The 142,455-nt window shown below is 39.5% G+C and overlaps 9 protein-coding genes across 12 annotated transcripts; 1 reads left to right on the top strand and 8 right to left on the bottom strand.

Annotated features, from left to right (window-relative positions):
* Positions 1-25,439: 25,439 nt before the first annotated feature.
* LOC146520022 (E3 ubiquitin-protein ligase rnf213-alpha-like) lies at positions 25,440-71,488 on the bottom strand. The gene is made up of 67 exons (XM_085156670.1): positions 71,361-71,488; positions 69,418-69,536; positions 67,573-67,730; positions 60,723-61,409; positions 60,435-60,601; positions 60,176-60,343; positions 58,528-58,733; positions 58,115-58,404; positions 57,764-58,020; positions 57,424-57,636; positions 57,119-57,311; positions 56,818-56,873; positions 53,961-54,135; positions 53,732-53,890; positions 53,504-53,602; positions 53,250-53,372; positions 52,888-53,071; positions 52,522-52,695; positions 52,250-52,402; positions 51,556-52,172; positions 51,155-51,314; positions 49,867-50,084; positions 49,563-49,700; positions 49,274-49,438; positions 47,560-48,832; positions 47,290-47,471; positions 47,029-47,184; positions 43,325-46,933; positions 43,127-43,251; positions 42,701-42,805; positions 42,498-42,622; positions 42,291-42,413; positions 42,135-42,196; positions 41,865-42,018; positions 41,634-41,775; positions 41,342-41,533; positions 36,026-36,156; positions 35,768-35,925; positions 35,472-35,678; positions 35,141-35,328; positions 34,906-35,026; positions 34,675-34,775; positions 34,108-34,290; positions 33,733-33,899; positions 33,537-33,639; positions 33,317-33,431; positions 33,029-33,236; positions 32,722-32,918; positions 32,507-32,629; positions 32,304-32,414; positions 31,940-32,182; positions 31,782-31,857; positions 31,651-31,685; positions 31,452-31,552; positions 31,207-31,363; positions 30,877-31,051; positions 30,507-30,601; positions 30,152-30,403; positions 28,677-28,809; positions 28,248-28,331; positions 27,988-28,168; positions 27,533-27,734; positions 27,360-27,437; positions 27,046-27,243; positions 26,752-26,841; positions 26,459-26,637; positions 25,440-26,368 (listed from the first exon to the last, which is right to left on the bottom strand). The coding sequence occupies exons 2-67, from the start codon at positions 69,515-69,517 to the stop codon at positions 26,212-26,214; spliced, it is 15,657 nt and encodes a 5,218-aa protein (XP_085012796.1). The 5' UTR covers positions 69,518-69,536; positions 71,361-71,488; the 3' UTR covers positions 25,440-26,211.
* Positions 71,489-71,608: 120 nt separating this feature from the next.
* On the bottom strand, positions 71,609-80,466 carry LOC146520021 (B-cell receptor CD22-like). The gene is made up of 8 exons (XM_085156676.1): positions 80,101-80,466; positions 79,034-79,288; positions 78,830-78,917; positions 78,705-78,759; positions 78,456-78,586; positions 78,320-78,373; positions 75,851-78,182; positions 71,609-75,752 (listed from the first exon to the last, which is right to left on the bottom strand). The coding sequence occupies exons 1-7, from the start codon at positions 80,342-80,344 to the stop codon at positions 78,050-78,052; spliced, it is 960 nt and encodes a 319-aa protein (XP_085012802.1). The 5' UTR covers positions 80,345-80,466; the 3' UTR covers positions 71,609-75,752; positions 75,851-78,049.
* Positions 80,467-82,690: 2,224 nt separating this feature from the next.
* Positions 82,691-84,215, top strand: LOC146520020 (neuropeptide B-like). Its single transcript, XM_085156681.1, has 2 exons — positions 82,691-83,365; positions 83,877-84,215. Exons 1-2 carry the CDS (start codon positions 83,108-83,110, stop codon positions 84,003-84,005), a joined length of 387 nt encoding a protein of 128 aa, XP_085012807.1. The 5' UTR covers positions 82,691-83,107; the 3' UTR covers positions 84,006-84,215.
* A 222-nt stretch (positions 84,216-84,437) lies between these two features.
* Positions 84,438-95,660, bottom strand: LOC146520019 (guanine nucleotide-binding protein G(o) subunit alpha-like). Its single transcript, XM_085156672.1, has 10 exons — positions 95,499-95,660; positions 94,123-94,258; positions 93,941-94,032; positions 93,757-93,849; positions 93,099-93,259; positions 89,461-89,589; positions 86,762-86,891; positions 86,604-86,675; positions 85,894-85,981; positions 84,438-84,812 (listed from the first exon to the last, which is right to left on the bottom strand). The coding sequence occupies exons 1-10, from the start codon at positions 95,535-95,537 to the stop codon at positions 84,622-84,624; spliced, it is 1,131 nt and encodes a 376-aa protein (XP_085012798.1). The 5' UTR covers positions 95,538-95,660; the 3' UTR covers positions 84,438-84,621.
* A 176-nt stretch (positions 95,661-95,836) lies between these two features.
* On the bottom strand, positions 95,837-106,896 carry LOC146520018 (ethanolamine-phosphate cytidylyltransferase-like). Its single transcript, XM_085156671.1, has 13 exons — positions 106,571-106,896; positions 100,760-100,848; positions 100,193-100,354; positions 100,018-100,084; positions 99,850-99,934; positions 99,732-99,773; positions 98,433-98,565; positions 98,223-98,305; positions 98,067-98,144; positions 97,903-97,968; positions 97,749-97,814; positions 97,578-97,666; positions 95,837-97,375 (listed from the first exon to the last, which is right to left on the bottom strand). The coding sequence occupies exons 1-13, from the start codon at positions 106,705-106,707 to the stop codon at positions 97,261-97,263; spliced, it is 1,212 nt and encodes a 403-aa protein (XP_085012797.1). The 5' UTR covers positions 106,708-106,896; the 3' UTR covers positions 95,837-97,260.
* A 498-nt stretch (positions 106,897-107,394) lies between these two features.
* LOC146520017 (transcription factor MafG) lies at positions 107,395-124,613 on the bottom strand. 3 transcript variants are annotated; one of them, XM_085156680.1, is made up of 3 exons: positions 114,092-116,518; positions 113,497-113,569; positions 107,395-113,404 (listed from the first exon to the last, which is right to left on the bottom strand). In XM_085156680.1, the coding sequence occupies exons 2-3, from the start codon at positions 113,530-113,532 to the stop codon at positions 112,952-112,954; spliced, it is 489 nt and encodes a 162-aa protein (XP_085012806.1). In that variant the 5' UTR covers positions 113,533-113,569; positions 114,092-116,518; the 3' UTR covers positions 107,395-112,951. The 3 variants fall into 3 exon arrangements, with proteins under 3 accessions (XP_085012806.1, XP_085012805.1, XP_085012804.1); XM_085156679.1 differs by lacking the exon at positions 114,092-116,518 and adding an exon at positions 123,563-124,613 and having other exon boundaries at positions 107,396-113,404; XM_085156678.1 differs by lacking the exon at positions 114,092-116,518 and adding an exon at positions 124,368-124,613 and having other exon boundaries at positions 107,397-113,404.
* Positions 124,614-124,716: 103 nt separating this feature from the next.
* On the bottom strand, positions 124,717-127,993 carry pycr1a (pyrroline-5-carboxylate reductase 1a). 2 transcript variants are annotated; one of them, XM_085156674.1, is made up of 8 exons: positions 127,866-127,993; positions 127,524-127,595; positions 127,331-127,401; positions 127,060-127,239; positions 126,332-126,553; positions 126,113-126,205; positions 125,708-125,871; positions 124,717-125,399 (listed from the first exon to the last, which is right to left on the bottom strand). In XM_085156674.1, exons 2-8 carry the CDS (start codon positions 127,588-127,590, stop codon positions 125,222-125,224), a joined length of 975 nt encoding a protein of 324 aa, XP_085012800.1. In that variant the 5' UTR covers positions 127,591-127,595; positions 127,866-127,993; the 3' UTR covers positions 124,717-125,221. The 2 variants fall into 2 exon arrangements, with proteins under 2 accessions (XP_085012800.1, XP_085012801.1); XM_085156675.1 differs by lacking the exon at positions 127,866-127,993 and adding an exon at positions 127,722-127,859.
* A 914-nt stretch (positions 127,994-128,907) lies between these two features.
* Positions 128,908-132,047, bottom strand: myadml2 (myeloid associated differentiation marker like 2). The gene has a single exon (XM_085156677.1). The coding sequence runs from the start codon at positions 130,749-130,751 to the stop codon at positions 129,840-129,842; it is 912 nt and encodes a 303-aa protein (XP_085012803.1). The 5' UTR covers positions 130,752-132,047; the 3' UTR covers positions 128,908-129,839.
* Positions 132,048-132,813: 766 nt separating this feature from the next.
* On the bottom strand, positions 132,814-140,703 carry notum1a (notum, palmitoleoyl-protein carboxylesterase a). Its single transcript, XM_085158347.1, has 11 exons — positions 140,002-140,703; positions 137,583-137,635; positions 137,364-137,459; positions 136,981-137,041; positions 136,845-136,903; positions 136,651-136,753; positions 136,349-136,540; positions 135,824-135,921; positions 135,577-135,724; positions 135,432-135,479; positions 132,814-135,342 (listed from the first exon to the last, which is right to left on the bottom strand). The coding sequence occupies exons 1-11, from the start codon at positions 140,358-140,360 to the stop codon at positions 135,039-135,041; spliced, it is 1,521 nt and encodes a 506-aa protein (XP_085014473.1). The 5' UTR covers positions 140,361-140,703; the 3' UTR covers positions 132,814-135,038.
* Positions 140,704-142,455: the final 1,752 nt, after the last annotated feature.

Raw genomic sequence — 142,455 nt, 5'->3', positions numbered from 1 at the left:
TTGCAACTCTGCACTCTGATTTCATAGTTTAAATATGAATTAACTGCAACCTTTTCATTTGCGTATTTTTGCTACAACTATAACTTTACAATAAATATGTGATTTAATATTGCTGTTTCATCTGTCAGATGTTAAACTGTATTTGTTTTCACTGTTACTGTGCACAGTGACAACTTGATTTAATATAAAGTCATGGATTTTATCGTTTCTGTTAACATAGCTATGCTAAGAGACTACATTTTAGACAAGACTTGAAAATATTACTGTAAATAGTTTATTGACATCTGTTATCGCACATTGACACTTTTTATTAATCAAATATGGACTACAGTACACATTTATACCAAAATGCACAGTTCCGATGTTTTAATTTGTCAGATTTTTCAGTTTTGAGGTGGAATTCAGATAACCCAATTTCTATATGTATATATAGAAAACAGACACTTTGCAATTGACTTGATTGCTTCTGGCTTAGCCAGAAAATTCTTGACTATATGGCTAAAGTGTGTGTAAAAACCCGAGTGGTTTTGTTGTGATAGGGCAGTATTTATTTCTGCTTTTAATTAAGGAAAATGATTCCCATCTGTTAAAAGGTTATTGTTTTGCTTCTTATAAAATGTTTCAGCAGAACAGTTGATTAATTGAGCATGTCTTAGCGTCCCACTCGGGCCGAAGCTAACCAACCAATTATCATAATCCAGAGCTGTTTATTTTTTCTCCACTGCCAGTCATGACATATCGCCTGAGCCGGTGGTTTAACACCCGCAACACCCGGTGACAGTAGATGCTCAGTAGCTAGCGAGATGGAGAGAGGACACAGGACAAGGTCCGCTCAGTCTGTCAGTCATCTAAAATGCTGTAATGACTGAAAGTTAATCTGTCTGGGTTGGCTGAGCTTGCTGCAGAGGGATGAAGAAAACACTGACACATTCAGATCACATTACTTCTGATTTACTGTATCAGCTATTATTAGCGTTTCTAAATTACAGCTTCATTTTGTGGCCCTTCACTATTTTGAGACCACACAGTTGGATAAATCGTTGCGGGTGCCACAAAGTATCGCCATTAAATACTTTTTAATTCACTGCATGAGTAGTGAAAAGTTTTTATTGTGTTTCCAAATGAAAAGGAAAGCAGAGGTGCCGTTCTTGAAGAAATTGACTTTCAATCAGCCAAAAATGGTTGAAATCTAACAGCAATACAACTTAATTTTCAAATGGGAATTTCCAGCTTGTCGACATATGCCTAAGTCACAAGACCGGCCTTACACAATACTTTTTTTACCCAATTTTTTTTCCATTTTTGACGTGTGTCTTCTGTTTAAATGTTTGTTTGGTAAGAGTAAATGTCGCTGTTAATAACAGGTTATCTGAAAGGAAAAAGTAATTAAACTCCCTCTCCTGAAAATTAGTCCTTTTACCGAATACGCTGGCAGATATTGCTCCCTTTTCCTCTGTCTAGACATGTAGGGCTGGACCACAGCTCACATAGTGGACAAAAGAGTCATACAGGTCTCTGGAGAACTGCAAGGACAAATCCAACATTTTAAACTTCTCTGCTGTTCTCTGGTTTTGCCGCTGATGACGGAGTAAAGTGGTCGAAGGGTGTTTAAGTAAAGCAGCAGTTTACTTCAAAAAAAAAAAAAAACTTCGAAAAATATCACAATATGTGTTACTGGAGGTCTTTCACACTAATATACTGTGGTAGCCTGGTAATCGTGTTCAGCTACCGTGTAAGTAGCTATCTGAGTTTAACAGCGGCCGAGGGGGAAATTAAACTTCCTTTCCAGCTTTACATTTTTTGATAATAGCCTTTTCCAGAAACCTGCTCCCTCCTGACCTTTGCTTCCACCTGTTATAGTCATGGTCTGCCTCGTGTCACTCACCTTATAACATTGACAACACCATTCCAGTGGGTGTTAATTGCTACATTTACTACACAGTGGCCTGGCTAATAATCCTCTAGGAACGTGAGTGACCCTGGTTTAAACTAGGAGTATAACACTTTGTGGAAGTTAACAACAAGAGATGTGTTTTTGTTTTTCCAGTGCAGCAACACCTATACTCTTAAAAAAAAAGAGGAAAATGCAGCTATTTTAGCTAAACAGAATCAATTAGTAATGCTGTTTGTTTTTTTTACCTCCCGAGGGAAAATACAATGGCTTGTTTGTTTTTAATGCATGAGAGCAAAAAAAGCTAAATGCTAAATGCCGTGATTTGGAAATTATACCAGTACATGCCCATGCTACAGTTTTGTTTGGTGACACTGGGAAAAGTAAAAAAAAAAAATAGAGAGACTGTAAATAAGATTCTATTTTGTTTTTTGATTTACTTTTCCTATTTTGCTTATCCAATATGGCAAGTTGAATGCTGTTGCATAAACTTCCCTTTTTCTAACCATTGTAGTATGACCCTCCTAGCATATGTAAGGCAAAATCTAAAGTTTTGCCTATTTTTTATGGTTCCTGCATTGCTCCGATCCTGCCCTACCACATAAATGTAATTTTAGTCAGATGTACGATGGTTGGGAGGCAACATGAGCACATCATAATGTGTAACAAATTTAGCTACTATAACAATAGTAGCTAAATTTGCTACTATAACTACTATGACAAAATAAACAATTATGTTGTTGTTTTGTTTTGGCAATTATCAATTCTATGAACAGCTGTGGCATAAAGCTGTTATTAGGTGATGGTCTAATAAATTTGTTACATGGTCTATATGATAATATTGAATTTTTGTTTGTATGAAATTAATTATATATGTATTATATTTTATAGGTGCATAAATACTGAAAATAGGGGGTTGCTAAGCAGCATGACAATGTTATAATGTCTGATATAGATAAGAACCGTCAGAGGGTTAAGATGTATCTGAGTATCAAGTTTTGGTTGCTCAAGTCCTGATTGTGTAGGAAGAGTTTGCAGACAAACATAGATTTTGTGTATCATAGTTTGATTTCATGATTTCACAAACAAATAATGACAAATAAAGTTTCAATAATAGTTTTAAATACAGAAAGACCCAAAAAATCAGCGACTTGCAAAGCCATCCTCTGAAAATGTCAGCAAGAATGAGACGCATTTGCAGTTTTGTTAAACTGACAGTGCGAGTTAAAAACAAAGTTCATAAGTGTTTTTTTAGTACTTTGGGGGAGAATCACAGAAAAAAATACTGCACTGGGAGTTTAATTTTTACAGTACATGATAAAAATCAGCAATTTCTGGGATATGATGTTACAAACTTAAATATCTGTTAAAGTGTCACTTTCAGCAGCTTATAAATTTCATAAACCAACCCCTCTCTGCCAAGAGACTCTCACTATTTTCCTTATCTTGAGTATAACTTGCTCTACTGGCCACATGCTGTCTATGGAGGAAATTAAAATGAAATATACCTCCCTCTCTGGCTCTTTCTCTTCACATGCTCATAAAACAATTTTAAGTGATTGTCATCTTTACAACCCATATGTATTGCTGTAAACAAAATACGTGACTGAATAAATCAGTGCTTAAATATTTAAAGCCTGAAAAGTTTTTTCCTTAAGTTTCTGAAAGTCTGTGCTGTTAGTCAGATATGACTTTTTTTTTATTAAAGCTTTAGTTTCTTAAGTGCGTGTGTGTGAAGTTCATGTTGGTCAGGACTACCGTACACTAAATGGGCCTATTCATCCACAACCTCTTCATCCAGATGCTTAATTTGGAGAAAGCTACTGACAGCAATTTGTTAGAAAAATATTTGGATGTTTATACACCCCTTCAAACACATCATGTTTTAAAAATTCAGCCAGTTTTGCACACGCATGTCAGAAAAAGGAGTAAGGCTTCTTTGCCCAGCCCTCAAATTTCACCTCATCATCCTCATAGGCTCTGTAAATATTCTATGATCCTCATGTTACAGATATGCAACTCAGAGTCTGTAAACTATAGCCCTACTTTCACCCTAGTATAACTAATACAACAGATGCCTCTTCAGTCATTCAGACATGACATGACAGATTTCTTGAATAAGAAATCTGGACTGGGTGGTTGCTTTTAATGAATTCATTTCATCAAGAGACAGATTGAATTAGGAGACATGTTGTTAACAAAAAATAAATAAATAACTGAACAGGACACATGAAATTGGGCTGTTTTTTTCCTGTCTGATGGTATGAAGTTTATAAATGTACTATAATAATCTTAATCTGGTAGCTAATCAGCTATCTGATGATTTAACCTTTTTAGTGCAATGAAAAGCAAACCACTAAACACAAACCTTTAAAACAGAACAATCGCTTCTGAGGTATATTCCCACATTTTTTCCCCATGTGCTGAAAGGAGGACAATAAAAAGACTGAAGCCAGAGATGCAAACATTTACATTTGCACAAGTCTTTTTTTACTGATGCAGTGGGACTCTATGCAGTAAGGCTGCCATGGTCCATAAATGTAAATCAACATGGTTTTTCTGAGAAAGAAATATATGGTCCGGTTGTAGCACGGGCCTCTGAGGATTAGCTTTACTGTAGAAGCACCCTGCAAGATGATGCAAGAGCGAAGTAGTCATGTGTTGCAAGCAGTCCACTAATCCACGAGAGATGAGGCCCTGATATAATTCGAGCGAAATCTGGTTTTAAATCATTTCAACTGGAACTTTTCAGCGTTTTCAGTCCCTACGGTAAACGACTTTTAAAGTGCTTTCTTACAGAAGCTCATTGGTTCCTAACTCTCATGTGAGACACCCATGAAGCACTGTACCGCAATCATCTTTAATGCTCAAAATACTCAGAGGAGAAACAAAACTGTTCACAGTGGACCTGTGACCGAATGAAATGAACCAGAAATCTTACGCGTACTTGCATGTGTGTGTGCACATACGCTTCTGTGGATGTGTCTGTGCACTCAGGTATCCATTCATACACCGAGTAAATAAATATTCTTTCTTTATTGCCTCTTTTCAGTCTATAGAAATGCTATTATTCGTGCAGAACAATATTGTACATATGTTTGCATACATTGAGTTGATTCCATTGTGGATTTAAAGTCCTAATGGCCTGAGTTGAAATCACTGAAGTATTTGGAATCTAAGATTTGATAGAAACAGTTCGTGACACAATTGCTGGCGAGCTTTGAGCTCCAGTTACACAGAACAAAGTTTAACAGCTCCGAATCTCCAACCACTGTAACTCTGTGCAAATGGACTGCAAACATTCAAGATACACATCACAGAGGTACTGAACAAATTTGCAGATCAGTGGATGAAATAGCCAGTTCAGCTATTAACAAAACAGGCTACGTTTATGTGCTATTAAGGCCATTTATGTTCAGAGAGATGGAAACAACATGCTGATTAGGTTGACATCACACCGCCCCATTTCAATCTACAGTAAGAGGCAGTGTGTTAAGCCAAGCTGAGAGGAAAATATTCTTGCTTTAGATTGGATAATAACATTGCAAATCTGATAAATTCAATCTCACTCACTGCTTATTAGATCTGGTGAATTTAACACTGAATAATGGTCATTTATTTTGACCAGCTGTTTAGGGTGCATTCAAAGGCTGTACATAGTGTTTTAAAAGGAAAAACCAAAGCATTTTTGCATTGCATACTCTGATTATTTCACAGATTTTCCATTGTTTTAAAAAAATATGCTGTCTGAATATATATGGCACAACAAATGCCTATGCACCTATATGCTATTTTAGAACCACTGATAGTGCAGTCCCCATCAAAAGTTTAAGACCAATTGAAAAATGGCTAAAAAATCATATTTTGTATGTTTGGATCTTAACAAGGTTCCAAGTAGAGCTTCAACATGCAACAAGGAGGAAGGAATGGAGGTGAGACAAAAACATTTTTGAGCATTCAGTTTATTGAAAACAATGCTTAAACTGAAACAGGCTGTTTTATAGCTGATCAAAAGTTTAAGACCACACCTCCCCAAAAAACCTGTAACCCCTCCCAGAAATTAAAGTTCCAAACATGAACTCAGTAATGAGTAGCTTCACCATTACTGTTGATCACTTCAACAATTCACTGCAGCGTGCTTGATGCAAGCTTTTCCGTGAGGTGAGTAGGAACATTTCTCCAAGTGGTGAAGACGTCTGCACGAAGGGCATCTACTGTCTGGAACTGTTGTCCGTTTTTGTGAACTTCACTTGCCATCCATTCCCAAAGGTTTTCAATTGGATGTAGATCAGGGGAACACCCAGGAAGGTCCAAAAGAGTGATGTTACTCTCCTGGAAGAAGTCCCTTGTCCTGTGGGTATTGTGTACTGTAGCGTTGTCCTGTTTAAAGACCCAGTCGTTACCACACAGACGAGGGCCCTCAGTCATGAAGGATGCTCTCTGCAACATCTGGACATCTGGACGGCCAGCCATTTGAGGCCTCTGCGCCTCCTGAAGCTCCATTGTTCCACTGAAAGAGAAAGCACCCCAGACTATTATGGTGCCCCCTCCACTGTGGTGCATAGAAAACACCTCAGGTGGGATCTGCTTGTCAAGCCAGGAACATTGGAAACCATTAGGGTTACATTTGTTCTCATCAGAGAATAAAACTTTCTTCCATCTTTCAATGTGCCATGTTTGGTGCTCTCTTGCGAAGTCCGTCAGATGCCGTCTGATGGGGTGCAATCGGCATCACTACCGGCCTTAATTTGGGTCGAGGATCGTCCAGTGTCTTTACAGGCAGCCAATTTGATCCTCCGGCTCAGTGCTGGTGAAATTTTGGGGGGTTTTCCACTTGACCTCTTTATTCTAAAACCCTCAGGATCATTTAAAAAGTTCCAAATGACTGTCTTACTGCATCTCGTCTCAGCAGTGATGGCGTGCTGCAAGACACCCTACATATGCAGTTCAACAACCCGACCACATTCAAAAAGGGAACTTTTTTTTTGCCTTTGCCATCAGAACATCATGACAGTGTGACTACCTGACAGAAAATGACAATGAATCCACATGTTTGCACAGATTTGGCCTTTTAAAAGCATGTGGCCCTAAACTTTTGATCAGCTGTAAAACAGCCTGTTTCTGTTTAAGCGTTGTTTTCAGTAAACTGCAGGCTCAAAAAAATGTGTTTGTCTCACCTCTATTCCTTCTTGTTGCATGTTGACGCTCTACTTGGACCTTGTTAAGATCCAACCATGCAAAATATGATATTCTGCCATTTTTCAAGTGATCTTAAACTTTAGACTGTATATTACAGTTGCTTTATTGAAATCCTGTACAGGACTGACAAAACTGTGTATCTATACTGCATTTGCCTGTTCTTTGGTGACTGCGTGTGTATTCCCACGTGTTTGAGCATTCAAAGGAATTCCTGAGGGATGATCCCATAATTAGAGCAGATAGCACAGGAAGTTTATTCAGGTGGCCTTTTTAAACATGACTGTCTACCGTCTCTACTGTATGACAGACAGCCAAGCACAAAAGCCGCAAAGTGAGAGATGGTTTAGGTGTTTTCCACTGATACAAGACTACAAGATTATGCACAAGAATCCTTTTAGGAAATATTGGCTCTCCCAGAACTCTGAATAAACTCTACTAGCAAAAAAAAAAGATTGCTTTGCAAGCTTTCATTAATTTTATGTGAGTATTACACATAAACATAGCACTCAAATAAAAAAAATTAAAAGAAGAACAACAAACATCTGGTTTGAACTTAAACTGCAACAAAATCAAGGCAGCGCACTGGACACCCAAAACAAACTCTCTGGGTCAGAGACGGGAAGCAGATGGCCTTCCTTCACCCTCCATGTGGGATCATATACTCTCTATAAGCCCATTAACACCTACGGTACAGTAGCCATGGTTGCACAGTGTGCGTCAAACCACAGTTGAACATCTTTGATGCAGTCACCATTGTTGCCTTTCTTATTAAATACAAACAAAGTCACACTGAGGCTGGGCGAAGCCATTAGTTGTAAACTCAAGAACAGTGTTAAAACCCAGTTGAAACCATGCGGTTTTAAACTGCCTCCCCTCACCATGTTTTTGGAATCACTTCCAGCTGCTCCACAGCCACTAATGGCACCTTGGGCCCACATTGCTGTTTTAACACTGGCCAAGTCGCAGCCCCCTCCTGCCTGCTAGAAACTAAGGAGGTTTTCAACTACTTGAACAAATGATTTTAGTCCATATTATGAGCAATAAAAAGACGCCCTGCTGAGTGTCCTGAACATTGTGTTCACGCACGTGAATAGATCTTATAATATGTTTACAGTAGCTGTTTTCGTTCCCTCTCTAGATTTAAGTAAGTCCACAAAGATGTTGAGTAATCCAAAGGAAGTCATTAATAAAAATTTGCGATTTGGTGTTAATGTGTTCCTTTGACAGGACAAATAACTTGTATTGAATTATATTAAATGATATCAGGCTACTTTGTTACTCATAAAATACCTGCCAGTCACACAGTCAATTCAACACATGACTGCAATGGCTGTAGGATTTTCTGGTGGTGTTTCACATTCAAAACTGTTAGGCAGTAATGCATTTGAAGTCTAGTTTTATTTACTACAGACAGCTGTATACAGCTGCACACACAGTCTGTGTTCACTTAATAATGTGCAGAAATCCACTGACGGTCTGTGTGTTTCCAATTTTCGGGCACATTTATGACAGAATTACATGTCCTGAAAAAGAGAGTTTAGGGATTGCACCCAAACTGAGATGGTATAGGTTATTTGAGAACAGACATTCCGTGGGCATCGTGCACAGTGAACATAACCCGAGAAGCTGTGGAGAACCAGCGTGAGAAAAAATGAAATGTGTGAAATAGCAGAGATATTTGCATTCAGCTTGTGTTTATTTTTGAAGGGATTTCACTCTATTTCTTAGTCTATCAGTGACATCATCTTCGAGAGAGGGCACCTGCAGATAACCTTTACTCTCACACTGCTGTCAGCCACAAACTATGTCAGGGCTTAAAGTTGACTGCGTGTGGTTGGGGGGGGGGGGGGGGGGGGGGGGGGCTGTGGGGCCAGAGGTGAGGAGGCAGATGATAGTGATCTTGAAAAAAAGAAAATTATGAACATTTATTTCAGTATCTAGCAATGGAAATAAGAAACTTAATTACTGTATATTTTTTAAGGCTACAGTATACAGTTTCTTTATGTTGAATTGCATGTTACTGACATTTATTTTGGTTACATTTTATTAAAAATGTTTAATTTTTGTTTGTGTTGTAATTATAATGGTATTCCCTGAGCAGGGATGAGGTATTGTGTGTTTATCTGTGTTTAGCTATGTTTGCTCATTATTAAATGTCCAGCATTCCCTAGGAAAACCATTTAACTTAAGGTAAACTAGACTTGTTACTCATCACAATGTGCAAGAATTCAGTACCAAAATTGATCATATATTTGTAATTGTCTCCATGTCATTTTGGTGGCTCAGTTAAGTATGCACGAGTAAAACCAGCAAGCTTGATATAAAAATACATGCTCACACGTGCGTATTAATGCAGTCGCACGTTTATTATTATTTGCCCTGTCTGTAGAATAGAGGCAGAGCTCATCAGTGCATCTCAGTAACTTTTTGTAACAATCATTTTCATGGTCTGAACATATTGGGACAGAAGCTCATTTAAAAAAAAACGTGTCAAGTAACTCCAGTCCATCTATCTGAATGGAGCCAGATTGCCACCACTAGATCAGCAACGGTACTGCAACTTTTTTTTCCCCCTTACCTCTTCTTGTACCATCAGTAAAGCACTTTTTGTGTTGCAAAGAAACTTTGAAATTAAGAAAAAGACGAGTGTTTGACTTCTTCTGTTTTCCTTTCTCTGTTTCATATATTCCTCTAACAAGAACAATGCAAAATAATATCAACTACCAGATGAAAAAAAAAAAGTAGTGCTGGAGTGGTGCTTTCACAATACATATTTTTTCTAGCCATGCGCTGTTTGCTTGTCAAGATCATTATGTCAACCTTAGTAAAGTGGAATAACAATGGCTAAATTTGCAGCCAATACTTTTACAAGGTAAATCTTAACAGATGTGTGAGCAAAGGAATGGAAGACTTTCTGAAAGTCTGGAATTTCAAGGACCATAGCAAATTAAGATCAAAACATGAGATAGGGCTTTCCTGTGTGACTACCTGCGTCTTATTCAATAGACAGAAAACAACGGGTAATGCTGTGGGGAAAGGATTGGATCTTGTCTTTAGGGAGCTTAGAGCGTAAATCTATCCACCATGCAATTTAGTGATCAAGCTTTTGGCAAGTCAATATGTTATGAAACAAGACAAATGTCTTCTTCTGTCAAACATACTTATTTTGAGCAAATAAAAGTATAAAGCTTTTGTTGCTTGAACTTGGCTGTGAATGTGTGTAATGCTTCAATTTGAACAAACCTGGCAAAAAACAAATGAGCAATCTCCATAAAGAGAAAACCGAAATTTGTCGACAAAGCGGTAGAGCTTGGCTTACACAAGTGGTTACAGAACTTTTTTCTAAAAAGGCACAAGGTCATTCTGTGACACTGCCTACAACTAGTTCTTGCCAAACCATAAAGGACAGAGCGCAGGGAGGCTCCCAAAGTACAGATTAGCTCATGTTGTCACATACAGGGTCAGTAGGCATGCCATCATCTCATAGCCATTTTTTTTTAAATATAAAGGTTATATAAAGGTTGACGTCTCCAGGATCAGACAGGCATCCAAAATCACACCGGAGACCAATGGGTGAATTTAAAAAAAGTGGAAACTTCCATCCCAAAAAGGGCCGAACTGCTATAACAGGAAAGTAAGTTTTACTGTGTTGTCCACACTAGATCCAGTGATACAATAATGTGCAATGTGGAAAATACTGTATGGCTGCTCAAACTAGGCTTAATTTTGAGGTAACACCTTTATTTCTTGTGTATATTAAATAATTGAGTTTTGTTAATTCTGAACTACAGTAAGACATCGTATAAATAACGTTTACTTATTGGTTGACCTTTAAATTCAGAGTTTTAGTCACTGAATACGGTCATGCAAACCGCTTTACTTTGATACAACAGTGGACACAATGTGCTACCTAGTAAGGCTCAAGTTAATGTCTATGAGTTTTGCCAGGACATATTAAAGCTGCCCACTCCAAAACCACAAGCTTCAGCCATAATACAACAGTCTGCTGTAAACCAAGATGTTATGGCAGGCATGTAGGAAGTGGAGTTGGCTTGCCTAACAGCAGAAACACAAATGGACTTTTAGAGGTAGATTTTTCACATACAGAGTTGTATTTTTTATTTTTGTTTATATCTTTGTTTTGTTTTTGGTGGAGGTTTTTGTTTTTTGAATATTTTTCACACTTACATGTTTAAATCATCAAAAAAAATGGATGTTAGAATTTGAGTATTAGACAAAGATAATCCCAGTAAATACTAAATTTAGTTTTTAAAAGAGGATTTAATGTATTAACTGAAAAAAAAACCCTATCTGACCCTGGGAAAAAACCAGCTGCTTTTCATAAAGGAGCATCTATCAGTCTGAAGCTCAAGCAAACCACTTTGTGCCTGCATTAATAAGCATTTCACAAACAGAACTGGAACTGCTTTGCTGCTCAAGAATATCAAGTGCACTTGGGTTTTGTAGCAGGAAAGTGTGACAGTTACTTCATTAACTTAATTAAATCGTGGTTTAAAAATGGCATTTTGTGTTTTCTTGTTTAATCTTACACCAGTAATAAAATTTAAGTGTAAAAAAATATGCAAAACGTAGGGTACAAATACTTTCTCAACATATTGTGATGTGCAAACACAAACCATTTCCTCTCATAAATCTCTGATTGCATATTTTCACCTTCAGGGGTAAAATTTATCAGACCTGGTTCAATCTATGGGTTCACTGAAACCCTCAAGGGTCACAGCTTTGAAAGCGAGGGAGTATTGGATACAAGGCTTCCTCCCTTTGCGATTAATCCCCCTATCCAAGCTTCGGTATAAACACAAACACACATCGTCTCCATGCAGCTGTTTAAGTTGTGCATTTCCACGATGCAGTAAAAGACGTGGAATCACACCTGTTGGCACCGGCAGCAACGGCCAACTCTGACTGACAACTTCCTTTTGGCCATCATCGCCTCTCAATCGCAGGAGCGCTGTTCAAGCAAACAGTCTATCAGCAGCGGCTTGGAGGGCCCTGCCGTACACCATTAGTATCAACAACCTTTCCACATCTCCGGTGATTACTCAGCAAAAAGTTCTGATTGTTACTAGAAGCTTGTTTATTAGACTGTGAGCCATCAGTTTGGGATAACACTGTGTTTACAATGCTGGGCACAAAGCAGTGCTGTACATGATGCTTGAGCGCAAGTTACACTGTAGAGGAGCCAGTGTATTATTATTGCTCGAGGCATACATTTGGCTCTACTACATCAGCTCAGTCATTTACTGTAGGTGTAAATAATATTAGAAAATATCGTTCCTATTTAGAACAGGTGTCTTAATTGTTTAAGGCTAGAAATGAGCCTTGAAAGAAGATATTAATTAAACAGCCACATCATTTTTTTCTTGATCGCATCAGGATTCCACAACCATTCATCTATTTGAGAGCCAGGGTGCACTCTGGCCAGATCGCTACTCCATCAAACAGATATATAAGAACCACTTGTTTGTTTTCATATTAGTTGGTTTATGTAATCTGCTGGGAGGAATGGGTCATGTCAGCGATGAGAAATCTAGAGATAAATTGTTATCATAGATTAAGGGGTATAAGTAAGGAGAAGCATAAATCTCTAAGAGCTCCTCTGAACCAAGAAGACAAATGACATATTTATTTGAAATAGGTCAACAGAATATCAGCAAAGAATGTTATGGCTGACATACGCACACATGAAGACGCTGCCTCCATCTCTGCCCTTCTCTCTCTATTATACATTAATATACAGTACTGCCTTGCTCTTCAGCAAAGCAGCCGGTATGCTAAACACCGCTCTGGCGTGAACTCTGATACCTCATTGCCTGCTTATCTGCACTAAAAACTTAGAGATGGATGATTCTAAAGGGGGATGACAGCTGTGTGGTAAAGTCATCACACAGTGATGTAAAGCAGGGCCACGCTGAGGCTTCTCCACAAGTTCAAAAGGAAATGAAATACTTATTTGAGTTTTGTTTCACTTTTAACCCCCCCAAGCCTCCTCCTTCCCTTCCATCCTGCCCATTACCAGATTTATTAATGTTATTCTAGACATCATCTGCATAATGTATGTCAGAGATTTATATGGTTGGCCAGACTTTGCTCTAGTGTCAAGGTCTGACAAAGTAAGCCTGACGTAGAGACCTACTAAGCCCTCAGTTTGACCCGAAATATTTGAAAAAAACTTTACCGATGTGTCTAAATGTTCTTAAAATGAGAAACTGTTCAGCTTTTGACTGTGAATCCCACTTGTTTTGACAAATGGCTAAACAGGGGCAGCTATAGATCAGGAGGAAGAGCAGGTAACGCCTGGTTAAGGCTAAAAGGCTACTTGAGATTCGCTGGAAAAGCAAGCCAGCCTTGTTTGACCTGAAGGTTAGGGTGTGACTTTAAAGTGGAAACAAATATGTTTACAGTGAGTGCTTTTATGACCCATCGGTTTAAATTGTTTTAGGTTCTGAAGTTAATTTATGACAAAGGGAGTTGTAACCATGCTGAGTGGAGATACTGAGCTGTACCTCTGAATATGTTTGTTATGGCCGTTCCTTTGGAGACATTTTAACCGTATGATCTCCAAATATGTTAACTTTCAGTCTTTAAAGAGTTCAAAATCAAAGCATGACATTGCATTCATCTATATACAAGCTATAGTTTTAAAAATGTTTGTCCCCATTTAATGCTTATTTGAAGTTACTCATTTTGTTTCAACAAACACTTGAACAATTTGTCTTCCACAAACTGGGCTGACCTTGGTTATCTTGCAGTTAGGAAACTGCTATGTGATATCTGCGGGGGCTGGAGGGCATCCCAGGTTATCACCTGCTTCTCCTCCTGCGCTCATCCTCTGCCTACAGACACTTAACTGTTTACACTTAAACTTCCAACTGATAAAGTGATTTTTGGTTTGTCTGAACTGGAACGCCGCTGTACGAGACTGAATGTGTCCAAAGTTAGTGTATGATATCTGCTGTTTTTATGAGCCCACTCTTGTTATCCCCATGCAGAACATCTGCCAGACTTAGCTAAGAAGGAGTCTCCACAAAAAAGATGCTAAGGTCAATAGGCTAGCATGAGCCTTCCTCCCCTCTCTAAGTGTATCCTGACACCTCGGGGCTGTTCTGCTGTTTCACAGTCCTTCCGTTTGCTCTGCAACACATATAGTCATACACAGTCCAAACACATATACTCTTATGTAATCCTGTCTGTTTGATGGGCCCAGCTGCTTGTGGCCATTAATTCAGCCATTAGTCCTGAGTTGGCACACGGCCCACAGCAGCTGTGTTATCAACAAAGCCAACAGTCAGATGGATGCAGAATACTGATGCTCAGCTGTGAGGACGAACCTCTCGGCTCCTAAAAACGTCAAGGCTCTCATTTTGTGACAGTTCATTTCATTTTCCGTATACAGTATGTGTGTTGTTTAGCTTACAAACCCACCCTCAGGTTTCGTGTTTGATCTGCATTTCAATTTTTTTGTTGTGTTCTGGACAATTAAAAGTTTTATAAATGACTCTGGTATAAAAAAAAAAAGCTGAAAGCCAGAGACATTAAAATGTGTAAATTGCCACTGAGTGCTCTAAAAATGTTTATTTTCTCAAGAAAATAAAACTATTTAAAGTGAAATATCAAATTAACCAAACTGTTGCTGTGTGTCACACACCCAGAAGTGAGCATCAGATGGCTGGATGTAATCCAAGCAGACAGTGGCCTCATCAGGCCAATGAATCACATCCAGAAAAGAAGTCGGAGCTGATTTGCTTTAGATACTAAAAGTTCAAGCTACATTCATTTTAGTCAGTATGCTCATTAATAACATTTAATTACATGTGACCTTCCTGTTATCACCAGCTAAATATCATGTAATTCAAGATACCATGTAATTACTCAAGACTGGCTGTACAAGCTCTATGTATACAGTTTGGAAATCCATCCCACAGGGCATAAAAAGGTAGAGTAAACAGGCTATTTTTCAAAGCCAAGAGCACTTCGGTGGAATATTTATAAACGGTCTGATTCAAGCATTTTATACATTTCATTATAAACTGAAACTTTTCTAAGACCCCAAAACGTCTTGAACCGCAGCCTTGATTTGCCTGGAAATATAACTGCCGTCGACAAAAGAAAAATATACACGTTTCAATTTGGAAATCAGAAACTGAACACAAACTGGCTGCTAGTGAGCAGCAGTAATGAACGAAATGACTGCTCCTGGCAGGAAATGACATGCATGTCGTTCCTGGGCATCACAGGGTGGTGCTGACTTGCCTAAAACGGGTTCTGCCAATAACAACAACATTACACACAGATTTCTCTATGTGTGAGCGAGTTTTTTAAAAAAAAAGCAGTCGCTGGCAGTTGTTCCTTCCCCTCATTATTTCCATTTACTTCCCCTGCTACAAAATCTTCAATACTCTGTTGCCATCTCTAATAGCCAAAACAACCAATAAATCACAGGCCGATCCTCAATAAGGGCTCCAGCTTATGCTGGATGCTAGCTGACCAGAAATGAGATGAATGATCTGCAGACGTAACAGGTTCCCGCAGCTCGAGGCAATGAGGTCTGTACAGAAGTTGTGGGATGTGTTTACTGCCTGGCTAGCCAACTGAAACATTGCTCTCCATGTACAGATATTACCCTTTCACTTAAATTAAACACCAACTTATGAGTATCCTGTATAATCATCTGACCTTATGTAGTAAAGAGCTTGTGATCAGTTAAGAAAATTAAGCGGATTCAGCAGAAATTTTTTTCACAATCTATATGTTGTTTTTCTTGTTAGCAATGTAACATTAGTGCCAGCAAGTGACTCTGAAAGTAGCTTTCTAGCAACTTTCAGTTCACTATTTGTATTTATTTTCTTACTATTTGGGGGGGAAATTGATGATAAAGCGGGGCTGTTTTCTGGGGCCCAACATCTTCTTCACGCATTAGTTGATACCACAGAGAGAAAGCAGATAATGGACATACTCATGTCTATAAACAACCCTTTTGCCTACATGTTTTTTCTGAGTGTGTAAATGTCATTCGGTGGATGTGTTTGATCCGCTTATGATGCATGCATCTTTCACATCGCCTATTCTGGGGGTTCCTGCAGACAAGGCCGTAGCTAACAAGAAGCCCGACTGATTTATTTAAACTATGACCACTCCTCACATGCGACACCAGTGTGTGTTCCAGGTGGTTTCACGTTTCACTAGAGCAATGCATGCACTCATCGCAAGGACAAATATACAGCTGAGTGATTCTTCATTGCGCTGGAGCTCTTAATGGCTACATTGCTTATTTTGCCCCACTACCAGAGAGAGCATGGATTGTCTGGAGTACATGGAGCCCACATTAGCAAAACCTAGCTGTGGGGCTCAAGGCCAGTCTGCTTTGTCTGCTGCCACTGTACTCCACTCGAGAATCCATATCTGTGGAATTATAATTGAGGATAAATATTATCAAGTGCAATCGGAGAGGGTGTTGTGTATTTGTGCTGGGGCCAGGAAGAGAGGTGCTGTGAAACTGAACACCGGCTTGGGCCTTGACCACAGGAGAGCTTAATGGAGGCAGAGGAGCCATCCTGCTCTTTGGGCCACCAGAGGTATCAGGGGCTACCGAGGTGAAAGGTCAAGGTAGAAATTCATTTCCACATCTGAGACGGCCTATTACGGCCTACAGCTAATACAGCTCATAAGAATGAATAAGCCAGGGGCAGCTGGGGAGCTGGGGATTACTTTACTCAGGACAGCTCTTTTCCTCGGGGTACTGGCTTTGTAACCTTCACTCTTTTCTTCTAGTCTCTCATCGCCAGGTGTAGAAAAACAAGCCATAATCCAACTTCTCTAATCTTGTACAGAATAACTGTCAGCACCTCTTTACACCGTGAAATGCTTCCTGGGCTTGTTACAACACTGGCACCAGTACTAATCACTCTAATCCTGTTGTACCCATGCTAAACAAAAACCTCTTGCACAGTCATTATCTATACACAGCCAAAGGCAGTCAGATGACAAAGCACATCAACATCAGGGAATAGAGAATGAATGAAAGAAGATGGAAGAAACCTAAAAAAAAACAAAACAAGAAAGAGTGTGAAAGACAGCGAAAAGCAGGGAAAAATGCAAGGGAACAAAGAAGAGAAAGAGAGAGTGGGAATCATATTTAATTGTATTATATAACACTCTGTTATGTAGCAGCAGCAGCAACTGTTTTCTCTCTTTCAAGGGAGAATTTTCTGGTGTAAAAGCTTCAGTTATTTCACAGCCCTGATGTAAATGGATACTTGTTTGATTTATGCAACACAATCCAAACCCCTGCAAGAATGAAAAGTCTACACTGTTAAATTTCTGGAAATCTTACATAATAACAGCCCCGTGACATTTTACACTTTATTCTTTTTAAAGAATAGTCATCCATTACTGAGAAGCAAACATAGTCAAAGCTTTCGGAGACAATCGCATACACAATCTGAATGGAAAGCCAAAAAGAGAACCTGGGTGGGAATCTAAAAGCTCTGCTAAATCCTTCATTCAGATTTGCACAGAAAAGGTTGCCAAAGGCCAGAAAGGTAGGTGGCTCTAAACACCGCCTATAATCTATTTTATTACTCAGCGTGTCGAGGAGAAGTGAAGTGATCATTCTTCAAACGAGCTCGAGTATGCCGGGAATGACTGGAGATCTGCTGGAGAGATTCAGAATGAGCAGCGGCCGCCTGTGTGGCAGCGTCACAGATCAGACGGTTCAGAATAGCTGCAGATGAACTTGTGTGTACATTTAAGAGCGATCCATTTCCTTTGATTAATTCATCTTTCATGTCGGAGACTTTTTCCAGTAAATGCCTTAAAATATCATCATGTCGATGAGTATTAATCGAACTACTATCCTGTCTCAACTTGTAATTCAAATTCAGTTCTGAGCAACCCACTGCAAGCTGCTGTGTTTTGAGGATAGCTGGGTGGAAGGTTGGAATCCCCTTAGCCAACCTCTCCAGGGGCATATTTTACTTCCTTGTGTGATATGGAATTAAGCCCGGGTGAGTGAGTTCGTATTTCTGGAAACATTACTCTTAGGAAGACTAAGCATAAGGAGCAGCTGCAATGCTGGATAATGTCATCTTCTTATGGAGCACACATAGCAAGATGATCTCTATGTCTTCCAAGAAGTCAAAGTAGAAAGAAAAGATTCCATATTCCCATATTTCCAATTTGTCTCCCACAGATGAGTAATTCTAGCGTCTTTGCCTGTACACAGGATCTTTCCTAAAACAAAAGTTAATGAAAGCTTCTCACACTGTAAATGTACCTCGATACCCAACTCATGACCATGCATTTGTTTATTATTTGGGAAAAGGTGCATATATCTCTGAGCTTCCCAAAATTCTTCTCCTCTTACCACAACAATCTGATTCAATATGTATCATTGTTATGGAATGTAAAGCCTTCCCTGTGTGCCCGTAGCAGCTAGCTAAGTATTGAAATTCAAGCTTTAACAGTGAAGCACGTAAAAGTTAAGATTTGTCAGCTTAGGGAGACTGTTGCAGAAAATTTAATTATACAACAAAACAAAGAAAAACCCACACACATTTTCAATTTAGGGAAAATCCTTAATTTTGTATTTGACAGCCATATTCATGCTTTAAACTCATGACACACTGTGTCTGGGAAACTTGTCCATGCATGCAAAAAATAAAACTCTAAAAAGGTAAAAATTCAGTGCCTCACATAATCCCAAGTGGTATGTTCCCACTTAACTAGTAATTGTATTTTCTCTTCACGTATTTAATAGAACAACATGGCAGCCGCGCTCCTAATTTCTTCCTTGTGCTTGGAGGACAACTCAAGTGTTGAGTGCAAAGAGAAGTGCACACAATTAGCTAATATAATTCACAGATGTGCTCAGCGAGTTGTATTTTCCCCCCGCTTTCTCTGTTCTTCATCTTGCCTTTGCACAGTACAACCTGAGAGTTTGGACACTGCCCCTGCACTCACCCCATTGTGACCTTCTGGCACATACATTTCGTATGACGTAGTAATTAAAATACACTAATTTGATAATAATGCAATAACAGCAGCACCCTGAAGGGTAAATTTAAAGAAAACATTTCCCCAGACCGCCAGTAAAGCATAATGCCTCGTAGAAAATACAGTAGCCTGTTGGTGTGCTGTCTGAGGTCTCAGGGGTATTTCAGGGTACTGATTTCATACCACAGCCATTAAAATCTTAGCTCTGTCTTGACTCCAAGCGCCTGGCTGGCGTCAGAGCTTATGAATGATATTGGATCCCCAAGGTGAAAACTTGATGAATATCTGAGGCTGTTTTGCAAAGGGTTAAGTGGCTCCTCCGCGGATTGAGACGCAGGCATATTCCACAATATTTAAACTAGATGATGAAGTTTAGAAGGCATCTCTAAAGGTGTGATGACTGCCCGAGATTAACACATAACAAATAACACAGAATAAATTGACAATGATGACCGAGTTTTATGTTTTTCAGCTTTTATTTTGGGAATCTATTTGTGTAAAACAGCCAATTTTATTGTTCTAACTATACTCACTTATAGTCTATTTTTTAGTGGTATTCTGCTTTAAAATTGGACAACTATGACATAAGCAACAAACTCATTAATGATCCAGCATAACTACTCACTGATTTACAAAAGGTCTCCATCGGCCTGGCAGTTTAGGGAGAGGATATAGCTGCAATTTATGTTTGGCTCAGACGAAGCCATTCTTCTTAGAAAGCTTGCCGTACACTTCTGTATTATATTAACACTAAAAGGTCTGTAAATGCGCTGCCCTACAAAACTGCTCTCGAGCTCTCCAACATTCTGCATTTGCTAATCAAAACAGGTAATTTCTGCACATAATTATGCAGCTTTGTTGATCACAATATCCTCCACATATAAAAATGCTCATGTCCCGATCCCAAATGTCCATCAACCATGAATGTCATTAGATGTGAACCATTATGCGCAGTAATTTTGCCCCTAATTCCTCCTCATCAAGAAACAAGGACAAAAAAACCCCAAACAGAGAACAGGGGAAATAATTTGGCCGCTTTGTGTCCCTCCCTTTGTATCACTGGCATGGTGGACTTGAAGCCTACAGAAGTGGAAGTGGAACAGATTGAACTTGCTCAGTGAAGCTTGTTCTACGGTGCGTTTGCACAAATCCTGCCTGTGACCCATTTGTGAGTGCGTTTATTGACCCCGTGTACACTGCTTCCACATTATGAGTTTGCTAATGAGCAGCACTGAATGTGCCTAGATAGCACTGAAAAGCTCCGGCTGTCAACATGAAATGAAATGCATGGCTGCGATTATAGCCTCATGTGTTTTATTAAGTCTATTTGTTGATTAGATTTTGTAGCTCAATAGATGCATCATTGTGGAACTAAGTGGGAAAAAATATGCTTTTAGAGCAAAAGTGGTAAAAACTCTGGTAACGAGTACGGCAGATATCATTTACTGACTGAGGACTTCCAGAGGGTGGTCGCTGACATGGTTTACTTTAACAGGCAAATGCTTCCATTTGTCATTGTTATGCTAAACACTACTTTGACATAGGGGAAATTGAATCAAGGAGCTTGTCAGCGGCATTCTTGCGGCTGTCTTGTCCTTATCATTTCCATCAGGCTGATCAGAAACACATTGAGCTCCCCACCAACAGAGGGTCAAAAAGTCATAAAACCCTTGGTAGGCAGACATTTCCTGAACACTACATCATGTACTCCCTACGTTGGGTTTAAGCAGTGACGTAAAGTGTAAATAGGGAGTAATTAACATGTGAACTTCACTGGCAGTACTGTTGAAAATCTATTATTTACACTCAGTAATAATGGGAATTACAAGGTATAAGGAACCACAATACAAACTGGCATAGTTAATCAGAACTGCCTACAAGCAGAGGACACTAAGTCCACACTATGTACGCTCCACACATCGTTTTCTCTCTGTTTTGGCCTCCCATCCACACTAAAATCCCGTCCAATCTGCGTTTTCAAAAATACCCGGGTAGGTGTGGATGTAGCCTAAGGAAAAACGCAGCGTTTTGAAAACGCTCTCGAAAGCGCATACATTTCAAAACGGAGCTGCCCCGTCGCAGTGTGGACGCAGACTTTCTAAAACGATGGCTATGTCCACACGTACCCGGGTATTTTTGAAAACGCAGATTTTTCTATGCGTTTGCACCTTTCGTCCACACGTAAACGGCGTTTTTGGTCACTGAAAACGAAGATTTTTAAAAACTCCGGCCAGGGTGAATTTTTTTGAAAACTCAGTTTGTGCATTTACGTGTGGACGAGAAAAACGGAGAAAACGCAGCGTCAAAGGTATGCGCCTTTTTTGACGTCACACTGTGCGCCACGTTATTGTTTCGGTGAAATGAATTTCTACAATACTATTGCTGTTAATTGTACTCTCTGCAGTGTTTAAATGCTTACATATACACACACAGTTACTGTCCCTCCACACATACGACTCGGTTCTGCTTCTATGCTAGTGATGAGTCGTTCGCGAACGAAATGGCTCTTAGAGCCGGATCTTTGAAGTGAACGACGGGAGCCGGCTCCCAGGTTTTTTTTTTTCTTTCTCTCACCCTCTCTCTCGCCCTTTTTTCCGCTAAACTCCGCATGCGCGGCCTGTACTTTGCGCTGGGCAGAGGGGGGAGGGGCGTTAGTTACACTCGCAGCAGCACAGGAACAGAGCCAGAGAGAAAGAGAGCGAGGGACAACAAAGTCACATTAGAAAGGGATAGTAATCATCCACTATTTTCAGTTGCAGATGATAAAGGATTCAGAAATCATGCAGGCCCATATGACAGAGAATGTGCATCTTCTTTTTGTTTTAATATTTTAATTTATATTTAATTGTGTTGTGGTTTGCAGTGTTTTGTGTTGTTTCACGTTAAATTTGGTTAAAAGGTAAAAGCTGAAAATTTAAATAGTTAAAAGTTTAAAATGTAAATAGTTGTTCTTTGTATTATATGACTTATTTATTACATTTTATGTGGAGTGAATAAATAAAGTATATTTATGGTGGCCCTTAGAGACAAAGCACGTACAAACTCCAAAACACGTAAAAACTCCAAAACGCGTAAAAACTCAGACGCACTTACAAACCCCAAAGCACGTACAAACTCCAAAACACGTAAAAACTAAGAAGCACGTACAAACTCCAAAACACGTAAAAACTCAGAAGCACGTACAAGCTCCAAAACACGTAAAAACTAAGAAGCACGTACAAACTCCAAAACACGTAAAAACTCAGAATCACGTACAAAAAAGACAACAGAAGTACTCCAGGATGCTAGGGTGCAGTGTTGAGCTTTTGTTACCTAGTGGCTACACAAGCCAGCAAGTATCAACAACCGGATTTGGTGTGTGGTAGTAATAGGTAAATGAATTTTTCTTTTTTAATTATTTGAATAAATATGAGTGCTTGTCTATAAATACACAAACAATACGCACATGCTTTCAATTGTGTAATTTAAGTGATCTGGGTAGCTCTGTTTTGGAAGTTCAGTTAACGCTAGAAATGTGTTTTGGAGTTTGTACGTGCTTTTTGGAGTTTGTATATGCTTTAGAGTTTGTACGTGCTTTGTCTCTAGGGGCCATATATAAACATATATAAATATAATCACTTTTTTTTACATTAATAATTCCTTTTCTGCATAATTTTATATTATTGTTAATGATTAAATAATTAAAGCAACAAAACAACCTGAAGAGCCGGTTCGGAGCCGAAAGAGCCGGCTCTTTTTAGTGAGTCGAGCTGAAAGAGCCGGATCTCTAAAAAGAGCCGGAAATCCCATCACTATTGACCCTGTGCACGAGAAAATGCTAACTTCCTGGTTTGAGACCGGATGTGGGGTTGTACATTTCCGGTAGCTTTACTTTGCGGTCAATCGCTACTGCGAAGATATACTCCAAAATTGATGTCCCAAACTCGAAAACGGAACGATCGCGTTAAGTTACAAAGAGGAGAAGGTGGGAACACTCACCACTGTTGTGTCATAAAAATCTAATGATCAATTTTGACGTTTAAAGAGTTTAGATCGATCAGTTGTTTACATCACTAAACACAAGCAGAACTGCAGCAGAAGACACATCGTCCACATTCAGAAGCACATCTCTGTATAGTGACTGGTCTTATGATTTAAACAGGCAAATGTTCAGCATTCAAACTACAGGTGAACAATAGTCAAACCAGATGTTTTCCCCGTTATGTCGATATCAGCTAGTCAAGTACACACCTACACAACATGTTAACAAACCGTGAAAGAAAGCCACACAAAAAATTAATAATTGCTGGTAACGGTTTCTATACATTAGTATTTACGAAGGGTATGTTGTGACTTACCTTCAAAATTACAGCGGTCCCTCGCTATAACGCGGTTCACCTTTCACCTCGCTGTTTCGCATATTTTTTAGTGCAAGTTTGCATGCTTTTTTACGTCCTGCGTCCTGATCGCTGCAGACGATCTCCTCCGTCTCTCCTGTACAGTACAGAATCGCTGCATCTATCGCTAGCAGTGTGACTCTGAAGTGCAGTGCTGTATGTCCACGATGTACACGAAACGTTTTGCACCGTCAAAAAATAAAATTGGCTACCACCTATCACTGGTTATTTTTAGAACATAACACCCGCGATAAACGAGGGACAGCTGAGAAATATAACATTTGAATCCTTTTCTCTTTTCCCCTGAGGCGTGGGGGAAAAATATTGACAAGTCGATGAACATCATTTACAGATATATTGGGTAAATGCCCGAGACATCTATAGAAATATAAATCGCCGCTTTATTTATTTATTTGCTTAACTTGTTTTGGACCGTAAACAGGGCGCGAATAGGACACCGGAAACAAAGCTCCCCACAGGAGTTTCCGCACCGGAACTAGCATATGCTAACGTGCACATAGTCAATTCTATGCCCCAGCTTTGTTTACTTTTTCCCACCGAGGCTTCTAGACTTCTGATTGGCCAACATTTCTACAGGTTAGGAATATATCGCCACCTGTTGCTTTGGCATGTTCCTAGCAGAGATTTCCTTCATTTCTGCCTTTATGTGTGGACGATTATTTTTTTAAAACAAAAACGGAAAATCTCCGTTTTCAAAAATACCCGTGTATGTGTGGACATAGCCTTAGTCATGTGACCAATTAAACAAAGATAGCGGAGGGCATTATACAGCAGTTGTTTTGATTGCTCTCAATTTCGACAGCCCTAAAAAAGCTTATTATCAGTTTGTACATGCTCCAGATAGCTTTTCTTCAAATTCTCACTCGCTTTTGCGCATGCAGGACTGGAACGTAAGCGTTTTCGGCCGTTTCAATGTGGATGCGCAACTCTGAAAACAACTGAAGACTAGTGTGGACGCGGGGAGTTTTCAGACAAAAACGTTGTTTTTAAATCTGTCCAGGCGACAACAGAAGTTTTTCTTTGGAGATCAGTTGCCCCCCCACATCACTTTTAGCCCAGTTCTTGTATCTGAATATTTTTAGAGGGACTTTTTTGTGTTTATTTTTTTAAGCCATTTATCGCTGACTTGTTAATTATTCAAGCATAAAAAGGGCCCATAACTCAAGGGATGAAGCAGTGTTTATCCCCAAATGGTCACAGTGAAAAGGTGGCTTGTCAAGAAGCCATTCCTAAGATGGGGAGAAAGCTGAGGTTTGCTAAATTACACAAGAACTGGACTGAAATTCAGTGGCAACAAGTTTTATGGAAGGTCTGGAGAGAGGTGCAGCAGTGAGTGCCTACAGTTATCTATAAAAAACGGTGGATCTTGTCAAAGAACCATCAGATTTTGAGCCAACATGCAATACCATTTAGAAAGCATCTGATTGGCTGATTGACTGGGATCTTTGTCATGCTGAAAAACAAAGCCAAACTGCAGTAAAAGTATTGAAAAGCACACAGTGGAACACAATCAGTCATGGATTGGCCTCTCCAGAACCAGGTCCTCAACATTATTGAAGCAGCAAGTGATAGAGAACAAAAGGCGAACAACATCCAAAAACGAGCTTTAAATATACTTCAAAAAGCCTGAAAACTATTCTTGTAGACTAATTAAAGAAATTACAAGAAAGCTTACCTACGAGAGTTCAGGCTGTGCTGAAGAATAAAACTGGTCATACCAAATATTGACATTCAAGCTTGTACAAAATCTGATTTTTTTTCCCTTATATGCTGTATTTCCATGTATTTTTGCACATATTTCATTAAATTGTAGCCATTTCTCATTTCCAAGCAAAACAAAAAGAGTTGAAGGGTGGCTCAAAACGTCTGCACAGTACTGTGTAACAAATAACAAAACGAGTTAGGAAGCTAGAGTGAGTAAGAACTGAGACAGTGTGTTGAAAAGGAGGTTATATTTGACACGTGTATGTTTTTGGCCTACAACCTCTGTGTAAACAAAAGAAACATAAAAATCAAATGTAGGCATCATTAAAGGTTTGCTGGAAGCTGTTTATATTACAGATCCCACATACAAAAATTACTAAGAGGAGAATGGAAACAATAGGAAAAGGGAATTGAACTCAGTAAATATACTAATTAGTAATAACAACTCGAAGAAAATGAATGGAAAAAGTTGACATCACAATGACAAGCTTAAAGTGAAAGAAGGGCAAGTAGATGTTCTGTATAGGAAGCAAACGTTACAAAAGAAACCCAGAAAATTAAATGACAAAATGTGACTGATGACTTCAGTAAAAAAGTCAGCTTGTTCCTGAAAAAGTGATTTAGATAAGTCTGATTTTACCTTCCTCAATTTAATCCATTTTTTTTCACCTGAGTAAATTAACTTTTTTTTAAATTCACATTAAATGTAAAGTGCAAGTAAGCAGACTTAAACTGCAGCTGCAGAGATAACATCAAAGAAAATAGAAAGTGATACAATCCAAGAAGAGATCATTAAGTGAAAAAAAGCTCACATTATCATATAGACAAGCTGTAAAATGTGTCTTATTCTATGAAGCTAGTGCTCTGTCAAAGGCACGTCTTCTCTGTATACGTGTAATTACATGACAAATGAATACTGTCATTTCAAGATGTAAACATGATCTGAGGGATTTTCATGACATCGCATACAGAATGAAAAAAAGGAATAAAGCTTAAATCTTGTTCTCATTGTCTCTGTCCGCGCTCCTGCTTGAAGGCTACGATAAACTTCCATGCTTCGACGTAATGGGACAGGAGGATCTCTTCTGGGAAGAGCTCTTCCACATCGCCGGGAATGTCCATGTCTTTGCGCTCCATGTAAGACACCAGCGTGTCTTTCAAGCTTTAAAAGATGAAACAAGCAATTTGAATCAAATCTGCCACTGCTAGAGTAATGCATATGACAACACAATGAATAAACATGAATTTTTACCCCCAGCCAGGCTTGAAGGTATCAGTTGCATTTGGCTTTTTGAGGAACAGCACCAGGAACTCGTGCATCTCCAGGAGGAAAGTGTCAGCGCTGTTTTTAGAGAAGAAACCAATGAGCAGCCTGTGCTCGTCCTCACCCAGGGCCTGTTTGTACTTCTCTGAAACTCCTACAAACGGATCCTGATGAACACAAAAAAACATGTATAGGCATATTGATAATAATAACTATTGAGACCTCTGTACTAGATCACATCTATGCATAGAATAATACACCTCTGTGTCTGTGATGCTTACCCTCTTGAGGCGCAGCATGTTTTCTGATTTAAGTGAGGCCAGCAGCTGCCACAGTGCCACACAGTGTTTAAGGCAACACATGCCAAAGGCCTGTGGGCAAAACAATGTGAACGTGAGGCATAGAGAACATAAAGTAATTAAGATCTTGCCAGATCTTAAACTCAATGCTCCTAACTAGCAACAAAATTAAGTTTCTTAAAGCACACTTGGCACATTTCTGTTCTGTATAAACAGTATCCGCATAGTAGTCAGAAAGAAAGAGCAACAGTATAAAATAGTCTCAGATAGGCCAACCTTGAGGATGTGCTGAGCCATCTGGTTTCCCATCTGCAGCACCTCCTCCAGGTAGGAGGACAGCTGCATATGAGGCTCTCCCCCAGTCATTGCAAGGAAACCAAGGGCCACTTCCAGCATTGACAAAGCGTCACACACCTCACTGTAGGAGTGGAGCTCTCCAGCCACAGCAAAGAGAGTGAGAGTCTGAAGAGGCTCCTGTTGGCATACATCATAATGGCTGTTATCATCAGAAGCATGTACAGTATACACAATTTGTAATCTCTGATAAATAAATGCTTAATCCCAGCATGTTACTACCTATCACAACTTACTTGTTTGACTTTTTCTTTTATGACCTTGAGGATAATATCGTAGTTGCGATCGTGTCTATTCACTAGTGTAGGAAGGCCCTGTGGATGAAGAACAAAGGGGGAAACTGTGCCTTAACAAACTGTGCTTTGAATTGTCAGCAAAGCTGCTTTGCTCCTGATTCTCATTGGCTCACATTGAGAGTGATGAGAGGCTTGCCCAGCAGGAAGCGTGAGATGATCTGCTGCTCGATCTTAGGCAAGTCATACTCGTGAAGGGTCTCCTGGCCCCGCTCGATGCTGTACTGGGTGTTGGACAGAACCAGCGGCATCACATCCCTCTCCAGCTCGTAACGAATCACATGCAGGTCAGTCAGATCTGCAGGGCTTACTTTGTAGCTGAGAGAGGAATAAATAGAAAGTTTACCCAGGAGACAGTGTCTCTATATTTTGGGATTCTACTACTCTGACACTCTTTTCAGTCTTCAGCTCTTTCCAGCTATAATTGAGATATCATAATTTTATTTTAATCCATATATACATCTTATAATTTTTGCAAACATGCCATATGAAGTGTAGAACAACTTCAGACACAGTCCCCTGAAAGCCAACGCATAAGCAAGTGAGAAAAATGTGGCATGAGCGCCCCCACCTGGTCTCCTCTCCAGTGTGCTTGTCCACACAGTATATAATGTCATTGTGCAGCGCAATTAGGTAGCTGACAAGAGCTGTAGAGCACAGGCCTGGGCCGTGTCGCCGTGGCAACAGCACCCTGAAGTCACTGTTGAGGTCCAGGTCATTCTGGCAGAACTCAGCCGGGATCTTAATCTCACCTGAAAACATTTTAAAATGACGTTAGAACGAGACGTTGGACAGGTCAGCGCTGGTGTAACAGTACTGCTGGTTGCTTACCATTGGTTGCCAGCGATACTCTGAGCTGATTCCAGGTTGCCAGGAAGATTCTGATGTGTTTTTCGTACCAGGTTTTGAGCGAAACTGCATACAAGAAGAAATCAAATAATTAATCCCTAGTGTAAAGATGTCAGCCGCGCAGGAGACCCGCAGTTCACACAGTACAGAAAATTAGAACATCAACATCAGCGGCGTTCACGTGTGGAAGAGATTTTCCTCTTTATGAATAATCAATCATTGTCTCCGTCCAGGTTAAAACAACTCACTCCTTGGCAGGCAGGTTCTTAAATTGCATTCTGCCAGCTATTTAACAATGACATTTCCGAGAACAGAGGTAATTAGGAGTTGCATGGAACTTTGTATCTCTTGTGCATGAGTCACGTAGTTGAAAAGGCTGAGAAGCACTGATGTAGACAGTTAAGTCAATACCTGCTTTCTGATTGCGGAGAAATTCAGCGATGCTGCCTTCCGTTAGCTCAGCGATGTTCAGAAACTTCTTCACTAGATCCCTCTGGAGTGCCAGGATTTCAGGAAGGTGCTTCACCAGTCGGATTTCTGCTTCCTAAAATTAAATCATCAGTAATATTAATAATAATAATGATAGTAGTAGTGTTTTCAGATAAATTCCTGTTACGTACTCTTTGGGAAACTGTGGTTGAACTTTGTCTTGTAAGAGCTGCTTATTTGTATATGTTATATATGTTATTTTTTCAATATAGCCTTTTTTTGGCAAAAAAAGAAAAAAAGAAAATAAATACAGGATCCATGGAAACAAAACAAAAAAATAACGCACTTACAAAAAGTACAGAAACTATACTGACGGATATGGATTAAAAGCTCTGAAACAGATTAAACTAGTGATGTGCGATACCACTGATTTTCTTTCCGATCCGATACCAAGTAATATTCAGGGTGGTATCGACGATACTGATCCGATACCGATACTTTGTACAAAAACTTATTTTATTTATTGCATTTCAAATTCTAGCGTCACAATGATTATAGGACATCAGATTACTTGTTCTTATCACTTAATAATGCAGAGTTCATCATATAGAAATAAAAGAAACTGAAGTTGTGCGCTATTTGAACATCTTGCCTGCCTGCAGCACTAAAGGACTCCGTGAGAGACGTCACCTGTCCCTCTCCTCCTCTTCAGTTCGTCTCAACATACGCTCGTCATATTCTGTGATATGATTTGCTCTGAGGTGTTTGATAAGGTTGGTGATGTTGCCACAACCATACATGCCAACCCTCCCGAGACCGGGTCCTCAGGTGGAAGCAGCCTCTGAATTTGGACACCCCCGCTGTTTCCGGGCCGGCCAATAATAACGGTGACATTTAACGTATTTTATCCAATAAATAAACCCTGTAAAATGTATTTATCTCCCCCCCCTCCAACAGCCTTTTTGAATGTCTCCCTAGTATGGCCACAACACCTCACTCTTGGAGCACTCTTTTGCCACATGTATCGCAAACCACGTCTCAGCTGTTTGTGGAGGTAAAATAAGTCCGCACATGACTCCAGTTACGCTCAGCCATTGTTGTGAGTGGGGCTGCGAGACATTTATACAGCCGTATTTCGCACATGACTATGAAAGGCGGAAGAGGAAGTAGTTCCTTTGAATGTAGACAATCCAAATGTTATAGTTTCTTTCCACTGTGTTCCTGTTAATGATAAACTACAAATTTACTCTAAATTACTAAAATATCGATATTTTAATGTGAGAATCGATTCTAGAACATAAATGATTGGTATCGGAGGAATCGATATTTCAGGATCGATCCGCACATCACTAGATTAAACCCAATGCAGTCGATGACACAATGTAGGAGGATCACCGACAGATTTTTTTTTCCTTTCTTCAACATTACAAATGCATTTGATGTTGTAATTTTCTCACCCTATGGAGGAATCTCCAGAGGACCGGCAAGGTGTCTTTGCCATCATTTTGCTCCACGATGTGGGTGAGGCTCAGCAGAGACACTTTCTCCCGGCAGCTCCACACGGCAGAAACATGGATCAGAGATTTTGGAGGAAGTGAAGCCAAGAAGAGCTGAGGATCTCCAAAAATTAGCTTCATGATTGGACTGGCAGAGATACGAGAGTCAGCCCGGATAAATGTGTTCACTTCCATTAGCTGTCTATCCAAGTGCTGTGGAAGAGCAGGTGACATGTTATGTTATGCATAGATCTTGTATAAACATATGAGGCAAGTTGTACTGTTCTGGGAAAAAAAGGAGTAAAACTTTGAGTACCTTCAGATGTGGTGTGATAATGGCAGCGCTCATTTCAATTTCCCAGCCGTTTCGTGCTTCTTTGGTCGAGAGAAGATTGTCATACTGAACAGGCCCTGAAAGGAGATCAAGACTATTAAAAAATCTTTTACTATGACTATTCTCAGTCTTTACAAATATATAGATATCTTTAAGCCAGAAATCCATATATTGACTTAAAAACTCAAATTTGTGGCCTCTCTTCTATGCTGGACTATACTGGACAACTATTCAAAGTCCAATCGGATTGTTTGAGCCTTGTTATCAAGATGCTTCCGTAATTATTCACACAGGACTTCACTGGTATCTTATATTTGTAGAGAGCTGCAGTATTAGTGTAGCTTTTACTTACATCTTTGCTGCTGGTGTGTCTCCAGGAGGCTGTTGATGACCAGGTGAACGGTGCTGATTGTGTCGTCTGTCCCCTTACCCAGACTTCTGATGAGGTGTTTCATGTCCTTTCTCAGATGAGCGAGTAGAAACTGTCCTGCGTCTTGGACTTGAGGTTTGATAATGGCAGAAATAGACTAGAAGGAAAACAAAAGCGGATGACTCTCCACCTTTCTTACTACAAACAGTGGATTATAAACAGGCTTTTAACATTATCTTGATGGAGATTACTTGGATAATTTGTGGTTGCTGAAAAACAGCACTTTCAAAAACTCAGTTCTGTTTGTGTTACCTGTGTTTGGCTCCAGGAACCAAGCAGCATGGCCATGTGAGTGAGCATGCGAATGATGGTAAAGGGAACGGGAGAAATGCTCTTGGTGTCCAGCATGTCTGGATTGTCTCTACGTCCGGGGTCGCCGAGGACGTGGCCTGTTTGAGTGCGGTCACCCCTGTCAGAAGACAATAAACAAATAAATACTGATGAATATGTTTATTTTTTCCTTTCCTCTTTCCACTTGAATTCTGTAGGACACTTACTGGACTTGCACAATATGAAATCCTTGCACAGGTGCGTGGTTATTCCCTCCAATCACTGCACCACAGTCTACACAATGACTTGTTTGCATAGGCTGGCCACACTAGAGGAATAGAAAGAGTTTCAAATAAATATGAGAAGAATACCAACAGAAAGTGACTTTTTAAAAATGGATTATGAATCCAACTGAAGCTAACATACCTCACCAATGGTGCAGGGGTGACCATTTGGACAGTCTGTGTTAAAAGTATAAAACAATATGACAAAGGTGTTTAACACATCACCTCATATCATCACATTAGAGGTTTTTTTGTCTTTTTAATAATACTTACGATACCACTGCAAGTGACCCATAGCTTGTTGAGCCACTGCTAACATGTCCTCCGGCATGGTGGGCAAGAAAGCCGCCTGTACCAACAGATGCATTCCATATATTTATTTTTAAAAATATACCCAGGTTTTGATCACTTATAACAGCTATTACACATACCTGCATGTTTGCAGGTGTCATAGCTAGCTGTTTCAGTGGAGCTAAGATCCCTTGGTTTCCACAGAGCAAGACAGCAGCTAAGTGAACAGCCAAGTCCACCGACACACACTGGGCACCAGAGACCCCGCAGCGAAGAGCCAAGGGCCCGATCTGGTTGGTTACCAGAGACAGGGCAAAGGCCTTCACCTGCGGGCTGGGAAGGAATTTTGATTTCTCGATGTAGCTCATCAGGGCCTCGACTTGCTATTGGTAAAAATATACACACAAATACTTAAATACTGAATGAAGACAAACTGAAAACTATAACTTAAAATAAGATAAGATGATGTTATTTTATTTAGGGTAACTAAATTAGAAAACCTACTTCAGGCTTGGGATGGAAGCTCGCATTGGTTTCTCTGTAGAGAGTGGTGACTTCTCGATACAATGCCAGGAGAAGATAAACTGTTTTCCACTGTGGTGGGCATTTGCACTGCTATAAAGACAAAGCAAAAGACCCACACCATTATGCACACAAATTTAGATTCCTGATTCTGAATTTCCACCAAGAAAACGATGCAACATTACCTCGCAAGCCTCATCCAATCCATCCAGTTTGGCTTCCATAACTACTTTTGCAACAGCATTTCTGATGGTCTTGTAATCGTCCCCACACACGAGATACTGATCTATTGGTGTGACTTCTTCATCCTGGGTAGAGTGAAATGAAAATGAATTATTTTGAATAAAACTTTGAGTTCATCTTCTTTATAAGCTGAAAATCAAACAGTTGCTAAGTGAACCTTTTGCTGAATTTCCTTTGGAAAGATCCAACTCATTTGATCCGATTTGAGGAGCTTCTTGACAAACTCTACTCCAAACTGACTGCACGTCTTACGGATCAAATAGACCCGATACCAGTCATTTCCACTCCGCTTACACAAGTCTATGACACTGGTCAGGAAAGCTGTGCTTCCATTCTGGCCAACTTCTCGGGATCCTGGTATCAAATAAAATCAAAGTAATGTGTTTGTAAAAAGGAGAACATTCCTGACACATGGCAGAAGTATGACACACAATAAGAGTGTGTAACTCATTAAAAATACACACCTGGAGCTCTCAGTTTTTCCACAAACATGCTCACTGCCATATCCAGGTCCATACGCACTCTGGCCACCTGCTGCAGGTACTCTACAGTAGCCGTTTCAGAAAGCTGATCATGAGACTGCAAGAAATCAGTCAAGAAGGCGCTTTCATCCTGCAGACATGCCTGCTGGTCTGCAGTGGACCTGAACTGCATCCTTTCAAACATGGAATCCTAGAAAAATAAACATTTAAAAAGGCATTTTAATAAAATCCACAATCAAATCCACATGCAGCTTGTGTGTTAGCGCATACCTCCAAGCAGTTAATGTACATGGTGTAGAGCTCAGTTTTATCCATTTCCTCCAAGATGTTGCTCCGCTCAACTGCTGTCAGATGCTGCTGCAGGTACTTTTTAACATCATCAAAGCTTCAAAAACAGTCAAGGTTAAACACAAATTAGAAACTACACTGCGCAGACATAATAAGACCTCATGCAATAACCAAAAAAAGGGAGGAAAAAAAGGGACCTCACCTGTACTTCAGAAGAAGTTTGAGCACTACTGACCGCACCACCGGATTTTTATCCACAGAGTCGTCAAACGGAGAAAGCGCCTTTGTCAAAATCTGCTTATTGCCTAAAAATACATAAATCTATTTAGAACTAACAAAACATATAGTTGCACATGGATGTGTTTCACATATATGGTGGAAAGAAAGTAATAGAGTACCTCTCAGAATTGGGACAGCGCTGGGCTCCACCATGAGAAATGACAGCAAATGAAGAATGACAGCTGAGCAGGGTGGAGAGTTGTCCTTGAAACACACAGTCGACACCAGGTCTATGAAGAAAGCATTGCACTTGTTCCTGAACTGGGCGTGTTGTTTGATGGGAATCCTACATGAAAGAAGATTTACAAAAGTCACACAGATGTCTTAAAGCACATCACAAAACAAATCTAATCAAAAACAAGGTACTTAAACGCAACATAACTAAACAGCAGCAAAAGGCAGATCGAAAAAGTTTGTATTGTGTGGGAAGAATTGAATGATATCTTTGTTCATTACACATGGGAGGTTGGCCTTATTCACATATAGTTACCAACCTTATATCATCTGAGGGAACCAAGGGGAAGTCATCGTTAACTGGCTGCATGCAGAGAGGACAGTACATCTGTCCGGGCACCAACCACATTTTGATACAGGCTACACAGTAGATGTGTTCACATGGCAGGCAGAGCGGGTCCTGGGGGTCTCCCATACACACTGGGCACAGTGTAAGACCAAACCTGGGGGGAAAAAAAACAAAAAACAATTATAACATTTACAAACAATTATAAATTCTGATGTTCGGTAGTGAAATATTACTATTTAAAGCTATGATATGAAACTGAAATTAGACAGCCCTCCTCCTGCAGTGCTTCCTTCTATATTCTAAGCCCCTAGATGCTAAAATAGATCAATATAACAATAAATTGTTAAAAATAGTATCTTAGCTCCCAGCAAGAAAAAAAAATGCTAATTTTTGGCCATTAAACTTTGATTTCAGTTCATTCGTACCTTCTACAGCCTTCTTAAAGCAACCAAATACAATGCTAAATGTGCCCAGAAGCGCTGAAGTACTGGATGAGAGATTCTGTTAACACGCAACATGTATAAAAATCGATGTTTACCTGAAGATGCGTTCGATGGCTCCATCTTTGCAGATTTTGAGAACACGAATTACTGCCTCGAACGTCTCCTGAGTTTTGAGGTCTGAGTTTTTTTCCAGTATCTTGAAGGGAGAGCAGAGGCAATACATGTTTATTATGGGTGAAGAAAAGATTGTGGTTATCGTGAAGAACGCTTTATGGTAATTATCTGTACTGTTAAAAAAAAATTTAATACAAAAAACCCAGACGCACCTGGCCAAGCCGCCCAGTGTTCTCCAAAACTAAAGGAGACAGTTTCTTCTCCAGCTCCTCTATTCCCAGTAACATGTGCTCCACAAACAGAGACAGAGAAAATATCCGATTCCATCCAGCTCTAAAAGACATAAAACAAATAACCTTTCAATGCAGCTCAAGTGGTTACCTAAAGACAAACTAAAAACCTCAGACTTGTGATGATTTGGACATTTTTTCCTTAAGCTTTACTTACTGGACTCTCTTGGCGATTATCTTGCTTCTCTCTCCATAATGTCTCACGCTGTCCTCTGAGCAGATTAACTCAATAGCAACCTGGATTTTTTTCACCTGCCTGAGCCAGGCTTGTCTTCGGGCATCTGTGTTCAAGTCTATGGGCTCCAGGTACTCCACACACGCAAACCCAGCATACACATCGAGTACCTTGGAGACAGGAGAACAAAACCAAAAAGAAATAATTACAAAACCCAAAACAAAATTTAAAAAAAAAATAGAAGACTGTTGATGAGAAATTAAAAATCCTTCAAAGAAACAGAAAATAAAAACACTATGTAAATAAGGATTACCAGTTCAAACCCGTCACTGGCATTAGGATTCATCAGGAGTTTTTGGGTCAACTGAGGTACAATGCACATCACTCTGCAGAGGTTCTGGAGCCGGTTTTTGAACTCATGATATGCAGCATGGACCCACGGAAGAGACGTCACCGCTTCAGTGTCACTGAGCTGCAACCGCAGTTCGTTAACACAAGAATTCAAAGCACCACACAGGAGCTAGAAAAATAAACATGCATTAGTATATACTGTCACACACAATCTCGCCAACATCAAATGAAAAACAAAATAAAAACAAAACAAAAAACCTGAAGATCTTCCCGAGAAGTGACATTCATTGTCATGGAGATGAAATCCTGAAGGTAGCGCTGGAAAAACTCAACCTGTATCTCTGGGTCTGCTTTCGCTATGTAGCGGCCGAGCGGTGTCTTCCAAAAGAACTTAACAAACTCTTTCTGAGTTTGCCCTGGAAGACATATGCATTTAATGTAAAAACAAAACAAACTAACAAACCAAAAACACAACATCACTATATAAATTATATAGTGGCTAAAACAAACCACTACCTTCATGTTGAAGTGCATGAACCCAGAGCTCTTCCAGGTAGTCCTTAATCCTCCAGCTGAATGGCATGCTGCAGCTCATGTTCTTATCTTGAGCAATGTAGTGCTGTACAAGGATGGTTCTCGTCTCAGAACTGTAAGCAGTTTAAAAAAGCAAAGTGAACATCAGACATCTTTAAGTACAAGAATGTACTTTTTTAAACAAAACTATTATTACACATTATTACATGCACAGTAATTACATTATTAACCCTTGTGTACCCTTCAAAATTTACACCCTCCTATGTCCCTCGTTACCCAAAATGGTCCCCATCCAAAAGGTGATATAGCAATATCATTTATGAATTTTTTTTTCATTTTTTTTTACATCAGATCTTTTAAACAACTCCAGACCTAACCACACACATAAAGGTTTTCATAATTTTTTTAATATTTTTTAGGTTTTTATGGCTTTATTGTCATAAAAACCCCTGTTTTTTGGGGGGGAAAAAACCATAATATGCAATATTTTCAAAAAATTAGTTGCAAATGGAAATATTTGGCATGAGGTTATTACAGCCTTGAATGGGTAAATAATTCATAACAACATTGATTTGGATGCATTATTATTTTTGGAGCAATAAGAGCTTTTACAATTTACACCCTCCTATGTCCCTCGTTACCCAAAATGGTCCCGATCCAAAAGGTGATATAGCAATATCATTTATGAATTTTTTTTTCATTTTTTTTCACATCAGATCTTTTAAACAACTCCAGACCTAACCACAGATATAAAGTTTTTCATAATTTTTTAAATATTTTTTAGGTTTTTATGGCTTTATTGTCATAAAAAAACCTGTTTTTTGGGGTTAAAAAAAACATAATATGCAATATTTTCAAAAAATTAGTTGCAAATGGAAATATTTGGCATGAGGTTATTACAGCCTTGAATGGGTAAATAATTCATAACAGCATTGATTTGGATGCATTATTATTTTTGGAGCAATAAGAGCTTTTACAATTTACACCCTCCTATGTCCCTCGTTACCCAAAATGGTCCCGATCCAAAAGGTGATATAGCAATATCATTTATGAATTTTTTTTTCATTTTTTTTCACATCAGATCTTTTAAACAACTCCAGACCTAACCACAGATATAAAGTTTTTCATAATTTTTTTAATATTTTTTAGGTTTTTATGGCTTTATTGTCATAAAAAAACCTGTTTTTTGGGGTTAAAAAAAACATAATATGCAATATTTTCAAAAAATTAGTTGCAAATGGAAATATTTGGCATGAGGTTATTACAGCCTTGAATGGGTAAATAATTCATAACTGCATTGATTTGGATGCATTATTATTTTTGGAGCAATAAGAGCTTTTACAATTTACACCCTCCTATGTCCCTCGTTACCCAAAATGGTCCCGATCCAAAAGGTGATATAGCAATATCATTTATGAATTTTTTTTTCATTTTTTTTCACATCAGATCTTTTAAACAACTCCAGACCTAACCACAGATATAAAGTTTTTCATAATTTTTTTAATATTTTTTAGGTTTTTATGGCTTTATTGTCATAAAAAAACCTGTTTTTTGGGGTTAAAAAAAACATAATATGCAATATTTTCAAAAAATTAGTTGCAAATGGAAATATTTGGCATGAGGTTATTACAGCCTTGAATGGGTAAATAATTCATAACTGCATTGATTTGGATGCATTATTATTTTTGGAGCAATAAGAGCTTTTACAATTTACACCCTCCTATGTCCCTCGTTACCCAAAATGGTCCCGATCCAAAAGGTGATATAGCAATATCATTTATGAATTTTTTTTTCATTTTTTTTCACATCAGATCTTTTAAACAACTCCAGACCTAACCACAGATATAAAGTTTTTCATAATTTTTTTAATATTTTTTAGGTTTTTATGGCTTTATTGTCATAAAAAAAACTGTTTTTTGGGGTTAAAAAAAACATAATATGCAATATTTTCAAAAAATTAGTTGCAAATGGAAATATTTGGCATGAGGTTATTACAGCCTTGAATGGGTAAATAATTCATAACTGCATTGATTTGGATGCATTATTATTTTTGGAGCAATAAGAGCTTTTACAATTTACACCCTCCTATGTCCCTCGTTACCCAAAATGGTCCCCATCCAAAAGGTGATATAGCAATATCATTTATGAATTTTTTTTTCATTTTTTTTCACATCAGATCTTTTAAACAACTCCAGACCTAACCACAGATATAAAATTTTTCATAATTTTTTTAATATTTTTTAGGTTTTTATGGCTTTATTGTCATAAAAAAAACTGTTTTTTGGGGTTGAAAAAACCATAATATGCAATATTTTCAAAAGATTAGTTGCAAATGGAAATATTTGGCATGAGGTTATTACAGCCTTGAATGGATAAATAATTCATAACAGCATTGATTTGGATGCATTATTATTTTTGGAACAATGAAAATTTATTGCAAAAACAAACTGAACTGAGCTGAACAAACAAAACAACAAACTGAACACAGATGTAAATTTATAGCAAACACAAACTGAACTGAGCTAAACAAACAAAACAAAAAACTGAACAAAGATGTAATTTACATCTTATAACAGGAACTACAAAGTATTTTCCAATGTTCTTTGCAAACTGGGGCACCACACTTGCAGCAGGTCGTTTGGATTCTTCTGCGCCGTTTGCATGATGCGCACTGGTTTCTTATTGTGGGACGCTGCTGCTGCTGCTGCTGCTGCTGCTGCTGCTGCTGCTGCTCCTGCTGCTGCTCCTGCTGCTGCTCCTCCTCCTCCTCCTCCTCCTCCTGCTGCTCCTCCTCTTTGCCCTGGGCCTGTAAGACCAGGCTGGCAGCAAATGGTGTTCTGGGCAGGTAGGTTCTCTTCTTCATGGTGGGGGCAATAAGAGCTCTTCCAACCTGCTCTATGAACAGACGCCGCAAGTGCCACTTTCCTCTGTTCCACTCAGGGTCGACAGCGGTGAATAGGATGAAAGCATTATAGAGGCTGACATCGATCATGTGGTAGAACAGACACATGGGCCACCTACGTGTCATCCGACGACAGGAGTAGGTGCCACAAACCTGCAAAACAAAAAGAAATTATCAGATGACACGAATAGATTTATACAGCCATAAGCAAGAGACAAACTAGACAACCCCCCCCTCCTTTCTGTAACTATCAAAACTATCATAGTCTAAAACTATCATCTCATATCAAAACTATCATAATCACATTATCTGACTTTATCAGTTATAACAATGAGAAACAGTAAACAATTTGGCAAATAAATTACTTATGCTTACCTGGTCCAGATGATCTACAGCCCCTTTGCATTTATTGTAATCCAGGATGATGTGGGGCTTTCTTTTCCCAAAGTCCTGGACTTTTGGCTCACGGTGTCTGGTGCTCAGCACAACAACATTTTTCCTTTTTTTGGGGACGTAAGATACGACAGCCTTGTTGTGGCTAAATGCAAAGACAGACGACTGAACGTCTCTGTCTCGAATGTTCAGAAGCTGTGGGGGCAGCTCAGGTTTATTCAACCGTAGCGTGCCCACCAGGGCCATCCTCCTCTTCCTCAATTCCTCTGCAAGAGGAAATGATGCAAAGAAATTGTCTGTGGTGACTGTGTGGCCCTGCAGCCCCTCTGTTAACTCCAGCACCACCCGCATGCCTTGGTTCATCTCTCTGTTCGCGAATGCAGACTTTCCCGTGTAGACTTGAAGCCTCCAGGCATAGGAGGTCTGCACATCGCAGAGGGCCCAGATCTTCAACCCATATTTAGCCGGTTTGGAGGGCATATACTGCTTAAATGAACAGCGGCCCTTAAAAGAGACCAGCTGTTCATCGACACAGATATCCCTCCCTGGGTTGAAAAATTTGGGGAGGCGGTCGCTCCATTTGCTCCATAAATCCTTTATTGGACTCAGCTTGTCCCCCCTGTAGCGACCTGGCCGGGAGAGACGATCGTCAAACCTCACTGCCCGATTAATTTGCTCAAATCTTTTTTTTGGCATGGTGGCAGGAAACAGAAGACGCCCTGTCTCCCCATCCCACAGGCTTCTTGTCGACTCATGTTGGGACCTGTACAGGCCAGCCAGGATCACAAGCCCCATGTACGCTCGCAGCTCCTCCTCATCTGTGTCCTTCCAATCTTTAACTGACCTGTTTCCTTGCAAGTTGGTGAAATGCCGGATTAACTCCATAATGTCCTCAGCAAAAAAAAGATTAAAACTGCTCACAGGGCTGGTGATCCTACGAATGGCATAATGCGTTGGTCCTGGGGGTAAAATTGGAGGAGGAAAAAATGGAAGGACCTCTTCGTGTGTGGGTTGCCACATGATTTTACCATTTTTAGATCTCCACTGGTCATCCTCCTGTCTTGTCTCTTCCTCCTGCTCTTCTTCCTCCTCCTCCTCCTCCTCCTCCTCCTCAGACGAGCTGCAAATCTCCTCAGTGCCTGGCAAAAATTCTTCTTCACTTTCAGAAGTATCTCCACTGCTTGTGGAATCTTTTTCACTTTCTGAAGAGTGCAAAACTGCAGCAACAGCCTCCTCTAAACTGAGTGCACGCTTCATCGTGTCTGTGCAGAAATGACCACTAAGACCAGGCTGCAAAGTATTCTCATAAACTTCAAAGGTGCACCTGAATCAACATGCTATACCATGCATCCAATAAGAGAGAGGAGGCTCTCTCTGGTTCAAAAAAAAACATAAACACACCATCTTTGGCCTTTGATCTCTCTCCCTCTCTCTCTCTCTCTCTCTCTCTCACTCTCTCTCTCACACACACACACACACATGCACACATGCACACACACACACACAGACACACACAATACCATTTTATGGTGGTTAGATGTTTTATTGTCATGCATTTTGCAGGGTAAGATAACCATGTCCTGCATTCAAAACCACTGAAAATGTCTATGGTGGTGCTGTACCTAATATTGTGCTCATTTGATCCAAAACCTATTTTTCCTTTATTTTGAAGGCTGAGGCTTAGATCCATTAGGTATTCACGAGAAAATAATTATCACATGTCAGAATTACAGTATATCGAAAATATGTGATTATAATGGGAGTTAATGGGCCCAAAATGGAAATTAGAACGTAGGAGTTAAGCCTTATGTTTATCTCCTTTACTATACACCACACCATAGAGGGGATCATTGAATTAAAAAAAAAATGCTAAAATGCACATCCTGGCCAAGTTTCATGCAACTAGTCTTTAAAATGACTGATATATTGAAAATCAAAAATCCAAAGTTACCACAAATGGTAACTTTTTTCACCTAGAGTGCAGGAGGATTAACAACACTTACGTGTGGTCTAGTGTTAGATGTGAGATTTCCAGCAGCTTTTCATTGCCAAAGATATCTAACCACAGCTTCTTAACAGATTCACCACAGCGGGTATCAAGCAGGAGGTCCATGTTTTGGTCACGGTCTATGAGCGAAACTAGATGCGCCAAGAGGGGGACGACCACAGCCTGAACACGCTTCCATAAGGTGTGTCTGTCATGAATGGAGAAAAAAAAGTTTACAGTGGTTTTCAAATAAATATAGGATAATACTGTACATTAAACTGCATATTACACAAGACCGAACCACTCACCTAAAGGTGCCTCCTTCTTGCAAGGCATCGATGTTTGACGCCTCCTTGAGGACCCAGTTGCTCTTGATGGATGAGAAAGTGTTGCCGTCGTGAGTCACCAACAATGAGTGAAGATGCCGCTTCACCACTTGTAGGAATTCACCTGACAAATTCAGATAGAATAATTAGCATTAGCAAAAGCAAAAAAACAAAAAAAGCAACAACAAGTACTGAAAAAAGTTTTGTTACTACCTGTTATTTCGTCATTGTCACTCAGGAGTGCCAGAAGGATCTCTACTCTCCGAGTACTGCGGAGGCCACTTTCCACCTGGTCCCTCAGCATGGCTACTGCACTCTGCACACAGCTCCTCAGCAACGCTGTAGTGTCCACAACACTTTCCCAGGTCTGCAGAAGAAGAACACACTAGTTAAAATCTAGTGTTAAGATTAATCCCCAATAAAATAACATGTCATTCATGTAAGAAAACAATGTGATGACCATGCCGGGATTTATAGACTTACATTTTCCTCCTGCACAGTTTCCTGCTGTTCAATCTCAGAGTACATGTCATCAGTCTCCATGGCTTTAACAAAAATTTAGTAATTTAATACACAATACTGTAAAGTGAACAATATATATGGACATAATTTTATATAAATGATTTATCATTAACTAACCTTCAGCCTGAGGTGCCTTTGTTTCAAACATTTGACTGATTGTCATGTTTTGCAAAGTTTTGATGTCGGAAACAATGTCTTTAGAGCGTCTCAGGTCATCAATATGAACTGATCTCCAGGGGCCTGTGAATATTAACATGTCTCAGCTTATTGTCCACTCTTTACACGACATAACAAAAAATATAGTCCATGTTGTATAAGCCTTACCGCCATGAAAGCCAATGTAAGAAGTCCCTCCTTCCATTCTTGGCAGTCTGGTGATGAAGTACACAAACACCTTTCTACCTGTGTTCTCCTGGGTTATCTTATTGATTTCATTAATCGATGAATACCTGGAAATGAACGGCAAAAGTTAATATGGCCAAACCACATGGTAGCTAAAAGCCCACAAAAAAAAGTGTTGGACCTACTTTGCAGATGCAATGAGGTTGGCGCTGAGACTGGCTTCATCAAAATCACTCTGGACAATGAGGACCCTGTTGCTGCTGCTTTTATTCTCAGCTGTGAGGAAGTTCCTACAAGACGAGAAGGACTTGGTTTGTACACTGTAACACATCTCAAGATCATAGTCAGTTATTCTCATGCAATATTTGCTTCTAAACATATTCTAAAAATGTAAATGTCAAAATGTGCCAATAGATTAAAACAATCACAATAATCTTTAAATTCAGTAACAAAGGGATATGTCTCATTAGTTAGTGATATGTTTACATTACTAGATATTACAACTAGTCTATCACTGTTCTTACTAGGACATGTGTTTCACAGCTTCTATTGTACTTTATTGTGTGAATGTAAAAAAAGAGTAAAATTATACATTCCCTAGATAAACAAACCTTATCTTCTTCAAGAAGGAGTGCTCTGTGTCAAACTGCTGGAGCGAGAGAAGCTCAACACTGTGCAACATCCTCTCCAATGGTTCGAGGTCAAAAGCAGTCAAAAGTCTGGAGAATGTTGTCACCTGAAGTGTAAAATTACAATTAGACCGTATGTTTTTGTGTTTGTGTGTATATAAAATTGTCAAATTTAGTTACCTCTGTGAAGAAGGAGCAAGAATGGGCCTCCTGTCTTGTGTGAGCAAGTATGTAGTCAGCCAAACAGCTGTTATTCTGCTCTTCAAAGTACATCCTGGCCAGATATTCACTTTCCACTTTTGGAAGGGCTGTACTGTCCAACCTCACCACAGAGTCTGGTGTAGCACATTTGAGCAGTATGAGTTTAGCCTCATCGAGCATTCTCCTCTCAGAATCTGAGATTTCTAAACTGTCCTTCTGGTTCTCTATTACTTGGAGAACTACAGAAGCACATGTGTCTGAGTGGTACCCAATGAATACGTCTGGGGGTTTGTATTTGTATGTCTGAGCTGCCGCTGCATGTTGGCTGCTGAGAGTTACAAAAAGCTGGACCCACTTCTCCAGTTCCTCCACCATCCTCTTCTGCTCGGTTTTCAGAACAGTCTGGATGTCCAGGTAGTGCTTCTCCAGCCTGTTAATGAGAGGTATTGGGAACTGTTTGTAGACCACTTCTCTTTCCTCAATGACGATTAGCCGGAAGTCTTTGTGAACCCTGCATTTTACACGATGGGTTCCCAGTCCAAGGTCCACATATTTCTGCCCTCCCAAGCAAACATAGTATTGGTTGAGGGCATCGTAGAGACTTTCATAGAGGTTCTGCAAGTTTAAGAGCACAACCGTTTGTCCTGTTTCCATGCATATCTTTACTCTGTTGATGTTGCGACAGATCTGGGTATACTCTTGGTCTTTTGGGAAGCTGGAACCAAAGATAATTTCTGGTTGACCACTTTCTGAAAAGAAGGATTGCTGCAGGATCTGCAGGGCTGCATAGTTTTTAGTTAGCACCAGGAGGTATCGACATTCTTCTTCCTGTCCAACTGCTTCAATGTTTTCTCTTACAAACTCAATGGTACTGATGTTCTCTAGGTTTGGTGCAATCCCCAGTCTTGTAGTGAAGACAGTAACTGGATCTACATTATCCTTGCCACTGAAATTTCTCAGCACTGCTTTGACGGTTTCCTCTGGTGTGGGCTTTCGCTTAGAAGCCTTGGCGACCGCAAAGATCATCTTTATCAAGCTGTAGTAGTCACGTAAGCCAAAAAATCCTTTGCCTTGTTTGCGGCAGATGTTCAAGTAGGCTCTTGCAAAGGGTTGGAAGAAATCCCTGACCTTCTCCAGAACCACTGCATCAGAGGAGCAGATTCCTTTAGCACTTTCAATAAGTTCCCTCTCGTCAGGGTCCCCACGGGACACAAAAATGCCTCGGTTCATCTTTGCAGGGTCCAGCGCCCAGTTGGAGATTCCAATAAATCCAACCTTTTTGTGTGGTAGTGGCTCATCATCAATGCATCCCTCCTCCAGCAATGGATGAAGAGTTTTCAGTGGCATCTTTGGAGAGTCCTCTGCAAGCCCAATCTCATCAAGAACCACAACTGAGATATACTCATCCAGGTTTTTTCCTTCCTGAAAGCGTCCACATTGCTTAAATGTATTAATGATGCCTTCTGGTGTTGAGTGAGGGCTACACTGGAAGGACACCAAGTGGATCTGTTTGAGCTTTTTGTACAGGTCAGAATGAGCAGCTTGTCCCTGCATTGCATCTGCCACCAAAGTTTTAGACAGAGATTTTGAACTTCCAGGTTTGCCCACAAGGAAAAGAGGGATTCTCAGTTCAATGCAGAGAACCATCATGAAGACGTTCTCTTTCAGGGCACTATTTCTTGCAATTGTATCCCCCATTGGCACACCACTCAAAAGTAAATCCTGCATGAGTGAGATTTCATGCATCACCTTTGATGGACTGTATAATGCTGGAAGACTTTTGCTGATTTTCTGCCTGTATTTATCCTTATTTTCTAAACAGGCATGGTAACACACTCCAATGGCCATGACTAGAGACCAGAGAACAGGGTCTCGGCTCTCGGGCCATTTTGGACGCATTTCATCCTTCTCAAGATTTCTATCATTCTCAAACTTTTTAAGCTCCGCAAAAAACATTTCATGGTTGTCATAGAACCAAACAAAAGCTTGCATGCAACGTTCAACATCTCTCAGGCTGACGAAGCTGCATTCATCATTTCTCGCACGCATGTACTTCTGTGAAGATGAAAGTACATCAGTGATCCACTTGATATGACATTCATCAATGGCTTTTTTTTCAGCAACTCTTTGTACAATCTGCTGGATGTATATTTTCTCTGTGTGATCATTTAACTGCCCGAAGTCCCATACCAGGGGAATCATGCTTGGTGGCAGTGCTTGAACTCTATACACCAACTGGCGGAGAGGAATAGATCCAAGTTTTTCATCCGTCTCTTCTGCTCGAACTCGGTACCCAAGGCCTGCAGATTCCAACCTTTGAATCATCTCATCTGTGTGTTTTCGGTAAGGATTGCATGCAGCAATAATCTGCAACCCAGTGTTGGCTGTCAAACTTTCCCCCTTTACAGTCTTATCACAGAGGACCTCCTTAATACTGCTGATGGCCTCTGTAGTGTTGGCCTCATCGAAAAACAGAACGGAGTCGAACCCATAGTCGAGTTTGTTGATCGAAGCAATGTCTTCTGCTTCTCTCACTTTGGTGTAGATCATCTCTGAAGTTGTCCCTCCATGCACCTTGACAAGTTTCATGTTCTCAGTGGCCACTCCACTCCTGCGGAGTTCACAAAGGAATTTGATGAGCCTTGTTTTACCACACCCTGTTTCTCCCATGATAATGACAGGGATGCCACATCTGAACCGCATGTGGATTGCGAGCATCTTCAATATGTTGTCAGTTGTAAGCTCATAAGTTTCATCTGGATCAAGAGGCCACTGGATACCAAGAACACTACAGATTCGCTCTATTTTCTCTGCTCTTGGAAGGCGATCAAAGTCAATGTTGAAGGGGACTCTTTGCAGCTTTAGACCTTCATACAATGCCCTTGTCATGACATTTCTTTTAATCACCCTGTTAGAGGTTGGGTCAATGGCATCAACAAAGTTCTGCTCATTGAGCTGAAGATGGAAACCAATAAAGGTCATGGACACATGGTCATCATTAAAGAATATGTATGGATGTGGTTCTGTTTCCCATCTTTTCCTGATAAGAAAAGGAGCCAGGTCTTCATCTCTGACACCAGCCAGATCGATTTCCAGCCTGCCAGGACTCTGGTCAGAAATGCTGAGTGATGGAGAGGCAAAATCCTTTGCCATCAGAATCATGAAATCTACCACAAAGGTTTTGAATCCGGTTAGTGTGTCCCCAGTGAAAGTGACATCACAAAAAACAGACGTCTCACAGTCTTTCAGCTGAAGGTTGAGAAACCATGCAAAATTTCTTAGTTCAGCCCAGGATGGATCCATTATGCCGCAAAACATGAGAAGCATCTGAAGACATTCAACATGTGTCCCCTCAACCTTGTTATAAGTGAATACATCTAGATTAATGTGGTTATGAAACCGCGTGAGATACTGGTATGGTCTCTGAAAAGCCTCGCTCCTGAATTCTTCATCATCCATCAGTGGGTCGTCATTGCTCACAATGGTGGGATCTTCTTGCTTCCTCATCTCTACCATTAGTACCTCTTTGGGTGGCCGGCAGAAAATATTTGGGAACACATCAATGAATGAGCTTTTGATTTTTTGAGTCTATACGAGAAGAAAAGAAAAACACAAATCAAGGTAAAGAACAGTTTGAAATCACATAACAAATCATGAATATTTGTGTTCATAAAAACTCTAACCTGAAGTGAAACATTTCTGCCCGACTTCACAGTGGGCTCCAAAATTTCTACAAGGTACAGTTGCTTGTTATTGCACATCCACATCTTTCCCTCTGAGTCCAGCAAGTATCGCAAAATCAACAGTTTGAAGAGGAACTCATGCAGGCCTTTCTGGACCTTTTGCAAAACAAACACAGTCATTTCACATTTTATGTAAGCTGCAAAGAGATGTCATATTGAAAAGGTTACATTACGTTAAACAATCCATTGATTGCCCATTACCGATGATGTGACGTCAAAATGGAACACAGTCAGTTCTTTCCTTCTAGGGGTGTCCAACAGTGATTGAAGGATGACATTCTCATCAACATTTGGCTCAATCAGGCGAATGCATTTCATCACTGATGATTTTTTGGTTGATCTCTTCAGTTTTTCATACAGCCTTCTGATGTAAAGCGATTTTCCTGCAATTTCAAAAGATCATATGGCACGTTTGAATTTTGATAAACAACTTTTTAACCATTAGTAATAGTAGATAGCACCTATACATACCAACACCAGCCCTTGTGGCTGAAATGACACCAACACAGAGTCTGTCCTTAAACGCAGCTGCGGCGCTGCACTCATCTGCTGGGACGGCATAGTGCTTTTGTAGGTAACTCTGGATTCTTGCCAAAGGTTCCTGTGGAACCATGTGCAATCTGTACTGGCTGAAGGCTGATGGAAGGTAGGTATGTTCTCTTTCTGAGCTGCAAATGATAACAAATCTATAATCCTTTCTACTCTGCATTTTCATTCGCTGAAAAAAGTTCTCAGCTTTAGAGCTCACATCATAAGGGAGGAGATCTCCATACAGTAAACAGTATATCTTCTGTCCTCTGTAGCCTGTGCTGAGACAGCGTCTGAGGAATAGCTCCACCTGTTCGTATGGCGTCGTGGAGTTGCATAAAAGGACTTCATCATACGTGGGAAGTGTCTCATTTTCACTGCTCATGTAAATGGAAATGCAAGATGACAACACCTCATCATGTGGGCAAACAATGAGGTTTGGGTTTCCAACAGCCAGACCTCTGGGAACATGTCTATTTATGAAATTCCCTGTGTCATCGTCAGAAATGTCTTCTTCTTGACTCTCGTTGTGTTTGTTGGCCAGGATATCCAACAGTCTTCCAAGATTTTTTATATCAAGAATGTGGGGGAGAAAATTTCTCATGTCTTTCATATAAGCATTCCATATGTGATCAAATTTTGGTAAACCCTCTGCCTGTTCTACGAGACTTGCCAGAGGACCCATTTGGCTGGTGAAGTCTGGGTCTTCCCCCTCACTGCTTTGCACCACAACAAAGGTCTGAAACTCAATGTCCTCATTTTGCTCTTCTGGTTTTTTGAGGATTTCATACTGAAGTTCATGCCAAACTTCCCTCAAATCTGAGTATGTGCAGTTTGGCTTGATGAAAGAGAGCATCATGAGAACCTGGTCTTCTACACTGGTAACATTTTGCAAAGTCAGCTTGTTGCATAAGTAGACAATCTGTTCAGCTGTGTAGTAGTTAAGATAGTAATGCTGGGATCTCTGTTTGTCTACAAAATCCATCCAGAAGTCAAGACATTTCTCCATTTTCTTGCAAAGTTCAGGAAGCTTCTCTTCTATGCTGCCCTCCACAATGACACTGATAACACTGTCCAAGTTGAAATCCATCATAATGCTGGGTGCCTGACTTTTTGAACAACAGTTGATTTGCACTTCCCAGTGCCTGAACAGTGGATTCCCAGCAGTGTAAAGAGCAATGAATGCCTCAGCTAATCTTTGAACGCTGGCAAAAACCTGAAAAACAGAAACAAACTTAAAGTTACACCAGTTTCATTGTCGAATCAGTTTCTCTGTCAAGCATGAGTCTATGATCATATAGCTGCACATTTATGTAGTAAATAGCTCTTCTCTTTCTTTTTATAAATTTTGAATGTAATGCACTAAAGGTTTGAAATGGTAGTATATCCCAAAATTGACCTATACATCACCACATTTTTATCAAATAAATCTGTAGAGAGTTATCTGGATTTTTTGGACATGTCTTCACATGTACTGTAAATTGTAGGACCTAATTTTAATAAGTCTATATCATCTAGATATTAGCTTTTGACATTATGGATTATTGAGCATTATTGATGATGTAGATAATTTTATCAATTTAAAATAATATTTACAAAATATATTATCTGAATTATTGGAATCTCAGATGCCGAAAAGGAAAATATTGCAACGTACCTCTGCAAAATAATCAACTTCACATTGCCCTTGATCCCCTTTCCCAGACATGAGCATGAGTTTATTCTGCAGCTCCCTCAAGTCCTCAAGGGAATAGCAGCGCATCTGCTGACTGTCATCATGCTCCTCTGGAATCTGCAGCTTCAGGGCAGTGTCAAGACTCAACTAGATCAGGGGGAAAAAAAGAAATTCTCATGCATATATTTGGAGACTCTTTGTCTCACATCTTAGTCTAACATGTGTGCTGTACTGATCTAGGGATGCAATCAACTTTCATTGCATTATTTACCTTTTTTACATTTTGTGCATTGATCAAGTAGATACCCTTGTTATTGATGGTTGATGCTAAGGAGAGGGATGACAGTTCCACTGATCCATGACTGTCCTTCACAGTCTTCAACCAGTCCAAATGACGTGCACTGTCCCGCTGTAAGAAAATATACTCTTCATAATTGTGTTGTGTTTCAGTTTCCCTTTCATAAGATTAGCCTTTACCCCAATAACCCCACTGTAAGACACTAACATTCATATCAAAGCCTCTATGGCCATCCTGATCATATTTTTGCTTTAAGTGTGCGGAGGGATCTTCTCACCAGTTTTTTGGGTAGGTTGCTGTCATTCTCCAAAGCCCTCCAGAGCTTCTTGAGCACTTCTCTGAAGGCTTTAAAACCAGAGTCTGGTTTTAGCTCATAAAGCAATGAAGAGTAGCCAAGAACTGCGTCATGGAAGCACGCAACACGATCCACGTCCATATCATTCTCTCCCGCAGAGATAGAAGCCAGGTCAACAAACACTTTTAACTCATTGATATCTGCAAAATACATTTAAATAAACAGAAATAGGGTAGTGGTTAGTGGTTGTTGACATTGATTTATATCAGGACCGTTCTGAATTTGAAGCTGCTGGTAGGCTGGGGCCTTTCTATGTTGAGTTTGCATGTTCTCCCAGCGATTGTGTGAATATTCTCTGGGTCTTCCAGCCTCCTGCCACAGGTCATGAACATGCACGGTAGGTTAGCTGGTGATCTTAAACTGGTATGGATGTAAATGTGAGCATATAGGGTTGTCTAACCTGCATACCTGCTTCCTGCAACACAATCCTGGTAACCTTGGTGTTGTGCAGCCAATTTTTTCCTTTGTGACTTTAGAGAGCCAGTCTAATTTCGAGAGGTTTCTAACTGTACGTAGCGTTACAAAGTGTAAGATGGAGTCATTGCCATATGAAAATGAAGCATATGTGCAGTCCATTCATTTATTTCTTGCAGTAGACACTCCCATAGTTGCTGATGTCAGTAGTTACAAAGAAAATTTTAAAAAAATTTACAAGACTTAAAAACAGTTTTTACCACCAAGCCATACGACACCTCAACCACAACACTTAAACACACACAACACAGCACTCAGAAGCTACCCTGCAGCTTCACAAGTACTCTGTTTAATCTGCACTGGTCACTTCACTTTATTGTTATTGATATTTTTAATTAAAAGTGCAATACTGTAAATTTCTGCTGCTCATTCCTGTGCAATATCCCATCTACCCTCCCATCATATTTCTTTTCAAGATTTTCTTATTTAATCACTAGTGTACATATATTTATATTTATAGATACATATATATTTAGTCATCTTTTCTCTTTTACCACGTCTCTCTAATATTATGCTCCTTACTATTTTTCTATTTTTTTTATTTTATTTTATTATATTTTCTCCTACTGTATCATGCTGCTGAGTGACTGCTGCTCGTCAAACACATTTCATTGCAATGTTGACCCTGTGCTAACTTGCATATGACGAATAAAACTGAAAACAATGGATATTGCAGCATAGCTGTAGTAGTGTGCAATGGATAGACATTAACAAGAAAATGCATAACTACACTTACCTTCAAGGGCATCCTTCACCCACGTCACAAAGTGTCCCCTTAGTTCCAGTTCCTGCAGACACAGCCTGCGGGGCTCAGTTATGTCCACTAGAACAGTCTTTGCTTGCATCAACTCATTGTCAATCCGGCTGAGTGGCTCTTTCTGAAAGTCTATATCGTTCTGAGTGGTGGGGAGACAGGAAAACTAGAGTTACATTCTAACCATGGAAATATGATCAGAGACATTCTTCACAGGGAGCCTTAAATTAAAACGTACTAAACTGCTTAAATTAAGTAAAACAAAGAAGTGTTCTATTCTATGTATTATTGATATTCATTATTAAATGCAATAATTCAAAGCTTGTGTGGAACGCAAAATAGCTTTTTAGATTGATAATTTTTTTATACACAAAGCTACTTACAACTTCTGTGAGTGTCTCCAGAACTCTGAAGTCACCTTGAAGACCAAGTGTCTCTTTGACTTTCATGATTACTTGAGCTGAAGTCACAGCGAGATGAAGTTCGTGGTACTGCTCGATCTGTTGAACCCTGCTGTTGATCCATTGTTTGTCCCTTGATTTATTGATTCTGCACATGATGTCTAAGTCTTTTGCAAGATCTTCATACTTGCCCTTGAAAGCTTTAAAAAACTGGTTAACGTCTTCAAGCTTTATAGTGCCGTCTTTCAGGCGAGTGTAGATATCTTTATAATGGTTGTAGCAATCTATGAAAATGTTATCATGTATCATTTGTAGTGTTGCCCTAATGTCTGCTACCTGATGCTCATCAGGATTGTCTTCCATTTCTTCATTGGCCCGGAACTTGGCTTGTTTGTCCCAACACATTTTGAAGACAATACTGTCGCTGAATGTGTATAAATCCTCTGCCATGTTTCTAATTTCTTCGTCCAGATTGAAGAAGGTGACAATACCAGTTATTGGAGAGGGCATCTGGTCAAACTGATGAACCTCCATGAAATGGTCCAAAGGTGTGGTCATAATGTTGACTTGTTGGTTTCTTTCCAGTTCAGCAACATCAACTATTATGGAAATTAATGTGGATGTTAATAATTAAGACTGATAGTTAAGACTGATGGCACAAACTCAGTCAACATACCTGTCATGTGTTCCTCAAGTTGATGGCTCTTAGTTAAGAGAACATCAACAAGCTCCTTTTCATGATATACAGCTTTTACTTCATCTTCTCTGCACTTCAACAACCTCTTCATTTTGTCATGATCCTTGTATTGCCCATTCTCAGAGAGGCAGTCTGTTAGTATCAAGTCAAAAACACAAACATCAATAATTATGATTACTATTAGACAACTGTACACTATACACACTTAATTTTTCAAAATAACTCTGAAGACATCTGTGATGGCAAATTACCGATCTTCAGCAGTTCTAAGAAGGACTCACGCCTTTCCAAAATGATGTTGAGCAGGCTGATCTTAATGTTTCCTTGAACCAGTTGATTTTTCATGGCTGTAAATGAGGATATCCCTATTGCAATTCTGTCTCTGGTATCTGGAGAGAGCTGCTCAATCAGCTTTTCATCTGCTCCTGCAGTGACAGAATTTACATGTAAGTGTTTTATCTAATACCACAGCAATGATTTCATTAACTTGAACCACAGGCTCACAAACCAAGGCCTGATTACCTACTGCAGTAAGTTGTGTGTTTATATAAGTTAAATATTGTGATAAATTATTTTTTTTGCAATTTCAAACGCTCTGTATTTTTCTTAGCGAATACCATGGAGCTGGAAAATGTCTTTGGCAGCACTCCAAGAGAGCAGGTGTTGAAGAACAACTTCTTCATCAGAGTGGTATTTCCCTTGACTGTCCTTTGGCCAGGATTTCTCAATAATGGCAGAGATGAGTTTCCCAAATTTGCTGTTTATTTTGAACCTCTCAAAGAGTTTTCCCTCATTCTTGTTCTTCATATAACATAGAAAAAACACAGTGAATTATGTTTTGACACCTTGAACGTAAGAGTAATGTAAATCCAGGTCCTTGTATTTCAACATTTAATAAAACATCTGTTACATCTTATTATCAATATTAGCAAATAGTATGCCACTCATGAAAGTAAATTATAACGAGAACACTTTATACCTGGCACAAAGATGTAACAGCCTCAAGAGCACACTTTTCCACACTAGCTGCAACATGTGGATGGGAATCACTAAGATCTTCTATCTTGGTGCAGTAGAATTCAATCTGATCCAGTGGATATCCCTAAAAATCACATGGAAACATAAATCTGATCTACTTTTCCAAAAAAGAAATAATAATAATAACAATAATAATAATAATAAGTCCCCCCCCAAAAAAATAAATAAATAAATAAATAAAAATAAATCCCTTACCTGTCTATACTTGCCCTCAAAATCCATAGTTAATGTCTGTCGCCACTCTTTAGTGCAATCCTCATCTTTGAAATGGATGGAGATTACGTTGTTCCACATCTGTAATATGCAACTCATTAAAGCCTTATTTTTGTCAGCATCCTTTACCGGTGAGGAAGTGGTCAGTTTGTATATTTAGTGTTTTATTTTTTTTAAGTATACAAAAAAGAAAGAAAGAAAGCTGCTCACTTCAATCTCATCTGTTGCTTTAATTTGTCTTAAGAACAAACTCCTGTTGAGCAAACTCTGTTTAAATGACTGAGCGATCCATCCTCTGATTATCTTCATCGGCTGAGTGATCACCATGCCTTTTACAAATCGTTGTTCTTGATCTCGTTCTTGGGTCTCCTAAATTAGAATAATTAATATAATAACACAAATAAACACCTGATTTCCAAGATTTACACACTTTACCTACCTGTTGCTTGTCAAACTGAAAAAAGTTTGAAACAGATGCAACCAGATTCATGCATGCCACTGGAATGTCAGGATAGTTCTGGGTATATGATGCTGGTTTCACACCATTGCAGATCTTTTCTAACAGTTTCACTGCTGTTGCCAAGCACTCTCTCCTATAAGTTGCTGTAAAATAACTAGGATAAATGAAAACAAAAAAACAAACAAAATGTAAATAATTCAATATGTATCAATTTAAAACAACGATAACAACAACTATGGAAATACACAACACCAAATTTTAACAACACTAGTTTCTTTGATACATATACAGACACACACACACACACACATATATACACAAACACACATACATACATGTGTATGTACACACAGACATATATACGTATGTGTGAGTGTGTATACATACATATACACACACACACACTTATATATATAAATAAATAAGTGTGTGTGTGTGTGTGTGTGTGTGTGTGTGTATATATATATATATATATATATATATATATATATACACACACAAGTCACCATCAAGTGCCGGATCTACCAAGGAGATGCCCTGTCCCCTCTGCTGTTCTGCATAGGCCTTAACGCCCTCAGTGCGATCATTGACAAGACTGGCTACGGCTATCGACTACGGAATGGAGCAGTTGTCAGCCACCTCCTGTACATGGATGACATCAAGCTGTATGCCAAGAGTGAACGAGACATCGATTGACTGATCCACACCACCAGGATGGCAAGTGCCATCTAAAATTTCCTCAGAAGTCAATGCCATATAATTGCATTAGCAATAAATTTAATAATGCTCTATATTAACAGTTGCTGTGCTGAGCGGAGAGCTCCTGAAGCATTTGTGTCAGAACGTGGAAATTTCAACATCACTTGAAAAAACTGACAGCTAGCAACGTCCCTCTCACCAGTAGGCTAAGTGATTTTTAGCCAATTACAAGTGGAATCTGGTAGTTGGGGTTGTTAGTTAAGATACCGTCATTAAGAAGTGGCCCAACTAATGTGTCTATGCAAGCTAATTTGCGATGTCCACCGCTGGCGCGGCCATTTATTTTTTTAATGAACCTTCTCAGATTAACTCACTGCATGTCGTGCCCAGGGCTGGACTGAGACAAAAAATCGGCCTGGACATTTTGACTAGAGACCGGCCCAGCAGGTATTACAGGAAAATCCATAAAGCCTTTGAATGAAAACAAACGCTGTTGTGACAGTGATGTACACTGTCTTGTTGGTATATGTATGATTTCTAAACATTTTACGTCAGATAAAAACTTTGGTTGTAAGATTTGGCTAGAAATTTTAAATGAGAATAAGAAAGAAAAGTATTTCTCTGTGTCCCCCTTTCCCTGTTAATACCCTACCTGGCCCCCTGGCAAAACTTTGCTAGACCCGCCCCTGCACAGTTACCAGCTGTCAGCTACTTAGAAAAGGATCCTGGTGTTATTTGTCTCTCAGAAACAGTTCATAACTTCCCTTCAACTCATTCATGTCACCTAAAAGGTAAACCTGTTTCACCATCACATGTTCAGCTCTGATGATTCAGTAAGAACATCTCCTGGTTTCATCTTCATGTTTCCCTCTCACCAGATAACCAAACCAATATCATGACAGCTGTGGCGCCAGCAAACATCAGATGATACAAGAAATTAATATTAGATAAATTCTAACAACAGCTGATCAAACTTAAATGCGCTGCTGTTGTTTAGCGCGACATCCACTGGTTTCCTCTTTCTGGCGCAAAGTGGGCGATAAACAAACGAGAGACGGGACTTGTGTCAGAAATACCGATCAGCTGATCATTGATCAGTTTCATGATTGAATGAGAGAAGAAGAGGCAGCTGACAGCGTAAAGACACAGAATAACTCCAGCTTTGAGTATTTTTCATTGTAGCTGAAGTACGGGACAAACTGGGTTCCTTTTCAGCTCAATACGAACCGCGTGATATTTTCTCTGAATGCGGGACGATTCCGTTTTATGCGGGACGATTCCGTTTTTTACGGGACGGTTGGCAACTCTACTAACTAACCTTATAAATAAAATAAAGTTCACTATCAGTAACATAGCACCCACCCAGCTGTATAGAAACTCCATCATGCTAGCTAGTACACAGTACCAGTTATTGTAACTGACTGTAAAAAGTCAGCACAACGAAAATAAACTCCACCTGAACTTGGTTTATATCTGAGTTATTTTTACGCATCCGCCAGCATCTGGCCAATCCACCATCTTTCATTGTTTATACCGTTACTAAAAAAAAAAAAATAATAATAATAATCATCCCATAAAAACAAAAAAAATCACTGGGCAAAGGTCCGGTATGCCCGATGGCCAGTCCAGATATGGTCGTGACATCAGTTAACCCTTCGCGTGCGTTGCCGACCCCTGGTGTACAGGAACATCTGTGCCGAGTATAACCTGGAAGTCCCGAGGTCAAAATGGGAGATGCCCCCAAGGGTGATGGAGAATGACCGAGCTAAGATCCTGTGGGACTTGCAGATACAGACGGACAAAATGGTGGTGGCTAACCAACCGGACATAGTGGTGGTAGACAAACAGAAGACAAACATGACTTTTGTTTTCACTTTGATTTTTGAGGTGTCTTTGGATTTAGCCCTCTGTGGGTTGATCATTTTCATTTCCATCAAATGCTGTGGGACCCTTTCTTTCCTAACACCTTATCCATTCCATATCAGTAGAGATATTTAATATGTTTTTTCTTTCCATTGAGATCTGATGTGTTTTCAAAGTGTTCCTTTAATTTTTTTAAGTAGTGTAGTTTTAAACAACAACTACAACTGCAGTGCCTAGTGAACTCCTGTTATTCAAATAAAAAACTGCAAATTACCTGTATTTTTCCTCAATGAGATTCCGTTGAATGTGTGTGAGAGTGTGAGATACTGCCTAGAAAGAGAAAATCATGAACATTTATTTAGTTTATAATATGATGGTTAAAATTCTCAACTGTCACTAGCAAGGAGTTCTAAGCGTTCCCCAATGTCTGATCAGTAGATATACACATCTATGATGCAGCTTTTTACAATTATAAATTTAAAGTCACACTAAACTAAGTACATGGAAAGTTATATGTTCCACATACTCCATGAATGGATTAACTTGGATCACTTACTACACTGTCTTTAATTTACCTGCATGTTGCCACCAGTGATGTCCTGAGGAACCTTATTAAGGAAAACATGGAGCATGTCCAAAAGCTCAGCTTTAAGTTCAGTGCTACACTCAGTCAGTTCATCAAGTGACATCAGGTACAAGCAGGATCGAAGTAAAAGTGCATCGACCTCCATTAAGTGGCTGCGGTTCTTCATCACATTTATGAGTGCTCTGAAAAAATCCAATTAAAATATACACAATAATAAATTAATGTGTATTGGTTCCAATGCACTGGTACATGTCTGGGCAAGCAAAACCAAAGCAAAGGAATAGGGAACCATACCTCTTTTCCTGACTGCTCATATAAGCCGAGGTGCCCATGTCAAGGCCTCCCAATCCTGCCCAAGATGGGCCATACTTCCCGTTTCCAGATGATGGTGCTCCAAAAGGCTTTGTGTTACCCTTGAGGAGGTGGAGAAGTGGCAGTACCACAATCCATCGAGGCATCACCATTCTTTTTACAGTGTTTATTAGATACACCAATGATTCTGGCAAACTGTAGCAATAATTATTTGAACATATGAACAGAAAAATGATAATTAACACAAATATATGCAGTAAGGTTATTACTTTTAAGTCAGTAGATTATGATTCCAGTACTATTGAAAAGACAGGGTACCTACGTTTTGAGAACAGACACATGCTGAGAAAACTCTGCCCAGTACTGAAGGAAGTCATCCTTTCCTAGTTTGGGTAAACTTAGTGCCGCACAGAGCCGATGAAGCTCAGACTGTTCAAATCTGATTTGATATTGTTTCGATATGTGAAGCATGATCACAGCTGCTTTCAAGGGATCCTGAATGTAGAGACTCCTATGATCTCCATTCTCCAACAGCGGAGTCACATTTGCTAGCATGAATGCTTTAAGCATTTTTCTCACCTAAAATATAATACAAAAATAGAAACAAGTCAGCTGAAGTGGCCATAACCTGGCCATAACCTCTACACTTTGTAAAGAAATATTGTAAACTTACATCTTCTTCTCCATAGTTTAAGGAGTACCATTTCTTTTGTCTCTCTTCAAACACAAAGGGGTCCCCATAAACTTGTATGAACTGATTAAGTTGGACCAGAAAACTTCTCAGATTGGTGTCATTCCAGCTCCTCAGAAGATCAAATATGGTCTCCAGCATTATTTTCCCAGCAATTTCTCTGCCTTGAATGAGATCCTTTCTTTTTTCAGGCCAGAACTTCTCTACCAATCGCTCCAACACATTCTTTGAGGGTTTAACACAGATGATATCATCATATTGATGCCAGTCTCCTTTTGCAAAAGGAATACAACAAAATTTTACTTTAAAGGACACACATCAAAATATGTTAATGTCATCAGCATATTAGCAGAAAAAGTGTAATTACAGCTTGACTAAATGAGAATTATAATTACCGTCATCATTGATGAGGTGCTCTTTAACAAACAAACATCTGTTGGTGATTTGTTGTGTAGAGTCCAGTTTATATATGTATTCATACTCATATGCATCCTTTTTAGCCTTGTATACAACATATTTGTATGGTATTGACTCAGACACAGCTTCTTTTTTGCTAGTTGTCAGCCTGCCTTGAACCAGAAACCCATGCTCTCCAAGATCCCTGTATGAAAATGAAAGTCATATGTAGATTGTGTAAAGTCAGTCGGAAAAGATATAAGAAAAGTCTAGCTTGTGCATGCACACTAGAAGAAGTCATGCCAGGGTTTAAGATCATAGATGCATTACAGTTAGTATGTCATGTCAAAATGAAAAGTGATGTAGTAAGTAAATATGCACTCATGAGCTATTATATAACCACTGACATAATACATGAATATTTCCTTCTGTCCGTGGGTGACATATATTAGACAGGGATTCAACAATTCCTGAATTTTTATTTTGAAACAGGAAAACAAAAGAAAACAAAAGAATCTGATTAACTTTGACAAGAATCAAATGCTGATGACTAAATGACTGTGTCACATCATCCCTAAAAAAAGTATTTAAGAGTGGTAGTGCCCATGAAAAGTGAAAAATAAGAAAGATTGGGCAAACAACAACAGGTTAATGAAAATCTAAGATTCAAAGGCTGAAACAAAGGCAAAGGGTAACAAAGGCTGAAATACGTAGCATAGTTTGCTGTAGTTCACTAGGGGTTCATTTCTGACAATTTCTGGCAACTGTAAATATTTACTTCATTGTTCATAAACAAACATTAACTGTCAGAAGTCAGTTAAGTCTGTGAGTATTAACACAGAAAATGTGATTTTTCATTCAGTGAACCTGTGTTGCTCCAATGTCAATACTGCCCTTTATTCCACTGGCAAAACACTCCACAGTTGGCATTTAAACATCAGAAATGGATTATGATCGAATAAAAGAGTATGTTTCTATAGCTTTCAATGAGACAAAGGCAAACCAGCACAGACAGACCTCCTTTAGAGGTTTTTGCTGTTTAACTAGATCATTGACTTATAGGTGAAAAACATTTGATTTGAATCCTTTGACACAAATAAATACTAAGTAACCATGTGGGCAGCCACATAGTAGAGACCAAAAGAGAAGCATGTTGCCAGTAATCATCAAGTTAGTGAAATACCGACTTTACGACGACTAGTGTTCCAGGTACTTATGTGAGGTACTTATGTTCACACTACAGCCTAATTTCTCCAGCTTTTTTAAGCGTTAAGTTTTAAAAGTGTCTTTAAATATTACAATAGTCTGTGTAAAGGAAAATCCTTTACAAATCCTTTATACAAGTGCAAAAGATTTGAGTTATATTGTGATTTCAGTATACAATTTCCATTTGTGTCAGTCTCTTAACGAATATAGCACAATATATTTTTCATGGCATGCATTATAAGGTTAGATTTTGATCTAAAAACCTCCTTACATGTGTGCATCTGTGTGTTAGTGTTTTTTGTAAATGTAGTGCTGAAATTCATGTATTGACTATTTTTGTATTTATTTTTAGTGTAGAAAATTTTGAGTGTTTTGATTTAATATTTTCTTAAAGTAATTAACATTCTTAATTTCAATGACTGTTAACTTAAGAGCAAGTACCTGGTCACAAACAGTTGAGCTGCATTTTCATTCCATTTTCCAATGCATGACCCAGCCCTGATGAAGATAAGATCTTCTTCTGGATCAAATCCAAAATCCTTTGAGAGGACCGCGTGGAAATAGATTGTGAGCCTGTCACGAGTAGCAATGTTTGTGTTCCTTGTCACTCTGAAAAGCAAAAATAAATTTATTGAATAAAAGAAATTGGCAAAGATGAGTTAAAGGTAAAATATACAGTTATCTGAGAGAGTTTTATCACCTTTTTGGGGATGGACCTGTTTGAGCTTTTGAACTTTTGCTGTTATCACCACCGTCTTTAGATCCTTTGTTATCATTTGAAGGCTGTGCTGGAGTCGAGTCCTGCCCGCTCCCTGACTGCTGAATCTCCATCTTCTCCACTGGGTCCACACTGGAGCCAGTGTCAGCCTGTAGCATTAAATATGTTGGATAAATACATCTCAAGGTTATGGGACTGAGGTTTCTCTCATAAATGTTATTGTTGGTCAGTAACAATTATTTTCACATATACTGCATTAGCCAGTAATACCTTTGCTGTATAAGTTCCAAAAACCTTTTGTTGGCCAGTTGCAACAGGCTGCTTCTGATTCTGTTCCTGCTGATTTTTTCCCTTCTGCGTGTTTTCCTTTGACTGCTTTGCATTTGCAGCCACATTAGCATTCTGGTCCTGTTTAGGTTTTTTAGCATTGTCTGCTTCTTTCTGGTTCTTTGAGGTTTTTTCCTTTGGATCTTTAGCCATAGTGGCCTTGGTCCCTTTACTTGAAGGTGACTGGGGGGTTGTACTCTTTTTGTCCTCTGAAGCAGGACGTTCATCTGGAGTGTTGGTTGGTTCTGTCTTCTGTGGCTGATTGTCAGGAGATGTTTGTGCATTGCTCTCCATCTCGTTTGGGCTACTTGTTGCCGCCTCAGATTGCTCCACTGTATTTGCCTGTACTGGGGCATCAGACTTTTCACTCTGATTGGCTTGTGCATCTTCAGCAATGGCAACAATATCATTAGCTGTTAAGGAACTAGGCTGGCTTTCTAACGAGGAAAGCCTATCTTGGAGTGAGTCTGGTGTTGTGTCCATTGCATTGTCTGAGCTTTCACTGTCAGAAGAATTTCTTTCTCCCTGTGTCTCCTTCCCCTGCTTATCTCCCAGAGAAATGTGTGACAGATCTTGATCTGATGACACGGCGCCATCTTTTTTCTTTTTGTTCTTCTTTTTCTTTTTTTTCTATGTAGACAAAACAAACAAAAAGCAGATCTGTTTTGAAAATATCACAAATACGATTTCGTATATTAGATAACAAGAACATACAGTGAGGTCAATAAATATTTGATCACCCTATGATTTTGCAAGTTCTCTTACTTAGAGATCATGGAGGGGTCTACAATTTTCAGAATAGGTGCATTTCTAATGTGAGAGACAGAATCTAAAAAGACAAATCCGAAAATCACATTGTATAATTTTTGAACAATTTATTTGTGAATTACTGTGTCAAATAAGTATTTGATCACTTGCTTATTAGCCAGATTTCTGACCCTCAAAGACCTGTTGTTTTGCTTTTAAATTGTCCAGCTACATTCTGCTCATGATTCTAAATTAGTAGCACCTGTTTGAGGTTGTTAGCTGTCAGAAAGACACCTGTACACCCCACAATCAGCCAAAATCTAAGTAGCAACATGGGCAAAACAAAAGAGCTGTCAAAAGACACAAGAGACAAAATTGTAGACCTTCACAAAGCTGGAAAGGGCTACGGGGCAATTGCCAAGCAGCTTGGTGAAAAAAAAACAACTGTTGGAGAAAATGTCAGAAAATGGAAGAGGCTAATGATGACTGTCAATGTCCCCACATTGACCTCACAGAAGATCTCTCCTCGTGGGGTATCACTGATGTTAAGAATGGTGAAGAATTAGCCCAGAACTACACAGGAGGAGCTGGTCAATGCCATGAAGAGAGCTGGGACCATCGTTTCCAAGGCTACTATCAGTAATACACTAAGATGTCATGGTTTAAAATCTTGCATCGCACGGAAGGTTCCCCTGCTCAAGTCAGCCCATGTCCAGGCCCGTCTGAAGTTTGCCAGGGACCATCTGGATAATCGAGAGGAGTCATGGAAGAAAGTCCTGTGGTCAGATGAGACCAAAGTAGAACTTTTTGGTCCTATGTCCATTTGCCATGTTTGGAGGAAGAAGAATGATTCAATTCAATTCAATTCAATTTTATTTATATAGCGCCAAATCACAACAAATGTCGCCTCAAGGCGCTTCATAGATACACAGAAAAGCCCAACAATCATATGACCCCCTATGAGCAAGCACTTTGGCGACAGTGGGAAGGAAAAACTCCCTTTTAACAGGAAGAAACCTCCGGCAGAACCAGGCTCAGGGAGGGGCGGCCATCTGCTGCGACCGGTTGGGGTGAGAGAAGGAAGACAGGATAAAAGACATGCTGTGGAAGAGAGACAGAGATTAATAACAGATACGATTCAATACAGAGAGGTCTGTTAACACATAGTGAGTGAGAAAGGTGACTGGAAAGGAAAAACTCAATGCATCATGGGAATCCCCCGGCAGCCTACATCTATTGCAGCATAACTAAGGGAGGATTCAGGGTCACCTGGTCCAGCCCTAACTATATGCTTTAGCAAAAAGGAAAGTTTTAAGCCTAATCTTAAAAGTAGAGATAGTGTCTGTCTCCCGAATCCAAACTGGAAGCTGGTTCCACAGAAGAGGGGCCTGAAAACTGAAGGCTCTCCCTCCCATTCTACTTTTAAATACTCTAGGAACAACAAGTAGGCCTGCAGAGCGGGAGCGAAGTGCTCTAATAGGGTGATATGGTACTACAAGGTCATTAAGATAAGATGGGGCCTGATTATTTAAGACCTTGTATGTGAGGAGCAGGATTTTGAATTCAATTCTGGATTTAACAGGAAGCCAATGAAGGGAAGCCAAAACAGGAGAAATATGCTCTCTCTTTCTAATCCCTGTCAGTACTCTTGCTGCAGCATTTTGGATTAACTGAAGGCTTTTCAGTGAGTTTTTTGGACATCCTGATAATAATGAATTGCAGTAGTCCAGCCTGGAAGTAATAAATGCATGAACTAGTTTTTCAGCGTCACTCTGAGACAGGATATTTCTAATTTTAGAGATGTTGCGCAAATGGAAGAACGCAGTCTTACATATTTGTTTAATATGTGCGTTGAAGGACATATCCTGGTCAAAAATGACTCCAAGGTTCCTCACGGTGTTACTGGAGGCCAAGGTAATGCCATCCAGAGTAAGAATCTGGTTAGATACCATATTTCTAAGCTTTTCAGCGCCGAGTACAATGACCTCAGTTTTATCTGAGTTAAGAAGCAGAAAGTTAGTGGCCATCCAAGTCTTTATGTCTTTAAGACATTCCTGCAGTTTAACTAATTGGTGTGTGTTATCTGGCTTCATGGACAGATAGAGCTGGGTGTCATCTGCATAGCAGTGAAAATGTATGCTATGTCTTCTAATGATGCTGCCTAGGGGAAGCATGTATAATGTAAACAGAATTGGTCCTAGCACTGAACCCTGTGGAACTCCATAATTAACCTCAGTGTGTGAAGAGGACTCTCCATTTACATGCACAAATTGGAGTCTATTAGATAGATATGATACAAACCACTGCAGTGCAATACCTGTAATACCTACAGCATGTTCTAATCGCTCTAATAGGATATTATGGTCAACAGTATCGAATGCTGCACTAAGGTCAAGAAGGACAAGCACAGAGATGAGTCCACTGTCAGAGGCCATAAGAAGATCATTTGTAACCTTCACTAAAGCTGTTTCTGTGCTGTGATGAACTCTGAAACTCATAAAAATAAACCATTCCTCTGCAGATGATCTGTTAGCTGTTTGACAACTACTCTTTCAAGGATTTTTGATATGAAAGGAAGGTTGGAGATTGGCCTATAATTAGCTAAGACTGCTGGGTCTAGAGATGGCTTTTTGAGTAAAGGTTTAACTGCAGCCACCTTGAAGGCCTGTGGTACATAGCCGATTATTAGAGATAGGTTGATCATATATAAGATCGAAGAATTAATCAATGGCAGGACTTCTTTGAGCAGTTTTGTAGGAATGGGGTCTAAAAGACACGTTGATGGTTTGGAGGAAGTAATTATTGAAGTTAACTCAGAAAGATTAATTGGAGAAAAAGAGTCTAACTTAACATCAATGGTACTAAGAGTAGCTGTAGATAATATTACATCTGTGGGATGATTATTGGTAATTTTTTCTCTAATGATAAAAATTTTATTTGTGAAGAAGTTCATGAAGTCATCACTAGTTAACGTTAAAGGGATGGTTGGCTCAAAAGAGCTCTGACTTTTTGTCAGCCTGGCTACAGTGCTGAAGAGAAACCTGGGGTTGTTCTTATTTTCTTCAATGATAAGTATCATCCCAATAATACCATACCTACAGTGAAGCATGGGGCTGGAAGCATCATGCTCTGGGGTGTTTTTCTGCACAGGGGACAGGACAACTGCACTGTATTAAGGAGAGGATGAACGGACCCATATATTGTGACATATTGGGCAAAAACCTCCTTTCCTCAGTCAGAGCATTAAAGATGGGTCATGGCTGGGTCTTCCAACATGACAATGACCCAAAGCACACAGGCAGGAAAACCAAGGAGTGGCTCCGTAAGAAGGATATCAAGGTTCTGGAGTGGTCTAGCCAGTCTCCAGACCTGAACCCAATAGAAAATCCTTGGAGGGAGCTGAAACTCCGTGTTGCTCAGCGACAGCCCCGAAACCTGACAGATCTAGAGAAGATCTGTATGAAGGAGTGGGCCAAAATCCCTCCTGCAGTGTGTGCAAACCTGGTGAAGAACTACAGGAACCGTTTGACCTCTGTAATTGTTAGCAAAGCCTTCTGTACCAAATATTAAAATTTTTTGACTTAAGTGATCAAATACTTATTTGACACAGTAATTCACAAATAAATTGTTCAAAAATCATACAATGTGATTTCCGGATTTTTCTTTTTAGATTCTGTCTCTCACATTAGAAATGCACCTATGCTGAAAATTGTAGACCCCCCCATGATCTCTAAGTAAGAGACTTTGCAAAATCACAAGGTGATCAAATACTTATTGACCTCACTATATTTTAGATTCATAAATATTCAAACCCACTTAATTGTTTAAAGTCTGAAAAATGAACTTTTTTATTTAAGGAAGCATTTATTAAATCTTCTAACAAATTAAAACAATGTAAAAAAATATATATATACATTTGCATAAATGACTTGTAATTTTGTGTAATTCATTTTATAAATTCTGAGTCACCAAAACTTTGTGACTCAAAAGAGATACACTAAGTATTGAAGGGCTAAACTATACCAAACTATGTACTACATGAAGGTATTATGATTATCATAAGATCAGTAGATTTTTTTTCTTAAACGCACTCTGTGTGGAACATGTCCCGTTGAACTTGCTCTGGAACGGAGCTGGGAGGAGGCAGGGCGGCCCATGAGGGGGGGGAAAACTGGGTTCGCTCCCGCCTAGAGGAGAGGCTGTCAGGCCGGCCGCTTCTTCCTCCTCACAATCGCGGCAGCAGGGGGAGGAAGAAGGGCCGCTTGAGGTCTGGCCTGGGGAGACTGCTTCCGAGTCCATGGATTCTTAGGGGTCCCGGCAGCCTGGGGGGACTGCCTGCGTCTTAGGCACTTTGGGAATCCTGAAAGCGGGGACCGGGCGAGACGCTGCCTGCGCGAATGACTGGCATGGTGCTGCTGGGGTGGTGTGCTGGGCCCTTTTCAGCAGGCAGAGTTTCAGAGTCTCATCATCTCTCTTTTTCTCCTCACATCTCTTCTGCATGGATGTAACAGCCGCACCAAAGAGACCTTGAGGGACGACAGGGGTGTCGAGGAGTTCCTCTTTCTCCTTGGTTGTCAGGTTGGTGAGCCCGAGCCAGCGTGCTTGCTCCTGAAGAACCATGAGGCCCATGGCTCTCCCAGTAGCCTGTATGGCTACCTTGTGGAGGCGGAGGACGTGGTCAGTTATAACGCAGATTTCTTCCCACACTGTGGTATCTGGTTTAGTTGTCATGTCCTCTTCTAGCTCAGCTTGGTAAGCCATTAGCATAGAGGAGGCGTTGTGGGCCGAGTCAGCCGACTCATCTCCGTCCTCGTTGGCATCTCCACCCCAGGTGACTCCAGCATTGGGGAAAAACTCACGATCTCCGTGTGCCTCCAGCGACAGGAAAGCGGTCGCGATGGGCTGAGGGTCTGCCTCTGCCCAGCTCGGCCCTGGCGTTGTGGCCAAATCATTGGGCATCTCAGTTTCTCCTTGCGTCGCAGCAGCCTCACACAGCAAAGGGTCGCCACCCGACAGGTTAGCCTGGCGAGTGGTTAGCCTGCGGCAGAGTAGTTTGCGTGGGAAAGCCGCGCAGTGGCTACAGTCTTGTACAGGTGTCAAGGCAGCCTGAGCGTGAGATAAACCCAGGCATGCCACACACATGGGGTGTGTATCCCAGGCAGAAATCTTCTTGCCGCAAGGACAAGGTTTTGCAACTTCGTTGGTGTTATAGCCATGGTTAGCTAGAGGGTTGCGCACGTTAGCGAGACTGACACTGAGTGCGGAGAATATTGCTATTCATCAGTAACGTGGGGTGAAAAGTGTTGATACTTTTCTACAGGTATTGCTACCTAATGTGTAAAACCGCTAGCGTCGAAGGGTATTGCTAGAGGTATTGCTAGAGGAAGCTAGAGGTACCTTTATTAGCAAAGTGTTGCTACTTCGCTTTTGGAAAATATTGCTACTTCCCTGGGTGAAAGTATTGCTACTTGACACCAGCACTAGCTACAGAACAGTATTGCTACTGCTTGTATGCTAGTGGACAACTGAAAAGCTGGGAACAAAGCGCCAGGCGACCGAGTTGTTCACTCGAATCTGTTGACAGTTTAACTTTAGCACCCAATAGCACAGTTGTCTACAGGCTTCTGTAAGAAGCGAGAAGAGGTTTTTGAATGACATCTGACGCTATGTCAGCGTATTATATAAGGAGGCACTGGCCCCTCCTGACATGGGCGTCACCTAGCCAGCCTGTAAGGCTAATAATGCATAATAATGTTATTTGAGCTTCTGATGAGGTCACGCAGGAGGCGTTCCCATAGTGAGACACGAAACGAATGCTATGAAAGAGAACCAAATTAACAGCTCAATCAATAAAAATATAATTTTTCATTATATACCAGTGGATTAATTATTATAGAAAAAATTAATTTGGCATAAACCTTACACTGTGTTGAGACATAAACTCACTGTACACCAAAATGAAGCAAAGCCATTCACCTACTGTACAAAATATGTTGTTCCCCCAGACTAAAAACCAACAGGCCCGGCAAGATTGTGACACGCTCACCTTTTTCTTTGGGTTGTTGTTGATGACCTCGTCATTTGGCCGTTTGGGGGATCTACTGGATTCTTTGCTGTCCACCAGTGGGGTGTTTTTCTGTGAATCTAGCTTCTCAATTGGACCTTCCCCATCTGCTACCAAAGACTTTGGTTGATCTCCTGCATCTATGTTAACGATGAGAGGTTAATAAAAATACATAAATAACTTAATTAAATAAAAATAACAAATTATAAATTATAAGTTTATTATAAAAAAATAAGTAAAATAAGCTAATTTCTAACGACGTGTGAAAACCACCGTGGTAGTACAGAGTTAGTCCTGCTTTTCATTCTGGCTCATTACCTTGCCAGTCAAAGATTTAGTCAAGTATGAACTCTGACAGGGTCAACATGCATGTTCAATAAGTAGTTAAAATGACAGAACATTTAGATTTCAGTAAATTAATAGGGACATACATTAAACCACAAAAGGTGGCATTTGTATGTTTTCACTTTGACCCACGTAGGCAAATTTTCTTTTAACTATAAAGAAAACACCTGAGCTTGTTCAGTAAGTCACAAATTTGCATTTTCTGACCCTTACAAAGTAGGCCACCACGCTGTCACGATAGGTAATCTTACATCTATGTGGACATGCGGTTAAATCACAGCCTATTTGCCCTATAAAACGAAACAAAAAACTATAAAATATAACTGAAAATTCAAGTGTTGTTAACAGGAATACAAAAATCAAGGTAAAGCACAGAATAAAATAAACACGTAGTTTGAAAACAGTTGAAATATGTACAATCTTAATGGAAAGTCTGGTTAAACAAAACAAATCTTTGAACTGTTTTCTAAAAGAGTCCACAGACTCAGCTAAAGGCAGTCGTAGTGGGACACGAAAGGCACCTGAAAGCCTCTGCTCCCCTTTAGTCTTCAATCTTGTATGAAGAAGAACTAGCAAATTCTGAGCCTGTGATCGAAGACTGCAAGCAGCAGTATGTTTGGTAAGAAGCTGGGATTAATAGTCTGAGCCTTTCTGTTAAGTGATCTGTAGGTCAGTACAAGAACTTTAAAATGAATCAAAGTCTACTGAGAGCCAGTGTAAAGAGTATGAATAATATGAGCTCACTTGTTAGAATCCATTACTAGTCTGGCCGCTGCATTTTTGTTTACCTCAGAGAGATGAAACTGGTTTATCCCTGCCGTGAAACAGGGCATTACAGTAACACGTAATGACACAAGAGCACGGATCATTTTCTCCAGTTCAGCCAAGAAGGCCTTATGTCACAATTTAGAAGCGTGGGGTTTTTTTGAGTTAAAAAAAATTAAGAAACAGGAATGAGAAATGAAAGAATACATGCAAGGAATCTAAATTTTCCAAATACTGGATGCTGGATTGATTTTTAGGATATAATAATAGCCTTTAGTCTTAGTTTTCCTTGACTAAAGGCTTAGGGTGAACTGATAACACAGACGTATCTACAATCTCTTTTTTTCCCCCCACATTATGCAAACCGTACCTAATTTTGCTTCGACATGTGCAACATGACTAATGTAAATCCTCATGTCAGGAAAAAATGTGCAATATAAGTTATGCGCAGATGAACAGCCCTTATCATCACATAATTTTACATGATTAAATTCTTTGTATACAGGTTTTTAATCTATATTTATAGAAAAGTGTAATTTCATTATGTCTGCAGAGCTGCATGTTCAAACTATAATTTTATTTGTTGACAGGCCCTGAAAAAAGCATCCACACTGTTAATCAAATACAGAGCAGTTTAAATAATACAGCACATTATGCCGAATTAACAGGAACAACAAAGTTGTCACTTGGACCACATTTCTGACCTCATCTACTTACCTTGTGCATTTGTAGGTTTAACAGACAGCTTTAGGCCACAGTTACTGCAGAATTTGGCTGTTTTCTCTACAATGTTATGGCCACAGCCTGAGCACTTCATCTTCAGGCTTCAGTGATCACTGCAAAGAAAGAAACTATTTTCACTTCAAGACCATCTCAAAATTTTCTTTCACTTTCTATTTTGGCAGCCGATGTCACATGAAACTGTGTTCAGCTACGCAACAACAACCAGTCGCAATGTGTTTATCTCCTCTGAACTTTGATCAGTCATACCCAAGAAGCTGGCCTGTGAGAGACTGAATTGGAAGCCATTTTACAAGAGTGTCAGCGAGTCAACTGAACGCCCACATTCATGGCCCGCGAAAAAGCATCCAATAAAAAAACTGACATTAACCAAAGAGGGAAAAAAAAAAACTGGGAACCCTCACAGCACACTTTAATAGCACTTACTTAAAAGAAAAATTCAGTTAACACTGACCAAAAGTAGTTCTAATGAGGAAATAAGTAATTCTTTATATGCCATAAATAGTTCAAACATGATGTAGGACATTTCACAAAGAGTAGGAGCGGAGAAGGTGGTTTTCCTCCTTCCTTTTCCTCATACTTTCAATAAATACTTCACATTACTTATTAGCTGTAAATGTAAAGGCGATATTACGTGAATGACTGAATAACTCAAAATAACATAAATTCGTGAACCACCCAAGTTAATATTATGCCATTATTTTTTGATTTCAATTTATTTTTAATGTCATGAATGAAGAGTCAAAATTGGGTAATGCTTATATTTGCTGGGATCAATTCATTCAATCCAGCAATGGATAGTTCACTTTCATTTCTGCATAATTCATCTGGCAATCGCTCTCCCTCTTTGTCAAACGCATGGTCTTCATTGGACTTCTGGTTACACTTTAATCCAACAATTGCTTTGGGCGTTTTCAATCCACTGAGAAAGGCTATTAAGGTTTAAGACATCTGACCCAAATACAAATAAATACACTGTGAAATATATAACTGGTTCAAACCAGTTTGATTTTAGAGCCCAACCAATAATGCCTTTTTGTGAGACTGATGTCAATAATTAGTAAGTTTGCAGGAATATAATCAATTTAGTATAAGCAAGGAAAGGAAAAGAACAATCAGCATCAAGGTCGGTTAGGTCTTTTGCGATTTGATTTAGACTTCAAATGATTTCTGTATTTCTTAATTCCACAGAACAAATACAGTAAACACCATCGCGTGTGTTTAAACCGTATCTCTATATTGCTGAAAATACTGCAAATAACAAGTGACTATTCCATTCTAGGAGATGAGCTTTCATACTTTCACAGATAAAGGCGGGACGACCTTTTTCAAGAACTTAAGGAGTGACTCTTCTTGAAGCGAAAAGATCTTTGGCTCAGAAGTTCGGCCATTCACATGTTCGCTGCGTAAAGAAACGCACACGTTTTACGTCACTTCTTGCGTGCCAGTGCGTTTGACAACAACAAAACAGAGAGAAAGCGAACTAAATGGCCTCGAAGACACTGACAAAATAAAACCTGCAGAATCACGACACGTTTAGCAGCAGCAAGGAAGGCTCTTAGTCACACTACACGGAGCGTTATTGCTAAAATTAAGTAGCGACTCTGCTAGCTAGCTTCCCCGAAGCAGCCAGCCTAATGAGCTGCGCAGCTAACATTAGCTTGGGCAGTTAGCTCTGATTCACTCGCCATAATAAACGGAGATACTATTGGAAAGAACAAACGTCAACCAAACTTCCACACCCCGTAACTCAGCTGGAGCCAGACAGACCTGGCCCAAGACAGCGCAGTCTGATAGCTAATTCTGTTATTAGGATGAGTTTATTCCTACTGTGTCACAACGGAAATTCTGACGTTGTGACAGTCACCCAATGCTCATAACAATAAATAAATAACAGCCGACCTGAGCTGCCTTCCTACCTTCTCTTCTGTGCTGCAAAAAGGAGAAAGCTTGCAAATCATCTCTGCTGGTCCCACTACGCAGCCGTCAAAGACACGTCCAAGACCTGCTGTCCCCTCGTTTCCGTATCTACTAAAGTTTCGTTTTGTCAGAAATGGGCGTGAGCTAAGTTTTATAATCACTAATAAAATCGGGGTTTCTTTTGCCTAGAGGGTATGTCTGACTAAGCTGGTTTTCATTCATAGGTAATGAAAGCATAAGTTGAACTACTGGAGACAAACGACCTCTTCTAGGGGTATTTTAGTGCATGGATGCATGTGCTGTAAATTGATTTAAACTCACCTTATTTTTTTCTTAGCATAAATGAAGTTTATGAAAAAGTATCTTATGGCACAACCTGTGGATGCAACATATTAAACATCTTAAAAGTATTATTTATTTATTTTTTCACAGATTGTGATTAAAAAATAAAGTTCATTTGTTTGCTGCAGTTTATATTTCAGCATCTGAAATGTACAAAAACACATTATAATACACAATAATTGTACAGGGAAAACAGTTAAAATGGGGTTGGTCCCATGCGGTCACTTGCCATGTGATGGTGTTTGTTTGTCATTACATTGTACTTTCCTATTGCCTTTAGGCAAGGACAAACTGCTCAATAGACATGCTCTGTGACCAGCAGGAGGAAATAAGCATGCTGCAGTTACAAACTCCTGGAAATGTGCCCATAATGTGTAAAAGTTTGAGACTGTTAAGAAAGGGAGAGGGAAAAAAAGGCTGGCTTTAAACCTTTTAGGAAAATTCATAAAAAACATTCCAAACTGAATGGATTTCTGCAATCTGTCACATTTGACAGATTTATTTATTTGTTTAACAGCAAAATACTCATGAAAGTAGAAGCACTGGAGCAGCAGATCCTTTCATACATCAGAATAAGTGGCCCTCAGCACAGCAGGTTTGTTCCACTGACATTTGAAGTCTACATGCAGGCTCCTGCAGGCACTGGGTGATGGCTGAAAACAAATATTTAAAGTCATAAAAAACAGCTGTTTAGTTTGTAACATTTATAAGCTGATAAGAAAGGAATATGCAGTGAAAAATGAAACCGATCTACACCATCGTGTTACAGTAAATTCTCAGTAAAGGCCAACATGCTCAAACTGCATATGTTTATTGTTACGCTGAGTGTCCTGTGTTGCCTGTGGAATGACCTTTAGTCCTGTTATGAGCTGTGCCTCTCCATAGCTCTCACAGGACACCCACTCACCTACTGAAGAGAGTTTTATTTTGAATGTCTTTGAGTCATATTAGTCAAAAATCTGAACCCAAGCTCATGCTATGCTCTTACATTTTCAACAGAGGGCAGAATAACCCAATTATGTGTAGTAGCATTTCACACTGTACTGTGGCTGCTCATCGGGGTTAAAAAAAAAAGTATCTCCAGTTGTTAGGAAGCTCTAAGTTTTTCCACAACTCCCCTATAGTGGGTCTTAAATGATGTAAAATGAGTGCTGAACACTCCTTTGTGGACCAATGTGCAAGCAAAATGTTAGGTTAAAGTCACTCAGATCAAACCAGCTCACTGGATCTTTGCCATCACAACCTTTAGATGTTGTAGGTGTTCCTCCCATGAGTCACTGTAAATCACGACATCAGGTAGGATTAACGATAATATCCATTAACCTTCAAAAAGTTAAAGGTGCCCCGTGGAGACCAAAGGAAACTTTGGATGCAATGAAATAAACCTATTCCTGGAATCGGAAAGGCTGTGTATTCTAAATGCACTTGCCAGTAATATTTACACAAATCTAAGGTTGTGATGTATCTGGCCTTTCCTAGTCTTTCCAGCAGCTCATCAATGAAAGTTTAGCTTTCTCGAGTCTGGACAAAATAGAAGTTGAGTTCAAGTATCTGACTTAAACACCCAAAATTGGTGTTTCAGCCAAATAGCTGCACTTTGGTATATCGCTTTCATTTTGGGCAGGTCCATTACCGCACTTAGATTACACATTCGAGGGTATGGACTGTCACATTTGAAGATAAAGGAGCAACTTGTGTACAAAAAATAAAACAGTGCTCTAAAATCCTGTGGGCCTAAAATAAAAAAAATGAAATAATACATTTAGAAATAATGTAGTGAAAAAATAGTAAATAAACAAATCAAGCATCGATAAGTAGAAACCACTAAACAGACAGCAGTACAAAAGCTTGTGGTGGGGGTTTCCACTGACTCAGACACAGCATACAAGAAGCATGGCAGCAGAGTCATTTTACCAGTTAATCTACATTGTTCACTTTGTTTGATTGATTGATTGATGTTCTCCAATTTGTGCCTTACACTATTGTCTGGAGCTGAACTGTTATTTATGAAATTTGTTCTTGTTGAACTTTACCTGTACAGTGTGCTGTAAATGGTACAATCATCATTAGTTGAGTCCATCTTTTGCTCCCTGCTGATGACATAGTGGATCAGTGAAAAATGCAGCACAAGTTGAAAAATATGTTGAAGCTGCAGGGATAGCTCACACGCATGCTTTTGTTTTGCTTTTAAAAACGACCGTTGAGTGCATGACTTCTTCCTCTTGTGACTGGCTCATGTCAACCACGAGATAGTTGCAGTAGTGCGTATTCTAGATACAATAATTAATAAGACATCAAAGAACACATATATAAGTTTCCTGCTTGGTGAATTGTACTCAGTCAGACAACACAAAATAATTTGCGAATAACTTGGGTAAACTATACATGGGTTTCTTCAATAAACTAACTTATTAGGCAACCTCATAATGAGCTAACCTCTGCATTAAGAAAAAAAAACAACACAACCAGTAAGATTAACAGTAGCGCCATCTGCATGTTTACCTCATTTTCATTTTCTTGTGACTCTGTCCTTTTTGTGCACTGTCTGAAAGATGAGATTTCCATCACTTTATTGTTGCATGTGTGAGCTGTAACAAATATAAATACACTTTACCTTCTGATGGCAACAACAGCGACCACGATGAGGAGTGCAGCAATAGAAGTACAGATAGCAATCTGATCTCTGGTGCCTGTGTACCAGTATACTGAGGAAACATAGATGTTGCACGTTAAAGTAAAAAAGACTGAACAAGTACGGTTTGTTTGGAAGAGTTGCCAAGGGCAGACTCTTCTTTGCAAAGTTGCGTCTGCACAAGCCACAGTGTTTGGAACATAAATCTATTTACCTTTGCCCCTTAACAGCACTGTAGAGGAGTTGTGACTCCCGTATTTGTTTGTAGCCATGCAGAAATAGTTGTGATCGCCCTGAAAATCCTTCTTCAAATGTAGTTCACGTTGGTGTCCTGCTGCTGAAATGTGATCATTATATATTTTAAACCAGGTATAGTTCTCCACTGCTGGATTTGCATGGCTGTGGCAGATCAGGGTCTCTGTTGATGGTGTCACTGAAACTGATGTGTTCCTGGGCCATCTAAAATAAAGTCATTAGTGAAATCACCTTACATAAATCAGATTCATTATTTTGGTATCTAAATTGTGAGGAAATATTTAATGTGTTGCAGTAAACAACAATGTTTCCATGCTTAACTCTTACATACTGCTCATATGTCTTCAGAGTATGGCTATTTGAATGTACAAACAGCCACTTGGCATTAGTAAATGAATCATTCATTCTTAATTGAAATTTTAGAGAGCAGGGACTGTGTATCTGTTAGATTTTGCAACATTTAGTCAATAATTTAAAATGCTTTTAACTACAATTCATACTTTAACCTTACATTTATAAAGCATTTGATTCTGTAAATTTCAAAGATTTTATCTGCCGCACATCTATGACCCTCTGAATTATCTTATCATGCACCTCATATTTGATCATTCCTTTGCTGTTTTACTATTTCACTGTTTAACGAGTCCATTTCAATTCAAAAGCCAGCAGGCACCTATCTCTGGGAACCTGGGCAAATGTGATGTGAACAGTAACAGTCCTCGTAACACTGTCAAGGCTGAACTGTAGAAAAACTTTCAACTTTGTAATAGTTTTTGCAAAAGTCATCCAATTTCAAGCTGAAAGAATCACATCTCTGGTATTGTTGCTCAGGTCAAATGTCAAAATGGGTCAAATTTGGCCTAAGCAGTATGTAAGGTTTAAAACATCGCTATACAATACTCACATTCAACATCAACATGTAGGACTCTTGAAGTTGTTCCTGTGCCTGTTTTTAGAGAACAAGTGTAGTTTCCAGAGTTTGTGAAGGAAACATTTCTTAATTGAAGCACTCGTCCATTCTGCAGGTATTCTCCATTCTTAAACCAGGTGAAGACAGATGAGAAGTTGCCAACATCACATCTGTCTGTGCAAGTAAGATTCACAGAGTCGTCTTCCTGGATTGATTCGTGTCTTTTGAGTTTTGTCATGGAAATGTTAAAATCTATGAGAGAAATGAATAACTTGTGTTTCAACCTTGTCAGATTAAACAGCAAAGGGGAGTTGAAATTCTTTAAAAAGAAAACCAAAATGAAATCTTACCAACGATTTTTAGTGTTGACCCACTTTTTCCAGTCCATTGGCCATTTGTGGAGTTGGTTATAAATCTAAAGGCATATTTTCCTTCATCACTGTACTCCACTTGGTGTATTTGCAGTGAACAGTTATTCCGTTTGTCACCAACATACTGAAATCGCAAAGAGCTATTATTTGAGCCACTGTGATAAATGAACGGACCTGCAAAAATATTTTTATTGTGTCCCCACATGACTTCCTGTACTATGTGTTTGTCAGGATAGGAAAATGGACAAAGAATGACAACAGATGATCCTTTCACTACACACATATGAGGCTGTTGATAGTCTATGTTCCACTTACTGCAGAGAACACCTGGAACAGAAGCATTAATCTTAATTTTCTATTGCTTAAACATTTCGAAATTCTCTTAAAATAAGAAATAAATGTCGTACTTACCTCCAAAGAACAGTGTTAGTGTCAATTTTAGGGTGATGTGTTCAGTGCACATGTTGGAGCTTTTTTAAGTTACACAAGCATAAAGTTTAGAATCACTTAAAGTTATCACGAACGGACAGAGAAAAAGTGACTTTGTCCTTTATCTTCTTTCTCTGCTATGCGCTACTTTCTACATGGTAGGTGCCATCTGGTCATGCAAACCACAGATGCAGTCAACATCTAAGGTTTAAAAGAGAGCATATGAAACCATGTAGCAGCATCAGAGGCGCTGTGGTATGTTTGTTTTTTTTCTCTGTTCTTATTTTCTAACCAAATGTTGCTGGAACATAATGATTCATTCTCTTGAATCTCATGCATGTCACCAGACGTTTTACTGCCCACCACTGATTAATAGCTAACACTCATATCACACAACAATGAACAGATTTCGCAGCAAATTTATAATATGAACCCCTCTGTGGGAAAAATGGGAAACGACTCACGTGCACAGCCATTATTGCTAGGTTTGATGTTGATGCATGTAATGTGCCATTACAGTGTTTTATTCACATTATCTTATAATGCATGACTTGTAAAGGCAAGCAGTGGCATGGTGCACAGATCCGTGTTTTAAATCCACACTGAGGCTTTTCTGTGTGGAGTTTCTATGTTCTCTCTGTGTCTGTGTGGGTCTTTCTGACTTCCTACCACAATCCATAGGCCACAAGGGTCACATTAGGTTACTTATTTCTGACCCTGCCTCCTACCCTGGGTAAGGAGGTCAGTCCACTGATAGATGAACACACTGACTGATCATGTCCACGGTGACAAACCGATCTGAACTGCAGAGAATTTCTATAATTGATAGTGAGGTGAGTGGCTGAGTTCTTGAAGTTTAAGGACGTCTGAGAATTTGTCACTGTTGTCTCTTTAAGTCGAATCAGAGACAACAAGAACAATTTGTAGTTCTTTTAAAAAAGCATTCACACACTGCTCTTTACTTTTCTTTCCTACTTCATTTGTCTGTTTTCTTTTTCTTTGCATTATACATCACATACTAATGGAATATTGACAATACAGTACTGCCTCTGATTACTATTATCCACTGGAGTTCATTACAGTAATGTGAAAACACCTCCTTCTTCTTTCTATCATCTCCTTCTCTTACTTTCTAAATTCCCCCTGTGACCTGCTACCTCAGATCTAAAATTGTGTTGTTTGAGTAATTGAAGACCCAATCGCAGGAGACATAATGTTCAAAAGAAAGTGAGCTTTAATGGAGGAAATAAATCCAATACAAAATGGTTTAAAAATGAACTCCAAATAGCAACATCCAAAAGGCACAAAGGGGACTAGAACAGTACAGAGTGCCATCAGGAACGTAACTGAACAAGACCGACACAACACAGCAAAGGAATATACATGCACACCAAGGGTTGATTAGGAATTACACAACAGGAAATCAGGTGAGGACAGATAGGAAGCAGTAAAACCAGTAAAACAGTAAAGAGAACAAACAAGACAAACACCGAAGTTAATGTTAACACTTGGCAAGAGAATGCAGAGCATTAACAATAGTGAAAAATGGGGGGAATGCATAAATAAAATACAGTACTCACAACATACTAAAATAATAAATAATACAGAATGACAAAGAATTCAAACTGGAGCTGGAATCAAGCAGAAGATCTCAAACCCCAACATCAAATCTTTGGACATTAATGGGCAGTATGGGAGAGTGGGCAGGCCACTGTTCCTCTCCTCACAAGTTCACTCAGTGTGAAGTCACTAGAACTTTGACCCCTTTAACAAACAGGCTCCCTCTTCAGTATATGGAGGCTGCTTTCTTTTAGGCAAGACATATATTGGGCCAGCTGCCTCCTGTCGGTTCTGTGGGTGATTCAAAGCTGCACAAACTGGTCTAAGTAATGATACAGACATGACAGCATGTAACAGAATGAAGTGTCCATAGCTCCTGACAGATACATAAGTTCCCATATTATTATTATTATTACTATCATTATTATTAGTAGTAGTGGTATACTGTCTGAGTCTTACCTGCACACTGTGCTGTAAATGACATCTTCACTTTGGGTGTTCTTCTGCTGCTCCCTGCAGGTAATTCATTCTATCAGCATGTTCCTCCAGTACAATAAATAATATATTTTTATCTTATATTGTTGAAATATCTCACGCGTTTGGCTTTCTTTTGTTGTGGAAGTAAACAGCCGCGTATACAATTTCAGTAGTTTCTCCTTCACTCTGATCCTGATGTTGTGGTTGGTTATCATCACACATTGAGAGCCTGCTGACACGACCTGTGTTCTAGATAAAGTCACAAAGAAGCAACGCACAATTAACAACAATCTTCATTTTTTTCTACTGAACTCTAAATTTGAACTTCTGTTATTAATGAATGATTGTCAAGCAGTAATAGTAGCACCTGCGATTCTCTCTCACCATTTTCCACCGGTGACCTCATTTGCTTTTTGTTAAGTCTGAAAGATAAACAGAATTTAGGCGACGTGTTACAAAATTAGTGAAATTTCAAAATTAGGTAACACTCACCTTCTAACAGCAATAAAAGTGGTCACAATCAGAACTACAGCAACTGTTACAATGACAGGTATGTATCCCCAAAACATTGGCCAGTTTTCTGTAAAAACAAATTCATTGTTTTAAATCAGTAATGCCAGAGCCAAGCAAACTTTTAATGGTTATTGATACGAGTCAGAATGCATCCAATAGCACCAGCCACTCAAACCTACTTACTTTTAATGTTTAAAGTGACAACAGAAGATTTTTGACTTCCGTGTTTGTTGGTGACACTGCATAAATACTGGTCACTGTCCCTGGGGTGGAACACTGGCTGATGTCCAACATTTACAGAATCACCTGCAGCTATTCTGAACCACGTATAATTCTCCACGGGGGGGTTTGCATGACTGCTGCAAATCAGGGTAAAGTCGCTGCCAGGGTCTGCCCCCAAAGGTGGTTGGACAAGCACTGTAGTGTTCCTAGGGCCATCTGAAAATTAATTTTATTATTTGGGCGTTATCGTTGTCAGTTATCAGTGTAAAAATTTAGAAATATGCAAAGGACCGCATAAGAAGCAACCTTCCCAATTATCCAAGCACTAGGAGTACACTAACCTCCAGATCCTTAATTTAAAGCTGAATATCTGGACTTTGATCACATCTTGCCTGTTTAATTTAAAGCCCACTGTGCTGGTGTGCAGTGACAAAGTCACAAAAACTGTGTAATTATCCAAAAAGTATCCTTGGACGTAATTGCACATTACTGAACTCCATATGAGTCAGCAGTAGGTGACTAGAACTGATGGCAGCATATAAAGCCCGGGGTTCACATCCAGCTTAGATCTGTTATGTGTAGGTAACAATAGCAGTTTAGCTTATAATAAGAAAAGACTGAAGTTTTAATTAAGACTAAATAAATATTGCATGAGAATATTTACATCAGAATTAATGTATTTTAGTGTGCACATTAAAGCTAGTTTGCGTATGTGTTATTCTTAAAATAAGTCCCAGAAGCTTGAGCAGAAATATCATACCAATTAGACAGTCATTAACAGCCCCCGTGCATTTCTGTGACGTAATAGCTCAATGACTATATAAAAGTATAAATAGTGTAATTCACTGATCTACTTCTCACTAATAATTCTTAGACATTTCCCATTATCAGGTTACTCAATGCTATAAACAGTTCAGAGATTTAAGACGCTAAAAGGCAGAATGTAGGAGATCATTACTCATTACTATTTCAGCATTATTAATTATTTCTTTTTACCTTAAAGTACTGATCTTGTGTCTCGTACTCACATTCAACATCTATACCCAGAACTCTTGAAGTTGATCCTAAGTGTGTTTTTAGAGAACAAGTGTAGTTTCCAGAGCTTGTGGGGGACACGTTTCTTAAATAAAGAGCTGCTCCTTCGTGTAGGAGCTCTCCATTCTTAAACCAGGTGTACGCAGATGAAATCTTACCACCATCACAACTGTTCATGCAGGTGAGATTTACAGAGTCGCCTTCCCTTATTGCTTCCTTTACAGAAGGTTTTGACATAAAAATAGTCAAATCTGAAAAAGCAAAGTGACACTTTAATCTTAACTGTTAAAAGCTTTTATTTATTTTAAAAAAACAACAACAGCAGCAACAAAAACTTACCAACAACCTTCAGTACCGGGGCATTTAAGTGAGCCTTTAAAGTAGCAGGCTGTACGTGACCCCACAGGACCCTCCTCACTGTTTGGTTGTCAGGATTTTGAAATGAACAAAGAAAAATGACTGAGGAGCCTTTGATTGCACAAATAAGACGCTGCTGATGCTTCACTTTCCACATATTGCAGAGAACACCTAAAAGAGACAGATTCACTCGATAGCTGTAATATTTTAGCATTCTTGTAAAACATTAAAGGAGATACAAGTGCTGCATTTACCTGTCAGAAACAGCAACATTAACATCCATGTCAGGTGTCTGTGTTCTTCATACATACTTGAAACTCCTTCCTGATGTTAAAATGCTCGCAAGAAGAGACATTTGCAAGTTTGCATTTGATGTTTTGTTCTCAAAATGAACATCTCCTCTCTTTTTTTTCTTCTTTACTGATTTTGTACTCTAGATACTGTACGCACTGCTTCCTGAAAAGAAAAGAAAAGACTTAAAATCAGGTCATCTAAACCGCAGTTTCAAGAAACACGTTATCTCTTGCCGTTTAACTAAGAGCAGTAACGAGAAACCCCATCCCCTGTGCATGTGCGTGACAGTCTGATGCTGCTTTGTTGTGGTGAAAGCAGAGTTAGAGCAGAGGTAGCACTCGGGAGCTGCGTTTTTTAATAATTTTTTGTTTAACAATGTGCACATTGTGTCGTTGTCAATAGGACACTGTTTTGGTTTATGTGTGTTTCATTTATTTGCCTTTTTGGATTGAGTAATTATGAAAAATAAAGTGTGGAGGTGAAGGGGTGGCGTAAGACTAAAATCTTACACTTGCATTAGCTGTGAACTGAGAGGCTGACGTGATTAGATAACCAGCTTTTTCTGCATTTCAGGATCATAGGAACTTCATAAGAGCTTTACTAGAATTACTCAGGCTGTCTACTGTCTTTCCTCTCTTCAGATGCTCTGCCAGGCCTTTGCTGCAGTTGCATTCACTTGTTGCTCCTTTGTGAGTCTTTCTGCCTTCTGTTCTGTCTTCAGTAAATGAATAACATGCTTGTGATCAGGTTATTGACTCAGCCACTTAACAGCAATCTATTTGTCTTCAGATGTTTTTGGGTTGTTTTGCAGCTGCGTTGTGGATCTTTACCATCTGTAGCCTAGCGTAAAGCCGCTTTTGCATTTATCTTCTTTCAAATGATCATTACACAAATGTTTAATGCTTTACCTTTAATATTGCAGTAATAAAAAACACATTGTTTCAGACATTAGCACAGGGGGATAATGGGGAAGGTGAGTATATGTAATACATAACGCAGGAAAGGAAATAATGCGTGTGTCACTTTCGTTAGTAACCAGCTTGAGAAAAATTATTTATTAACAACAATAATAACCATTATTTAATCATTATCCATCCATCTATTCTCTTCTGCTTATCCAGTTTAGGGTCACGGGGGAACTGGCGCCTATCCCAGCTACTATAAGGCAAGAGGCAGGGAACACCCTGTATATGTTATAATTGGCATCCTATTCTCATGATAATCATCTTCCTTATTGTCAAATACATGGATAGTTATTTATTTAAAGGTCATATAAAGTATATAAATTCTGCACAGCTTATATAGAAATATATAAATTGTAATGATAATTAGCAGAATACTGATCGATCAGTTCAAACTGTGTCATCAAGTCACATCCACCATGTTTAACAGATGATGTGGTATGTTTTGAATGATAAGCCCGTCCTTTCCTTGAGATGATCTTGGTTTCATCCACTAAAAGAATGATGTTTCAAACCTGAGCAGACTTTTCTTTTTCTAGATGTTTTCCAGCAAAGACTGATTTGTCACCTGTTGTTCACTGTAGGTGAATCATGTGTATTTACATTTCTGCAGGCCTGTCTTGAGTGGAGATTTTAGGCATTCCTCATTTCTAAGAAAATCCAAATTGATCATCTTTCTTTTTATCTGATGTCTTTTTAATAAGTCTGTTGTTTATTTTGAGTTTCTATGATGACATATAATTCAGCTTCAGCCTTTATCATAGGTGACTTGTTACACAGGGGCTTCAGTTAAGAAACAACAGTCAGTCTGGATCTGGTATAACGATTAAATATTTGCAAAAACTGAAATGTGACCATTTGAGAAAATGCAACCAAAGGTCTTTAAGATGACACTAGCCATGATGAGTTGGTGAGGAGTTCTCAGACTATAAGTCTCAGACTCCATAACACAATGAGAGGGATTTCCATACTGACATATAAACACCTACGGAATTAACTAATGTTGAAATAAAAGGCCATACATTTGGACATTACCATGGTCAACTGCCCAGTTATTTTGCAGCCTGTGTAAGTGGAGGGACAATGTTTTTAAAAATTCCTGTAATTTACCATATTTTGTTAAATCCCTTGGGTTAAAATCTACAGAAATAAACCGAGAATTTGCGTCACCCTGGAAATACACGCATCAAACACACCCCATCCAAAAGCGCAATCTAGCCTATAGTACTCAATGATCGCGCAGCTTTCCGTGACGAAAACTAGCTGCATAATCACGGGTCGCTATAAGTAGACTCGGAAAACGAGGATACAAGCAGTGAGCGGTCACTTCCAAGAGGACTTGTTGCTCTAGAGTAGAGGTGCGAACATTCAAGCGTCAGTGCTCGTCATGAAGAGGTCTCCTAAACTCGCGCTCCCCATTGTAGTTATCTCAGTGCTGGTCGCTTGCAGTCCAACGGAGGCATGGTACAAGCAGGTGGCCGGCCCAACCTACTACTCCGTAGGCAGGGCGTCCGGTTTGCTGTCCGGTATTCGGAGATCAGCTTACGTGACGAGAGAGGAGCCGCACCATGCAGACACTGACGAGTCCGCAACAAACAACGTGTTCTCTGATTTGCCGGCGTCCAGTTCCATCTTGAAGACGATGGTGAGTGGTCGCTTTTTAAAAATAATTTTACAAATCTAATTTTCTTTTCGACTAAGGGTAGCACGCTTACAAACACAAATAAAATCTAATGGAAAAAAAATTAAAAGTATTGTTTTTATGATAATCTGTTACCGTCACTTCAGTAAGGAAGGAGCTGTCCATTCAGCACCGTTAGACTATTATTTGTACTTTTTTAAAGCACAAATAATAAAGTTAGTTTAAAAAAAATCTCATTTTATAGCAAAATATAAAAATTTAAAGCTTAACTGTACTAGTCTGTAATCTACACTTTTCCAAATGTTTTTATTTTTTTAGAGCAACAACTTTTAAGTATTTTTTTCCACTTTAAATTTTGTGTAAATGTTACATGCAAAATACCTCAATGGTACTCCCTTAAAAATATATATAAAATAATGTTGTCAACTTACTCAGGTTTCCAGAATATATAAGGTTATTGATTTCGGATGGTCTCTCATGCAGTACCATTTGTCTTTTTCCTCTCTCCAAACAGCCTGTTTGTATAAAAGATATTACACCAAACCTGCAGAGCTGTGAACGCATCCAGGACATCAAGGCTTCATTTCGGTGCAAAGCTGATGTCTTCCTCTCTCTGGACTCCTCAGATTGTGAAGCAGACTAAGCAGCAAAGCCAACAGCTGGGATAGATGACCAAGCATGCTTCTTGCAGGACTGACATTTTAAAACTGGACATTTTAATAAGTGTTAAACTGGAGACGCTACTCTTATGAACCATTTGACCAGAATAAACCTGCTCTAAATTTTTAAGCTTGAAAAGAAATGTATTAATGTTTGAGTTTTGTTGAATAAAGTATTTCATCCTTGTTCAGTCTGCTGAGGTATTACAGTGTGATTTTTTGCTTGCACCCAAAATTGCAAGCTGAAATGCCTTAGCTCCAGCACTGCAATGACAAGCTAGTAGTACTAAATGTCAACATTTAAAATGAAACATTTCCAAAGTTGCAGTTAACCTTCTGTTGTCAACAAAATGTTGCTGCATGTATATTTTTGGGTTTTTAACAGTAAAAGACAGGGTAAGAAGAAAAGAGCCAAATTATAAAATGATCAGACATGCTTAAAAAGCATATGTTTATTTAAAATGTTATAAAGTCAGAAAGGAAAAGGAACAATTAAATAGTGTTACTTCATCAGATTTTGAAGTTCTAAAAGACAAAAGCACACATGAGAATTTACAGAGAAATTACAGCAATGGATGACTTAAAACAATTTAAAGAGACTTAAACAAGCTGAACAGCTTCTAGGTTCCCCCTCGTAATCTGATCAACGACCACATGAAATGCCACCCGTACGCTTGTGGCATCTATGGCAGTGGTGAAGTGGTGGTACACAGGCCTGTCAGGGTTGCTGTTACATGCTGAGAACATTGCAGTGATATGGTGGGCTGCAGCATCCACATCACCATCAGCACCTATGATAGCAGGAGAAAAAGAATTAACTGCGCAAAGGTTAATCAGTACATTTCAAACCAGCCATTTTTTTGTTTTTCATCACAATCCCCAAACAGACTAAGAGCTTCCTCTAAATGACCTGAAATGTACCAAGACAGCATCACATAGTTGCTGCAAATTTGTCAGCTACACATCCAGGATGTTAGTCTCCTGTTCCACATCATCCCAAAGGTGCTCTATTGGATTGAGACCTGGTCTTTTGAATACAGTAAACTCAGTCATGTTCAAGAAACCAGTTTGACACATTATCCTACTGGAAGCAGCCATCAGAGGATTGATACACTGTGAACATTTAGTGACAATATCCAGGTAGGCTGTTGCACTTAAACAGCACATAATTATTACCAAGGGGCCAAAGTGTGCCAAAAAATATTCCCCACACCATTATACCAGCCTGAACATCAAAAGGTTTTCATGTTTTTTAATGCCAAATGCTGACCCTACCATCTCAATTTTGCAGCAGAAATCGAGACGCAGATCAGGCATAGTTTCCAACCTTCAATTGTCCAATTCTGATGACCCCATGTGCAAGCATGTTGTGCATTCAGAGATGCTCCTCTGCACATCTTTGCTAAATAGCAGTTATTTGAAGTTCTTTTCCTTCCTAGCAGTTTGCCCATTCTCCTCTGACATTACCCAGAGAACTGATGCTTACTGGATAATTTGTCTTTTCAGACTATTTTGTGTGAAGCTTAAAAACTGTGTGTGAAAATCTCAGAAGATCAGCAGTTTCTGAAATACTCTGTCACTTCAAATCAACTTTCTTCTTGATTCTGATGCTCAGTTTAAACTTCAGCATGAAGTCTTAACCATGTACTCATGCTAAATGCAATAAAAATGCTATCATGTGATTGGATGGTTAGATATTGGCATTAGCAAGCAGCTGAATATTAGCGGTTGAGAGTGTGGGTGTGTTGTGTTGCAAATTAATTCTCTTGGAATTGTAGTTCACAAAAAAAATCTCATAAAGGTTTAATTCCTTCATATGTCTTAAAAAGACATTTAGAAAAGAAAAGTGGGTGGAGGGTATCTATAATGTACCTTTATAGCTAGAATGGTAAAGTCTCAAGTGTCTTCCAGATTTTAGGATCTTTTCCCGGAAAAGGTCAGTTTTGTTCATGAACAGAATCTGTAGGAGAGAAATAAAGAGTGTTAATAATAAAATTATTCCTGCTGAAACCTCTTCACTGGGATTTTCAACAACATGACCCTCAGTCTCAAATATCTACAAAAGCAACCGTTCATACACTCGAGGTCCGTTTTAAAGAAAAAGAACAATATCTGAACATTCAGCAGCATTAAAATCACTGTTATGCAAAAACCGGTATGCCAATACATGTAAGTTCAGATCCATCCAAATCAGCTACAGTCAGTATGAAGTCATAATTCTAACCATCTAAATAGATTTTCTTCACATTTCTCATATAACACTATAATTGGTTGTTCAGTTTTAACACAATCATGCAGAAATGATTCAAATTGAAAGAAAATGAAATCCTTCAATTGTATTAAGTTCAGGTACCGACGGCTGATTTTTGCTCATAAAAACAATTTGACATTCTCAGTATGAAAGAAAAGCGTCTCTCAAACAGTCCTCGCAGCTTGTTTAACTAAATGAAATATCCTGCATCTCAGACTTTGTATGCCTAATATGTATACTAGAAATGAACAAAACAGTCCTTCAGTCATTCCCACAAAGTTTAAGACACGGCACAACTCTAATATCCAATATCCAAACTGCAAAAACTTACCATGGTGGTTTGCTGGAAAACCATGTGGATGCAGATTGATGAAAAAAGTTCAAGACTTTCTTGCAGCCGATTCTAATTAGGAAAGAGGCAATTTTAACTCCAACTGAGCAAAATCCACTGGCTGTAGAGATTTCTAATCACAGTTTGTAACAACATACCACAGAAGGATCCTCCAGTAGTGTCATATCATAGCTGTTGAGGGCCACAACAAACACCACAGCTTGAATACCTTCAAAGCAGCTAAGCCACTTCCTCCTCTCACTTTGCTGGCCTCTGACATCATACAGCCTGTCAAATAGAAAAAACTTTAAGCTTTATTTAAAAAAAAACAAAAAAACAAAACAAGTTGGGAAATAGAGTAATCATTACCTTTTACATATTTTATAGCTCAAAATTAAATTGCTAAGGCCTTGGTGCTCTGACATAAAGTTGCCTGAGAACATTTCATATTTAGAAATGATACAATTTATTTAGAAGGAATGCCATTATGCATAATAAGTTAATTAGGAAAAGCAGAGGCAACAATCTGTATAAGTAGTTTTATTTCTTTTTTTTTTTAGGTTGGGAAGTGTCTCACTACAAATCAAACCAGCAGCTGACTTGCCTCATTGTGCAGCTCTGGATAAGCACCCAATTCATACGGCAGCGTGCTCGACACTCAGAAATAACATTTCACCCATTTACATTATTGGAGCAATTTATCTCAACAAGACTCTGCACCAAGTGAAGTGAAGGGTCTTGGTGACACAGGTAATGAGTTCCCATTTTGGGGTGCTATGATTGCAGTCTTCATGTCAGAGACAATGAAGCATTTACCCCATTGGTCAAGAGTCAGCGTTAACAAGCTGGGTGACAGTAAATTTTAACCGTGGCATTTGACAGCAGTAGTTTATGTAGTGAGGACAGAAAAGCCATCATTTATAATGGAAAGAGGGCTCTTTATGGCTTTCCCCCATCAAGTACAAGAACAGGATCAGAACTAGATATAGACAACTTAAACACCGAGTTCAGCAAAAGAGATGGGACTGACTCAGTCTGCTTTAGCCATATTTGCAGGGCAACAAAACATTCATTATAAAACAAAAAAGCATTTAAGATCAATTTAAAGACAGAACACAAGACAAGAAAACTTAAATGAATTTAATGAAATAAATTTAAATGAAACTACTGAACAACAGTGATATCATATCACCTGCTACAAAAAGCAATATGCTTCCTTAATTTGGTGAGATTTTTTCCTGCGTCCATTGCAACTGCATTTTGAGTAAAAAGCTAGAAGCAGCTAGTAGAACCAATGTCACCTCGTAGACTGGTTGAAAACACAAAAGCACTGTGCGATAAACAAGTTAAGAGAATTGAATCTAAACAATATTTCAGTTTTCATTGTGTGCATTCAAATATCAAATTTAAAGTTTACAAACTATAATTTAGTAACTTCATATTATTCATATTTTATCAAGAAGAACAGGAAAAAATCTGAAGGGTGACACTGCGGTCCTTGAAGCAGCTACAGTATATAAAATATTCATATTCAAGTCTTGGTATGATTCTGTTTGTGACCCACAGACCGAATAGAATCACAATGAAGGGAAAGTAGGCAGGAGGCATTATGAATGCCTGGTTATTCTGAAAAACAAGAGTTATGGGAAAGAAAGTTGGGATTTCAATGATTCATAGCCAACTTTCTCCATATTTCTGCTAATACTTTTGGAATATCGAGTGGAATATAGAGTAAAGTCCTCCATATTTTAAGACTGACTCATTCCCAGGAAGCAACCTGCCTTCACTCAGAATTGCTAATGAGGTTGGACAGAGTGCATCTCGATAACCTCAAGCTGATATGCAGGAAATATTGATTCATTTCTTAACTTTTCAACAAATAACTTAAGAAACAGTCACAAGTAGATAATCTATCACTATTTAGCACACTGTGCTAAAGTTACGTTGGTTTTGTGTTAAAAATCTGTGAAACTAGCAGCCTTCAGGCAGTTTCATAAAAACTATGACCCAGTAATTTCCACCACTTTAATTCTGGATGCCTTTGTTGCAGTTTATGGCACTCTCGATGCCCATTTCCTTGACTCAGTCATTACTCGGCTGGCCAATAATGCATTTGTGCACAAGCGCACAATCTACAACAACAAATCACAGCTTTCTTTAAAGCACCACTGGTATATTTTATTCCTTTTTATGTGCAACTACAACATTCCTGACATAAGTCATCAGATTAGATATTGATGCATAACCACAAAAGACCAGAGTCCTTTTATAACAACATAAATATTATCTTCTAAAGATGAAAGACCTCTAATCTATGTAACATAAAATATTTGTAGTGCATTGACTAATGCACACGGGCTGCTATTTAAATAACAGCCCGTGTTATTTAAATAGTCCGTGAGTGTTTTGGTCTATATTTGTACACAGCAGCATATTGCAGCGTGTGAGAGCAGGGATTTGATTCATAAGGCTTAAGTTTAATGGCCAATTTTTAATCCAGATTTCCTCATTTTGTTTGTGTTGGAAGAGTGTTAAGGGAATAAAAGAGTTCATTCAGTGATAACAAAGGTTTATGCAAACATGCAAGATGCAAAGAGTTCAACCGTCTCTTGAAAGTATAGTGAGGTAAAATAGTTTTAATATTCACTGGGCACAGGGGAGATTGAGTGGCAAACAGTAAATCTTAAATGCAATTCAGATTTTTTTTCAGGCAATCAGTGGTCCACTCTAAAGCACTGTTTCAAAAATTAAAATATTAAATAAACAACAAAAAAAAAAAAAAAAAAAAAAAAAAAAAAAAGGAAAAGTATACAGTTATTTAATCTTTGCACTGTTTTATTTGGACTTTGTGTCTTACCGAAACATAGTTTTATCAACTTGAAACTGTGTCTCAATGATTCCACAGGTCCTCACTCTGACTCTCAGAACATCTGCATCTGTGGGAATGTAGTTTGGTGCGAGGATTCGACTCATGTTCTCAAAGAAACTGGAGGAAGGGAAAAGAACAAAGGAGAAGGAACATGACTTTGACTTCAGACTACAAGTCACTGTTTTTTGCCAAAATTTAGTTTGTCATTTAGTTTGTATGAGATCACACCTACATTGTAGGTGTGACTGGACATGATACAACCACCAATTGCAGGTGAAAAATGCATATTCCCCAACTGCTTTGGCAATGGTTCTAGAGGCTGCTTGATATCACTGGGTAAAACTGGTTGCAAAAAAGCCACTGCACCAAAATCTTAGACTGACACAGCTGCCTATAGTTTTTCATTTTTGTCTGTAGACACTTAGCAACTACTTGCCAAGTGGTAGTGCAGCTTTTATTTTGAAGGCAAACCGTTTCCATTTCCTGTTTGTGTTGTATTACAGCTCAGAGTAGCTGGACAGTGTTTCTAGACAAGTCCATTACTTCCATTTAAAGTACAACAGTGTTAGCAACAAAAGCAATCACAAAAATATTTTCTCCAATCAGCTGGGGAATATAGGTTGTTTTTCCAAGCAACAGGTGGTTGCTGGTGGGTGGGCGGATATGCGATCAGACTTTAGCAATCATTTTCCTAGTGACTGCTATAAAGTCTCCAGCAATCACTCACAACTAATGGGAATCATGCCTCATTTTTCTCCCCATGACCCATGGTTGCCAGATGGTCGTGGACCACTCTATATCTTGTGTAACTGGGCCCTTCTTCTCTTCTTCAGCTTGTCATGTGACCGAAATGGGGGAAACTTAACGTCATGTGGTTAGTAGTCACATGTCTGTAAAATATCAGTAGAAACTTCCCACTGTACAGCCAGTTTAAGGAATTGGCAGCTAGTGTTTTTAGCCTTTTAAAATGCTGCTTTGTGTTTCTAGACAGGCTATGTTATTATGGCATATGGTAACTTGTTTTTTTTTTATCATTAATTATAGGTACCAACAATTTACTGTTCCATTTAAATTATTATTCCAACACAGCAACTATATTCAGCTGTCAAGTATTTATCACACTAAACCATTGTTATACCACATACCTGTAACATATTTATTCAAACTGATTTAGTTACTCGCATAACCAATGTCAGCATAAGTAACATAAAGAAAACTTTGGAGCACAGATGAAGTTTGAGAACAAGCCCAACTAGAATGCAGATGGAGGAGAGTCTCTGTAAACCAGGCATGGATATTTATGGCTGCAGCTCTCACATGCGTCATACTGTAGAAGCGCACACCGCTCCCCAGCAGTTATTTTTTTGGGGTCATCTTCCAAAGTAAGACACTCTAGGAACTAACAGAAAAACATCAGGGATTCTGATGACTCTACTTTCTGCACTTTGACGCTTCTGACACACAAACAAAATAAACATGCCAACACTTACATACACAAGGAGCTAAAAATAAGGGTTTTAGACATCTTGATTTTAATTCATGCATGTTCCTAAACGTCCTGCTCTAACAGTTTGAAGCTCTTCTGGAAATCTTGTGAAAGTCTAATGGACAAACCTCACAGACTTTTTATCTGAACGATGGAAAGAAATTGCTTCAATTTTTAAAAGCACATTTCTCCATTCTGAGGTCCTAATCAGTTCACTTGATTTGTTAGACTGTTTTTCTTACCATTTAATAATGCACCAGACAGGCCTGGACAACAGGCAGGCTTTTATCACCCTGCTCTTACTATGGAGCCATGCTGCTCACAATTTGCAAAGAAAGCCGTTTTTAGTTACGTCATGTTAAAATAACCATTTGTTCCAAAAACCTGGTGACTCTTCAGAATTAATGCTGCTTTCACAGGAGGTCCAAGTTACTCGGCCATGTGCTCGCTCACCATACATGCTAGGTGTTAAACCAACCAGAGTCCCCACTTATATAATCCTTTTAAATGTGAATATTTACAACATTTTTTTTAAGACAAAACTGTAGTTTAGTGGCAAGATGATCAAATAATATTGCTTAAAAGTGATCTACTTGCTCTAAAGTAATCAAAGTGTATCACAATAGTCCAATCCAACATTTCCGGAGGGAGAAATCAATGCAGGGTCCAGCAGTGTGAAAACATAGACAAAGAGGCAGTCGGGTTTCACGTTATCCTCCAGCTCTCAAGTCCGAGTTCTGATAATCAAGCCGTCACAAATCTCTGAGACTGGCCACATGAAAGAAACTTTATCTCGACAGGTCTACTTGCCTTTCCCTTTGAGATAACGGCTTCTATTCAGTCCATTTGTTCTACATTCAAAGATAAAAATTACTAAAGAAATTTCAATTTAAAAGACCATGTAACCAACACTGACCACAGTACACAGTCTTATGGTCTTTAAATAAGAGTAACCTGCAATTTAAGCCAATAAGTCACAAAATTCAAGAGACATCCTAATGAATGACCAACTTACACTCCACTATTAATTCAGTCTGAAGGAGAGGTCATTAAAGGCATCTTGATCTATGCTCAACTATCCAGGTAAGGAAATCCCAGAAAGTTAAATCAGTTTATCTGAACGTAGCGTTTTCTGAAATAGAAATAAACGAACTGAAGTAGTCACAGTACATGTCTAGATGAACTTTGAGCCGTAATTGAAAGAGACATGTTTTAATACTAGTAGTCAATAATAATGCAAAAACATATGTCATGAACCTTCAAATCAAACATGAATCACAATTTGATTTGTTTATTAGGTCACAGTGATGCATTAAGAACGATTTCAACAATGACTGCAAAACAAACTGCCTTTACATAATAGTCAGAATTTAGCAAGCAGCCCGAGGGAATATCAGATATTTACTAAATAAAATATCACGCATGTGAGAGGGGGGTCTCATAACTGCACTTACAGGGGAAAACAATAATGCCATTTATTAAAACATATTCCACACTCACATTAACAATTCCCACTTCACCTGATGACACAACACACAAATCATCTATGCTGAGTAGTCATGTAGGATTCATGACATTTACAGGCAGCAGTGTAGCTGCCACAGCTCGCTTTTATTTATTTATTTTTTTAACTGAGCATCTACATTTGCAAAACCTGAGGACAACAATAGGGAAAAAACATGCTTGGACCACTTCAATAATAATTATAAAAATTTTAAAAATTGTTTTGAAAACATACTGGCTGTAATCTAATATATATAAAAAACACACACACAGTATATGTCACAACTAAATCATACTCCAAGATAGTGAAACTGCAACTTTTTACACATCTTTGGATTCTCAAACAAGAAAACTCAGACATTAATTGTGTTTGTTTTATCTGCGCCACTCTAATTTTCATCTCCCTGGATCTCTGCAAACAGTTTTTTAAATGTGGTCCAATTAAGCCCATTACACAAATGTCACAGAAATCATTTCCTGAGCACAAGTTATTCTCAGCGCTCTCTTTACCGTAGCTCTGTATTGGCAAGATGTGATGCTATGCTTCTTACTGGGCAATTTCCCATGACATTTGCCACCATCAATCATAATTGGTCGTGTTGTGCAACATAAAGTCACTTAATGTCAATCTACTTACTAGAGAGCAGAGTCGTTCAGCTCAAACTCGTATCCTCGGGCTGCAGCTGCTCGGACTCCTTGGTCGGACCAAAGTGCACAAAAAGCATGAGCCATAAAAGGAAGGAGCTCCTGATCGTCCCCTAAACACTGGCTGCAGGACAGGATGGAGCGAGCATGATCCTGATAGTGACAATATTGTTAAAAGAAAAAGGAAAAAAAAAAAAGAAAAAAAAAAGCAGACACTAGATTTATTTTGACATTAGAGTAAATATGATCTTTTGCCTCCAATCTGTAACGCCTGGACTCCAGAGTCTTCTACCTTGTTCTTGTTCGATCTATTTAATACTAAATAGGCTTATCTGGCATTTATACGTGAACAGTGGCAGGATATTTTATATGACGATATCTTGGAACACCTATGTATACATGCCATTAAAATCCATTTTTGCCATCATGATTGTGCTCACAGGCTCATCTAATTGCATCATGAACTCAGACTGTTTTATGTGCTTTGATACTATACATTAAGTTATTTGCATCATTTCATTCTATGTTAAAGAGTGGATTATAATGAGTCCTCTGTACTGATGCTGTGTTGTGTATGGATAGAGACTGTCATCTAGTGCAGGGAAGAGGAGTTGCAATTAAAATGGACTACCAAGACCTCTTAATCTCACCTTATTCTGCTTGTTAGCAAGGTTTATCCTCAGTGTCCCCATGCCTTGCAGAACAGTCTTCATAGAGGTCAGAAGATTGTCCAGTACTGCAGGCTGAGTGAAACATGTCAAAGACATTTTGTCATTTATCTGCCACCTACAAAGTTGTTTTGGCCTTTAGGCAGGACAGATAACTCATTTTTACCTTGAAACTTATAAGCTCTTGTTTGGAGAATCCATGATTATGGATTATCTTTATCTGTTTGACAATTGTACTCTTTCCAGTCTCTGGAGCACCTGACACATACAAATCGAAGGATTAATTTAATTTTAATTTGCCAAAACTTAACCCAAAAATATATAACTGATACATATATGAATAAATACCGAGCATAAGAATTTTGACCACATTATTCTCCATGCTGGCATGTTTGTGAAGGTCCCGTTCCTTTTTAGAGCTTTGGACTTTTGCCTTTTTATGCTCCTCTGCAACATCCTTGTGAAGGCACATTCCCAGGCACAGCTAATGAGAGAGAGAGAAAAAACACAATATGCAAATTATAATGTATAAGATACACCTTCCACTTTAACACTTACATACCGTTCATACTTCATGTCTTCATTTATTCAATTTTAGATAAGAAAACTTATACTGCCCAACTTTTCAACAGTTACTTTTCTTTTTATTTCTTTCATTTTCTTTCCTCAAATACACTATTCAAACTTTTGTGAAATAAGAAAACGGGTGTTATTTTATTTCACATTATGCAAACTGATATAGTGAATAATAAACTAAAAAGAAAATCAATAATATTATTAATAATAATAATAATAATAATAAATATATCACTTATATTTATTTCAATCAGAATACTTTATCAATCCCTCAGAAAATTATGTGGTTTACAGTTGCTCCAAGACAGTAACAGACTAAACTAATTAAGTAACAAGTTACAAAGTTACAGAATTTACAAATTTAAGAAATAGCACTAATATATACAAATTGCTCAATTATAAATATCAAGAATATTGACAAAGAATATTACAGAGGTGGACCATATATGATTATATATATTTATTATAAAAAGAAATGCGATAAATACTTTGGACCACAGAAATATTGTTTAATAATATTTTATGTTTCATAAAGATATTTTTGTAATGTTTGTTTTATATTTATGTCAACAGGGTTGTCACAGATAGATAGGCAGGCTTTGTTTGGTGATATTGGGCAACACGTTTTTAACAATTTTAAGAAACATTTAGAAATTCAAAACAAAAGTTTCTATACCTTAATCGTTATATTTTACATGCATTTTAGTTATCAAGTTAGAACTTTTTTGGGGGGGGGGGGGCGTTCAACAGTTAGCTCGTATTTTTAAATGACAGACAAATTAAAATTTTGAGAACTTTTTCAACAACCACGTTTACATGTCTGAGGACGGGTGTAATTTATATAACAAACATATGTTTTAGTGTTTAGTGCATGGGTTATTGTAAATCCAAAACTAGGAGAGGAAATACCCTGCAATTAAAGAATGACGCGTTTTTCCCCTCTTTTTTTTGTTTGTTTGTTTGTTTTGGGGTGTGTGTGTGTGTGTTTGTTTTGGGTCACTTTAGGATAAGTAATCGCAGTTCAGCTAACAGAAGAGGAGCAGAAGAAAGTACTTTCACTGCCGCCAAATGTCTAAATGGGTCAAACCAATGACTGTATATTCCATTTTTAAGAGGTCTGGAGTTGTTTAAATGAAACGATGACTCACCTGCAGTGGGGCTGGCAGTACATTTAGACATGAAAACATCTCTGCGTTGTTGCTGGTCACTCTGGGATGGTGATTAACCGAAGTTATTTTTCGTTGGGGTGATAAAAACAAACGGAATGGCTAATTGGCTTTAATTAGGGCCAAGTGCGTGCATCTGTCTTTCAGAATGCGCGCCGCGTTCATGCTAGCTTTTTCTTAGAGGATCACGAGCTTGTCCAGCATTGTCCACTCCTGCTTTAAAACATCGTAATTAGTAATGATCAAAATTAGAACATGCTTATTTTAGCTTCATGCCTCCAGTTTAAATATGTATTTTTATCAAACTTTCTTCCACAACATGTTTTTTGAAAGCTTACAGCACAATGCTGTGCGCTAATCAGCTGCTATTAATAATCTCAAATTAACGGTTTGACATTTAGCGGACTCTGTGTGACTCAGATGTGGCAAAATTAAGATCAGATTATCTCCTTCTGTCTCTCTAATCAAAGGTCACTTCTGTGTCCAAAACATGACTCTACCCTTTTTATAATGTGACTAATATGCGGGTTCATCATCCGCCTCTTAAGCTAAGGAATCAAATTAGAGGTGAAGACAAATCACACAGTGTGCATGAAAGACAAAGAAGACAGCAAACAGCTTTTCAGAATAAATTCTTATTATCAGCAATAATATACTGCAGCCTAATCGGTTTCTGCAGCATATGTAACATAAAGATTATAGCCTATACTTAATACATTCCAAACACACATACAGACATATCATTATGTTTCTGAAACGATGCAAAAACATCTATACAGTAATTAATGGAGAGGAGGTGAGTAAAATATATATCTACAAAAAAATATATAATTTAATCCTGTTTGATATAGAGACAGACGTCAAATTGAGACTGCACGATCAACTCAACAACTCTGAGCATCTGCCATAGTCTTCTAGTTATACTGTGAAAGCTAAAGGTTTAAACAGTATATTAGAATAAATGTGTAGCGTGTTGGTTAAAAAAAGAGCTACTGCACTCAAAAGTCCAGATGTTCAGTTCAGATCTCAATTATGTGCATTTTTTAAGTTTCGAAAAAGAAACGGAACAAAAAACTAAATTAAAAATGTTTCTTTAAATTCCGGAGTAGTCAGTGTTGTCTGAAACAGAATCTGGTATGTACAGAAAAGAGAAGCAATGAGAAATATCTCCTGATTCTCCAGTGTTTTTCAGCGTCCTCCATGAGCCTGCGGTCACTTTATAATACACACAGACACACACAGTGTAATCGATTAGTTGTGAGGCTAGCCCACTGCTGGGCTAAACAGCAGCATTAGTCCCGCTGAAATGACAAATCAAATCACATCGCAAGACAGTGCAAGATCTCACACTGCATATGCCCAAGAAATAAGATAAAATGCCTTTTTTTAAATAGGAAAAAAGTATTTTGAGAATTAAAAATGACATAAAATAGACATTTGAATATATAGTGACATCTTCCTCCAAACTTTGAATATATCTTATCATTTGCATGTGCGATTGTTGACTGACACAAACATATAATTGCATATGCAGAACATGTTAACAAACCCTCATAACACACTATATTAATACCTGATGATCCCACAGCAGGTTACGCCACCCTCGTCAAAGAAGGGGCTGCTGTTAAGACTACTGATATTAGCCAGGATCACGTGTGGAGGGTGTCATAGCACTTACAAAAGGGTTGATTATAATGTACATGAGTTTATATTAGTTGAATATGTCACTGTTAGCTGGAGGTGCCTACAGCACAGCCTGTGCTCTTTCTTTAGTCTTTTCCTCCTCTTGTCGCTTCATGGCTTGGATCACTGCAATCTCTTTGGCCTCTTTCTTCTGGTTCCTCTCCTCAAACAGCAACCTGAGTCAAGGGAAAGTGTAAGTAATATATAGTAAGCCTAGTTTCAAACAAATATACACTCATTGGCCACTTTATTAGGTATACCTGTTAGACTGCTCGTTAATGTAACTAATGTAACTGTAAATGTTAACTAACTCCAGGTTAAAAGATACCATGATTGCATCAAGATGTACGATAAATGTACTACATCTGATTGTTTTACCTGTTTTTGATTATCCTTTGCACAATGGCGTCCGTAGTGAGGCTGTTCCCACTGTCAACAGTGCGCAGGATTCCTTTTCTTCTGGGCTCCTGAGTATTAAGGAAAAATTGTAAGTAAACACTTATATATGTGTTTTCATAAAAAATCGCAGCATATTTGTGGGAGTCTTACAGCATAAGGGTCAGATCCATCTTTGTCGGGATATATTTCTGTCTTTCCATGGCAAACGAGATCCACCTGTGGAAATTAAGTCACGTGTTTCACTGTATTATTTCTTCCTGTTACCTATGCAGTGATAAAAGTTAATTATAGCGTGTGCACGTACCTTAAAATGATCCAGCAAATCTTTTGTGACAGCAAACGGTGCACCAATCACCACTTCTGACACATACTGCAGAAACAAAAATATATATATATATAATTCATAGATTTATAATCAATGAACTTTCATTGTTCTGTGCTGATTGATAAAGTTTAAACAGAACTTACTCGACAAGCCAGGACGCTGAGAGTCCTCTCGTGGACATTCATGATGGGGTAGTTTTTCCCTTTGTAGCGATTCACCTCCTGAATGATATGAACGCAATCATTGAGAAATCTCAAAAGGAGGCAGTAAATGTCTCACAAAGATATAGAAATACTGACCTGATCAAAGTGTAGCCCCACTATAATGTAAGGCTTTTCTGCAAGCTTATGCACGGCTTCCAGAAAGTCCACATGGCCAATGTCTGGTAGGAGACTAGTCAGGAATTCATTCCAAATACTATTGCGTAGCAACTGTTTTATGATTTAAAGGGAAAAAAAGGATGGTGTATAATAAATTCTAGCAATTATTGTGAGGTTAACAAAGGATACGGAAGAGATCAAAGGCTCCTGCCACATAGATTATAGTTTCTCCAGGTTGAGGCTCCTGGCCTGAGGCAAACTGGATGATTTTCTGAGATGTCTGAAGGAATTGAGACACCCCTGTCCAGGGACTATGGCCCTTCTGGTCAATCAAGAAACAAGCAAAAGAAGTGTAATGTGACAAGTAGGAATACAACAGATTTACTTCAGTATAGTTGGTAGTATTAACAGGGACTAGAAAGAGAGATCATATTTCTCCGATGCTACCTTTTCTTCAGTGGTTCCATTAAAACGCCAGAATTGAAATTTTCACATACAAAATCCTGAATGATACGGAACCTACATACCTTAAAGACATCATAGAATCTTATTATCCCAATGCATAAATCTGGTCCCAGACTCCCAGTAGTGTAAGCTTACTTGTAGCTTATAAAATTTAGACTGAAGGCTATGCCTTCAGCTAACAGGCATCAGCTCCAAGTTTGGATTTGGAAGACGGACACTGTGTCTACTTTTACAATTAGGCTTAAAACCTGTTCTTTTGATAACGTTTACAGGTAGATGTTGCTATAGGCTGAGCCTGCTGTGGGACTTCCTGTGACGCCCTGAGCATTTCCTCAGAACAGATCGCATTCTGTTAAAAGGGGCTTCTTCATTCTCGCCATTACCTTGCTGACAGGACAAGTCAGATTTGGGGATTTTTTTTTTCCTATAAGACGCTAGGGTCCTTTACCTTACAGCATAAAGTATCTTGAGGCAACTGCTATATAAATAAAACTGAATTGAACTAAACTGAGTATTGCCCCTACATATGAGACCAGAATTAAACTTGTGCTGCATCACTGCCACCCAGTGGTGTAAGTGGTCAATGTCACCTTTGGTCAATAGCAGGCCTACAAATCCAGAATGCATTTATTCATTCCTCGCCAAATTCACAGCATTACTCTTCCACTCTTAAATGTGGAGAGACCCTCTATTTCTTTGAAGCTGTTTAGAGCCACAGCATGCTGGCTCTGAGTTACTTTCCCCATCCAAAGAACAGAAGTGGCATTCAGTATTGACTGGTAAGGCCTTCCACTTGATTACAAAGTGGGTCCTAAATCAAAGACCTTTATTTAATTATCTCTGACATCTGGTCCAAACACCAAAGTTTGCTACTTAAATAACAAAACAGTTAAGTAAGAGGAAGTCAAAGAGCCAGCAATCTTTGGTCAAACACACCCAGCTGAAAGGCTTGACTTTGAGCTGAAGTTTTGATATGAACTGGCTCATAAGGAAATCATGAAATTAAGTAGAAAATTTACTTACTTTTCCAAAGTTGTCTGTGTGCTCCTGATAGTCTGAAGTGTCCTAAAACAGCAGATAGGAGAAGTTTAGCTTTGTATTCTGATCTGAGCTCATACAGAGAGAATCTGGTGATACTCACAATGTTGCTGTGGTGGGCTTTGGTCATCAGCAGCATCCTGCCAACTAAGTCTGTTGTTGAAACTCCCTGGGTTCGCTTGCACTCCCTGTAACATCACGGCACAGTATGTAACTTTAAAAAAAAGAAACATCCCACCCTGGCTATGCTTATTTGGAAAGGAAAACTCACCTGTACCGTCCTGACTTCTTCACCTCTTCATATGTATCTTTTCCATCCACAGTTAATGTTATATCGTCTGAAAGAACAGCATACGTGAGTTCTTCTCTAAACTTTAGAGAAATACAGCCGCCTACGACTCCAGCTGCATGTCTAAATAAGGGCGTAGGGCGATGATATTCCATACCTCCGTGCACACAGAAGTCACAGTTGTACTTGTCGAGGGTCTCGAGGGTGGTGACATAAGGAGCTCCTTGCACGACCTCGTCCACCCATTTTATGGCCCGCACCATCTTATATCTTTCTTCCTGAGTGAAGACTGGTGGACCCTTGTGCTTTGAAATCTCACCTTGCAAACAAAAAATAAGTAGAGTGATTGAGACACTCGTAACAGATGCATTTCTTCTTAAGTTGAAAGAAAGGTTGCTGCTATCTGTGCCGTCAAGGCATTCTGTGTTATCACAATGTCAGAGTGCCCCAGTGCACTCTGTGCACCACAGGAGGGTGGGGCACAGCTAAGGCGCCCTGCTACTGTCACAACAACTCTTTCCAAGTGCAGTGGATGCAGTTGGTGCCTGACTGGTAATGACAGGACTGAGGAAGATATACAAGCCCTGCAGGTGCTATGGTAAGGAGAAACAGCAGAATGCACAGTATAAGCTAGACTATGCATAACAAATGCAGACAGAGGGTTTCTGTTACACATGTACATGTGTAAGGGACACATGTATGTGTACATTATTTTGAGCCTTACTGTCTGTGTGTACTCCAACAATGAGGTAATCTCCCATGGCCTTGGCCTGCCGCAGCTGGTTGGAGTGGCCGTAATGTACCATGTCATAGCTGTAAAGGAAAAACACATGAAGGAAGAGTATGATTACTCATAAAAGCTCCCTTGTAGTCAGGTACAGTGTCTAGAGCAGGGGTGGGCAACTCCAGGCCTCGAGAGCCGGTGTCCCTGCAGGTTTTAGATGTGTCCTTGAACCAACACAGCTGATTTAAATGGCTAAATTAGCTCCTCAACATGTCCTGTTCTCCAGAGGCCTGGTAACAAACAAATCATGTGATTCAGGTGTGTTGACCCAAGGTGAGATCTAAAACCCGCAGGACACCGGCCCTCGAGGCCTGGAATTGCCCACCCCTGGTCTAGAGAGATGAAGTAAAGCATCAAGCTTGAATTAGAGCAAGAAGATCTGGCAGCTGTTCATTGCATAACTCCTCTTCAAAATACCGTATTTCTTTTATTATTCCTCGTCATAACAAGTAAGCCAAGAACTTTTTGGTGAGCAAGATAAAAGCTGGGTGATATGTTTTAATTTTGAAAACAATGAATGACAATCTTTTGAATCTTTTTTTGGCTCTTTTGAAAACTTGGATGTCAGATCGTCTTCATGCCCTACGGATCGAAGTGAAATAAAGCGCATTAATAAAAGGAGTTTTAATTCATGGATTGTAACATTTAAAAAAATACTAGTATGTATTTATACATTTACAAGGTTATTTTAATATAAATCAGTTGGTATCAACCACAAACGTATTTAATCAAAGTCTCAAAAATTACAAACAAAATGTCAGTGGGTGTGTGGTTTCGCTTCCTCTTCTCTCCTCCCCTTGCAGGATGCCATCTGTACATAATTAGATTAACACATATTGGACACTAAGATTGTAACACAGTAATCTAGCATAGTGATCGAGAACAGATGGGCATTAGCCCTCCATTGCTATCACTACTGCCAACAGTTGACATCCTGTTTTTCTTTCTGATCTACTCTGAATGTGATATGTTGGCGCTGATATAAACAACAGAGTAAGCATGTACTCTGATGAAGGAAACTGCAGGTAACACAGAAAATGAATTGAGGTGGATTAAGATTAAAGTACGTTAAATGAGCTGCTCCTCGTTTTTTTATGTTTAGCTTCTACTGAGCCAAAGGGGTCTTAAGCAATAGTTAGCAATAATTAGTTTGGCAACTTTTAAATGTGTCTGCATGACAGTAATCCCCCCAAAAAAACTCCACAATAAAAGACTATCAGTTATAGATTGACATTCCCATTACCAGATTGCAACATTATTGAAGCAGTGTGGGATCATCTTGATGGACAAAAGAAAATAACATTATTGTATTTTATATAAACTTTATACACTATTGTATTACACATTTGCATTCTCATGAGGAAATCCCAGAACAGCACTATGAATAGCATCCTAAAAAAATCAATAAGAAACCAGCTCCGCCAGGGCAGAAACAGATCCCGTGTTGTTCTGTGATGTCAGTCTACACAGCTAGGCTACGAATAGCCTGCACTGCACTGAGCATTGACAAGAGATTTTAAAAAGTAACCAGAATTTTGATCGTGATCACTGCTCACTAAAACCAAACACACTAAAAAAAACTCATCCGGAATTAATTTTGTGTTTGTGTCATGTGCTACCGATCTGCGGAAACAAGATCAACGTGTGCAGGCGCTGAAGGAACAGAACTGGCCGTGAGAAAGTGACACGGGAGCATTTGGAGGTGAATGATATGAGATGAAAACTGAGACCCGGACAGTGACAGGAATAATGCTTTTACAGGTGCTAAACTATCTTATAACATGTGACCATATTCCTCTTGTATTTTTTAGGAGGAGGGGATCATCAAGCGTATCACTGGAGGATGATGAAATATTAATGAGTGTACTCTGTTAGGAGACACCCAAACTGCACCTAAGCTTCTCAGTATGAATAACAAACATCTCTGTACAAAAGTGTAGAAAATAGTGGATCTGTAAAGATCATCATCTTCCTTTGGTTTAAATGGATTCTAATGCCACAGTGTATGAGAGGAGATATTAGAAGTATAATGCCTGAATAAACAGTGTTACATACACTCACTCGTATGGACACGAATGTTAATTTTGGGATGTTAATAATTTCTTTGAACAGTTCTTTTTTCCAGGGTAGAAAAATACAGCATAGATGTTTAATGACTTCAGAGTTGGGTCAAAAGTATAAATACAGTCAAATAACTTATTAGTGGTACTGAAGGTTCTATAATGTCTTTCAACTTGATAAGTCAAGACCTATTAACTTCTCGTTAGTGAACATGTTTCACTAGAACAGGCCGTTTCTTTTGAAAAAATTCAAATTCAACTAAATTTGCAGCTGCTCGCGTAGGCATGTTTCTATGTGAGCAGCTGCAGTGATGACTAATTCACTTCTCCAAATGTCTTCTGGAGAAAAGGTTAATTATCAGACAAGACAAAAATTGAACCATTTGGCCACAATGACGGGGTAAGTTTGGACGAGTAAAGATGAGTACCACTGTACCAAATTTCATGCATGGGGGTGGTAGCATCGTGCTCAGGGGGTGTTTTGCAGCCAGTGGTACTGGTACATTGCACAAATTGAATAAAATAATGAAAAAAACTCCCTCCAAATTCTTTAACTTTATCTCAACTCAGCAGCTAGATGGTTGAAACTGGGACAAATTAGTGTTCCAGCGGGATAATGATTCTAAACACATCAAAACTTGTTTTAGAATAAAGTAGGCTATCACTGAGCTTCTGAAATGGCCTTAACAATGCCCAGACTTCAACTCTATTGACAATTTGTGGACTAGACTTAAAAGGCAGATCTGTGCCAAGAAACCAATCAATTTAAATCGATGTAAACTCTACAAATTCTGTCAAGGAAAGTACTCAAATATCCAACCACAATTATAGAAGAAACTTGTTGATGGCTACCAGAAGCATGTGGTTAACGTGTGACTTGCTGAGGGACATTTAGCCAAATATTAGTGGGGCTTTATGTATATATTTGACCTGTATGTGTGCATACATGCATAGAAAGTATGAGATAAATTTAATCTAGCACCCAAAATAAAAATAATTAAAGATGTATGGTGTACAATCATTACATGCTGGAAAAGGAAAAGTTTAAAGAAATCATTAAATCCACAAAATTAACAAAATTGACATCCATGCCCATGATGAGTGTATGTAAACGTCTGATTACAATTTATGAGGCTGACTGATTAAAAATTCAGTGGTTATCTCTCAGGACCAACAGTCTCAGATAATCCTGGGATGAATGAACACACCAGTACTTTACAAAGGCTTTGAATAACCACTTTATAGTCTTCCTTGTACCTCAGCAGATAGTGGAAAATAGACTTTACACTCTTCCTTGATGATGCCTGTTTGACAATTGATCTTTAGCCCCGGTCACCTTCTTTCACAGTGACAAATAAGAACAGAGAGAAACAAAAGGGAGAAGAAGACAGTGCAGGGTCAGAAATATCTCAGCAGTTGAACTGAATGTGCACTTTCCTTGGACTTTTTCCTCACAAGCTGCTGACACAGCAGGATATCAGTAGGAACATGGCGATGTACTGTACAGTCAGCCTTCGGGGAACAATGTGCTCAGTGAGAGGCACGGCCGCACAAGCTGTGGACGGCCTGAGCAGGTGTGGGCTGGAGGGGTTAAGGGGGTTAATGACAAGAGCTCTGTTGGCATTGGCTCTCTGTGCATGCTCACCCCACCGGTTAATATTCCGGCATCCCAAATATTCTGCAACATACCATCAAACAGCTACACAAAAATGGCAGGATTTCTACAAGAGAAAGCCACCATAATCCTTGCCTTCATACACAGAAACTCAAAACATCTATTTTGCCGCCGCAGCACAACACCACATCAAAGTTCGGTCTTTCTACCAGTGGAGACATTTGACAGCAAGCTTTTTTTTTTCCTCAGTTAATTGTGCTATTTGTGTAGTGAAAAATGCCCATTATAACTACAAACGAACACCTTCATCATATGGCTTTTTTTCATTATATTTTCACACATTTGTGGAGGTGACAACAGCTAACATGAGAAATTTTTTGTGAAATGTTTTCACTTCATCAGCTGTTTGCAGCTCTTTTTAAACATTTTATCACATTTTCTAAGAAATCGGACTTCAATACAGAGTTCAATATGCTCCCTGTTTATTCTTAAGCTATGGACCTTGGTGCGAACAGCCACGTTTTTTTCACACGGAGGTCAATGGAATGGAAAAGGCTGGGCTGTTGTCGAGTTTTTCAAATTCCATGAGAACCGCAAACAAAATTCCATCTGCATCCATTGTTTCTGGGATGGACATGGATAAGTCTATAACCCCTCTAATACACCCATAGTTATAGAGGAGTATGGATTAATGGGAAATGTGTCTTTTACTAAAGAAACCTTCAGCAATCAATATGCAACGTTTTATGTTCTGTTGAGCTGGCGATGGCAAACAGATATTCCCAGCACATGCTCTGAAGGGGAGTTAGTTTCACTGTGGGCTCACCCAAAAGTGCCAAGGTGACATGTCTGAAATACTAAAAGGCTGACCAACAACCATGAGTGCTTCTAAAACAACATTTTCATACTTCAGATTCACACTGAACACCTCTGTGCTCGTTGCATGACTGGTTACGACAATTAACTGTGACTATCAGAGCTCAGCTGCTCTTACTGGAGGGCTAAGTGATTTACTTGGATATTTTAACACCACCAGCTTAATTAAATTATTTAAAACCGGAGTTACTGTTTTACTGTATACTGTATATATCATATTTAAAAGTGTGACATTAGAGCTAAAGAAGCAGAGCAAGCAAAAATCGAACTTTGTGCTGTCATGTACATGTTTGCTGTTCTGCAAGACAAGAGCTACGATTCATATCTGTGATCATATGAATCCATTACCTGTATTACATCAAAGAATGCACAAATAATTATATCATAAATAAGATAGGAATTTTTGTTATTCCATTACGTCACACTGAAGCAGACACTCCGTTTTACAGCTGTCATTAAGGAGGCGTTACAGTTACTCCGAGTCAAGATAAGGATAAGTGTCCTGGGATGTTTCTCTTTTAATTGCCTCTTACCCAAACTAAGGCACATGTGATTGTAATAAGTGTAGTTCTTCAGGTTTCTCAGAGAAACTCTTCACTTGCCTCTTTTTGCCATTTAATACTTTACACACACAATTTCTTTTCCTACTCCATAGAGAAAAAAAAATCTTTAAAATGAAAGTAAGATCAATACCAACTGGTCACTGCTACAAGACCAGTAAATACACCTAGTAATGATAGGAAGTTGCAGTAAACTGTAAGTAGATAAAATAGTAATCAATTAACTACTTTGGTTTGTCCTCTTGGCTTCTCACATGACCTCTTCAAAATCCAGCATAAAGTGAACAACTCTACGGACTCTGGTCACGGTTAAATGGTTATGAGCAAAGGCAGCTGCAAAGATCACATCTGTACTGATGTTCTAATAATGTCCTTACTGAGAAGAGCACTAAAACTGGGCATGATGACGTGATTGACCGATAGCAGGGTATACACTTTAAGGAGCATCCTCACTCAAGAAGTTGTGTGCATGCTGATACCAGTGAAGAATGAAGCAGCAGCGCTGTGAGCGTCCTGTAACCTGCAGCAGGCCTGTCCAGCAGCAGGTATAACGCTGCCACATCCAATGAAACGTGCTCGATGCAAACAGTGAGCATAACCACAATGCCGTGGTATCTTCATCACGCATTTAAGAACTCACCAGCCATCGCACCACACCCGTATTCTTCGCCTTCGCTTCTCCGGACTGCAAGCTGTAGCGCCGGGGGTCGTGCCTGCGTCTTTCCCGGCTGCTGTGTTCACTTGGTGGTGGTTGTGGTGATGCCCGTTCTTGATCATTGTGGATGTGCTGACTGTGCTGAATTTGCAGCCCGGAGCGGGAGACGGACTCTCGTCAAATGAGGTGGTTACCGGACCGTGTCGGTTCGTGCGTGTCCCGTTTCAGCAGGACAGCCGGTGTCTGTATCAGCAGCGGCGAGGCAGCAGCAGTAGTGCGTTGCGCCAATGCCTCCTCTACCGGCGACGCAGAGACGCACGACGACCTTTGCGTCAAGTTGATCAAAAACGCGGATGATCCAGAGAGGAAAGGAACACCATTAATAAAACCCGGTGTGTCACATCGCCGCGCGTTGGTTTTATTTTGAAAAATCTGGCTCACAGCTCCACGTTTATTGAGGCTCACTTGACAGAGGTCGCATCGTACGATGGTGCCGCGTCCGACACATTGTTACATAATAGCGGCGTTTTCCACCGTCAGGTGACGAGATCTGGATTCCAATATAAAATAGCAGCCTCTGCGTCTTTGATGAGCGGAGAGGTCATGATAAGCTTCGCTCTATATCCCCAGTAAACCTTGTTTTGCTCACAATTATCTCTGCATAAATATCAATAATAATTATAATAAAGATAAGAATTAAAATATTTTTGTAGACACTGTAATATTTTATTTTCCCCCCCATTAAAATTCGAAAAACTTTTTTTAAAATAAGCTATAGCAGCCAATTTTATTGAAAAATAAGACCATCTGATTTCATAAATCTGTAGTTTACTCAAATTTAAACTAATTAATTTTCCTTATTATCCTTATGCATCCAAGCTCGCTAAATATTGCACTTTACAGCTGTTATATTTATCATGGTGTCATCTGTTCATTCCACTTTGATGATTTTAGCTGTGGGTTGTACCGTGTCTAATGACTTGTCCAAGCTCATTTAGCAGGGGCAGTATATCAATAAAGGTCTCAGCACTGTCAGCAGATTTTCACAACAGTACCTACAGATGCGTGCCTGGGTGGATGGCTAAAGATTTACGACAGAAGCGATGCATTAGATTGTAAGTGCTCCTAATATACATAGAGTTGGGTTATAACAGAAACTAACCACCTACCCCGCACCACAGTAGTAACGAGGCTACAAGACAAAGTGCTCAAAGTCTATAGCATACTCCCATTTTCTCAGTTAAATTTGTTTTGTAAAACATTGCATAATTAAATGGCTTCACTTTATATGCCTGGTAAACACTGGGAAATCCTCCTGTTTAGAAGTGCTGTCATCTTATGGGGGAAACCCAGTTAAATCATATAAAGGCTTTAACACTGATATGCCAGCAGAGGGAAACCCAAGCCCACACATTTCTGAACAGGCGCACGCTCCAGAAAGACAGTTTTACTCATTATATTCAATAACCTGGCTTCCATCTTTAGCTGATTTGAATGTTTCAATCAGGGTAGGAAAGGGTGTTAAGTATTTGTCTTATAGCTGGGATTGCAACTCTGATAAGTCTTAATGGTTATGGAGATTTTTGCAGTTAACTCACATGCACCACCATAACAATCTTCACTGATTAGAAGGGGGGGGGAGGACATATACATGTATTGTGTCATGGTGGTCTTTGTAGAGAAGAGCCCCTTGCTCAGCTTTGGCAGTGCATATGCGGTACATCAATGGCCTCACTGACGGCATTGGCAACATTAATTGTACAGCAGGTTGCGGTCTAAGAACTGGGGCAGGCACCTGCTGCAGAAGTGGGTAAAGATGAAGAATGCTGTCCTAGATTGCCCACCAGCTCACCTTAGCCCATCCTGCCAAATTAATCAACTCTTCAGAGGCCGTATGCTTGTCTGGGGCAGGCATCCAAGGAGGGGAGAGGAGCCTGTTTTAATGCACAGGTCACGCAGACCTGTAGAAGCCTCCTCCATTTAAAAGAACTAAAGAACAATACAGGCACTGGGGTTTACACATGCCCTGCAGGATGGTATGGCAAGATGTAGTTTGTCTTCAGCCATCTGTCTCTTTGTCTTTGAATGTTCTCTCATGAGATGCATTTTGACTGCGCGGGGGTTGAAGCGCTGGTGAGGAGGCTGATGTTTGATGAGGTGCACTGAGATGAGGGGTAGGGGTGGGGGGGATTTAGAAGCTCCATAGGGAGCTGAGATGACTAACTCACTACTCCTCCTAATCTAGGACAAGCACACCTAGACATCCTTCATGACTCTAATGTTTTACTCGTGTCGGGCCAAAAATATGTCCACTGAGGTTAGCCAAAGTGGGTCGCCCAACGGCTTTTTTTGGATCACAGAAAAAGAAATTGTGCCATCTAAATGATCGCTGTCTTCTAAAACCCACCCTGGATGGCAAAAAGCCTTCCCCGCCAGTTTATTTTTAAAAGTATCAAACTGGGTCAATGACGCCACAGAATATGACAAAACCTAATTTCGACACTTTTTAAACGCCTTAAATGACAGAGTAGTAGTGCTGAAAACCCTTTCCAAAACATTTTATTGGTCTTATAGAAAATAAAGTAAGCTGTATCAACAAACATACAATATATACATCAATAACTTAGACACCTCAGAGAATCACATTTAAATCCACAGTTGTTACTGTATATATGAATACATAGTACTTATCTACAGATTGCAAAAGTACAATAATTTAATTTATAAATAGTTACAATTAACTATTGTCTGTTTTCATACAAAGTACTGCAATATTTTATTACAACCCATACAGAAAAATAACAAAACAGATTATTAACTTTGTATTACTCGCTTTAGTCAGATTTGTATACCTTTGAAACACAGACCCACTCCATAGAGAAGAGGGAAAAAAACCTGCACAGTCAACCATTTACAAAGCATAACTTCATGAAAAAAGCCAATGTCTTGAGAGCTATTAAAAATCAACTGCCACACAAGTGCTGCTATTTATCCTCTAACATGTTGCTCAAACAAATACAAAAAACAAACAAACAAAAAACAAAACAAGAAAAAGTCAAAAACTAATTAAAAAGGAAATCTGCAGAACAAATTACAGTGTTAAGATCAATTTCAAAATCACACACACGACACATAATGAGAACAGAAATGTTGTGGATGATGCTACAGCAAAACAATGAGCATTAACGACTGGTGTAGCAGCAGAGGAACTTCAACCGTACACAAACGCGCACACACACACACACACACATACACACACACACAGAGGGAAAAAAAAATATTGCAAGTGGCCCTTGTGGCAGAATCCATCGTAGCATCAACATTATTTAGTGCATAAATATCTAAATAATAGCAGTTCATTTCAGTTAAGATCCAAGTTTAATTAATGGATTTGTATTCAGGTGATTGAAGACCAGAGTAACTGAGTAAGGCTTGAGTGCAGCTGTCACGCTTCCTTTAAAAACATTGACAGCTTTGTTAGCGGCTTTAACCAAGGGCCAGTTGCTCTCCCACAGAGGGATGCGAAAAAACATAAATAAATAAAAATCTACAAAACATCAAGAATGATTAAAGAACAGACCTAAACTCTGACAATATTGATTACTCTTACATCTACTCTTTCACACCTTTCCACTGAGTTGCATATTAAGGGTCACTTTTTCACAATGGTCATTAATACCTACTGTAGCTACATACTATACAGCTGTATGTGAGAGAAAGAGAATCATCCCCAGAGGAGATCGAGAGATTGGTCAACAGTGCCACTCGAACACCTTAAAGACACTTGACACGAAAAAAGATTCACTCCACAAGACTGCCACAGCAATAAGGACGCCAACATTGACACTGGGCTATGTCGAGAGTCAGGTAATATATATTTTATCCCACAGTTAACCAGTCAATGCAGATAGCTAAGCATGTTGACAAAGTGAGGCTAGGATACGGACAGTATTACCAGCACTCAGATCTCGGGCAGTTTCACTGAGGCGTATCGTCTGCGAGCGGCTGCAGATTAACACCTCAGCCGACACTTTAAGACGTTCTGACCAGCAGGAGAGGGAGATCTGGATGAAGTGCATTCTGTTAATGTCATTAAACACCTACTTTCACCTTGAGGTGTAGACCTGCTTCAGTGTTAAATTCCTTTTAGAGGACCAGCAGAGTGATGCAACACTTGGCACAGAAGGAGCTCTCGCTGGCAGCTGTTGATTGTAATTCTACATAGTCGCACTGTGCCTCTTTCTGAGTGTGGATTGAAGCCCTTTATGACATGCTTATTAGAAAAAAAGGAGGAAAAAAAAAAAACAGAAAAAGAACAGAGCTGCCATCCCCGCCTTCTTGCCTCTCATCTAGAATTGTTTGTTCATTTTAAGTGACCTGTTTTGTCCTGAGCAAAACAAGCAGGAGCTTAGTGCATACAAACCTTCAGCCAAACCCTTCTGCTTTTAATCAGACAATCTGAAGACCAGTGGGTAGATTTAGAAGAGTGATGCTATACCTCTTTGAGGTTAACCTTGCAGCAAAATCTTATTTTTACTAGCGTGACAAGGTGCAAGGTTTGTCAACAACATTTGCAGGATAACCGCACGCCCACAGGTAAATTCTAAAAGATAGCTTTTAAGGGCACTCTATCCCTGCAATGTAATTTACACCAGTGATGTTGCTGGAATAATAATAATAATAAAATCCTTTACTTCCCGGTTACAGAGGATGTTTTAGAGGGCATCCAGCACTAGATGCAACCATTATTCAGTTATCACTTTATGCTTCAAAAAGTCTTTTGACTTCATGTTCACTAATGCCATTTCATCAAATTCTGTCATTCGTGGCTCAATGTGGTAAACTCGTAATGACAATATGATTTGTAACTAACACCAAGGAAGCGGAGGATATCACAGATGCCAATACGCACAAAGACAATTGACCTTGTTTACACCATCTAGTTTAGCTCTACAGATTTGTTTTAAATAGCACAGCATTGACATCTATACAGTGAACGACACTGCCAACTTGTCACTTACACATCACATCACGCGCTACCCCACAGTACGCGCCTAGTCACTAGAAAAAGCTATCAGACTTTAATAGTAAGCCACTTTCGGTACAATTGCAAAAAAGATGTCACAGGATTTTTTTTTTTTTACGTTTTCTTTTTCTGTATTTCTATAAACAATGGAAGGTAATCTACCTAGTAATAAAAACCAAGAAGTCAACTTTAGACAAAGTTTTCTACACCTTAACAATTCAAACAGTAAAGCTTGTGTAAAGATTTTCTTTTGGAAATATCTGACGGTCCTGTCAACAAGTAATTACAAAAAAACGCAATATATATCTTTTAAACAAAATCAACATATTACTTCTATGAGCAAAAATTAAGTTTCAAAATGTTTGTGGATTTCACCGTCCCCACAAAACATGAGGATATTACTGTAATAACATTCAGGTTTTCAGATATTGTAGAAGAATCTTGTCATATTGGAATGGCACTCAGCTCTGGAACAACATCATTAAGTGCTGCTGATCTTTTTTAACGTTTCCACCTAAATATGCAAGACCTCTTTGTATTTTCAGTGCATACATATATATTATTATTGCATCTACCAGTCATTTTGAAAATGACAAGTTCACGGAAGCCTGTCGCAGATCCATAAACAGAAATGAATGCTATGTTTGGGAGCATCATTTCATGCTTATATTCTCAACAGACGACCAACAGAATCACAAATTGGACTAATTTATGAGTTTGGGGTTTGTCAGGTTGTTTCAAAGACATCTGTAGTATTAAGACCAAGAGTCTGTGACCAGTTGTCAGTTATCCCAATTTAAGTCAGTGCATAATAATAAGCAAAGGGTTTCTTAGTGAGATATGTGCTGGCTTTTCCTCCTCCCACTCTGTACTGTGGATCTTGTGAGGAATAATGGATCCAATTTATTTTCTTACTGGTTTTGACCACCTGTGAAACTGTACCAATGCTAGTTCTTAGGACGGAAGAGACTTAAGAGCCAGATTTTAGGAAAACTGACATAAAAATCTCAATCAAAACAAGCAAACTTGATGCAGTCTTCTTCAATTTTCCACTTTCTAAATGTTTCAATATTGCAATATTTCTCCTTTGTTTATGGGACAACTGTATCGTCCTAAATTCTAGAGTTTGATTTTTATTACCCTGGTGACAGGCCTGTTAAAAAAACAAAAAACAAAAAAACCCCAGACTGGTGTGTTGTTCTGTAAGAGTGAATTTGGAAAGCATATTTTTAGTGTTAGCTCCACGGTTAAAACTGAGAACTCACACAGGCATTCCTGTGCCATGTTACAATGCACTGACTAGTTTAGCCTTAAACATCTTTCTTCTGCCCTTTCTGCTACTAGGACCTAGCCTCCGTTTTGGATTTGACGATGGTGATGACGCTGGTGGCAGCTACTTTACCGGGGATGAGGGGACCTATGACAGAAGCCATAGGTCCCCTTGCTGAGGTGACAGGGTTGCGGGCCACAGTCCTGGCAAAGCTCTGGAGGGCCTCGTACTTTGAACGCAGAGCATCCAGCTCCACCTTCATGCTGGCATTCTCTGTAGCCAGCTTGTCCACTTCCTGCTGCAGCTGAGCCTTTTGTTTTTCGAGCTCCTCCTTCTGGGTGACACGCTTTACTCGGCAGCTTGCGGCATAGCCCCGGTTCTTCAGGGTACGTCGTCGCTGTTTCAGCTGCAGGATTTCTTCCTTTGACATCCCCCGTAAATGCTGGTTCAGCTCCCGCACTGACATGGTCACCAGCTCGTCATCTGTTAGGCTGGTGCCATTTTCCCCCGGCTCCCGCTTCACCTGTGCATGGAAATTAGTTAGTGCTGATCCTTTTATTAAAAAAATATAATATTATATATACACACACATAGACATTTGGCCACACAGGTTACCTTTAAGGCCTTGTTTCCCTTGTTTGTGGTAGTCATGCCACGAGAGCAGCGTCCACCTGTACTACCGGTTGATCTGTGAAAAGAAAAGACAATATATGAAACAAGAGTACTAGAAAAGAAACTTAATTTTTTTTCTGCAAAATACACATTGAAGTATTTTCTAATAACAACAACAGCAAAAACAAAAAAAGAAACCACATGACTAAATACACAAAATACAAAGTGGGTCAAGGACTTCAGACTTCCTTCTAAGTAATTGGAAAAACTGGTGCCTGGACTGTTCGTGCACTTATGACAAGAACAAATAACTTTGCGGTATGCATTTCCAGATGACATTTAATTGGTTGGCAGCAATTCAAAATTATTTCTTGGAAAGCAAAACCCAAAACAACACAAGTACAAGTTTTAAGTAACATAGGCTCATTTCCAAACAGAACAGATCTGGGCCTTTCTACAGCGCATCCATCCTCAAACACCACACATTCACAAAAGTACATGGGGCAGATTTTAAGCTATCCAGTCTAGACAGTCACACCTGTCTAGATTTGGCCTGTGTCCAACTATAATCCTATAAATCAATGAAAAAGCAACCCACTGTAACTACTGCAGAGCCCTCCAGAACAACAGGGCTGCACTGCAGTTTCTTCTATCATGTCTGCACTGAGGGAACCACCAAGAGAAGCTGCGTCGGTGAGAAGTCCAGCCTACTGGTATTAAGACAGACAGAAGGTCAGGTGAATTCCATCGTGTGAGCTCTGTCACAGGATAAGTATGTCCTCACATACACACACACACAGACACACACAGCTGTGGCCCTGAGTGCTTTACACCACACACAGTAAATGCTGTGTCAGCAACACAGACACCCACCACAGTCAGCCCAGCCCAGCCAGCACATTGCCTCGGTAAGCTGATTTACACAGCCCAGCAGTGTGTGTTTATACTGAGCACATAAACAAATGCTAGCTCTTAGAACTTTTCTTTAACACATCAAAACAGGAAAGAAAGCATCTGAACAAAAGAATGTAAAAAAGAATTACTGTCAGCGTGTGCAGAAGTTTGCAGCATGCGTGCACATTAAGCTAGTCATCAGGGAAATTCATGTCGTCTGCACAGAAGCTCAGTGAGGGAAGAAAAGAAAAACAGATGAGTCGGAGCTCCAAAGTGCACTAAGATGGCCAGGATATTTCCATGGCAACAAAAGGGTGCTACAGGTGGACCGGTCACCTGAGCCAAACAGGGAGAGACAGACGCTTGTTAAAAATGACCTGAATACGACACTATCACACAGGCTGGGGACATAACATGAGGTCAGACTGTGACTTGAATTCTTGATGCTTTCACTTCAAAAAAAAAAAAAAAAAAAAAAAAAAAGGTCCTCTGGCTTCTTATAAAAACAGAAATGTTTCTCTGCGCTGCAGATGCCCATATAAAAAGCTTTTCACGCTCTGCACAGGACTTTTCAAATGTGATACTTTCATCCCTGATGGGCTGGCTATGAATAGCTGTCTGATAGTAACACGTACCTTTCACTGGCCTTTGTGGTGACTCATTTCCAGTAAGCATTTGGACCACAGATGCAAAACATAATGGGATAATGGTCTGCCTGATGATGCACAGATAATGGACAAATAGACAGGAAAGTACTACACTAATAGCTACTGGGATGAGACTAGGAAAAAAAAAAGGTTGCATCTTCCAAATTTTATATTAAGCCTATCATTTTCCCCTCAGTAGCCTAGACCCAACATTGTTCAAAAACCAGTTGGAATCTTGAAAATGCAGAGAGATGGCACACTGTCCAAGTTGAGGGGGCGTATTCTGTCACACATCTGTGTAGGGTAACATAGTAGGCATGGTTTGGCACATTGAAAGCTCACCATATGACACTGTGGAAAGACTTCACCCAGGCTGCAAGCCTCCAGCACAGGCTGCTGCCAACAGACGGCTACCAATGACAGGGCATGGCAGAACAACACAGACAAGGTCCAATGCACAGCTGCTCCCTTCCACTACCAGGCTTGTCATACCTCACAGAGACAAAGAGGCATGCTCACACAAACACAGGCAAAGAAAGGAAAACACACCTATAATTTCCCATAAAGAATGACAGGGAAATTTCAGACTTGGTGCACTGATCTGTTGGAGAATGCCCTTGCATTTGACAAAATTATATGGAGAGATAGTCACAATTTAAAAACAAAAGACACTGATGTCTTCCTTGCACTAATATATTAGCTCCTATTAATGATTTCACGTCTTTTGTGTTTCTAGCCGAAGGAGCGGGAGGCGAAAGCTGCAGCTTAGAGTGCGGGGGCATCGGAGGTAGGGAGCAAGTGCAGGGACATAGACGTCTTTTGTAGATGCTTGCTGAATTTTTATGAATCGCCTGGAAGAACGCTGACAAATCAGAGCTGATTGCTTGTGGAGGAGAGACATCACACCCACAGGAAATAGAAAACGCTGAGTGTGGTCACAGAGAGAAAGAGAATGTGTGAGAGAGAAAAAGAAAGAGACAGAGAGAAAGACAGAGAGCGAAAGAGAGACACAAAGAGAGAGACAGAAAACAGAGAAGCCTTATGTAAAATGCAGGGTCGACAAATTTAGAGGAGCTTGAGAAGAACAGGTTGAGAGAAAAAATAAATCCTGATCTCAGCAAGGACCAAAACCAAGGTGCCAATTAGGAAGTTGTGAAGTTGAACTAACACAACGAGAGCAACCCATCCAACCTTCAAATGCGGTCTTTGTTCATCTGAAGCAATGCAGTGCAGCTTGCAGAGGTAGGGTCGGCTTAGGTTGTCTCTGAAGAAGGGAAAGGGGGTTTACAAGAAAAACAAAAACAAACAAAAAAAATCCCAACAACTCCAGTGCGATAAATGCTGATGTGACATGATAGGTCCGGCCCTCAGCCTGTGGCATCCTTTAATGATCTCGTCCCCTCTGCAGGATCTCTCCAGGGGAGATGCCAAGGATGGACACCATTAGCCAGGGGACTCTTTGTTGAGGGGGAGTCGAGGCTACAGCTTCGACACACTGCATCCCCCTGATGAATATTTATTACTGTCGTTCGCCGCCTAAGGTGGGGGTGGGAGACGGGGCGGGGGTGGGAGGCTGAATAAAGATGCTCAGGAGGTGATTCTTCAAGGATACATCCAAGGCTCTTCCATCAACGGCTGTCTCAAAATGGCGGTGGGCTGTTGGGGATGGGGAGGGGGTGGGGGTGTATTTCTGGTACCGGAGGTGGCACACATGGTGGTTCAGGGCTGCAGGGAGGGCCAGCTCCACTTGACAGCAGTGTAACAAGATTATCAGGGCCATAAGAGCAAACAAAAAACCCCAGCAACCTGCCTCGGAATCCAGATTACGACAGCGCCTGCTCTCTGAATACTAAACACGGCTGGGGAAGGACTAACAGGGTACAGGGTTTGCTGAGACAGGACAGTGGATGGCACATCACGCAACTAATCACATGCACATGCATCCGCACAGTGACAGATCACCAAAACCACACAAGCACATACAAATTTAACTTGTCATGATCAATTCTTGAAAAGAAGCGTCCGAGCACTGGGCACTGGCAGCTTGCTAATGAAGTGAATAAAAGTAGACGGTGGAGGTGCATGCTGATGAAAGACTGTGTTCAGGAGGGGGGGGGGGGGGGGGGGGGGGGGGGGGGGGCGGGGGAGGGGGGGGGGGGGGGGGGGGGGGGGGGGGCCGGGGGGGGGGGGGGGGGGACACAAGCAGCATCCAACAATGGCAACAGAGCTCTGTGAAACTAACAGCTGAATTTCATCTCACACCAAACAATGACAATTTCAACAAATTTTCACGTACCAAGAGACCACGATTGTGGCTCATTTTTGAATCATATGCCCAATTGTAATTAATTTCTTTTTCCTTCTAAAACCAGTGTGGACTTGTAAAGAAAATTTGCACAGTTTTGTACAAGACTGAAGAACTAGAGCTGTGGCCCAGATGTAAATTAGGCCCGACAGAAGGGTGATAGAATGTTAGCACCATTTTCAATTCATTGTCTTTGCAAATTCTGCATATCTTTGATGATTAGCTAAACAACAAAAGGAGAGTGCTGGCTGTCAAGTCAGTACGATCACCTATTCAGTTTCCCTGATCAATAATGTATAAGACCTATAGCCTCTCAGTCCATTGTCACAGACCTTCCAGGAAACAGAATGATGGCAATGACAAAGAAACTGAAAAGCACATGGTAAGTGCCTGAAAAATAAAAGAAATGTCAGTCCTTTTCTATGATTGGGCTTTATTATTTTCCACTTACTCTTTCCAGGTTGACATATTTAATGCAGTGAGCCAACATTTTCACGCTGTACAGCCAATCTCAAGACTTTATGCCTAATCAGAGCCTCTGCTCTTACTCCCTCACTTCTAAGAGAGTTGAAAAGATCGCCTAGATATTCAGATCTAATCATTCCTCCCGTCAGCTGAGCTAAGTCAATTATCAAGCAAGCTGCATGTGTCGGGCGCCATTTAACTGCAAATTAAAAATCAGACTCCTCTGATAGCTCTGGAAGAGATACTGGAAGAGTGGTATGAACTTGTGTGTGCAAAAAACAGTGTGCGAGTGCGTCTGAGAAAGGTACGACGGGAAGAGGGGAGGGAAGCTATTAACTACTAAGTATTCAGAGCGTGAAATAAGAGTGACAAAAAGAGGGAGAGGGGAAATCATTCAGCAGCTTTCAGAGGGAAATGTGATATGCTTGTAGTAGAGGGGAAATACTAAGCCAGTGCTTTTGACCAGCAGACGTTCTGGGCAATGCTGAAATAGCAACTAACCAAAATTGCCAGCTTCCCCTATTAACTGACCCCTAGAGCGTAGGTTAAACTGCTCCTGCAAAAGTCTGTTAACAGTGTCTGAAATTTACTTTAACTCACTGGCCAAGTGTGCTTTTAATCTGCTAAAATAATAAATTGACCTTCGTTCATATATTCTATACGTGTTTCTAAATATTTTGTTGAGACGCAGCGTCAAGTGACAAACATTTAATAGATTTATCAGGGGCTAATCAAGTCAAGCATGAATAGTAAACAAAATTCTAAACTTTTCACATCAATCTCCTCAACAATGTAATCACTTTCTAATTCTCTAATGCCTCACGTCTTTTGCATGAATCTAAGAATTTAGGCTCCTGTTCAAAAAGACTGCAAAGCCCAGCCTTATTCTGAGTTATGATTAGACGATTGGTTAGATAGTTAAGGTTATACAAAAATGTCAGGGTCAGGTCTTTGTGGAATACTGGTGGGGGGAAAAAGCTGTGTGTGGGTGTGTGTAAGTGTCAAACTTTGACAGAGAGGGAGGAAGACAGAAGCATATGAGTGATCCCAAAACACAGGAGAGACCCTAAGCATCGCTTTAATTTTGGTTTGGAGAAAAAAGAAAAAAAAAAAAAAAAAAAAAAAGAATGAAAAATGCCACCGTGGGGGACTGTCCACTAAGATTTACTCACCAAAACAGAAAATCCACCTACATTTGGTGCATGGGGGGATGTTAATTCGTGACCATGTCTGTACATCAACCTCACACTGCTCTGGTTGGCAAATACTGTCATATTAGATAAACAGAAGCATCCTGAATTTGACCTTTATTAAAAAAAGGAAGCACTGATAACCAAAAAACATCAAACCACACAAAAAACAAAATAAATCCACAATGATATAAATGACTAAATCATTAAGTCACTAAATTATTGGATAAGGATTAAGTGACTCTGCTTTGGAGGTTTAGTTTTCACACATACTGTTATTAAAGATGTGAGAGAGAAAAAAGACGTAAGAAAGAATTGGTACCTGCTGTATATCTAAAGAAGGGAAAAATCTGTTATGTTCCCTCCAATTAGATTCTTAGTAGGACCAAATTTTATGTGGAAAAAAAATCATGTTAATACAGCACAATGGCTTCAAGGTAATACTGCATTTCCATAGTCAAATATGTGGAATTTCCTTCTCCTATGTTTGTAAAATTTGTGCCAACAAAGTAAAGACATTTGCCAATAAATTTTTTCCTGTCTGATATTAAAGTCACAGGCACTTATCGTTTCTCATTTCTGATAACCAGGCAGACTCTAGGCAAAGAAAGGAGAGTTTGATGAATACAAATAAACTGATTTTATGTAACCTAGTTCCCTTGGAAAAAAAAAAAAAGAGCGAGAAAAAAAGTCGCATGTAGGCTATACTATGAAGAATAGCATGTGGCACATTTATGTCAGATTTTTGCATCCAGTTCATGTCTTTTAAAGTGAAAATATGAATCACTGCCCTAAAGGGATGGTATATTTTCTTAAGTCACTGATAATGGGAGGTTTATTTAAAGGGACTTGTTTGTACTAACCAATGTTTTGATACATTAAAAAAAGAATCTATTTCCATGTTCAGCAGCTGCTATCTACTGAAGCCGCTCTGTTGGTATAACCAGTAGGACAGAAGAGGAGACTTCACTGGCCTTTCACAGTATCTGCCTGGAGGACTTGATTAAACAGGAAGAGAATAGCTCTTGATACTTCAGCCTTGCACTGGCAGAGGAAGTAAGGGTTGCAGGCAACCCACACACTGGCAAAATATCTAGGAGGTTCACTACACTGGTTGAATTTATATTAAATGCATATTGCATTGACCTAACACAACCACAACAGTTTTGTGCTGCTCACAGAATTGATAGAGCAGGTCAATACATTTCAATGCATTTCAAGTAAAAGAATATCAAATATGTGAGCTATTTTACTTACTACTGATGCACTAATATGATTTAAAACAGTCTTCTCCTATAAAAAAACAAAACAAAAAACCAAACAAACGTCAAAATAAACAGAGAAGGGAAGAAAACAAACACGGATCAGTGCATTTTCTCCTGTGGAGAGCTTTGATTCAAATGCAGTGAGAGAGCAGAGTCATTACCTGGAAATATCAAAGATTCTAATTTCTATTAATAAGACTACCTCCGCTCTTTTCAAATTTTGGTAAGTGATTGATCAGCCCTGTCTACAAGATATTTGATGGCGTCTCACAGCTAATGATTGTCCCACAAAGAAAACAAAAACAAAACATAATTTCACCATTAAAAAAATTAACATATTTCGAGACATGAAAACTTAAAAGTGTAAACATGCATACAGCTAGTAGTGTTCCTTACTGTAATCCTCCTTAGACATTCCTCACATATTCTCACATAAACTAAAGCTTGTGATACTTAAAGAAATTATCAATTTTAACAATAAAGAAAGGGGAGAAAGAAGATTTCTAAATTATCTTATGGCTGAAAAGATTATTATATACCGCAAAGGTCGCCAAATTGATCCTCTAAGCACCCAGCGTATTTGTCCACAAATGGTGAAATATGATTTCTCTGCGTAGGACAGGAGCTTGAGCTAAAAATGAATAAACATCTGAAAAGACATGAAGTAAATAAATGACTGCTGTATTTAGCAAAAGAGGCTGCCCAAGGACAGCTTGCATTGATTTTCTTTTTGTCACTTTTCATTTGTAACTGTGTTCACAATCACAGAGTGATTGGAGAAATAAAGACCTCCAATTTGTAAGTAAGATTAGTAACATTTTGTCAGCTTAACACAGGTAAGGACTGTCAGACTGTTAATTTTAAATTCCGCTGTATGTAGAGCATAATTTAGCGTAACTTTATGAGGTACACGTTTTTAGGAACCTATTAGTCATTTGCAAAGAATGTTAAGTTCCTCAAATACAAATGTAGGGAGCACTAATGAAAGTTTAATTATCTGCCTACACAGCATTTACCTTCAAACAAGGGTCCACACAATTTTGTTTTATTATATATATATATATATATATATATATATATATATATACACACACACACACACACAACTGGAATATATCCTAAAACTCTTGAAAATCCAATAAAAGTGATGCAGAGTGACTCACCAATTTAATTTGACTTAGCTTCTTACACGGGTACGACTAAAATTCGCTTGTTATTAATGTCAGTTTACAGCTGATGTGTCCCACACACGAACTAGCCAAGATAAAAGTAGGTTACATGAAAAACCAGCGGCCAGCGCACAGCTCTGTGTGCATGCTCACCATGTTCTGTCTAATATTGACTATTCTAAATTATGAACAAACAGAGAGCAGTAATGAACATGCCAAGTGTAAGTTCCAAACAGAAATTCATCAAACACACTCTGACTGGATGAAAGTACTACTTTGAGAAGTGGAGCGGGCATATCGCAATGCTAAGCAATCATAATCCGCACTACACTTGCAAGAGGTTTCATCACCAACATTCCCTCCCTATTGCAAAAAAGGGGGGGAGAATATATTGATCTTTTTCTCCCTTCCTTCCGGGCATTCCCATTGCCCTGTGCAGCTTAAGCAGCACTTTTGTGGACAAATCCCACATTTGTGTTCCTTTCTGGAGGCTATAAATTGTCCTGAATAGGCGTAACTACTCCCAAGGCACAGCTGTGTTGGCTATACAGAGGTGTTGGTGGCCAGACTGTACTCTATGCAGTGTAAAGTCTTGCCTCATGTTTCGTCAACCTCACATATCCTCTTCCACCCTCCACTGCCTGCCCATTCTGAGCAACACCACTGGGTATAAGTTGTGCACTCAGTTCACCTCTATGGTATCCAGCCTTGCTTTATCTTTGCTACCTCAGTGAAAGAAAAGATAAATCTAAGCACTGATCTACACCACTCCCTGCCTCCATCCACACGCCACAGCCAGCCCCACCGGGCTCTTATATGGACCATCATCTGTTCTTGTTACCTGCAGAGAAAGGCAGAGATGAGCATTACGCTTTATTGCAAAGCCGGGCTTCTGATGTGGGGCTGGCCTGTCTGCTAAACACACTTCAATGCCCTGCTCGCATGAACAGAGATGATGAAATAAGTTGGGTATCTGAGCAAGAATGGGCAACTTCTATCTGTTTAGCCCTGCCTATATGGGCTCAACAGTTTCCAAGGTGACTTTTCAAATTGCACACACTCTCCATGGATAATTCATTACCTGCGCCCTCCATAAGTGTGCACTCTAATAGGCAGCAAATTTCATCATGTCACACATAGGGAAACAAAGGCATCTGCCAACCCAAAATTAGAGAAATGACGTGTTACGCTGCATTAAATGATAACAGAAAAAAGCTGGTTCTCTATAGCATTTAATCACTGCTCAGCAACAAAGACGAAAGGGCATTTACAGAATGCCACATTTACCATTTTATAGAGATGTTTCAAACACTACCCTGATTTGGGTGGTGTATTTTTTTTTTAACTTCCTATACATCATATAATTACACCTGACCTAGTTTAAGCATCCACTCATTGCAGGGCTATATAATAGCAACACACGCATAATATCTGCTTATCGTGCATTTTTTTTTAAATGGATCTGACATCGCAGTTGACACCTAAGCACTTAGTCTAAATATACTCGCAGCCTGTTTGTTGATGTACATCATGACAGTGCTGCCATAAAAATGCATATTCTCAGATGAATGTAGATGAGGCTATTGATAAATGCATGATGGTCATCACTTGATGCTCATGGCTTGACTGACTTGCAGGAAAGATCAGCACCATTTCGATCCATCTCCCTAATAACGGTGGCTTGGTGATAAACATCGACCCTTATCAAGCGAGCAGACCTTTGTCCGGTGGTGCCATATTTCGGGGTGGATTCTGAGAACGTCTAAATACATCATTGTGATGATTCAGCATGATATAAAATACCGCTACTTGTTTGCAGGCTCTGACAATAAAACAATGCTGTGTTGTTAACTGCTTGGCTGTGGCATTAAAGCCAAGGGCGGCTGGTTTGATTTGGCTCTGCCATTGTTACAATTTAACTAGTGGTTAAATGAATTGTCACTTCAGGTGAAGCAATTCAGTTCGAAACGATTGGTCTGAGAGCATTTCCTGGAAGATTAAAAATCAATGCATTTATTAAAAAGAAAAAGAAAAAAACACAGATCCGCGCAGAATAAAAACAACACATTTCTCAGATCTGACAATCACAACCGCGTCTATGACAGAAATGTCACGAGAGAATAACACAACCAACCTGGTCTCGCTAAACCGCTGGCTCGGCTCGCGCTTGCTCCTTTTTTTCCTCCACAACGAGGTGATGAAGCAGCAGGTTTGAGCAGCAAGAAGCGCATGAGTTGACAAACCACCAAAAGAAAGCGTAGCGGCACAGCGGACACCAACGCGTCCCTCGCAAACTATTTATTTAAACGCAAAAGAAAGGAAAAAGAAGCGACCTAACACAGGGTCGCACGGTTTTTGACATTCCACGACTCGTCTCGTCTCCAGCCTCTCAGCGCCTGCTCGTGAAAAAAAAAAAGTGGCAAACAACTCCCCGCCTACAAAACAAGCAAGCGAGGAAATCCCCGTGTGCTCAGTCTTTCTACTATTTGTAGCAATACAGCAGCGAGAGCGAATCCACAGCTCAGGGAGGGGGAGTTACCCCTCAAGCGCGAAATGGCTGGCTGGCAGCCCCCCCTCCGCTCTCTACTACATGAAAATCAGATTGACACGTTTAATTCACAGCTCTCGCGCGCGTGTGTAAAAGATTAGCTGCCATCTCGCCGTAGTAGGAGCACTAATGTTCTCGGTTACAACAGAGCATTTCATGTGAAAACTTTCAAAATAAACCCCCGAGCTGTGTCAAAACGTGTGCTGACCACTTGGATAATCAGGGCACTTTAGTTTGAAATGTTTCTGATGTGAGAAAGGCTAACTTTACCAGGAGGCTAACTATGCTAACCCAGTAAGCTAGCCTCGGCCAGCTTGACAGCGGCGAGGCGAAGGCATGCACACTCAGCATAACAACAGCAGCAGCAGCTCTGTTTGCTTTACGGGCCCACCTGACTTCAAAACGACGCCCCTCCGAAGTTGTAGCTGTTAAAGTGCTCTTCTGAAACCTAACATCCGTGGCACAGCTGAATTTCGGCTCCACTGACAGAAGCGACGGCGCTTCCAAACGCCTGCTCGTGCTCTCCTTGTTGATTCCTTTCTCTTGTACCGAAGCCAGACGTCATCGTGTTTGGTCACGTGCCTCCATTCATGAAAGATTTTCTTTGCTCGCAAGGGGGGAAAATGATAACTAAGAATACAACATCCTTTGTTACATTGTTTCTTATACTTCCTGTTGTGACTTAGAATCAGCACTGCTGGCACTGTGAGCACTGGCACAAATAAATCACAACCACAGAATTAGTTAAATGTCTACATTTAATAATAAACTATTTTGAAAATACACTCATTTGGAGTACAAAATATAGCATTTTATCAATATCTGTAGTATTGCAAAACATGATTTTGGTACACCGTACAATACAAGCTGCAATGGGATATCACCTCGAGGAAAAAAAAAAACAGTTGTGAAGTGAACCTCTTTGGCATGAAACACGATCATCAGAAACAAGGTTTAGAAAGCCAGAGAAGCATTTTTATTCCATGAGTCAACTAAAACACCAGGAACAGGGATATAAAAAAAAGAAAAAGAGCATTTCATGGTAACGGAAATGGAGATTTTCTTACAAAAGGAAGCTGTTATCGCTTGAAATCTTTCTCTTGTTAAGTCTCACCTCATATTTTAGGTGATTTACTTACTTAGGTCAACAACTACCCGGCAGTAGTGGTTGTAGCATATAGCCGGATCATCAGTGATATGACAAGTTGTATTCAAGTTTGCAGTTTCTCCACCTGGCAGGTTATTTTATTTCTTTTTGGTCCTGGAGCTGGAGCTGCTGCTGCTGTTGAACATACTGATTCCACGAGATCTGACTCCAACAGCATCTGGAGTGACTCCCGGTTGCTGCAGCACTTGGTCCAGAGTTGTCTTCTTTATGGCAGCAGGGGAAATCTTCTCCTGGTCAGCCAAATACTGAAGTTCCCTTTTTTGAAATATAAAAAAGCAGAAACAAAAGAAGACAAATATACAAGTTAGAATGGATAATACATATTAATCACAGCATAATAAATCAGTGTAGTAATAACTTCAACACTAGGTGATATGTAACCAGAGAAGCCACAATTTAAAATGATTTGTACATACATAGCTCCATCTGCTGTCTGAATAATAAACTTTAAAAAAAAATAGTCACCCTTTGAGCAATTGAGTGAATTGCTTTTCTTTTGTGTCTTATGACAGGAACAACAAAAATGTTTCTCTGTTTGTTAAACACCTCTCTCGCCAACCTACCTCGTCCTAACGCAAGAAGCCTCCACAGCATTGATGAGCAGGCTGCGGAAGCCACCACTCTCCATAACATGTAGGGCGTGGATCGTGGCGCCCCCTGGTGAACACACATTGTCCTTGAGCTGCCCAGGGTGTTGCTCCGAGTCTAACAGCATCCGAGCAGCCCCCTTTGAAGAAACACAAAGGAAGCGCCACTGATTGATCGCATAAAATACGCCACGTGATAATGAACATTCAGACTGTGTCAATGTGCACAATGGGACAGGACAAGCTGCAGGTCACACATAATTGAACAGTATTCTTTTAAACTCAACTCATAGGCACTAGGGGTATACAGAAACACAGCAACATCAAACCAAGATCAAAACCTAAAAAAAAAAGTATATACTCCATCTATAACGTACATACCAGCAGTGCTTGGGCTCCAAGGCGTACAGCCAATCTCCTGTTCAGGCCCATTTTCACACCACCATCAGCAAGCGCATCTACAGCTGTGAAAGCCTGCAAGGTCACCATCATCAACGTTACTATGATGGAAAGAGGGCAACAAGCCAGAGGGCACATTTTTCACAAATGCTGCAGCTATGGCAGATTTGCAAAACACACTGATAGGTAAAACTGACTCACATAAGCAGGGCCGCTGCCGCTTAGGCCAGTGACTGCATCAATCAGGTCCTCTTCCACCTCGGTGCAGTAGCCAACACTGGCCATGAGCTGCTCCAGGAGCTTTCCATCCTCCACATCTGCATAGCTTCCTGTAGCATAGACAGTGGCCCCTTCACGGACTACCACTGGAGTATTGGTCATGCAACGTATGACCTTTGGAGAAGTGCGATACTGCTGCAGCTTCTACAAAAAGGAGCAATGCGCTAATTCAGTGACTTCATTTGAAGGGATGATGAATGAAAGTACCAGTTTAAAGTTTCTTATAATGGATGGATACAGCAAGCAAAAACAGATTAGATGTATGTATAGGCGATGTGAGCACTGAAAAATATGAATCAATAGCGTTTATAAGACTTTAAGTTATGCGTCTAAACCCTCTCATAGTATATCTTAAGTGTGTTAAAATCATAATAATCTGGATTATGATTTGCATTACCGTAATGTTTTAAAAGTAGTACTATAATTAAGTGATCTAGTGTTCATACAAGCAGGGTACACACCAACTCCTACAATGCACCATACCATGTCACTACAAATACTAGTAGATAATTACTATATTTACACCAATTGACTTATTCAAACTAGTGTAACAAGCAGCTTGAATAGGAAGGGGGGACTTAAATGTGTTTAGTTTGTAAGTTTCAAACCATAAAACACACAACATGTAAACACTACGGGCTATGACTTGCCTTCTCTATGGAACTGATTCGGACCCCTGCAGCACAGGACACAATAAGGTGACGGTCTTCGATATCTGGTCCAATCTCATCGAGGACAAAAGGAATGATGTGGGGCTTCACAGCCAGGAAGAGAACATCAGTCCTGTTCACTGTCTCCTTGTTGCTGGTAGTGAAATTTACACCCAATTTCTGTACAAATTGACTTCTTTTAGTAGTTCTTCAGACAGGTAAAATACATATTCATAATTACACAGAGTCACTAATATAGCAGACTACGCACCCGTAGTTGCTGCACTGTGGGGAGATCTGTGTCTGGAGAACTGGCTGTGATTTTGTGCGTGGCAATCACGCCTTGAAGAGGGGAAAAAATATCCAGAAATCATTTCGGTGCCTGATTGCAATCTACATACATCAAGAATACAAATGAAATGAAATTAATGCACATATGGTTAAAGGTATGTTTCGAAATTCACCTGCTGCCGTGAAGCCTCTCACCAGAGCGTGGGCCAGCTGGCCCGCTCCTATGAAACCCACGCTCATTCTGCCTGTAGGTACACAAAATTTTAAACATTAAATTGAACGTTTTGGCTTACAAGTGACAGATGAACCAAGAAAGGATGAGCCGTGTGCCATTTTTACAGCTCCGACACGCAGCGCAAACATAATCTTACTTCCGTATTATTCACTGAGGGAGGGCAAGGCGAATCCTGGACACATGATGGCAGAAGCCATAACGCTACCATTCATTACATTTATGAACAAACAGAAGAATCTCTAAGCTGACAGACAGACCAATACCAGCTCTTCATAAATACCTGAAATTACGACTCTGTCAACGTGTCCCAGGTGATTAGCGCTGTAGCTTCTGCAACAACGACCAGAAACGAATTTGATTGACGAGGCTTGCGAGCCAGTGAGCTTTCATCCTTAGCCTATGCGTAACATTTTCAACCAATCGCAGTGGCAGCAGCGTTAACTTTGAGGCGGGGTTTAAATTGCACCAGGCTGTGCTGCTGAGAGGAAAAGCTGGTTAGGAGACGCAGTCGCTTTACTGGCATCTACCGGCGAAAAGCTTGGAAAGACATGTCGAGATGGAGGCGCTCAGACATAACATACATATTCTGAGCAGATAAAGTGCAACATAGTTAACAGACTGATGTAAGTAGTAACTCCGAGTTAGGCGTTTCAGTTTTTTTTACAGTTTTCAGTTATTTACAGCTCATAGTTTTTTGTTGAATTAAAGTGACTTACTGGCAGCCATTAGCAAGTGTTTTCTGTATTAACATGGTGAAATAACAGTAAAACTACCTCATTTTAAGCATATAGTATAACAGGGTACAGCATATTTGAGAACATTAACTTTAATTCGACAATAACGGTATTTCCTGTCTGTATGACTCGAAATTTGTGCCGATACCATAGAGGGGTTTTGTTGTTGTTTTGTTTTTAAATAGCAGAGTTATTTTGCGACATGGTATATTAACATACAATAAAATAATGTTCACTTTTACCTTGTTTGTTTTACAGAGGGGTGGGTGGAGATATATATATATATATATATATATATATATATATATATATATATATATATATATATATATATATATATATATATATATGTATATATATGTGTGTATATATATATATATATATATATATATGTGTGTGTGTGTGTGTGTGTGTGTGTGTATATATACACACACATACATATGGTTATCAGCACTGCCATGTATTTTCTGTATTAACGTGGTTAAACTAGCAGATTTCTAGCAGTACAGTAAATCAGTAAAACAAAAAGCAACATTATAAACAAACTAGCATATGCTGCTTGATCTTTTTTCTTTCTTTCTGTATTTTATGAACAATCAACACATTGGAAAACCTTTATTTTTAAAAAAGAGAAAAAAAGTGTTATGTATTGGCAAATCCCAGTCTATGTTAAATTACCAAGTATAAAGAAAAAACATGAAATTGGTGAAAAATAGAAAAATAGTTTCACTGGTAGCAGCAAATTACCCTAGAACATGAAAAACACTGTGTATTTAAGTCCTACTTTATGCAAAGAAGTGAAAGAAGGCCAAACGAAAACATACACATTTTATTAAACACAGAACAGAGTATAAACATGGGAAAAAGAATGTTAACACTCGTGCTTGTGGTCAACATGTAATGTATCAACAAAATAACAAATCTAATACTGCTGTCAAACATTAGCCTTCAAAAACATTCAGTAAATTTAAAAAAAAACTTATAAACTTCAACATATGTGGGGAATATAATCTAAACTGGAAAAAAATACAGCGAAGTGGCTAGAAAGCCAAAACCATATTCTATGTTCAGTGCAAACTGTTGACCTAACAGATACTAAACATATCTAGGAAATATATTTCCACCCTGTTTAATGTTATATAAATAGTATTAAATAAATTGCCAAGCCTCTGAAAGGTTGAATGACATAACACTGGTCTGACACTTCTTCAGGTCCATCCCAGATAAGATGGATGCCTGTATTAGAGAGATGGATATATTTCCCAGAGTCATCTGTGGACAGAGTTGCTGAGATTTTCTCCATGGTGCATGTTCTCTACGGTAGGAAGAAGTTCAGGACTAGATGAATACTGTAACATAAAAACTAGATAATACTGCTAATTTTAAAAAAAAGTGTTATACACTGGCTACATAACACCGTGAAATGGTGGATTTAAGGCATTGAGTCTTTCACATAGACCTGGGTATGGAGAACAAACTGGATATGTCCTTGAACTTGTTGGTGGGTGTTGGTGGTGGTTTCAGACAGCAGAACTAGAGATAAAGCGAATCCTCTGGGAGTAAACAAGATCTACAAAATACAACACTAAGTTGACGTTAGTAAAGACGGCCACAACCAACTTGCTATCCCACGGACATTCTCCTCGTGGGCAGTCCTCGGGACGAGTAGTGTTGCCATACTTCCTGTCGAAGCTGAAGATGGGCCAGATCAGTGTAGTACTGAGATAGAGGATCACAGCAAAGAAGGTGTAGATGACCACAAACCGATCAAATGGGAACCGCAGGGCAGAGGTCCTACCAGAAACCGTCAGTACGACCACTATCACAGTGACAGAGAAGCACAGGCTGTACACCACCACGCAGTACTGGGTGGCAATGTATTGGTTGTACTCACTGTCATTAGCCAGGGCCCCAAAAATGATGCAGGCCACAAAACCTTGGACCACCTTGAGCAGACCAGACACAGTGGCCATGTATCCAACCACAGCCCCTGGTTTGGCTCGTGTTAAGAACACCTCAGTTGCGTAGGGGAAGCAACAGACTGCAGAGCAGACTGTAACAGCAATGCGGTATATTTGGACTTCCCACTCCTCATCGGGAACCTCTGTCTGAAGGAAGTAAACGGGGTAGACCACAGAGGCAGTGATGTACATGAGTGTTGCCAGCATGGCAAAGGCCACAGTGAAGTTATCCCAGGAAATCGGCATACAAGTGTGGAGCCGTGTAATGTCCAAGGTGAAAACAACCAGTGTGACAGCAAAGCAGAAGCACCACACAAACATACAGAAGATTCCATAATTGGCACTGTAGCCTGCGCTGTGGGACACAAGGGCCATTATGGTGCAGCCAAACAGTAGCTGGAACATTCGGGCTATTCCTAAAGGGGACAGCACAGCTTCTTTGTTGAGGTAATGTCCTCCTTGAGAATCCATGGTGCCTGTTGTCCCTCTAAAGCAGCTGTTGTTGCTGGTGAGATTCTTAATGTCCCGTTGCCCGTGTTGGTGTCCTTGCGGCCTCCTCTGTCTTTTTCGCGCAGACCTCACCCTTTTTTTGGTTTCCTGTTATAGATGGTCCTTAATTACAAATGTCTGTAATTTCTTTCCTGACCTTGCTTTGTAATTACAGCAGTGTGTTTAAGCTCAGGTTACATGTGTACATTGTTATGTAGAAGTTTGTTCAATAGCTTAAAATGAGAAAAGACTTTCAGTCAACTTTGATACTAAGCTATCTTTTTGATAGGTTTCTTTCTTCTTGGTTGCACAAGTTTGTAAAAAGAGTCTAATTTCTGTGCAGAATAATAACAGTTGATTTTTGATGATTTCAAAATGTGTTTCATGTAATAATAATATGATCGAGTCTTACTCAAAAGCTGCAGTGTATGACCTTTGAAATCTTGGTTTTCTCTTGCTTGCCTTGCTTGCTGGCTTCTTCCCTCACTACTTTTCCAGTTTAGCAAAATATCAAAGTGAAGTGATGTCTTCTCCAATCAGCCCTCTTTGAAAATTGATATCCAAAGATCAATCTTCCAGCAAAATCCCTCAGTGCCAAACAAGTGGACAAATTTGTTGTCCTGTCAGTCAACTTCAACTCCTCATGGACTCAGTCCTTATAAATTCTTCTCTTTTCTCTTTTTCTTCCCTAAACTGTCCACCAGAATCACTCAAACTGTCGGCTATGTCTCTTGGTCTTTGTCTCGCTGCTTTCTGTCTTCTCTTGCCTCTCAGACTTGATCTCCCACTCTTTCTTATTCACGCAAGCACACCCTGCTCCTCCTGTCTCTGTCAGTGTGCACTCGGTGGATTGCTAGGGGTGGTTGTTTAAATGAAAGTTTGTGCCGAGCCCTGAGTTACAGGCCTCGCCAGTGCTATAAATAGGGGGTCTATATTCCACAGAGGGGTGGGAGGCTGCATGTGGCAGGCAGTTTGGGAGTCTTATTTCTAGGGAGCACCCAGAGTGGCTGAGTCAGAGCTCCCACAGTCAGAAACTGGCATTTACACACTGTGTAATGACAGGGAGGAGGGCTAAGACTCCCATTAGAGGCATAAATTACACACAGGTTCAGAGGGATGATTATACACACGCGATGGCAGATTTGACCTATGCATATGAAAGGGAGGTAGAAATGAAGTGGCAATTACTTAAAATATTTTAACCTTCTTATATAAGTATCCTCGTTTTTTAAAATTTAAACATTGCAAGGATATTCTTACATAAAATCACTATTAAAACAATTTTAGAAATGTACATGGATGTATATGCATTTCTTTAATTAGAATATTGCAAATAACAAAAGCAAACTTAAATACTCATAACTGCTTACTGCATACATAACTGCAAACTACTTATAAAAATGAGTTATTTTCAGTTTCAAGTCCAAAGCAGCATTTTTTCAGCTCTGGAGGAAGTTACTCAAAATTGCCTTAAACACTGCATTTTAAAAATGAATATGTCATTTGGTGTGGAATTTTAAAGAGGCTTTATCATCTTTGTTTGGGCAGTTTACAGCAGTTGAACTGTTAGGGAATGTGCTGTTATACAGGTAATATAGAGAACAGTACTATCTATCCATTTTATCCATTCTGTTCCCGCCATCATAAGGCAAGAGGGTTACCAATCAATCACAGGGCTAAGAACAGTAATACTTCTTAGCCCAAAACAAAAAAACCCAAACCCATCTCTGGGTTATCAGCACAAATTTCAAATTAAAGTTCCTTACTGGCAGCAATTAATACGGTAAAACTACCAAATTTTTAGCAGTAATGTAAAACAGTAAAACAAAAAGCATCATTATTATGCTTTTTTATCAATAAACTTTCTAAAGTACAGTATTATACTGGTATTTTGCAATAGTGTGTATTAATTCCTGTACAATAATGATAATTTTTACCTATCTACTTTAAAACCTACATGTGTTACTGTGTTTGTGAATATATTATTTGACGTATTATTTAATTGTCAAATTTTTCTTCCATTTAGGATGTGAGTTATACAAAGTTTTCTGTTGGTCTTCATTCTGAAAGATCAAAGCGGTACGCCTTTCTAACTTTAATTTCTAGCTTTAATTACTTCCATTAGGGTGTAAATTTATTTTTCTCAAAATAAGTTTTTTGTCTGTGATGGACGTGCCATGGGAGGACAAGGTGGGGTTATTCTGAGCAAGGTTTTTATGCTTAAATAATTTGGAGAGAACATTTAAATGCTGATAAGCATGTGTAAAGATAGCTGTGGCTCAGGAGCAGAAGTGAATGAGTGGTTTGATGCCCAGGTTGTCCTGCCCATGAACTGCTGAACTGTAAGTAAGGCTCCAGACTACTCCTGATGTTTAGGCCCTTGCGTGGTAGATACCATCACACTGTGAGTGTATGTGTGAACAAAAGCTAAATTGTGATGTGTGCAGTACAGGTAGCATAAACACCCTGCACTAGGCTCAAATACACAGCAAGATAAGAGCCACATGGTGCAGAGTTTATTATGCAAGGTGGCTTAGTTTTGCATCATTTGCACACCTTTTATTGTAGCTTGTAGTACCTTATGGTCTGCAGAACTTATAATGAAATTTTCTTGTTTATCCACCAGATCACTTCACTTACTCTGACATATTTCTCTTATTTTAGGTGATAACCACATTTCTTGAAGGTGATCAGTCACTGACTTTAAGTATAGTTTAGTATAGTAATGCCACATCTTCTACACATTAATAATACCATTTTAGTAGACCTCATAGAAGTAATAATCACAAGACTGCAAAAAATATTTATCTTGTAGTATATTATGTTATGTGTCTTTTCTTCTGGTCTGATACAAAGACATGCAGTCAACACAAAGAGAAAAACAGCAACGTATTTACAATTTACAAAGAATCACTTCTCTGTGAAAATAGCACTTATAAATATGATTTACATAACAAAATAAATATGTAAATTACCAATGTAGCTTGAGTTTTTTTTTCCTGTTAAAAAATATGTTACAGAATAAAATTACAATTAGTAATACTTTTCCTTTTCTGGTGTGATGCGAAATAGAGGCCCTTTAAAAACATCATTTATAAAGACATCATTACATACAACATTGTCATTATATTAAAAAGTGATCTCTATGAGATAATAATAAGAAGGGAGTTACAATAGTGAACACTTGATAGAGCCTATACATATACTCAAAAAATACAATACACAATATTCGTCTCCCTTTAAATGTTCATTGCATTGATTTGAGGATTGCTGATCTACTGAGGTGACCTAACATGAGTTTTTGAACTGTCTTGTCATGATGATGCGGCCTGTGCGTAAGAGGTATAGCTTAGATGTGATGGCACTGTGGTTTTTGTATAACTATGTATAGACATTAAACCAGATCCACTTTAGCACCACAGTTAGCATTGTAAAACGACTAAAGGGGACATTCTGACATCTTAAAATATACCAATTTGGTTTAGACGCTATCAAGGGAGTTACAGCTATAGGAGCATTATGTCTTATTGTATTACTTTCATTAGCGGTAATAACACATGGTTTGTGCCTGTTTAGTTCAAACAGGGTAATTCTAACTGACAGTCTTTTGCTATGAGTTTATTAGAGCATCAGTGTCAGTTGTCTTTCTCTCACTATTGTTTATGCTTTTATTTTTTTAGAGGTAAATATAAAATATCTCCTTTCTGATTCAGCACTTAGCGCACTTATGATATTTTCCTATATCTGCCTTGATGTCAGTTATTTTTGCAATGAGAGTTCCAATTACAGAAAAATTCTAGGGCCCAATTGCACTGATAACAGTCTCATATTGGCTACTTAACAAAAACAGCATCCCTATGTCACTGTGGCAATGACTAAATTTAAACTATATGGAAGGACAAACATAAAAACAAAACATCAGTGAGCATCCTTAAAACTGGATTACATTCATGATATTTTCTTTTACAAAACAAAATATAATTTAAATGGTGAGTCGCAAAGAGTTGTGCCTTGTCATTGTGGTATGTTGCCACAGTACTTGTCACCAGATGGGAGAAAAGGGATTGTGGGACAAGGTCAAAGTCCCTGCACTGACTGAGGTTTGGAGTAAAGTAAACAGGAGGTCAGAGGAAATTCATTATAGGTAGAATGGGTTGTGAAGATGGAGGGGTAGTTGGAGGTATCAGGCTTGGGAGATTGGCCAGAGAGACCAGCCAGCCAACTCTGCTTAGTTTAATGTTGAGATAATGCCTGTGTGTTTGTGTCCCTTTAGCTGCCGCTGCTGAGCATGCCCAGTAGCTTGCTGGGGTCCATTCCCTGCTGCTGGGCCATCTTCTGAACATCAAAGCCCATGTGCTTGAGGAACTGAATGACATTCATCTCCTGCCCTGTGAACTGATCTCGGATGGTGGGGCAGGTGGGGTTGCAGTGTGGCCACGGGCAGCTGTCAATCAGATGCACAGGACAGCCTTTAGGCGGAGCCTTGTTGTTCCTGTTGTCGTGGAGGCTGCGGTCCCAGCAGTGCAGCGCTCTGGGCAAGGAGGTGCCTTTAACCTGCACATCAATCCAATAGCTAGAACACAACACAAGAGGGCGCTGTCAGCACACAGGTAGAAAATCGTACAGCGGGGAAGAGGCCTTTTGAAAATGAATAATACCCACTTTCTGGTGATAACTTCATGCGATAAACATGCTGGAGCAAACATAGCCCTAAAGAAAAAACAACAGAAAAAAACAGTAATCGGTAATAGTCTTTGCAATAATTCTTTGTAAATTTTCCACCTGAAATCCAGATGCATGGCCTTACGGGACATCTTTGAGTGTGTTCCTCAGCTCAGTGCCCAGGTTTTGGATGTAGCGCCACTGGCCCTCCTGCACAGGCTGACCTGTCAGCTGAATGTTGTCTACTGTCAACTGAGCCTCATCAAACAGCCACTGGACCACAAAGACAGGGCCTGCTCAGGGAAAATGAAAAAATCAGCCAGACAATGTGAGTATTCGTAGATCACATCACAATGCACATTTACTTGTATCCACATAGATCATAAACCCACTTTTTATAGACGGGAAGACTCTGTATCCAAAAAAGCAGTTCCACTCTTCTCCTTCATGGGCTTGTTTGCACCGTTCTGGTACCATCCCTCCCCAGTACCTAATAGAAACAGACACAGATAGGATATGATGGGTATAGTAGCAACCTGGTGATCTCAGTTTAACGACTAGACTTAATGCTTTTCTTTTTAATAATGCTTGTAGATAAATGCATGAGGTGACACTGAAATATTCCTTAGTTCAGCTGCTTGAGGCTCAGACTGCTTGGGCTCGTGCATGATGTGCTTTTTCACTCCCAGTGCCTTTATACGTGACTAATGCATGTCATCGTCTCTTTCCTAGAGATTGTGCTTTGTCGCATGTTTTGTTTGTTCCCCCCAGCCAGCCATAGCAGCCAGCCACAGCCAGCAGTGCTTGCTATTATTGTCTTATTGTTGGGACTTCTATCTATAATTTCATAGGAATCTGTATCTTGAGATAAATATTGGTATGAAATAAATAAAACTAAACTGAAAGAAATCCCATACTTGATGCCTCTCTTGATGGTCTCAGTGGGAGCACAGCTGGCGGTGTCCACACAGTCAGTGCAGTGGTACTGCTTATTGTCCAGGAACCAGCCAGAATCAGAAAGGCCTCGCACTTGTATCGCAGTGTGGCCCAGTCCCTCCAGCATCTCTGCCACACTGTCAACATTCAGAAGAATGCCAGTACCTCCCGCACTTCATACAAAAACAATATATATTTTCATCAGTACACATACATCAGTAAGAATGACGTGCAGAAACTTTCAATATAAAACCCTGGGCAATAGGTTTACATGTGAACACACCTGCTTCCTGCTAAGAGGAGGACTTTGGCATTTTCCAGACCTTTTTTCAGCAGGTCCTTCACAACCTCCTGAATAATGAGTGAGCCCATGAAGGCATAACCATCTGTGTACAACAGAGAGACAAACAAACTAAACAACTCTTCTTTCAGGGCAAATACATGTCAAGATTTTGAGACTTTAGTGGTGTCTCTTACTTTGATCTGTTTTGGCTGTAGCACCGCTCCAAACATCACTGGAGCAGTAGGGCACAAACCTACACAACAAACGTAACATTTAAAATGCCACTTGTGATTAAAAATTGGGCATCAATGACCACAAAAGGCAGCTTACACCATGTTGGCGTTCCACCAGTGAGGATTTTCCTCAGGGAGTGGAGACAGGATCCCTGTGCCTGCAGAGACAGACCGACGTGTATCATTAGCCATTCTGGCTCCCTGAGACACATCCTCTTCTTACTCATCATCATTACCACATGGATTACAGTTATTACAGTGCAACAAGAGAGAGAGGCGTCTCTCTTCCTTTAGTGGTGGGCGCCAGGTAGCCCTACACCGCAGCAACATTATGACCGGGTGTCAGTTTCAATAACACTGTAAATGAGCACAGATGCATCCCATCCTTTTAATTGCTGAGGCATTAAAAGCAGGTATGCTTTTCACCTTGTGGTCAGGAGCCACGGGTGGAGCAACAGTGGGGCTGATGGAAAGGCTCACCTGTTTTAGTCTGGGGCCACTTGGAGGAGCTCATTAACCTTCTCATTGTCTCATATCGGCTGTCACAGTTTTCCTTGTTGAAGCAGTACCAGCCACCTGCAGGCAGATATACCAATAAAAAAAAATAGGAACGATCATTTCACATGTGATTTTTTTGGTATAACTGGACGTGAAATGAGAAATGTGTTGAGGTGAATCAGTTTAGGCCAAAATACCCACCTTCTAAAAATATCAACCACCGCCTGCTGCCTCGAGATTCTTTTAGGTAGTACCTACAAGAACCAAAGAATGAAGTGAGCACACGATAATAGGCATGGTTGAGTTTAAACAATATGTGTATATGATTCTAAATTCCTCAAGTTTTGCTTTACGCTGCCTGCATGAACGTCTTGGCCCACAGGTTTGACTTTCTTATGGAGAAAGAAATAGACACTGAAAGATAATGTGGACATTGTTTCTACATCAGTGCTTGCACCCAAGCGTAAAATATACACATCGCATCATCAGTAATACAAACAAGGATGCCCCGAACTTGATGCTAATCTCAAAAAGGTGCCACGGATGAAAGCAATGATGCTGTGTGTACACGCTGCACTTCAAACACTGATACAGTGATCGAAAAGGAGATAAACATCATCCTCTCCCATATCCTGGTTTCACTGTAGATTCCAGTAGATGGTATTTTTCTATAATAAGCAACGTACCATCATCTCTTCACAACACATTGTCATAAAATGTGGATAAAAACAAGGCTGCCATCCAAAGTAATGGCATGATAGGAAATACAACTCTTTTGCTCAGGTGCAGTAGGTGCCAACAAACCTGCATAAGCCCAATTTAACGCCCTTAGAATGCACTTAGACACATGACTCTGGGCTATAGCTACTCTAAGATTGTAGGAAACCTATCTTATATTGGATATATGTGCTGTCTGTTGTCAGTCCAGAAGAGGGCAATGCACCCATGGTTTAGGGTGCAGTCCTAACCAAAACATCCTCATCTTTTATTCAACAAAAACACAGAAACACAAGGAAAATTAAATATTTTGGGTGTGTAAAGTAGCTTTCGCTGCAGAAACAAGAGGCTTCTGAATGTGCTTATGTGATGTTTATGCCTTTCCCCCCATTTCACTGAATATCTGCTTTATTTTACCAGTGACTCAACTCAAAAGATTGCCAAACATATTTCAGTGACTTTAGGTAAACAGACTTGGCTGAAGCTCTGAGCTGCTAACTCAGACACTGAATCACACTTTGGCTGTGCTTAATGTTTTAACTATTATTATTCAGCGATGTAGGCAGCTCACTCTTATTTCCATCAAACATACTGACGCCAGAATTGACAAGCTGAACAAACAAAGGGGAGGTGTTGTGTCAATCCACCTATTTAAACAAGTTTCTAACAGACAAAAAACCCACTCACTTCCTAGTAACTTGCTCTAGTAACTTTTTTCCCTTTTACGTTACATACTTATGAATATCCGTGTAGCTATAACAATTGATGGATTAGCATCCCAGCTGATAACAGCCACAGTGAATGAAAGGCCTTGTGCCTGTAACTGTTCCTTGCGTGCGCTCGTCCCCACGCTTTACACAGCCAGGAGCCGCCGTGTAATGCACAGCTCTCTCTGCTCAGTCACATGTAGCAACAAATCAGAACGACAACCAAAGTATTCACGACTACACAACATGCTTCACAGCAGTGAATAATGAGTACGCGTGTAGTTGTGTATAACGTTTCAGCATTCTCTTGTGATGCAGCATAATGCGCGGACAGACATGAGACATTAAACCTTCTACAGCTATACACCGATCTGTGCCGCTGACCTTTAACCTACAATTTGTCTTCTTGTAACTACATTGAAAACAGAGTCTGTATGCCTTTTCTATTTTAGAGAAGGAGGGACTATATTTGGCGTTTACTGTTTTAGCAGCATTTATTTATACGATTTATTCCTCTTTAGTAGAGTTGGGGTTTTTTTCCACAATGATTTTTTTTGCTTCACAATATTATTAAAAATATAAACAACTGAAAAAATCTAATCTTACCTTCTATAAAAATGTAGTTAAAAATCGACTATATTTTTATGGATATTTTACAGCATCCACCCTGAAAGTCGAACAGGTCAACCATCCGAGTAGACGAATCAGAGAAAGACGGACAGAGATGGGCGGGGGTCTAAAAAGTTAAATCGAAACTCTGCAGCGCAAAACCTGCATTCTAATTTGAAGCAAAGGAAATGAAGCATAGGCCATGCGGCTCTCCGCAAATTTCACGCTTCACTGACGCAAAGCAGCTGTCTATCTTTTACTCTGACTGAGGCATCAGGACATTGTTTAAGTCATTTATTCTCTTTTTATTTGTATATATTCTTTTAATATGTTTAAAAAAACATTTATATGGTTCTTGATCGAAAATGAAAATAAAATACGCGATTCAGCACTCCAAATTCTGAGAAAATCAACGGAGATGCACTTTCTCCTCAGGCCAGATACATGTGGGTTACTTTAATGACCAGCAGGACGGATGAGTCCCGCTGAAGCACTCTTAAGGCAAAATAACAGCTCCTACTAGCCCAGCTGGCCTCTTTTTGACTTGACAGTAACCTCATACACGTTTATGGTCAGTCGTTACGTACCCCGCAGGACTGCCGTCGTTGCAGGTGACTGATGTGTTCTCCAAAAAGTTCAGCCTCATGTCGTAGTCAAGCTTTTGCGCCGAACAGGGGTAAAGGGACTGCGCAAGGTTCTTTACTTGTGTCATGAAGTTATCCATGTTCTCCTCCACCGCGGTGAAATCCAGAGAGAAGCTCTCGGTGGTATCACCCCGGTCTGCCCGGTATGTGGGAGGAGGCGGTGAGCGCCGCGGTTGTGGGTTGCGGCCACCCCGAAACCTCCGTGCGCAAAGAGCTCCGGACTGCATCAGTACCAGCAGCAGCACTGATGAAACCACTCTGATCAGTGTCATCTTTTTGACGTCCTTTCTCCAAATTCTCATTTAAAACAAAAACAAACAAAAAAAATACTTGTCAGCTTCCAAAAGAGACAAATTAAATGTCAGGTAAAATCAAAAGTCCTCTGAGACCACTTGTAGCCACCCGCTGAAATAACTGGAAATACTTTCAGGCTTAATTTTGGGTTTTTTTCACGAGTGCGCCTACAACTCTTTCCTCATCTGTCTTTTACAACTCAAGCCCTTCTGGACCAAGCACACAAGCTTGAACGACAACACTGGTGCCATGCGCTTGTTTTTTATTCAAACTTTCCCCCCTTGTGTGACCGTCCAGCCAATCACAGGAGCGGGGCAGGACTCAGGGCATGATCAAGCCTGGCAGACTACCCCCCCCCCCCCTTTTTTTTTTTTTTTAATTTATAGAGGGAAAAAAATGTCCATGCGTTGGTTCTTTTGATCCGCAATGTTTTATTTGATGTGGTGGCTTTTATTGGCCTTGAAATGCCCATTTCCCATTCCACCACAAATTTATGAAGTGAGAATATGCATCTTGTTACACACTTGCTTGAAAAAAACAAAACATAAACTGGCAGAGTCGCATCAATATTTAGCCAGGTTATTTTTAAGAGTTTACCTATTATAATTGTTTTAAAAATTATTTTTCAACGCTTTTAAATGTAACTTAAAAGTAAAAGTTGATCATTTTTCACAGATAATTTTTCGCTACTCCACGTGGGAAAGAAAACTGCAGACCTCTTAAAAATTAAAAAAATAAAAATAAAAATAAGTTCCAGTTCTGACAAGTTGAGTTGCTCACGTTTTGCTTTAGGTTTAGAAAAAGGGACTTAGACACCCCCCCCCCTCCACCCGCCCCCCCAACCCCTCCTTTTTTATCCAGATGGGGCCTCCAAAAGATCAAAGCAACCATCACTCTTTCTCCCCCTCTTTTCACCTCCTCCCTCCCACTTCAGTCTCTTCCAAACTTTCCTGCTCTACTGTATATTTTAAGTCGAGCAGAGCATCCTGATGGGAAGCCAGCTTTTTAACACAGGAATGCCTCGTTACAGTTGAGGTAGGCTTCCCTTGAACAACCTCTCATTTTAAGGACACATTTAAGTTAAAGTGTAGCCCACAGGGCAAAAGGGATCATTCATCAAAGTGAAACTTCATGATGGTGTTTTGGTGACGTTTGTCGTTTTGACTTGAGCTCATTGGACAGGACAGTGCAGGGATTTCTAAAGTCAACCGAATATTTTTAACAACACTTACGCACACTTTTATATTTATTTTCACAGATAGTATTTTTGTGACGCTACACCACTTTTTGTCACGCCCACGAGAGTTCTGATGTGAACTCTAGCCTTAGATAGCTTATTGATTAGCGCTGTATCAGCTTTGTGGGAGCAGGATTAGGATAAGCCCGTGGTTTTAATACAATCTCCTCATACCAACTCATCACAATTTTCATAACAATCCACGAAGGCAAGAGCTCTGAAATAGAAAACAGAACTCCAAGACTTATTACGACGCATTGCCGAGAGAGGGCTGTAACTGCTTGGAAACTGGCTGGTCAAATTGTGGTCACACTTTAACCTCCGTGTTGCCAAATAGTTCTTTTTTCACATTTTAGACTTTGTAATAGATAGTTTCATTTGTGTAACTTGTAAGAAAGTACTCTCTGAACAATTAAAAATAAAATAAAAAAACCCTGCTGAAATAAAGTTAAAATAAAGTGGACAAGTTAGATGGATCAGGTAGACGTAAAACACAGAACACCATCAGTCTAAAACAGCTTGAAATCCTCTCAGAGAGAGCCTCCCGCTCACTGTAGCCCCATGGTTAATCAGCGTGCCGAAAGAATGTCAAACTGTTTTGAGCCAGGTAAGATGGATATGAAGTCACCAGGACGGATGGTATTAATTGGGAACTTCAAACAGAGGCTTGTATAGATTAAAACATGTGGTAGGGCCCAGGAGAAGAGGCTCTGTCACAGACTGAGGCCAGTCACTTTGACCCATACCGCCCTGTTTTATCACACGTCATTCTCAAAAATGTAACCCTTAAATCACTCGCAGATGGACGTCGGCCCCTGACACACTCTCTAACGTGAGGAGATGCCCTGGTGGTGAAGCATCGTCTG

The sequence above is a fragment of the Neolamprologus multifasciatus genome, chromosome 4, assembly GCF_963576455.1.
Source record: "Neolamprologus multifasciatus chromosome 4, fNeoMul1.2, whole genome shotgun sequence".
Lineage (NCBI taxonomy): Eukaryota > Metazoa > Chordata > Actinopteri > Cichliformes > Cichlidae > Neolamprologus > Neolamprologus multifasciatus.
This window is presented reverse-complemented; position numbering and strand designations above follow the sequence as displayed.

Excerpts from the sequence above, each read along its gene's own strand:
- LOC146520018 (XM_085156671.1), bottom strand. The coding sequence starts at position 106,707 with ATGATCAAGAACGGGCATCACCACAACCACCACCAAGTGAACACAGCA. Across the intron at positions 99,774-99,849 it reads AAGCCCACCACAGCAACATT|GACACTTCAGACTATCAGGA; the intron begins GTGAGTATCACC and ends CTGCTGTTTTAG. Across the intron at positions 98,566-99,731 it reads ACACAGACAACTTTGGAAAA|AAGGGCCATAGTCCCTGGAC; the intron begins GTAAGTAAATTT and ends TTGATTGACCAG.
- LOC146520017 (XM_085156679.1), bottom strand. The coding sequence starts at position 113,532 with ATGACTACCACAAACAAGGGAAACAAGGCCTTAAAG. Across the intron at positions 113,405-113,496 it reads AGGGAAACAAGGCCTTAAAG|GTGAAGCGGGAGCCGGGGGA; the intron begins GTAACCTGTGTG and ends TTCCATGCACAG.
- notum1a (XM_085158347.1), bottom strand. The coding sequence starts at position 140,360 with ATGAGAATTTGGAGAAAGGACGTCAAAAAGATGACACTGATCAGAGTG. Across the intron at positions 137,636-140,001 it reads AACGACGGCAGTCCTGCGGG|GTACTACCTAAAAGAATCTC; the intron begins GTACGTAACGAC and ends TGGTTCTTGTAG. Across the intron at positions 137,042-137,363 it reads GTGGCCCCAGACTAAAACAG|GCACAGGGATCCTGTCTCCA; the intron begins GTGAGCCTTTCC and ends CTGTCTCTGCAG.
- LOC146520022 (XM_085156670.1), bottom strand. The coding sequence starts at position 69,517 with ATGAAGTGCTCAGGCTGTGGCCATAACATTGTAGAGAAAACAGCCAAA. Across the intron at positions 42,806-43,126 it reads TCCTTCTTGAAGAAGATAAG|GAACTTCCTCACAGCTGAGA; the intron begins GTTTGTTTATCT and ends CTCGTCTTGTAG. Across the intron at positions 35,329-35,471 it reads CCAGTGACGGGTTTGAACTG|GTACTCGATGTGTATGCTGG; the intron begins GTAATCCTTATT and ends CCTGTCTCCAAG.
- myadml2 (XM_085156677.1), bottom strand. The coding sequence starts at position 130,751 with ATGGATTCTCAAGGAGGACATTACCTCAACAAAGAAGCTGTGCTGTCC.
- pycr1a (XM_085156674.1), bottom strand. The coding sequence starts at position 127,590 with ATGAGCGTGGGTTTCATAGGAGCGGGCCAGCTGGCCCACGCTCTGGTG. Across the intron at positions 127,240-127,330 it reads CCACAGTGCAGCAACTACGG|AAATTGGGTGTAAATTTCAC; the intron begins GTGCGTAGTCTG and ends CAATTTGTACAG. Across the intron at positions 126,206-126,331 it reads GCGGCAGCGGCCCTGCTTAT|GCTTTCACAGCTGTAGATGC; the intron begins GTGAGTCAGTTT and ends GTGACCTTGCAG.
- LOC146520019 (XM_085156672.1), bottom strand. The coding sequence starts at position 95,537 with ATGTTTTCATGTCTAAATGTACTGCCAGCCCCACTGCAG. Across the intron at positions 93,850-93,940 it reads AAGAGCTTATAAGTTTCAAG|CCTGCAGTACTGGACAATCT; the intron begins GTAAAAATGAGT and ends TGTTTCACTCAG. Across the intron at positions 89,590-93,098 it reads CTGAACGACTCTGCTCTCTA|TTTCTTTGAGAACATGAGTC; the intron begins GTAAGTAGATTG and ends CCCTTCCTCCAG.
- LOC146520020 (XM_085156681.1), top strand. The coding sequence starts at position 83,108 with ATGAAGAGGTCTCCTAAACTCGCGCTCCCCATTGTAGTTATCTCAGTG. Across the intron at positions 83,366-83,876 it reads GTTCCATCTTGAAGACGATG|CCTGTTTGTATAAAAGATAT; the intron begins GTGAGTGGTCGC and ends CTCTCCAAACAG.
- LOC146520021 (XM_085156676.1), bottom strand. The coding sequence starts at position 80,344 with ATGTCAAAACCTTCTGTAAAGGAAGCAATAAGGGAAGGCGACTCTGTA. Across the intron at positions 78,760-78,829 it reads ACTTTTATTGCTGTTAGAAG|ACTTAACAAAAAGCAAATGA; the intron begins GTGAGTGTTACC and ends TTTATCTTTCAG. Across the intron at positions 78,374-78,455 it reads AACAAAAGAAAGCCAAACGC|GGAGCAGCAGAAGAACACCC; the intron begins GTGAGATATTTC and ends AATTACCTGCAG.